Source organism: Barbus barbus, assembly GCF_936440315.1.
Source record: "Barbus barbus genome assembly, chromosome: 42".
NCBI lineage: Eukaryota > Metazoa > Chordata > Actinopteri > Cypriniformes > Cyprinidae > Barbus > Barbus barbus.
In genome coordinates this window covers 19,632,982-19,777,160 of record NC_136720.1, presented here as the reverse complement: position 1 = coordinate 19,777,160, position 144,179 = coordinate 19,632,982, and the positions used below count along the sequence as shown (strand labels likewise).

The window sequence follows — 144,179 nt, the reverse complement described above, 5'->3', positions numbered from 1 at the left end:
GCCACAGATGTTAGATGGATTTTTAATGTTTTCTTTCACCTGAGTAATAAGATTTGTCCTCTGTTTCTCCATCTCTTTGTCTGTCTCCTTTTCTCTCTGGACAGTCATGGTGGCCATCTGTCATCTACACCGAAGGGTATTTTTACTTTTTTTGTCAAAGTGAAATACGGAAAACACTCACACATCACAATCTGTCATGTACACGAGAACAATAGTTAGTGCCGTAGGGTTTTGTAGTTTCCGTAACACAAAAGTGGTCTGTGGCTTTCTGTTATGTAGTCTTTCCCATAATGCAGCACTTGTTTGTAATGGAAACTGTCGCTCTGATGCCAGTGATAACACACCCTCACACAGCGACCTTCACACTCAAGCACAGCCGTACACCTCTCTACCCTCTCCAACGGTGCAGCGTGACTCTCCACAGGCTAAGGGCATCGCTCCTGATGGGGAGCGAGCTGCGTTCCAAATCACAGGGTCCCTACACATATTTCACTGTTCCCTGCACACTGAGCACAGAATGATAGTAAGAGTTCTCTTCACTTGACAAAATTCATCATTTGGAATATAATGCAACATGACACAATATATTTGACAGTCATGTATATTGATGTGTTATGACATGGATGACTGTATTTTCATTTAAATTGGAAATGTTCTTAAATTGAAAGCAGTGATGAAAAGTTGATATATGGATAATTTGGATCTACTGGAAATGAAATAAAAATTTCTTTGACAATGTAATATATATATATTTTGTTTTATTGAAATATAATACTAAAATAGTTTGTCAAAGTTAACACTTGTAATAGGCCTATTATGAAACTATCCTTAAAACACTATCTGCTACGCTATGCTTTCTTTCTTTCTTTCTTTCTTTCTTTCATTTTTAAGTGGTATTTATGGTATTAAAATATCAGACTTGCTGAATTTTACTTAATGTATTGTATTTATTCCTGAAATGTTAAAAAATAGTACATTATTATTAGTAGTTGTAGTATTGGTATTATTTAAATTAATTCAGTATTTCGTTTTTGTTAAATTCTGATTTATTTAATTTAAATGACTGTTTCAAAATGTTTAATGTCAAAATTTTAACCTTGTTTTGTATCGAGAATTTTTACAGCTATTAATGATTATTATTATTAAAATTAATTGCTTCAGTGTTGTATTTTTGTTAAATTCCAGTTATTTAATTTCAATTACTGTTTCATAATATTACTTTAATGTTGTTTTGTATCTAGCATTTGTAAAACTATTATTATTATTATTATTCAATATTTATTTTTTTGTTCAGTTATTTCATCTCAATGGCTATTATCATAATTCTGCCAATTCCCAAAATATTTCTTTAATTATTATTATTTCCATATTTTAGAATTAAATTTAGCTATTTAATATATAAAAATAATGAAATAATAACTTTTTGTTGTTAAAAAGTTAAAAAATATATTCCTGTACAATTTCTATTAGTATTGTAGTTAAATATGAATCAAAACCCCTAAATTTAGTCTGAGTAATGACTGCTACAACATTTTATACACACGTAAAAATTCATAGAAATATGTTTAGCTAAGTGACCCTTGGACTGAGCATATACATTCCCAGCAATGCCCAAACACCCAATTTATTCCACTTTGCAGGCCTATTAGAATGTTCTGAGGTGTTTGAAATGTGTTAGATGTGAAAAGATGTAAAAGGAAAGTTGTTTTAGGCTTAGTCAAACACCTGTATGAAACAATGTGAGTTGAAACTCCTCCAAATCTCTCTTTCCTTATAAATAAAGACAATCCTTCCTGCTCACTATCTCGTCTGTTTGTTCAGACATCTTGAAAAGCCGTCTTCTCACGATTCTAATATTAGCAGCTTGTGTGAGCGTGTGTTTTCTGTTTATTGGCCAACGGCCGATATGTGATTAATGACAGAGTTAGAAAGCTATTAATTGTGTGTTATCATCACTGAAGAAGCATTTGTATCAGTCTCTCTCCTGTTCCCTGTCTGAGATTACTGATGAGAGCCGGAGCGAGTGTGTGTGTGTGTGGTGTGGTGGAGGGTCACTTTATAGGGAGTATAATTAGATGTTATTGGAATCCAGATGTTGCCTGCCTGGGTCACACCTGGAGGGAGACATTTCAGGCACAGAGATGTGGGAGTTCACACCTGCGAACATCTGTGTCTGCAATCTCATGTGTGTGTATGTGCTCAGTGTGTCACAGTTGTGAAATAGCATCTGTTGTTGCTATGTTTAGAAAGCTTTCACGTTATGACATTAACTGCTTGATTTTCTTTTATGTTACTTTGGATGTGATTTGTGTGTGTAGCACTTATTTGAGTTTCTGTAAAGTCCTCTTCCTGTCATTTGAATTCAAGTGTTAATATATAAATCTATTTATTATTTTTAACCCTTGTTCTGTGCAGAAAATCCTTTACCTAATTTAATGTTTTTGGTCAAAATTGATTGGCCTTTTAAAAATGACTTATTATCAATGACTTATTATCAATGATATTATCAACAAATCTTGGATGCAATCTTTTTATCAACCTCTTTTCTCTCAACGATTTCAGGTGTTGTATTTCTTTTCTGATTGATCATAGGCCTCATTTATCTTAGCTGCACCTCAGTTTTCAAGTCAAAAAATACATTATTTGTAGATCATTTTGCCAATGTTCACTCAAAAATTGTGGTGCAGCTTAGATCGATGAACCAACAAGCAATCGGTTCCAAAAAAATATAATTGATAAAAAGATTAAATCCAATATTTCATAAAAATAAGAAATTAAGCAAACTCAAGGTTGAGAAAAAAATCCCAAAAATGCACAATTTTTTTTTTTTTTTAATTGTATACCCAAAGTCAGTAAGTTTTAGCTCAATGCGGTAACATTAACAAGCATTTTTGGGAAAAAGAAAATCCTGTCTGGGTCAAAATGTTTGGAAAACAATATCAGGGTTAAAAACATTTTAACACTACATTAAAAAAAGTAATAAAAATACAAAACAAAAAACAGACTCACAGACTTTCTTCTTTCAAAGCTCAAGGGATTGTGGGCAATATTATCCCCAAAAAGCATACAAAACTGCAAATTAAACAAATTCAGGAAAAAATTATTCAGACACTTTTAGACTTACTATTCCAATTTTCTCATCTCATGCGATTCACGATACTGATTTCACGATTCGATTTTCTCACAATTTATTTTAACAAAATGAGATTTAAGACTAATTATAAATGAAAAGGTGTTCTTTTATTATTTCTTGGACAAAATGTTGCACATTCCTCTGTGAAATTGAAGTATGTCAAATACCAAAACTAAATTGACATTTTAAAACAAACCCCAAATCAAATAAATACATAATACAAATAAAAGAAATCTCTTAATATAAAGAAACTAAGGCTTTGCCTGTGCTCTTTCCATTTAAAATTAGAGGCAACCACTGGATTTTAATCATGAACCAAACAAAGATGCTGCATACATGAAGCATTAGCAGTTTTTAATCTAAATTAGATTGTATTTGAAATTTGAAACTAGTTTTGTGAAATTATACATAAACAAAAACAGCAGATGGACTGAATGAGAATGCAACTTTACTCTCTGCCAGTAGGTGGCGCTTATGGACCAGCAGTAATACAGCGTTTCCTTGGTTGCTGCTGTAAACAAAGCAGCGCTGTGCTTATGAACACTACTTTGATATGCATTATACAGAGGCAAGATGAAAAGAAAATACCATCAAAACTTTCCTCAGTTCCTCTCAGAGATACATTCATATAAACTTCCACCCCCAACTGTATCGCGAATCATTTAACTTCTCGACCAGTTTGAATCATCACATATTTGTATTGATTTTCAGCCATCCCGGGGTGCCTCGTTACATCCCTAATTTCTAGTATAATATTTAGGACCGTTAGTCATACATTTAGGCACCCTAATGGTGTATGATCATTCTATTTTTGTAATTAAACAGTCTTTGATAGATCTTTCCAAATCAACTGCAATAACTGAAGTTTCCTCAGGGAGATGATGTTGATTTCCTTTTATATCCTCCAATAAATGCTTCACAGGGATTTCTTGTCGTCAGTGAAAATGAGTGGATATCAGCAACAGACTCCATTCTGAGAGGGGAAATGAGCTGTTTTTGTAGAATATAGTTAATAAAAGCCAATTGATTGTAAGAAATTAAGTGAAACCTGGCTTGGCAATGGTTTTAATGAAGTATCGGATAAAACAGCCAGTGTTGTGAGAAAGATTCAAACCTTATCATCACATTAGCACCAGTAACTGCTTAGACTTGGCTCTGTTGTACACAGCATTAGTTATGGGTTAAATCCACTTGCATCCACAGTGCAGAGCGGCAGTATTTCCTGCTGGAAGTGAGCTGTGACTGATCAGCAATGCACAATCTGTACCTGCGTCTGTAGCCCTGAGATAACAGGAAGAACGGCGGTGGAGGAGTGGAGAAAAAAGGGTTGGGGAAATGAGGTGGGATGTGGGGTCAAAGGTTGATTGCTGTCAATAGACATCAATATCAAGCGTGTATAGACCACCATTTGTGTGTATGTGAGTGTGTTGGTGGCACGCGGCACTCGATTTGGTGTGGTGATTTGATGGGTGTCATGGACTGACACATTGATGTGCTGTCACAGCCAATCAGACTTAAACACGGGGACTGTCAAAATGAGTAGGATGCTTTTTACCTATTAATGATTTGAAGGCTTGTGTACACCATTTATTTGCTTACAGGCACTTTTAGGCACTCCGGATCCCTTTATTTCCCACCTTTCCCCCATTAACGACAATCCTGTCTGTGTTTGCACTGGAAGCAGCCAATGTCTTGAGGCTCTCTACACTGGAAGTGTTGAAGCTGTACCACAGAATGTTCTAGCAACAGCTGTGAGCTCAAGGCTACACTTCAGCAATAGCAGTGTTAAAAAAAATCGCTTTATTTAATTACATGCAGAAATCCATTAAATGCATAAAAAAGTACATATTTTACAATAGTGAAACTTCAACTGCATATTAAAGAGAATATAAAAATGTTGCTTTAAGTTTAATAAAGCGAACAAATTCTTTGTGAAAGGAAAAAAAAAATGTTGACTGTAAACCTCCGAAGGTCAAACTAAATATAAAAGCCATTTGATTTTCTTTTGCAAAACTGTTACCTTGGGAAATGTCTATACTAAACGGTTTGAAACTCTAAACAATACTATTTATGTATATGTTTATGGTCTACTTTGGTATTGTATATATGTGGAAATATATAATAGTTTCAACCAAAAATGGTTGAAACTATGATAAGGGGCCTAATGGATAGAGAGTCGGACTTGTAACCCAAAGGTTGTGGGTTCGAGTCTCAGGTCTGGCAGGAATTGTCGGTGGGGGGAGTGAATAACCAGCTCTTTCTTCACCTTCAATACCACGACTGAGGTGAGAACCTTGAGCAAGGCACCGAACCCCCAACTGCTCCCCAGGCGCTGCAGCATTGGCTGGCCACTGCTCTGTGTGTGTGTGTGTGTGTGTGTGTGCACTTGGATGGGTTAAATGAGCACAAATTACGAGTATGGATCACCATACTTGGCCACACGTCACTTCACTTTCACTTTCAAATATTAAGCATCACAACAGTTTTCAACATTTCTAATAATAAGAAATGTTTCTTGAGAAACAATTCAGCATATTAGAATGATTTCTGAAAGATCATGTGACACTGAAGACTAAAGTAATGATGCTTAAAATTCAGCTTTGATATCAAAAGAATGAACTACATTTTAAAATATATTAAACTAGAAAGCAGTTGCTTTAAATATATGCTTTATATAATTATTGTTACAATTTAAAGCAACTGCTTTCTAGTTTAATATAATATTATATATATAAGCAAAGAGAAAATTTCATTTATTTAACCTTTTTACAATTTGGTAACAAGAAATTTCAGTTTGTTTAGTGGATTACACTGATTTTGACAGATGAGCTTGACAGATACTATCAACTACAATTCCATTAAATTCACAGAATATATGTGAAGAAATCATTTAATTGTTGGTGGAAAGTGGCTGGATAACACTGTGTCGTGCACAAGCTCTTGTGTTTATGGAAAGTATGGGCATGTACTGATGATGTCACAGCTCACATTCAGTATAGTTTCACCTGAGGTTTTCACTGCTCCCTGGACGCCTGCATTTCTAAACACCTCCTTACTATAAATCTCTAATGTTTCTTTTGTCTTGACCGAAGGGACAAATACACACACGTATCAACACGTGCCCCCTTCCCAAGGGACGATGTTGTGGGAGGGTCCTGGAATTCAGGGATTGATGAGTTTCCGAAACGTGGGGCGGGTTTTAGTGTTTTAGGGACAGCTGTTGGCATGATGCTTTATGAGGCTCATTTGAGAAAGAGAGAATGCTGGCACGACCATTCACACTGAGATTACTTCAATGAATAAATAACGAGACTAATGGAAAAGCCAATATATAAAGCAACTGCCATTATTACAAATGCTCTAAACACTTATTAGCCATTGGAAGGAGGTTGTTTTCAGGGCTTAAGTTATTCTAGACAGGCATTTTAGTGAAATTTGACTGGATGACACTCTTCTGCGAGGCCTAATGCACAAATACAATCATTCAACAATTTTCCTGTCTGCTTTTTTTTTCCTCTCAGATCTATTGGTCAATGTTGATTAAGTGCTAATTGTCGGAGAGTTTAACATTCACGTTGATAATACCAATGATGCGTTAGGACTTGTGTTTACTGACCTAATAAACTCTTTTGGAGTCAAGCAAAACGTCACCGGGCCCACTCATCGTTTTAATCATACGCTAGATTTAATATATATATATCTACCGATATAGATATCGTACCTCAAAGTGATGATGTTACTGATCATTTCTTTGTATCGTGCATCCTGCGTATTACTGATATTAATTATATGGCTCCGCATTATCGTCCGGGCAGAACTATTGTTCCAGCCACCAAAGACAGATTCACAAATAACCTGCCTGATTTATCTCAACTGCTCTGTGTACCCATAAATACACATGAACTAGACAAAATGACTAGCAACATGGGCACTATCTTCTCTAATACGTTAGAAGCTGTTGCCCACCTCAAATTGAAAAAGGTTAGAGAAAAACATACTGCACCATGGTACAACAGTTATACCCATTCTCTCAAGAAAGAAACTCGTAATCTTGAGCGCAAATGGAGAAAAACTAACTTAGAAGTTTTGCATGGAAAAACAGTATGTCCAGCTATAGACAGGCTTTAAAAGCTGCCAGGGCAGATCATATCCGTAAACTCATAGATAATAACCAAAACAATGCCAAGGTTCTTATTTAGCACATTGACTAGATTAACAAATAAACAGACGCCACCCGATCTAAATATTCCCTCACAGTTTAATAGTAATGACTTTATGAATTTCTTTACTGATAAAATAGATAACATCAGAAATACAATAACAAATGTATATTCTACTGCGTCTAGTATTTCAGCTTCATTCATCGCACCCAAAGGAAAACTGCAGTGCTTTACAACTATAGGACAGGAAGAGCTAAATAAACTTATCAGTGCATCTAAACCAACAACATGTTTATTAGATCCTGTACCCACTAAACTACTGGAAGAGTTGTTACCTGTAGCAGAAAAACCACTTCTCAATATTATTAACTCATTGTTATCTTTAGGTCACGTCCCAAAACCATTAAAGCTGGCGGTTATTAAGCCTCTTATTAAGAAACCACAACTAGATTCTAATGAACTGGCAAATTACAGACCCATTTCAAATTTTCCGTTTATGTCTAAAATTTTAGAAAAAGTTGTGTCTGCTCAATTGTGTTCCTACTTGCAAAAAAATTATCTCTATGAAGAATTTCAGTCAGATTTCAGGCCTCACCATAGTACAGAAACTGCACTTGTTAAAATTACAAATGACTTGCTTCTTGCTTCAGACCAAGGCTGCATCTCATTGTATTACTTGATCTTAGTGCTGCGTTCGACACTATAGACCATGACACACTCATAGATCGATTACAAAACTATACTGGTATTCAAGGGGAGGCTTTAAGATGGTTTAGATCCTACCTGTCTGATCGCTACCACTTTGTTCATTTAAATGGGGGGTCATCTCAGTTATCACCAGTAAAGTATGGAGTACCACAAGGATCTGTCCTAGGTCCTCTGCTATTTTCAATATACATGTTGCCTCTTGGATTACAATTTGCAACTAGACGGATGTACTGTTACGTCCTCTAAAGTAAAAAATCTGGGTGTTATATTAGACAGCAACTTGTCCTTTGAAAATCATATTTCCCATATTACAAAAACAGCATTCTTCCATCTTAGAAACATTGCCAAGCTTCAAAACATGCTACCTGTTTCTGATGCAGAAAAGCTAGTTCATGCATTCATGACCTCTAGACTGGACTATTGTAATGCACTGCTAGGTGGTTGTCCTGCATCTTCAATAAACAAGCTACAGATAGTCCAAAATGCAGCGGCTAGAGTTCTTACCAGGTCAAGAAAATATGATCATATTACCCCAATTTTACAGTCTCTGCACTGGCTACCTATTAAGTTCCGTATCATTTACAAAATATTATTACTTGCCTATAAGGCCCTAAATGGTTTAGCTCCTGCGTACCTACCTTGTCTTCTACCACGCTACAATCCAACCCGCTCCCTAAGGTCGCAAAACTCTGGACGTTTGGTAGTACCTAGGATGGCAAAGTTCACTAAAGGAGGTAGAGCTTTTTCACATTTGGCTCCCAAACTCTGGAATAGCCTTCCTGATAACGTTCGGGGTTCAGACACACTCTCTCTATTTAAATCTAGATTAAAGACACATCTCTTTAGCCAAGCATTCACATAATGCATTTTATAATCTTGTACTGCAGTTATGTCTGATCAAATATACATTATTATTATTATTTAGCTTGGGTTGAACAAATCATTTTTGCTTGGATGGAATAGCAGCTAAGCTAATTACGTCTCTATTTGTTTCTCTGTTTCTGCCACGCGATTAACATCCCAATTAATCAAACTGATCACAAATAATACAAGTCAAGCCAGACTTGTGTGTTTTGGCTGTTTAGATTCAATATGTGCCAGATATCAGCGAACAAATTAAATTCTGCCTTAAATACAGACACTTCAGGTTTGTGTTAATTAGAATTTTTAAGGTTAGATTTATGACTGATACATTTGTCATTTGTTTGGCCTTGTAAACAACATTATGTGCTGAGAGTTACAAAAGTCGAAGTTGGGAGTGGAAAAAGTTTGAAATTCTGCCTTTGACACTTCAGGTTTGTGATGATTTGAACAATTTTTAAATTTTAAAGATTAGATTTATGATACATTTGTGATTTGTTTGGCCTTGTAAGCAAAGTTATGTGCTGAGAGTTACAGAATTCGATGCATACAAGTACAATGAGTGGAAAAAGAGAGTTCTCAGACACTTTGTCCAGAGGAACTGGCATGTTTATTTCTGCCGGCATTGTTACTTTGATGGCCTATAGTTTTTGATTTTCCAGCGGTTTTTATGAAAAAGGATTGTTCGACGTGTGGGAGGAAGATTATGATGTTTGTTCGCTCTCAGAAACAAAACTCCGTCTGTCACACGGCCCTAGGGGTGAGATAAAGACTCCTGCCACTCACAGACTGACAAAGAACTCTAACAGAGATGGAGAGAGCAAGAGAAAGGGAAGGAGGAATATAAAATGAGAGAATAGACTAATAATTCACTGCGGAGTCTGCAGAACCTGGTCCGCTCATAAAAATGCCTCTCAGAATCAGCATGCACATCATTTCAACCCCATCAAGTCAGCCAGGTGTCCTGACGCGCCCATCCACTTTCGAATTAATCAGTCCCACAATACATCTTATTGACTTGGACAGGTGTGGGGCTTTTGGGGAGGTTTGTCACCAGCCGTCTTTAATTCCATTAGACTTTGTTTACACCTGATATTAATATCCATTTCGAGAGGACAACGTAAAATACAGGTGCAAATGGGGTCAGAAACATATGCAATAAATCAAACCACATTTGGTAGTCAAAAATGCTTGTGACCAATTTGTATTTGAATTGTAACCGTTAATCCATCGTGATGCATCCTGAAGACTTGATGAACCAGCTACTTGCCTGTAAAAAACTGTGCTAAAACAAGGGTTTTAAACTGGTTCTGTGCAACTTTAAGTAAAAATAACCAGCCAATTGGAACTGGAACATTGGTCACATATGAAGCACTTCCGAAGCACATCCAAAACTCACTAAACACAAGCAATCCACTAAAATTCTGTTTGTGCAATGATTGAAAACCAAGAATTTTGGAAGAAACTGTGCACAATTGTTCTCTTTTGTTTTACGCTTTGTGTTTTTTTATGTGTTTTTTTTCATTGCATATATGCGTAATCTCATGTGACATTGTAATTGACCCGGATCTTCCTCACGTCACAGTAACCAAACAAATATCCCACAATTTCTTGCACATTTAAATGTTCTGCTGGCTTCACCTAAATCCTTTTTATTTTTGGCATCCAGACGAAATGGAGAGTGCAAAATTAAGAAAATAATCATATTTGTAGTAATAGCTGTCCCACTTCTTTTTCTTCCTGCAGATAGACATCATGAGCAGCGTGGAATGAAAGCACGGTCTGCTCTTTTTGACAAAAGAGATGGATATAACTCATCCTGAGCTGCGCTGAATAAAGTTTCCCTTTGTTGCTGTGCCGTTGCATCGTTCCAGATCTCTGTGGATCGAAACTAATCGCTTCCTGGAAACACTTGATACCAGCGGCAGTGCAGGACGTGTGTGAGGCAAAGCGAGGGATTGAGTTTAAACCGAAGAGGATGAGAGTGGTCAGGTTTCAGTTTCAATGCAGCAAGCCCTCTATTATATGACACATTCTGAGATTGAATCCTTTTCTTTTCTTGTGCTCGCCTTAGCTTTTTTTGGACCGACCATTCTTCCTTTAATATTTTCCTCCTCACTTGCATTCCATCATCTCAAATCCCATTTCCCAGTTCCAAACACATTTTTTTTCTGTATGTATTGTGAAGACATGCATTCTGTCCGTACAGATATGTGGACTCGCACGCTCTTTCGGTTCCTTTGAGCCGAGGCAAGAGCCTTCCAGGGCTGCCCTGGGTCTCTTTACAAGAATAGTAGCTCTGCCAGAGGACCCAGAGCTTCCTCTGAGGCCTGTGTCTCAAACAGACTAAATTTAAAAGCATTCAGTAATGATCACAACAGTACTGCTTCTGGGACCACGAGGAGTCTTAAGGCACGATGTTAACTGATGACTAAGGGAATATCTTGCTCCTAGTGGAGTTTTATTCTTCTGCACAACTAGTCATGAAGACATACAAAGACAACAGTAAGTGCAGGACATAATGGAACAGTCCTAATGTGTGGATTGGGTAGATAAAGGGATTTATGGATGGATAGATGGGTAGATAAATGGATTGGGTAGATGGGTGAATTGGGTAGATGGATGGATAGATGGGTAGTTAGATGGGTTGATGTGTAGATGGGTGAATTGGGTAGATGGCTGTATAGATGGGTAGTTAGATGGATTGATGGGTAGATGGATGGATTGGGTAGCTAGATGGGTTAATAGATGAGCAGATTGATGGACTGATGGGTGGATTGGGTAGACAGATGGGTTGATGGGTGGATTGGGTAGACAGATGGGTTGATGGATGGATTGATGAACTGATGGGTAGATGGGTGGATTGGGCAGATAGATGGGTTGATGGATGGATTGATGGTAGATAGTTAGATTGATGGATGGATTAATGGTAGATTAATTAACTGAATAGATGGATTGATGGGTAGGTGGGTTCATGTATAGATAGGTAGATGGATAGATTTTTGATTGTTCTTTCATAGCTCAATATAATCAACTAATTCTCCAAAGTTTCTTATTTCTTCACTAAGCAGAAATAAAATGGGAAAAAAACTGAATTGAAACTATAGGGCTATAAAATGAACAACGTTCAGCAGGTTATTCAAAAAAGTTAACTAAAAGCTAGTTTCATCACTTCCTTCCAGTCTTATTCGCACAGCTACCATGCTAGTTTGTATTAAGTGTCTGTCATCATGGCAGCACGGTTAGCTGCGGTTGAGAGTGACAGGCGATGAGTGGCGGAGTGATGAGCATAAAATCGGGGGGAAATCTATCTCAAGCGATAGACCAGCTAACAAGACTTCCTGTTTTTGAAGTTATTTGTGGTGAAGACAGGGACTCTCTGATGATGTAAAGGAAATGGAAAGATTACATACCAGACAGATATGGGTAGAAAGGGATTATACAATGGAAGAGAGAGACTCATTTTGTCACTTGCTGCTGGTTGACGGTATGCTGTAGTTTCACGCTAGCTTTAAGCTGGTGATGAAGGGAGACATTGGTGTGTGTGTTTGTGTGAGGAGCTTGAGTATGATGATGGAGAGTGACACATTCCACACGTTATGCAGACAGTGAGAGATAAGGGCCAGACAGAGCTTGGCTGTTGTCAGTGCAATTACCCTCTCTGCCAAACACACACACACACACAATGCTCTTCAGTGTGTGTATCATTCTGGGGCACTTGAAGCACAGAAATTGACCCCTGTTTCTACACCGGTGAGTATTACGTTAGTGTCCAATACGTTTGTGTGCCCTCTTTGTATTTCTGTACATTTCTGTATCCCAGGCTGTGAATCAACCTGGAGGAAAATTGTACTGCTCTTTCATAGCTCAGTTATTAGGTTCTCCTACAATTTGTGAGGAGAAATAAAAACAGAAAGAAATGAATTGAGATAAAGGTCTGTTCTCACCAATGATAACTGTAGCGATAACTATATTAGTGTCCCTGCCAACATATGATAATGTTCTGTTTATTATAATCACACAATGCAGTCTATAGATTTAAACTGTCAAGCTCTTTCAAGTCAAGTAGTTTCTGATTGGCTTTCAGTGTTTTTGAAAAAAAAAAAAAATTCTGAAAGGGATTCCCAAAGATATCTTTATAGATGTAGTGTGGACTTCCCAATTCTAATAGAAATGGAGCAGTTTTTAAAACTTCAGTTGTCATTATAGTTATCGTTCTTGGTGTTAACAGACCACTTTTGAGTTATAAAATAAACAATGTTAGGCAAGATACTATAAGCTAAACTGAAATCTACTTTTTATAGAACTTTGCTAGTTACTGTGCATTATTGCTACACAGCAAATGTAATTTATGGAAGCCGTTTCTGCCATGGAGTAATAAAAAAAAAGGTAATTGCAACTTTTTTTTCTCACAATTGTTCTCTGAGTTCTAACAGTTTGGACTTTTTGTAATTCTCTTTTTTTATAATGAGGAAAAAAACAACAACCTTAGAATCCAAAGCAAAAAAGTCAATTGCAATTGCAGAAAAAAAGTCAGAATTAAGAATTTATATTTTGCAATTCTGACTTTTTGTTTTCATTTGCGAGAAACAATGTCCAAATCGTGAGTTGAAACGTCAATATTTTTTTATTCCATGGGGAAAACAGGCTTCCATAATAATTTGATTTAATGGCCTAAAAAAATACCTTTTAGTGGCATTTATTGGCCAGAAAACGTCCTTGTGAGATTACTGGGTTCATTTTCTCAGAAGAAATATCTGAGAAGCAGGAGATTTCTGCCTGTTTCCACTGAGTTTTCATAATCTCATTGCTATCTAGGTGAAACAACTGAAATTTTAAAAAGATTTACCACTTTTTGGAGAGTATAAAATCCATGATGGTAATGCACAGTATAATATTAGCCAGCATTAAAGGTGCCACCCGAGACTTTGATTCGGTTTAATACCTGAAGTATCACGTTGTGTTCTACATAAAGGTCTGCCAGGCTGTGCAGTAGAAGTATGGAGAAGAAATCTGCAGAGGCTGAGCTGGTCATTGTGCAATAAATGAAGCACTTGGGAGCCTTGGAAGTTGTTGTTCCTGCCTTTCCTGTAAGTAGACCAAAGCACTGTTGGGTGACACGGTTCTTTACACAATTTGCATCGAGTTAGAAGTGTTCTTAACATAGAACTTATAAATTAATTGTTTTAAACTGAGTAGCCAAACTCAAGCAGACTATTTTTTTCTGTTTTTTCTTGTAGATTCTTTAGTTATATAGATATGTTTCATAATGGAAGCTAGATACAACCTTAAATTTGACCAATTAAAACTAAATTTTTAGATGTTAAGACAGTACACTGAAAAAAATGGCGTAGCTATTCCTTTGAAACTATTTTCACTCAAAGTGCTAGTAAACAGCAAGTAACTTAAGTTAAATGTGAAATTTTGAACTAAAAAGACTAAAATTGTGTTTTCTAGAAAAACATACCTCCGTAATCTGTTTTGTTTACAACCTTTTACAGTGTAAATAATTTTCATCAGTCATTATCTTCCACATGCATCAGTTATGAGCTTTTACTTTATTTTTGAGAACTTTTAGTTTAACTAAAGAAGGTGACGCTCACAAACACACACCTGTCTTTACGGTAGCCTGGTCTAATATTCCACCCCCTGTGCCCAGGTGCCAGCTATGACATAGATACAGGATACCCTACCAGCACCAGGGACACGCCATATGCTTCACCAGGACAGCAGCATATGTGAACCTCAGCATTACTGGAACGCTCCCACACACTCATACATACACATGTGCCTGCAAGCCATACCTGTCACTTCAGTACGCATTGCTTCTGCTGAGCACTTCATTTCAGCCGGAGACAAATTATTGTTGAAGTGTGCAATTTCTGCGCCACTGATATCGGAATTGCTCAACTTTGGAAAAACATGAAAGTTGAGAAATGCTCAGCTCTATGCAAATGGTATGCTTAAAAAGGCTGGAGATTGTGGTGCATTTAGTGTTTAAATCCCATATTTATAGGCATCTTTCACTTTGGCTATACACTGGAAAAAGTGATAAGTTGACTTTGAGGAAACCCGTTGCCTTAAAATTATTAAGCAAATAATAATAATAATAAAAAAGTTGTGAACTTGACAATCCACTTAACTTATTATTTTTTATTATTATTATTTACTTAGTCATTTTAAGGCAACGGGTTTCCTAATTTTTTTTTAAGTTAAAGGGTTACTCCTCCCCAAAATGAAAATTTTGTCATTAATCACTGACCCCCATGTCGTTCCAAACCCGTAAAAGCTTTGTTCGTCTTCGGAACATAAATTGAGATATTTTAGATGAAAGAGGCTTGAGACTGTCCCATTGACTACCAAGTAATCATTTTGGGGTGGAGTGTTAAGTCAACTTATCACTTTTTACAGTGTAGCTTGAAATCATTTGGTTTGTATGCTGCTAAAGCAATTCAAACTGTAATTGTGTATTTAGTTCATTGGCTGTGTGTATGGAAAGTGATCAAATTATAATGAAGTTGATTTAATTTGCTATGCATTTTACAGACCTCTGAGTGGTATCGAGTTGATTATTGAGTTGAGATTATTAAGGATAAAGTAAAGGATGTTAGTTCAGGTTGTCCTAGTTGTGTAAATCATGATGTTGGCAAGTTGGTATACAATGAAAATAAAAGTGGTGTAGGATTTACTTTAAAGCAGTTTTCACTCATCCTGTAAATGCTAGTAAATTTCATATATAATTACCTAGATGCTGAAAGTAAAACATTGGATTAAACATAAAATGTTGAAGTAGAAAGACTGAAGCAGTGTTTTGTTGTAAAATGTACTCAAATAATCTTTGTTTTATTTAATAACACTTTTTTTAAAGTGATACAGTGACTTCTCAAGCCTTTTTAGTTTTAGAGAAATAGATGAATATAGATGTAGGTTTCGTCATCTTTTTGGAAGCATGACTCTATCATCAGGTGTGCGTGTGTGTGTGTGTGTGTGTGTGTGTGTGTGTGTGTGAGAGAGAGGCTATAAACAGATGGTGTTGGTGACCGTGGATGCCGGAAGTATCAGCGGGTGGGCTTATCTCTTCCCTCGTGTCCCGCCTCTGCTCACCTCACCTTGGGCCAATCATGTTTGTCTGCCTGGTCATGACAGGTGATGTCACCACAATGCCATATCAAACAGAGTGTGACCTGTCCTTTGCTCTGTTCATTTTTCTTTCTTTCTTTCTTTCGAGAGGTTACATATTATAAGCATATAGTTAATCATTTTTTTTTTATTGGAAAGGAGGTTACTTTCTTTCTGTCTTTCTCTCTTTGAAGTGGTTATATCATGTACAGTTTATAAGCATATTGATAATGATTGAGCATATAGTTAATTGATGTAAAATGTATCTAATACAAATTCATTCATTCCTTCGTTCCTTCCTTCCCGTTGTCAGTTAGAAATTAAAGGTATTTTAAAAGTCAGTTCTTCTTTCCTTCCTTCCTTTGGTTCTTCTGATTTTTATTTTTTTGCACAAAAAACACAAGATGATTCATACTGGAAATTCATAGCCAGAAAGTTGTTGTTTTTGTATAAGTTTGCATAAACGTCAAAGTGACGAGTGCTTGAACAGTTGAAGAAATTCAAAGTCTGTTTTTGTCTGATGGTGTAATCTGAATAAATAGTTTTAGATGTGCATTTTCTTTATCTGAAGGGCATAGGCAACCTAACCAAAATAGCCAAAATATGATATCTCCCTTCTAAAATGCATTTGATAAAGTGAGGAAATTGAAAATGATTAAAAAAGTTGCATGTAGTTTCACATTTCAATCCTTTTTTTTTTTTTTTTGCATTGAATGCATCACAAGCATCATCAGATTAAACATTTTCATGGTATATTTATATTCATATAACCTTATAACCTCATAACCTCATGTATCCTTATAGAAATTGTTAATCAACATTTTCCTAGTGTTCCTTTTTAGTGACAAACACCTTCAAATCATGAGTTCTGCAATCATCACGACAATCCAGCTAGAATATGGTAATGTTAACATAAATGTGTGTGATATAGTAAGAAAAGTACACATCAGAGAACTTTATCAAGATTACCCAAATGTATCCCTCTACAACCTTCTGATGCTTTTATGTGATTTTGACTGTGAATAAATGATAAGGGCAGAAAATGGACGAGAAAAGATGAAAAAAAACTAATATTCAGTGGACAACATAAAGTTAAGCTTCAAAGATGCTAGAGGAGAGGAGGAGGACACATGTCAAACATTGACAAAGAGAAGCTTTGGCACATTAGGGCACTCATAGCAGAATCTCTGGAGCCCAAAGCCTTGGTGTGAGTGTGTGTACTGGCTCTCTGAAGTTGATTGGCATGACGGAGGTTATTTTGGGCGGCTCTAGGATGCAGCTGTCTTTAGCAGAGGAAAGAAGCTGAAAGATTTTAGATGGAGATCTAACTCCGTGCCCTGCTACAGATGGTCTACACACACACACATACTGTACCCATCATGCATCGGCCAATAAATTGAATCATACCTCACATCCATTCCCGTCTCACATCAAGGTGAAATTGATCAGATTAAAGGAAGGAGACACATGGAAGGAGAGATTTATATGGGATGGGTGACTCTGAATGACAATCAAATCCGGTGTGAGTGTGTGCGTGCGTGTTTTCGTCAATAGCCAATGTAAACGATCAAGTGGGCCGTCGTGCAGATGGTCATAGGGTTGCTGGGAGTACTGATCCTCCTCTCTTATGCAGGCTGTAATTGCATGTTGTGCGCTGCATCTGTCCCACCACTGATGAATGGGAGGGAGAGGAGATGCGGTCAGGAATATGAATGTCTTTCCTCTGGCTCACATACACACTCAACCCACCGCCTCTGTTCTGCACACACACTTCCACTGAATCTCAGTCTAGACACTTCAAAAGAGCACATAGTAGTGTACTCTGAAAAAATAAGTTCTTCAGTACTTTAGTTTCAACATTATTTTTTTCTTTATAGGGCTTATGAGTTGCCTGTGTAATTCTTTAAAGATTTTAAAAAATCATCGATGCCTCATTAAAATATAAGAATGTATAGAAGCCTTACTTGAAAATTGTGACTTTTTGTATCTAGCAATGTAATTGTTGTGTAATGTGAATATTTCACAGTTGCAGCTTTATTTCTCCAAAATGACTAAATGTAAATTATGGCTATCTTATAACATGACTGTTTGTAACCTTATTTCTCCTTATTGCTATTTTCTCTTCTGATTCTAAATTTCTTTCACAATTGCATCTTTATTTCTCCCCACTGTAATTTTATCTCAAAATTATGTGACTACAAACTTACAAAAACGCTTTGATTTTGTGTTTGCAGATGCCATTTCATTTATCTAACGCAATGAAATTGGCATTTTAGTCTGTGCCTAAAGTTCTCAAATACTTATTTGTGGCCATTATAGATAATTTTCTAAAGAACTAGAGAATAAAAGGTTATTTATGCAAGTGTAAAAGGCTCTCCAATGCTATCAGGCTGTAAAAACCCCTATTTGGTTTTAATGGGAACCTTTAGCATGAAATCGGACTGAGTGGGGGAAGTCTTCAGCCTATTCAAAGTTGAGATAGAAAACAGGCGTTAATGATTTGTTGTGGGTTTCCATCAAGCTAGCACAAGACCAGACTATAATTTGCATTTTGATTGGCTCAAAAAAAGTCTCACAATTCTGACTCTTATTTTGTTTTTAATGTACTTTCTCTCTCATTCCTCCCTTTCTGTTCCTACTTTCCCCCCTCACTTTACTGTGTTTTAATGAAGTATAAGAAGGCGTATGCATTAAATGGGATGGAACGGTAATTACGGAGTTCTCCAACTTACAATTGCTCAAGCTGTTTTGACATAAGTTATGATTTGCCGCCAACACGTTTTAACACGAACAAAGCGCCATTTACTCAATCTGTCAGTTGTTTGCAATTTTTCATAATGTGTTGTGATGAGAAATTAATTGTAATTCAGCTTCACAAAAGGCAATGCACCTTGGCAGCAGCTTCTCCGCCTGAGAAAGTGAAGAATGAGAGTCTGGAAGTGTCGCACGCTGAACTTCTGTTTTGCATTGGCTGACCAACCATTAAAGCCCATAAGAAGGTAAGATTGTAGGTTTTTCTTCCTCCTTTCTACTGCCTGCTTGGACAGTAAGATATACGCAACCAAGTTGTCAGGATTTTTCTGGTTAGTCATGGTCAGTTAGACCTCTGAGACCCTAAATGTAGCAAATGTAACATTTTTCGTCTCTCGATGTTCAGTAAATTTAATGAACAGTTCTCATACAATATGATTAGCAAACGTTATTAAGTATGAAACTGATAATTAAATTAAAATGGCCTCTCTCAGACTCCTAAAAGGACCACTGAGGCTTCTTCATTTGCTTTAAAAGTTAATTCAGTTCTTTTTTTCCCCACCTCACGGTCGTTTTAAGAAAATTAGTGATTCATTCCCTACGCCGTCAACTCGGATGCCAAACCTGAGTCAGCCCTTACTTTTACCTCTCCATTTCCCACATTTTGTTCCCTGCCAAGCACTGTGTTCTTTATGACCTCCTCCACCACATCTAATGTGGGTCCCATTAAAATCTCAACCACCTTTTAATAAACCTCCCAATGAACTTTCATGTGCTGTGATTCTCAATCGTCATACTTGTGTAGGCCTTCCAATCTGTGCTGACTCCATTCTCTTGAAACCTGCATGAATTATTCACAATATTTCTGCTGCTTCTACATTGGGTCATCTCCATGTGGTGTTTTTCTAGCTCCACGGTTCGACACCTTTAAATATATGGCGACAAAATATTTATTCGTCAGAGAGACAACAAAAAAATGCAAAGATCTGATTATACAGATCAGCGAAAGCTGCGAACGGGTAAGAGAGATGATCAACTGGGCTTTTCTTTATTTCCTGCTGGGTTTGGCGGTGTGGATTTTAATGAATGCCTCCAGGATCTGTTCGAAGACTATTTCGGCCCTATCGCGTGCCCAGGAGAAGCCTCCTAAATTGGGCTGTAGCTCATCATTCCGACTCCCGGCTTCTCGGGGCTCTCAAGTAAAAGCACAGAGAAAACAAAAGGAAAATAAAGCTAAACAAGGTCCTCCGAGAGTTCCCAAACCTCACTTTTATCATTCGAAAGGATAACTGCATTTAGGAAACGCTGATCTCTATGTCATTCTTCAACCTGGAGAAACGGAAACTTTGCAGCTACTGAAATCATTCTTATGCATAATAACACAATGCTGTGAAACTCGTCCACTTCTGTCTCTAAAGACACTTTGACTTGGGCACCTATTCTGTTCATGGAGCAGATTTTAAACCAGAACACAGCGGATATAATATCGCAGCTGACCTCAATTCAGTTTTACGTGGAGCTTTCCTGAAAATGTATAGCACATACTCATTGCCAAATCTGTTTATTCAGAAATCGATGAGCTCACTTATTAGCGCGTAAACACGAACCGCCATGTCTGACAGGTACCGATAGTATGAATATTTCATACTGATTCTGCATTAATATTCATAAACGCTGTTTTAATCATGCAGGGAGCCTCTGGAATGCATCACGAGTTGTTTGTGTGAATCTCAAGCTTGTTTGGAGTTTGAGACAGCCTTGTGGCTGCAGCAGAAGGCCCTCGGTCCAGTCCACGAGAGGTGATGAACGACCGGTGTGGCTGCTTACTCTGAGCGGCATTGTCAGGTATGAAAAATGACATTATTATGGTTATACCGTTACCATGGATCCTGTCAGAGGGGTTGAAAAACACCAGCGGCGTTCATGATATTGTGTCACTCACAGCTTGGCTTGTGTTTGCGTGGAGCTTGATTGGAAAACCAGACAGAAGCCAGAGTTGTTGTTTTTTTTCTTCTCTCTCTTCTTTAGTAAGGATAATTTTCCTCAGGAACATTTCTTCTTTTTTTTCTTTCTGTCTCTCTTTCTGGATTAAGATTTATGGATGTTATTTTGTGTAATTTTATGCGTGTTAAAAATGGTTATACAAGATCGCATTCGCTTTGATGCTGAATGAGTGACTCATGGGAGTTTTAGTACATATTTAATCTACTTTTACAAGTGAGGGGTGTATATTGCTCCTATACATTTTATATGTATGAGTAATGGCCAAGGCAGTGAAGCAAGTGCTATATTGTTCAGCATTGTACTTCAGAGATAATGAATGCTTCAGATCGCTCACCTTTACCACACATATACAGTAGCTAGCCTACTATACAAACGAAATAATGTTAGTTGAACTGTCCCTTCTGGGCAAAATACCAGTCCATAATCCATAATAATGCTAAATGGGACTTGATCTGTGCATATTTCACTCCTGATTCAGACAAGATGACTTTTTCAATGAAGAAAGCAACATTATGGATGTGGACTTATGTTTAAGCTGGAACCAATGGTTTGAAGTAAAAAAAAAAATGCGTTGATGAATTAGTTTCTTACAAACACACAACTTTTTACTTCAAGATGTTAATTGATGCACTGTTGTCATATTGTGATTTTTTTTAAAAAATTTAATTTAATTTTTATCAGGTGATTGGATTATTTTTTTTTTGACGGCACCCATTTACTGCAAATGATCCATTGGTCAAGGCCAAGGCAGTGCACGCAATGATCCATTGGTGAGCATGTGATGTAATGCTAAATTTCTCCAAATCTTTTTTTGGTGAAGAAACAATCTACATCTTGGATGGCCTGAGAGTGAGTTAATTTTTAGCAAATATCCTGCATTTACGTAAGTGGATAGTTTAAAGGGACCATTCACACAAAAATGAAAATTGTCATCATTTACTCACCCTCATGTCATTCCGTAGCCTGTACTTTCTTACGTGTAACAAAAAGAAAAGAAAAAGAAACAGACATTTTTAAAAATGTATTTTGTGTTCCACAGCAGAGAATCAGTGAAGATGAGTAAATAGTCAAATTCTTTATTTATGTTTTAAAATGAAGAAGCATTCAGTCAGGTGTCCAAATGTTCATGACTGGTACTTTTTATACACCTGCCTTTAGACCCAAATCAAGATTTTCAATCATTATTTTTGATTTACTGCAACATTCCTGAAGGCCAGTTCCTGAACATGACCAGCAAAATAATGTTTGGCCTGAGAGAGAAGTTGAACATAGTAAATGGTGAAATGCTTCATATGAGCCCTGCAGAATTTCAAATACACTGATCAGTCAGTCAAAGTCATTTCCAACTCCCATGAATGCTGAAACAGCCCTTTTGATATCCTCCTAGTCCAGTCTCCAATGATATGGATCATTTCTAATGAAGGTGTCTCTGTGGTTTGACCTCCAGTGAAAAGAGTTTGAATAAAGATGTTCCTTTTCATTTTCTGTCAATTTATAGGGGTCTATTCAGCTGTGGTCTGGCACTTAAACTGGCTGATGCAGAGCTCAAAGGTCCATCGCAGATTGAGAGTGTTATCCTGGTAGTTAAGTGAGGAGTTCTAAATTTCGACTGAGGTGTGGGTTTTATCATGCTAAGGCGATGAACTGTAGGGGTGCACAGTCTTTAGAGCAGCGTGCAAATACGTGCATCAACGCTGTCAGGTTTAGCTCACGGGACTGGTAACCATGGTGACACCGGGCCTGTCATATTTTGGCGCCATTTCTCTAACAGCCCGAGGCAGGGATATGCTCTTAACAAAAGTCACTAAATTGACTACGATGGTGCTTGAACACTACTATTCTGGTTCATTATGTTTCAAACATAGTGCGTGGTCACGGTACAGAATGCTTAAATGAGGGAATCCTGTTAGCTTTGGAAATGAATTAAGTTTAGCATGGTGTGGTTTTGTGTGAAGGGAGTGTGGGTTGCCCGTGACATTCCTAAAGTAGATTTGCTTTTCCTAAAGGAAATATAACTTTTCTTTTGCTGCCTTGCAAGCTTTGCTGTGTAATTGAAATGCTGCTTCACAGCCATTTTGATCGTGAGTGAAAAGGTTGCTTGCCAGCCTCAGAAGTTTGTACAATTTTTAGTATGAACCATTTTATATATATATATACCTGTATATATATATATTTTTTTTACTCTTTTATTTTATAATTTAACTTTGGTAAGGGTAGGAGGTTGAATAGTTAAACTTGAATACACATTTCTTTTTTTTATGTTTTTGACATTGTGTTTTGTTAAAATTTTCCGTTTATGTTTTAAAATACTTTATAACATCTAAATGATCTTACAAAAAGAAACATCAGATTTGTGCATTCATTTGTTTTATTTATTTATTGTATTTATTATACCCCCCCCCCCCCCCCATGCTACGCCAAAGTTCACAGTATTCTTGGGAAGTGTCAAATAGATAAGAAAAATAAGAAAGAAGACCAATCTCAAATCCGTATGCAAATATTAAAATTATTTTGAATAAATAATAGAATTTTCAAAGTTCAATTTTCAAATCAATCTTATTCTCTTGTAGGCTACAACTTAAAGCGAAAGAAAAAGTTTGAATAGAATGTACATTCTGTGAATGCATTTGAGCTGAATTGCAGAAAAGCATATAGAAGGCGGAGAATATCAATACAATTCTGCATTTTAAGCAGTGTAATAAAGGGGAAGAGAGAGAAAATATACATCTCAAACATAATGGAAATTGGCTATAAGCACTTGAATCGCGTTGCCAATAATCAATAACGTGGCAGTGCAACTGTGACTGGTCGCTGTCCGTGGTGCTGAAGAGCAAAACCCAGCAAGCCTTTGATATCAAAACTCTCTTTCTCTCTCTCCCAACATTTCATCTGTGATACGTCTATGTGACTAATTTGGAAGGCAATAGAGAAGAGGGAGGCCCTGTGCCAGGAAATTCATCACGGAGACACGCACACAAACACGCATGGCACTCTGAGCTGCCGCAGCTGTTTTGGTTCACTCTTTTAAATCAGTTTTTGGCGAAGTTGATTTTGTCAGAAGCCATGCCGACTGGGAATTATCATAAAACATTATAGTCCTGGAGTTCAGAAATTTGAAGTTTATCAAGTAAATAGAATTAAATCTATTTGATTATTATTTCTTATTTCAGCAATTACAGCTGTTTTTAAATATATATAGATTTGGAAACATTTGCATGTTAAATCGATGTTAGTGGATTAACCACGTTGTTATATTTATTACAGGCGATGCAGTTCCTGACAGAATTGGCAATGCTGTGTGTGTGTAACTGACATATAGAACTTGCCATGTGCAGCATTTCTCCTTTTAAGCCATCCTTATTTGTCATTGACCCATGTATAGAAAGTTGCAACACAGATAATCGCATTTGGAGCTTGCTGATTGTGTTTATCACAGCAAGAGACCTTCACATGACTCGAATCCATTCGCTCTTACAGGTCTCCCTTCACCTTTGAAAACTGTCTCCATCTAGCGGCTTCAATCCCTGCACATCTATCAGTGCTGAATGTGTGAATCGATAACCTGAGACGTGAAAATACCCGCAAAGCTTTTCCCTCAGTCTCTCAGCTCAGGGTTCAGCACTTCACTGAATTCCAGCCAAACTTTGATTAATAATAAATTAGATAATGCCACTGAATAACTGTACATTGTGCGCAATATAGGACGTTCGTTTAATTTACAATAGAATAAAATACTGCAAATAAACATTATACCGTAACACTTCCTAAGGTACATTATGCACCATTCACACAGGCTGTGTTACATTCATATGTGTTAACCGATGCCCGTGGCACGTGACACGCCTCCAATGCGCCGTGAGCAGAAACAACTTGGGCTCCACCGCAGACTCACAGATCTTCGTCGGTAGCGGATGAAGCAACTTCCAGCGAATCATTTGTTGCGGGTTCATTTTTTGCTGGGGTCGCATGCAGACCTTGCGAAACAGCTCTCGGGTCATTGGATTACAATTAAAAGAAGCGGATAGGAAAGTGGCATATTCTGCTTTTGAAACACCAAACGCGTTCTCGCCAGGGTGGTCTTCTCTTCCTATGAAACGACCACTGTGGCAGGTTTCTCCAAGAGCGTCAGTGTCAAACACAGAAGCTGTGGACGATAAAAAGGATGCCCTTGGACAACGTGAATCCTCTACCTGACTTCTAAACTTGTTGCATTTGCTCTAGAAAACCTCCGAGTGCGCGTTTCGGATACCTATTTGTGCGTAACGGCGGAACAGCTATTCAAAGTGGACTATAACTGATGAGCTGTCTTTAAAAACCTGCACTTTTGCATCAAATCCATTTATGAGGAGGTAAGTTGTTTCACTTGCTCTTGAGCAATAGGTTAGACTGTAAAAAAAAAAAAAATAGATGCGGTGCATCCTTAGCTATTTGTGTTTGACCGAAAAGCCTTTTTTACGCATGTATACTACATACACCACCATTCATTTCTAAGCTCACTGTAATTCCTCCTTTCCACTCGAATGTTTTGATCTTGATAAATAACATGACTCACTGTGCAGTGGTCTCCTGCACGTGAGCAATAGCCTTCAAGTGATTGCGCTTTGTGTCTCTCCAGATGTCCTTTCTGCGCGCGGCGGATTTGTGAGCGCAAAACCTGCTTCAGTCGCACCGGGTCGCGCACATTGGGTCAGCATGGCAGCCGGAGTCGCCGCGTGGCTACCGTTCGCGCGCGCCGCGGCCATAGGATGGATGCCCGTGGCGAGCGCCCCGATGCCGACGCCTCCACGGGACAAGAGGCGAGGTCAGGAAGGCCTGATCATCTTGAATGTCAGCGGCACTAGGTTTCAAACTTGGCGGAATACTTTGGAGAGGTACCCCGACACATTACTGGGAAGCACAGAGCGCGACTTCTTCTTCCACGAGGAGACCAACGAGTACTTTTTCGACCGCGACCCGGACATTTTTAGGCACATCCTCAACTTCTACCGAACCGGGAAGCTGCACTACCCTCGCCATGAGTGCATCTCCGCCTACGACGAGGAGCTGGCCTTCTTCGGCATCATTCCTGAGATAATAGGCGACTGCTGTTACGAGGAGTACAAAGATCGCAGGAGGGAGAACGCGGAGAGGATTCAAGACGATGAGGAGAACGAAAACAACAAAGATATGGTGCTGCCGGAAATGTCGTTCCGCGAGACCATGTGGCGCGCGTTTGAGAACCCGCACACCAGCACCATGGCGCTGGTGTTTTATTACGTCACGGGCTTTTTCATCGCCGTCTCCGTTATGGCCAACGTGGTGGAGACAGTCCCGTGCGGCAGCGGGCCAAACCGGGCGAAGGAGATCTCGTGCGGAGAGCGCTACGCCGTCGCGTTCTTCTGTTTGGATACGGCCTGCGTCATGATCTTCACCGTCGAGTACCTGCTGCGTCTGATCGCCGCGCCCAGCAGGTACAAGTTCGTCAAAAGCGTCATGAGCATCATTGACGTGGTGGCCATCATGCCTTACTACATCGGCCTGGTCATGACGGACAACGAGGACGTGAGCGGGGCCTTCGTCACCCTCAGGGTCTTCAGGGTCTTTCGGATTTTCAAATTTTCGCGGCACTCCGCGGGACTGCGCATCCTGGGGTACACGCTCAAGAGCTGCGCGTCCGAGCTGGGCTTCCTGCTCTTCTCTCTCACCATGGCCATCATCATCTTCGCCACCGTCATGTTCTACGCTGAGAAGGGCTCCTCCGCCAGCAAGTTCACCAGCATTCCGGCGGCGTTCTGGTACACCATCGTCACCATGACAACGCTGGGGTGAGTCGATGTTGTTGTGCTGCGCAAACTTACTGAATGAGCTTGCGCGTATGATCTGCTTCAAAGCAGCCCTTTTACACCAACGCGTCCCGAAAAGTTGAGAGCTGGTGGAGATAGAATACATCAAGGGCAGGGGAGATCAATAAAGGTGATATAAATCAAAGAAATAGACTCTCTCTCTCTCTCTCTCTCTCTCTCTCTCTCTCTCTCTTTCTCTCTCTTTCTCTCTCTCTCTTTGTCTGGCTATCCATGACTGTCTCATTGCTTTAAAAGACAAAACCTATCAAAGCTATTTCATTTAACTTAATTTTTTTCTGCAATATTTGGTTCAAATACACTTACATCCTTACTTGAAATAAAAACGTTATGTTATTCAATAATACAATTTTTATAATAATTGCAGCAACTTTCAACAAAATGTTACACTTGCGTACACTAGTGAGTATAATGTTTAAAGCAATGGATGTGTAGTTCATTTGGCTGACTGTGTGACTGCCAGTAACAATGCTTTTAAATCTTTTTCTGCCAATTTGAGGATTATGATTTCAGAGTTATTTATTTCTTGTACCTCTGAGTTTTAATCACTGTAAAGGAGAAAGTGTGCTTCTGTCATATGACACCTCACCAGAGTCAGATCAAAGACTCTTCCTTCCTTTGGAAGCCTTGCTTGTTTATAACTAACCATCTCAAAGCACCTTTGGCACAATGTCGTAATTTTCACACAGTCAGTTAACACACAGAGATGCATGGCTGATTCATGTGACGTTAAGCACTGAAGGCGATTACAATAATGCATTCCCTATTGATGTGTTATTCATTAATTAATCCCATCACTCGACACCTCAGCATGGCTTCTCCAAGCTTCCCACCTGCGCAGAGCGGGCGCTCTCCATGGTGCTGAATCTGCTGCTCAGGAGATGACCGATTCTTTGCTGGCAGGCTGACACGGTCCTGAGTCACACTCGAGGGGATTAATCAAGCCCCATGCTCCAGTACACATCCCGCTCTTTGATCGGCACGCCTTTGAAGTGCATTACTCTGAGTGTGCCATAACTTGCTCCGTGAGTGTCAATCTGACGCCTGCGCCTGGCTGATATAATGCACATTTCAGAAGTAAATGTGTTTGGGAAACATTTGGTTTTGGAGTTTTTAGTTTTAAAGTGGGTTTTTTATACTGTAGTTCAACAATGTGTGGCTCACAGCATCTGTCTGCTTCTTTTTAGATGTGACTTCAAGTCTGATTTGGTGTACTGAATGTGCCTAATGTTGTCTTTGACACAAGAAATGTCATGAAGATGCTATGAACCTTTAATAAGAAGATATATTGAATAAGAAGAAAATTGAGTGAAGAAGAAAATGAATAAGAAGAAAATTAGGTTGTCAGAGCTGTGGCATGATGGGTACTGCTTGTCCTTGTAATATATAAAGAGTTATGGCTCACAGAGTTCGAATCATTCCCATTCCCCTTCTACTTTCTTGTCAGGTCTGCATTGTCCTATAAAGAAAATATGAGGTTTGGAGAAAGCAGGAGTGAAGGGGGTGGGGGGTGGTGGGGGGGTTGCGGTGTGAGTGAGAGAAAGAGAGAGTTTTGTTTGAGAGCGTATCGGCACATCCTATTGTGTGCAATTTGTGTCCTGCCGTTTCTTGCCTGTCAAATCGGATAACATCAATGAGAAAATGAAATTACGGGCAAATGCTCAGCACTAGCTCGATGTTGGGAGTGCTGTGTGTGTGTCTGTATGTAAGGGAGCGATGATGACTTGTCGGAGCCAGCTGGTTATGAACTATGTCTTCCAAACAGACCCACAGCTGCAGGGCTTCAGTGATGCGGCCCATATACTCATCTCTTCTCTCTGCAGGCAGGCATGCTGTTCCTCATTTCAGATTTTATTGCATTGCCTCAGTGAGCCCATCAAGAGGAGCATGCAGGGGGGCAGTTGCTACAGCAGTGATCTGACCTGGTAAAGTCAAGTTCACCCTGTGACAAGCAATAGCCAAAGCTTGGGATGTGAAATTGGGCTGTGTCTTGAGACCATTTCATGTTTGAGTGGCTACATTTTGATCTGAAAGAAAAGTTTCACATTGTAGATGTCACACAGTTTAACTTTAAGAGACAGTGAGGTTAGGAGGAACCTCGCCTCTTTGGTTTGAGATCTCATTGTCCTTTACTTGTCGAGTTCATTAATTCCCCCTTGTCATGTCTGAAATCTCATTCCCTTCCTATTTCTCTTTAAACACACACTTGAGAGAGTGGCCAGTCCAGGCATTGCTAAACGACTTTGCCTGCTCTGATTGAACAAGAGTATGGTTCTCTAAATGTATGCATCACTTTTTAATGCCTCGTTTCCCAGACTGGATGACAGGGATGGATCCACGGCTCAGAGAGCAATGGGAGGGATTTACATGAGGTGGCTGTTTTAGATTACGTGAACCTGGTGTTGGGTTTGGATTACTTGTAATGAAGCCCTTGTGATGTTCCTTCACCAAAGAGCAATTGAAGTTTGAGAACATTTCGCCTATCAGCAATGTTTTATGGAGATAAAAGCCAGAATTAAAGTGAGAGAAAGTTATGCTTGCTAGATTATACACAACCCTCAGGCGCCTTCAATCTGTCTGCATGAGAATGATCGAGAATTTTAATTATCCATAAATGATAGCCTCTATCATGCATTACACTGTGTAAGATACCTGAATGCGCCGGGACTGCTGCTCATCTCAGTCTCATTTTGATCCGGATGAAGTGGCTTCTTTTATCTCTTGCTCTGCTTAAAGGATGTATAGAACGTTTCTGCCTTGTGGTGTAAGATATGCCGGTTATCTCCCGATCGGCATAATATCATGATGCTGAAAACAAAAATGGATGTTCTTTTAACGTGGCTCAGAAGTTCCTGACCATGACATATCTTTAGACCAGGGTTGTTCAGTCCTGGAGGACCACTTTCCTGCAGAGTTTAGCTCCGATACACCTGCCTGAAAGTTTCTAGTGTTCCTGAATACTTTGATTTATCTGGTTCAGGTGTGTTTAATTGGGACTACAGGTAACCTATGATGGACTCTGGCCCTATAAAACCCTCTGCTTTAGACTCATTTGGCAAAGTCAGTGAACAAATCCATCCATTGATTCCCATTTGCCTGTATTCTGGCATCAACGTTAGCCCTCACGGAGTCCTGCTCTTCCCAAATGGGAATGCACGGAGTGTGGAGGGAAGAGGCAAGGGACGGGATGTGACTTTGGTTCACAGCACGAATGGCCTCCGCTTCACTGGCCCCTATCGCCTATTTAATGGACTCATTTTCTGGCATAGGCTGATTTTGCCCAGCTCAATTAAATCAGCAGCATTTTAATTGGCTTATGCACTGTCAAACGGGATCTATTAAGTGAGCAGCTGTCAGAGCTGAAGACATGCAGATATGAGCGAGAAGGAGAGAGAGAAAGGTGAAGAGGGCTAAATACATCAGCTTTAAAGCACTCGGGTACAATGAGAATGTCTTGTAAATGAAATGCCCCATTCTTTTCACTGAAATGCACTTCTCTCGGTTCATTATCCAATCTCCAATCCTTTTTCGTCCTCTCACGCTGCTTCATCTCCTCCTGTGGGATTATGAAGGCACATAAAGAATCCTACCGAGGGGTTGTAAAGAGATTGATGGAGTAACATAGACAGTTTATTAAACTCTTGGAAGTCACCCTGCATCAGGGTCAGTTAAGTCCAGAGGCTTCAACGCCCACCGGCTATGTATCTCCTCCCTGGGATATGCCACACAGGATATGGATTTGCTGGATTAATCTTCGATATTCATTGTGGTCACTGTGGGTTAAGCAATAGGCTTAATTTCTTCTAAGAGAAAAGATCAGAAGTTCATAGTGTATGACCCTTTGGTCATCTTTAGATCTTTATCCTCTTTAGGCTTTAGTGTGGTTTTCAACACTGCAATCAGGGCAAAAGGTTGTTTCCTTGAGAGGTCATGCCAATAGGGTTGTAGTAAGGTCAGGGCTTGGTACAACATGTGAAAGGGACTCATTATTGTGTCTGAAAGAGCACTGTGGTGTGGGGTTACCCTCATTAGAGCACCGTTACCAGGCATTGCAAAGCAAGAGCACTGCCCCAGAGAAATTCTCTGATGCAGGTTTATTATTGATGATCCCGGCCCACTCAAGTGTGTACACATAAGACACAACTGTCCCTGGGCTGATTAAAGGGACTATTCACCATAAAATTATGTCATCATTTACGCAAATCTGTGAAACCCCATGACTTTGAACAACTGCATTGAACCCCACTGACACTGGACTGTATGAACAAATAGAAGACATTTTTCAAAAGTCATATGGGTTTTTGAAGAAAAGTTCTATTTTGGGGTTAACGTTACCTTTAAACCCTTTAGGCGGTTTAAATTGCTGTTTGAGGTTTTGCATTTTTGCCATTTGTGCCATCTGTGCCACAAAAAACCTCCCCTATTTTGTGGGCCCACAATTTTCCGCTTAGGTCTGGTCTGGTGTATGATTTCCACAAAAAAAAGAGTGTTTTGACCAAGATTTTTTGTTCCACAGATGTACATGACATGTTTCATGGCCCAAATAGGAGCAGGAGAGAAAAACTGTATTTGAAAGATTTACACAGTGGCACAGCCACAGGGAAATAAAGAGCCTAGAATGAGGTAATTAAAGGCTCTTTGTCATGTGGAATAACCCCTGTGGTGTTGCTGTAGAGGCGCTAACTCTATTCATCCATCCATTTCATACTCGCGCTATTACTCCACACCGAGAGGCTAATTGGACCAGCGTCTCTTTCCTTCACTCTCGTCCTATGTCCTCTTCTTTTCCTACCATCCTTTTTCTTTTTCGCCCCTTCTTTTATTCCACTTTTTTTAGTCGCTTCCTCTCTCTGTCTTCGCTCTGGATACATTTGCCCTCTCTGTGATGGTTCAAACACCATAAAAAATGTGTTGAAAGTGGAGCATGCACTCCTCAGACAGCTGCCTTTAATCAGTTGAATGAAACGAGAGCTTTCTTCCTCCTTTTCCAATTAAGTATGTTTTTTTTCATTTGGGTTTTTTAATTACTTGGCCTGTCTAGGAAAAAAAAGCAGTGGTATCAGTAATGGTGTTGGCATTGGGATGTTTAAGCACTTTAAATCTCTCTCACACACACATCTTGGCACACATCAAAACAGTGAAAATCAAAATACACCCTTGTTCAGTGACTGCTCGAAATGACAGAAGTTGTAAAAGTGAGTGAAATGTAAATCTTCAAAAGTATAGGCCTAGACTTTTTCCCCATGATGATTAATGTTCTGTTGAATGGGATCCAGGGTTGAGATGCTGGAATAAGCTCAGGTCTATATTTAGACAAATTCACATTCAGATAAAGGGGATTAGCGATCACTATAACTTTTACTGTCCGTTCCTGATTCCCACTTTTTTTTTTTGCTAGATGCTTTAGCAGACTCTGTATTTTAAACCCCAGGTTAAGGCTCTTTGTAACAAATAAATGGTAAAAAATAGCAGTTCATTAAAAAAACTGACCCTGAATATCTTGTTTGAGAATGTTCATATTTGACACTGTATATCTTTAGGACCACAATTTGGGTTCACCATAGTACCTACTCTGCTTAATCTCTTACTTATGCTTAATCACAGCACAAATTGAATAAAGAATAAATCTGGCTATATAAAATAACAACTTTTGATCCAAAAAAGCTCACTTTCAGATCATTCTTCTGTCCCAGGCAACACACACACACTGTAGCAGAGTACACACACATACACACACAGCCTTGATTCCTCACATTTGCTAGATCAACCTCATTATATTATCTGTCAATCAGAAGCACAAACACAGAATTCTTCCCTTTTCCACAGCTCATCTCTTCTCATTCCACGCGTCCGTTATCTTTTCCTGGTCATGACTTATTTGATTTGTGTGTAATTAAGATTGTGGACTCTTGCTATTTCCGATTATTTTGCCCTGTGTGTGCCTTTCCTGAGCAGTGCTCTGGTTTGTGCTGGACTAATTGAATTAATACATTCTTCTTGCGTAGCGTTTGCTTTTTCTCGTTTCGTTCTCACCCACACTCATTCTCATGTATTTTTATACCCCAAAGCTGAGTAATTCTTTTTAATAAGATAATTAAAAAATTCACGAAGACACCTTGAGAAGTCTTGGATGAATGTGATGATTTGATCCTCTGTATTGAAGGAGAGTGAGTGAGTAGCCTACGTGTGTGTTTTGGATGAAAATAATAATGAATTGGCTGAAATTCAAAGGGGAGCAGGAGTGTTTTGCTAAAGCCTGCTAATACCTTACAAGAGGCTCATAAATATCAGAAACAGATGGAAGTAGGGTAGTGAATACAAATTTGGCCTTTCATATGGAGATCTCCTGTGGTAGATGGACGTGTCTTCATTACAGCTCCTCTGAATGGTGTTTAAAGACAGCAGGAGAGATAGCCATCAGTCTGGAGTTGGCTTTTTGTCAGTATGCATTGATTAAGCCTCTCTAGGTACAGGAGAGATGATCTGCTAACGCTGATCTGAAAGCAGCCTTTAACAGCTCACAACATGCTCGTAGCATGCAGAAAGACATGAGAAAGACAAACTGAAAATCAATGAGCCTGCAGAATCCGCACCTGTGTGTGTTTCTGAGTTCACTTCCTTTTAGACTGTTTGTGACCCATTTTCATAAAATCTTCTCATGCAATCCAACAAATTTAATAACTTTGTAAGATGATATATTGCAAATTATTAGATTTCTGCTTTTCCTGAAGATGATGTGAGAGGTGCTGTATAATAAAACCACTGTGCAAGGATGTTGAAGAAGGTTGCTCAATAATAATTCTAGTAATTTTTACCGAAATTCTCACTGTTCCCACCATAAAAACAGTATTTATTTATTTATTTATTGACAATGTATTTGTATATTTTCCAGTTGATAGACATAATACATTGTCAAATGTTTGGAATAATTTAGATATTTGTGTGTGTGTGCCTTTGAAAGAAATCTCTTATGCCTACCAAGGCTGCATTTATTTGATCAAAAATACAGTAAGAACATTAATACTGTGATTATTATTACAACTGAAAACAACTATTTTATATTTAAATATGCTTTAAAATGGAATTTATTCCTGTGATGGAATTCTTAATTCATATATTTTGATGGTTAACGTGACACTATTTCCCTGTTTAATAATCTGCATTGTAAAAAGCGCTATATAAATAATGGTGACGTGACTTGACATTCAATTGAAAAACATACTGATTAGTTTGTTTTTAACTCATTCTTTCTGATGATTTTAAGACTTTTTTTTAAAGATTTTTACAAGTGGTTTTTGTGTCAAAACCTCTCCGGTACAAAAAGTGCAGTAAGAGCTATTAATTTAATGTTGAGTTTGAGATATAGTCATACTTGCCTTGAATGTTCAGTTTTTAAATGTTAATCTTTCATGCATATTTGCAGCCTGTTATTAAGTTGTGCCATTTAAAACATGTATTGTCTTAACTGACCTTTGAATGCCGACTTGATCTTTTCTTGAATGTACAGCTGGATCAGGCTGAATGTTGCTTGTCTGTTTGGAGTTTGTGTTTTTCGTTCATTGTGTTATGTTATCAGGCAGTTATGTTCTCCCACTATGCAGATGCTGTAGAGTCCATTCTGAACAGATCACTTGCATTTGTCAGTGTGAATCTAAAGCAGGCCGGCAGGGAGGCAGTTTGTTGGTCTTTGCGATTTGGACTCAAATGGAGTGAATGGGTGGGAGGATGCCATGTAACTGCTTCAAGTCAGGCAGAACACTAGGGGGACACACTGATTTTATGGTTGGGATACAAACACTTGAATAGGCCATTACACAGCTTATGACACACCTGTCTCCCTTTTCCTTACCATCGCCTTATTTTCCCCACTTTTCTTCTGTTGTTCATTTTCTTTGCTTTAAGGCGCAATCAATTTTTCAGCTCAAATTGGAACACTCTCAGACTAAAAAGTCAGCAATGCTAATGCATAAATCCCAAACATTTCCCAATTTAGACTTACTTGTCTGCCTTAAAGCAATGTTCTGGGTCCAATTTGAGAATCTACCATGTTAGAATCTATAAAAACTATGTTTAAATTAATGCCAGGTAAGTCTAATTAGGCATTCCTAGAGTTTAGATATTTGTACGTTTATTTTTTCATTAATAGTGTGTTATTTGAGTTATTGATCTGGTTTTGCCTTACTAATGTAGTTCTTGTGGGTGTTTTGTCAATGGTCTTATTTCTAGTATCCTTGCACATGTCATGGAAAGGTTGCCAGGTTGACTGGTTTTACATGATCTTGACAGGAAGATGTTTGTTTAAATCTTGTGGTTGCACTCTTAAAATAGTGTGTATATATAGCTTTTTACCTGTGCAGCCCCATAGACGTTCACTGTAAGTGCATTACTGCAGAGTGGTTTTATTGGTTTTTACAAAATGAGGGATTGTTTACTCTGTCAACAATTAACGAATTAACAGCGATAATTAACTTGTATTGAACCTGGATCATTCCTATTGAATAATCATAAAAGACATACTCAAAGAAGAATGTTTTATATCCTCCCCTTTTAGAAGCGGGAAAGCGCACACAGGAATACTTCTCAGGTGACTGGGTTCAGAGAAACATAAGCTCTACTGGTAAACTAACAGGTCTCATTACATTACAGCTCAGTGTCCTGTACTTTAAACACACCCTTCATCCTTTTTGACATGCAAATGTAGCACACTTATGTGCATTATTTCCTCTGAAGCTGAACAAATACTTGCAGTATTCCTTTTAATTTTAAGGTGTAAAGTTGTAGTATGGATTAATGCCGAAGAAAGTATAATTTTAAGATATTGATAGTCAAAGAAAGTGGAATTCTTTGATATAATTGCATTCCTAATTTTCTGTTTTGACAGAAATAGTTCCTCCCGATGTGAAATTGACCTTACTGACCAATCACATGCTGCCTTAGAATGATGCATTGGAACAGCCAATAAGAGATGTGAATTATTCAACCAAGTGTGTCTCTAGCAATTCTGTTAGTGAAGCATTTGATACGTCAGGTATTATTTAAATTATTTTGAAAGTGTGAAGGCTTCAGATTGCTTCTGGAATTGCTTATTTAAGTCCAATCTAGCGGGCCGTGTAATTTATTTAGCACCTCTACAATCTGTTGGACACTGTCACCTAAAAATCAAGATAAAATTTAATCCCGTTTTTGGTGTATATTGAGAAATTACTGAGTGAGTAGATGTTTGTAGCAGCCGTGGATATCTAGGTCATTGAATGTGACGCTCTCGTCAACTGTTTCGGGTGTCTTGTACTGTAGTGTCGTCCTTCCAGTGTAGGTAAGCCAGTGAGGATGGACAGCTGAGGTCGATGTGGACAGAACGACTGTAATAGGAGAGCAACAGAGAGAGAGGGAGGAGGGTGGCTTTTTGAGTGTTACATGTCACTGTGACACATCATTGGAAACCACAGAATCTATTTACCATCGACTGTCCTCTCTCTGCTTCTGTCGTTCCCCCGACAGGCCGTAATCACTCCGCTTACACACACCTCCGATGCCAAATATACACACCTGCACTTACAGGAAATGTGCAGTAATGAACTGCCAGTCAAAAAGAGAGAGTGCGCAGTCAGTGTGGTGGCAGAGGTGGTCAATCCGCATTGAAACCTTGAATTACAGGAAGTGTTTCCATTGGGCAACTCTTTCTAAAGATGTCAGGGCAGGTTGTGCTCTTTAATCCGAGATGGCGAGCGAAATCGGGAAGTGCCCGACGTGGCCTCATGTTTTAAACATCGCTGCCATTCTCCTCACCGCCTGACATTCAGCAAACTCTCCGTCTGTCCGGCCTTGATAGTGCCTCCCGCCAGGACGATCGCTCTTGTAAGCTAATTATCATACACACACACACATGCACGAATCACCCTCAGAGGATTTTTTATTTTTTTTGCAAACGTTCACTCACGCTCTGCTCTGTTTTATTTGAACAGCACTTTTTCACAAGAATAAATCGGCAAACTTTTAGAGTGCCATTCACGAGTGCAGTAATTAAAATATGAGTGTGCGTGTATGTAGTAAACATCAGCATACTCCACTGCGTAATTAGAAAGTTTTTTGCTTTCACCGAGAAAATCTCTTGTTTTGCTTTTTACGCTTCATTCCCAGATGCATCAGTCTTGATAATAAATGACATGCTGCATTGGGAAGCAATGTGTGTGCGCGTCGCTTGAATTGAATCTGCTTTTTATTTGCCGGCTAATGCATTATGCTCGCTCGCTGCCCTCAATGCTTACAATGTAGGGAATTAAATAGCGATGGTTAAGTTTTGTGCTGGTCTCTATGGTGTCTATCAAATGGATAGAGAGAGAGAGAGAGAGCGAGAGAGAGCCACTGCTGTGATCTGAGGGAACAGTACTTGTCTTTGATGCTCTCACTGGGAGCTCATCCAACCATTGGGGAAAAGCAGTCACATCTGTCTATTTCATATTTGACCTAACAATCTATATTTTCAACATTATGCTCTCATTAACAGTGCTTAACCCATTAAAGATTTTGGGCTCCCAGGGACGAAGCAACAATTATAACTGTATGTATTTGTTCATTTTTCATTTAAAGAGTATAATCCTTAAAAGGTTTAATTTAAATTTTTGAAACAATTTTTTAATTATATAATAATTATAATAATGCTCTTTAGTATTATTATTATATTCAATTCAGATAATAATAATAATACAGGTGCATCTCAGAAAATTAGAATATGGTGAAAAAGTTATTTTTTTCTTTCATATATTTTAGATTCATTACATAAATAAATAAGACACTTCAAAAGTTTTTTTGTTTTAATTTTGATGATTAGAGCTTACAGCACATGAAAGTCAAAAATCAGTATCTCAAAATATTAGAATACACAGTTAGCAAGAACTGTGATTCATGTGTATTAAAGGTTTTGACTGGGTTCCACTCCCTTACACCTGGTCCGTTCTGATTGGCTGGTCGTGGATGGTTGTAGCTTCCTGTTGGCTGAGGGAGAGATCATAGCTGCTGTTATTGGCTCAGGTTTTGTGCCACAGTGTGAATACTGATGTGTGTGTGTAGTTATCTGTACTTCAGTGCCTTAGCCCACACAGTGCCTTTGTGACGACTCAGCCAAAACGGGCTCAAAACAATTTAGCTGAATCCTCGATACGCCTTTTAGATACAAGAAATGAAATAATAGCAAGTCTTCCAGGGATCATTGATCCACAGCCGGCTGTGAATATCAATGAAGTACCATTACACAAAGATAAATACGTTTTCAGAGTGTTGCTGCGCACCCCTCGCACACATAAACGCACTCCAGCTTTTAGATCAAAAACCAGCAGACTGAAACGCAGGGTGACATGAAAGCGACCGCGAGAAACAGGAGGAATCTAAGAGCTGCAGTCCCTAGAAATCAGCAGAAAAATTAAATTTGCTTTGGATTACAAGCAGAATTAAGTTTCTTTGAACCTACAGATGAAAACCATGGCTGTAATTTTAATTAGAAGAATTGGCTTTAGCCAGAATTTGCTGCCCAACATTGGTGTTGTATCTTTAATAACAATTTTGGTTAAATATGCTGGATCTATTTCAAATAGAGCCCAACTTCTGGGTTCCGGAAGTAAAAATCCCATTTATTTTGCCCATAGAGAAACACATTTTAATGGTACTGTGGAAACCTTTCAAGAAAAATCTACTGTGTGCTCTGAGGTTCTTAATCGGTTGTATATGCTTCTGTTGAAGCCATCTGTAAGCAATATTTCAACTTTATTTTTTAGAATAGCCAAATTTCAGTGAAGAACTATCCACTGATAAGAAATCTTTGGCAAATAAAAACTTGCAGTTTCCATTATATCCCATGAAGCATTGCAAATGACATAAATCACCACCCTACACTCTTAAAATGCATTTGTATATATCCAGATAATTTGCTTATGTAGTAATTATATAAATATATATACATATTATATATTACTAAAAAAGTAAAAAAAGAAAATACTGGTTATACTGGTTTTATAATGGCTATAAATTGACTTACGTATAATGGTTTATAATTGGTTATATAATTTTTATTTATTTATTATTGTTCATATTATTGGTGTGCTGTGTAACTTTGAAAATGTTCTTTTTTCTTGTTCCTGTAGAAATCCTTAGAATGTTAAATAAGAACTGCATATAAAAAAAAATATATATATATGTATATATACTGTATATATGTGTGTGTGTGTATTTACCCCCCCCCCCCTTTAAAAAAAAAATAAAAATTCCATCTTTTTTAAGTGAAATGCTTATTTCAAGGATTTTTAGATATTTTACATGGAAAACTAGATTAAATAAAACAAGAACAAAATTTATTGCATTTTATAAATTATAGAAGAATATAAAGTATCATATCATAAACAGGGTGATCGATTTTCAAAGCATAATTTTATTTTTCAAAGCATTTTCTGTTTTCTCCTGCAAATAATAATAATAAAATGTGATAAACAATTCAAACATGCATAGTTAAGAGAGCAAAATAAATTAGCTTATCAAGTTTATCATAAAAGGTTCTTATTGAAAACTATTTAAGAATAGGAATTATTCATACCCGGTCCCTCTTGTATCTTTCTCAGTATTCCCTAATTGGTCGTGTTCGTGATTACCTAATTTACTAATTAGCTGAGCGTGTTTTACATCTGCACTCTGAGGGAGTTGATACAGGGGATATAAAAGTTTTAGATCTCTCTTTATTTGCAGTCACTGCAGGAGATCAACTTCAGAAGCCTGAAATAAAGTGAAAGGTTTAAATTAGCCTTAGTATAACGATTTTAAGTGTGTGCAAAATGGTGGCAGAGGTGTCAAAAGAAGTGAGAAAAAATGAAGTCACGGGTGTGTGTGTCGTCGGAAGAGGTTGATGTAATGGTTTTATAATGGATTTAGAGCGGTCTTGGTGATCAGCACCGGATGACTTATTTAAATGTCGTGCACTCTTCTCGTCCTTTGCTGGAGATGAGGCATAGAAAAGGATGAGCAGAGAGTGCGAACTGATATTTCAACACTGTCACTCTTCACTCGCCGTTCCTCCTGGAAAGCTTAGACTGGATTTACGGTTCTCTGAGAGAGCTAAATCTTCATTCGAGTCTAATTTCAAGTCGTTACTGCTACATGACAGAAAGGGCCAAGGCAAATATCACCTGAAATGAATGGAAGGGAAAAATAGCAAAAAGGAGGGATAGAGAGGCAGAGACTGGCATATAATTTGTGGTTGGCTGTGTGTTTCTATACACTCTGAAAAATATAGATGCCAAAAAGGGTTTTAAAGTCTAATAGAATGCGAAAACCTGTTAGTTCCTATGATGCTACTGTAAAAATAATTTATCTACTTAAAAACTTAAGTTCAGTTGCTGCCTTACATTTTTAATTACAATCAAATTGGCCATATCAACTTATTTCTAGTTCATTTAAATTGCATTACACTGATTTAAAATGTAGTTAAATCTCATATAACTTAAAATATTAAATTATATCGATGAGTTATAGTAATAGAAAAGCATACGTTGCCTGATTTTGAAAGAGCGATTTCTAGATCTGGGAAAGTCATAGGTTTATAAAATGGTAAAAGCCCATGATTTTATTTTTTAGAATAAATATACAAAAATATTTTAGTAATGCCAGATCCCTTACAGAAAAACCACATGACCTTCATATGGTGCAATCACATGTTAAAATGGTTTTGGAACATTTTCATTTATAAAATGGATAGTTCTGGTCCTTGATTCTGATTGGTTGAGCTGCGTTCGAAGCTGTTGTAAATTACTCTACAAACCTACACCTTTGATTACTTTGTGTGTTGCTCAGCAACCACTTTGTGGAACTACAACTGTTTTTGAGGAACTACATTGTTTGGTGGAAGAATACTGTTTTTATTAATATCATTACAATTTATTTGCTCTGTTTTATTTTGTGAAACCTTACTACGTATATGGAATAACCTTTTTATAAAAGCAATAAGCCCCATGAAGCTAAGACTGTGGTTTACAGTGAATTTCTAACAGCTAAAGGGCATTGTAAAGGTCATTGCACACAGTCCGAAATTTTGCGTGCGTTTTTCCGTTTTTTCATATTCCTCATCCTTTCCTATCAAAATACATGCAACGGATGCAAAAACGCAGAAAATCGAATCTGATCCGAATTTTTTTATGATGGACGAAAGTTTCGGAGGCAGTATGTAAAGGTGATTGACACAACGTGAGGTCGTGTTTATTTTTTAACGTGCAAAAATTTTGGACGTAAATTTAGGACTTAAGGCACGACGCTAAGCTGTTAGCTTTTCTTGGGGCTTATTGCTTTAATATACAATAAATTATTTTCTAGATATGTCAAGCTCTAAAATACTTTAAGTAGAAATTGTGAGTACAAATATTTTTTTTAAATGACTTATCCTTACTTCCAGTAAATGAGCCGGTTAAGGATCAAAACTGGAAAAGTAGTGGGACGTTTAAATATTGTTGTGGACAATGGGGGTCTGTAGAGTCAAAAGGTTGACAACTTTTGTATTTTTTTTAGTTCCCATTACCTTTTTAGTTTGCATAATGCCATAAACAAACTTGTTTTAGTTATGATATTATTAACCAGGTTTCCATCCAAGGATTTTTTTGCGAAAAAATATTTAGCGCTTTAAAATATTTACAATATAGCTGATGGAAATGCCAATTATCGATTCAATTTTTCATGTGTCGACAAACTTTTTCCGTTTAACTTTAGCGCATAAATTCCATATCGATACTTCAAATGTTGCAAAAATTTGTTTGGAAACAGTTTTTGTCGAGAAAAGGGGCTTTAACACAAATAAATGTGGTGTCACATGACAGAATTAGCCTATAGGCAGCGTCCGTGTTCATGGTGTTGCTCTCGTTAAAGCACCGTTTCCCTGTAGTTCAAAAGCGCATTAAATCATATTCAGATTATTAAATTGTATCTAAAATTATTTTACACATGGTAAGAAAAAGACGAGTTACCTCTCAAACATACTTATCTTATTTTGGTGTTAGTAGGCTAGCCTACGTTTACATGATTATTATTATTTATTTTTTTACAGTGCACTGTTCAGTTTAAATAGCCTGTAGTCCGTGCCTTTCAGCTTGACCACCATAACCCCGTGATATTATGCCAAGCACATTTTGTTTTACATATTGGAACGTGAAGTACAAAAGTTTAAATTAATTCATTTTGGCTTGTTAGCGTCTTATATTTTTATTCTTGCTTTGTCCTGAGTTCTTTCTACCGTTAAATTTAAATGATTTGTTGTGGAGTGAGGGGAAATAAAATATTTTTGTTCATGTTTTTTCAATATTTTTAGCTGACTGTATTTTATTATGACATGAACAAACTGCGTTGTGGAGGCTATGCTTAACTGCGCGTGAGGCGCCGGCACGATCGCTTGTGTTTTTTTTGGGGGGGGGGGGGTTCCCTTGTAAAAGTGGAAACAACTTGCACTAACCTACTCCTTCATTTGTTGTCATATAAGAGTAAGACATTATTCAAAACTATTCAGAATATTTCTTTTATTTGTGTACATTCACAATAAAAAACAAAACGTACTTTTGTGAAATAAAGGAAAACTGCCGCTTTCTCAAGCGTGCATCACAAAAATGAACCGAAATTCTGCATATAGGCTGCTAATTGTTGCAGGGTTTTTTTCTTTCGTTTTGTTAATTCATTAATTATTTAGAAAAATATATTTTGCATATGGGCCTGTTTCTTATAGCTTATGTTTTTCTCCGTTCGCACTGCACTGCAGGTGCATGAATCCTCACGTTCATGTTGTTTATGCCGCTTTTTGCGTGTATAAAATGAATACCCGGAACACAAATTTAGGTATTTGTAATGGGTCAAGCCACCTATCAACTTAAATTTAATTTAATTGTAATTTAACATAATCTTGTCGGTTAACGGTTAATATGGCTTAACGGCCGTCGGTTAGGAGAAATAAAATAACCGGAATAAACATTCCTATTTCCTATAAACGTTAATCAGAAAAATTATAATAATACAACTGCAACTGTTTATGATCATTGCTTGATTATCAACAGTGGCCTATCTATCTAGTCTATAACAAAATACAAAAACAAAAAACTCATGACTCTTAATAAAAAATATTTTATGTAGGCCTATACAATTTAATATAGGCTTTTTTTTGTTTGTTTCAAATGGATGAAGAACAGCTAGCCTAGCCTATAATTTACGCAATAGGATAAATTAAGTATGGAAACAGCTCAAGGGCAACATTTTTTTGCGATACACCAAAACTTATGCAACAATTTGTTTTTTTAGAGATGACATCATGATGCACACCATTTTATCGGTAAAAGGCCAGTTGGATGGAAACAGGCCGTAGACAGCAAATTTCGCAAAGTTTTTTTTAACGCATATCTCTTTGTCGATAACAAAACAGCGCAAAATCTGGATGGAAACTTGATTATTGTTCACCCATTTTTTATGAGTCTATGATTTACAACAAGACTTTATAGTTCCCAAGATAGCAGACCTGAATGGATCCCAAGATCCCAAAACTACATTTTCCCCAGGGACATTTTCTTGGTTGAATTTGTACTGCCAGTATGAACTCTGGAGTGACGTAAGACAGCAAAGTCATTTAAGCAGGGCATTGAACAACAACAGCTTGAGAATGGAGGCCAGAGAAGTGATGTTTGTGGAGTTACGTTTACGCAGTATGTAGACTGTTTATGTAAGATGGTTTTTCATATGGCATGTGTTTGGCCAATCAGCATACATTTCCATCACTCCTAGTTCCTGTTTTGTTGTATTAGACATTACTCTGAAATAGGTGCTAATTTAGTCCCTCCAAAAGGTGATCCTATAACTAAAATTGTTCTCTGTTGCTGTGATGCAAACATGCCACAAAGCGGGTGCTTTTGCCAATAGTTAGAGGAATTATGAAAACATTCAGTTGCAAAAGTCTCTAATAATGCCAATGGAGAAACTCTGTAGTTTCCATGATTTCAGTGTGTCTGAAATTGAATACTTGCATACTACATAGTATATGAAAAACAGTACAGCAAAAGAGCATGTCTATTAAAAAAACAGTAGGCGAAAAAATGCCGGATGACATACAACTTCAGGCGAGATTCTGAAGTGCACATTTGATGCACACTTTATGGCATTTAGGAGAGGATTTATGAATGACAGTGGGGGGGGAGGGGGGTGTTTCACATGACAGTAACAGCATAGCGAATTTCATTCATACTACCCATATTCATTCTAAATTGAACATATTTTAAAAGTTGCAAAGTTCTCAATCAAATGTAGTGCCTACTCAGTACATGATTTTGGATGCAGCACCTGTTTTTGTTCTTATGATGCCAAGAAAGAACATTTTCCATTACCCATGATGCCACAGGAGAAACTTTGTTCACATGATTCTGTATTTAAAGCTTGAGAACCTTTTCAGTTCATAAAAGACTAAAGCCTTTTTTTTTCAGTTCCCATGATGCCATGGCATAATATCACGCCATAATTCTTTAGATAACAATATATACACTGTTGCTTTAAGGAACCTAGGGAGGCTTTATCTTTCCTTTGTTAATAGATGATACCAAAACCAGTATTTTAATCTGAAAAAAATAATGTAGCATCAAATTGAATATAATTTTTTTTATTCCCCTAAGAAACATCTAGCCAACGGAAGAAATGTTCTTGTTTTGAAGACGGTTCGTTCTACGCAGTACCACTTTTTCTTAATATTAATAATCCTAATGACTGACGCTTGCGGTGTCGTCCTGTCTTTCATGAGCATGTAAGTGCATGTTTGTCCCTGCTGTTCCACCGGTTGGAGTTTTATGAGGTGAACATAAGGGAAGTGATATATGTAATACAGCCAGACATCTCTGTGAATCATATGACTGAGATGGAAATGAGGAGAGAAGAGAGAAAGAGAGAGAGAGTCTTTTGAGACAGGTAGATGATGACACTACTCTTGATCAGTATTTATGATCACGGTCACAGCGTAGTGATCGCAGATAGAGACCCGCTCGATACACACACACGCCGCTCCATGCCGAAGTGCTGACGACAAGCAAACAGCCCATTGCTGTATGCAAAGATGTGAGTAATGAGTTCTAAAGGACAGGAGGAGCGGAGCGGAAATGGGCCAGCCCGGCGTTTGATGACTGGGGTAATGTGGCACAGGAAGTGATGAATACATCGGTGGGCACCATTTGGCACGACTCAGCGCATTTCTCCTGACGCAGGACCTTAAGACAGCCAGATTAATGAATCTCACTGAAATTAGATTAAAGACTTATAGCCCTCGTTTCTGTCCGGAACCAGACACGACATCTGAAATGTACACATGCAGATAAACGACAGCTGCGTCATGGGTATTAATCTAGACTGCTGCTCCAGATACATCAGTGTTTTGTGCTGAAATGTTGCGTTTTTGAACAGTCAAAACAATATGAAGAGGGGAAAGCTCAGTTTACAGGCTCTATTAGTCACTAACAGCAGGGAAAATTGGCTTTGGTTGTTCTCGAAAGCGTGGCGTGTCTTATTCGAGCATGTTGAAACAGATGTACGTTTATTTGTGTTGCATTTGGGATAAAATGGGGGGAAAAGTATCCTCTTTTATAATATACCTTTAGCAAAAATAGAAATGTACTATATTTTTTCACCTTTTTGCACATTTTTTAAAACTTTTTTTTTTTTTACATTATGCTTTTGACACAAGTAAAATGTACTCTATATTACATGGATTTTGTGTAAGTGTTTTCTTTTTTATCTTTTTTTTTTTTGCAATTATTTTAATTTTTGGCATAAAATAATAAAACAAAATTATATAGCCAATGTATAATTTAGCATAAATGTTTTTTAGTTTTTTTTTTATATATATATTGACTTTTTTCCATGCTATGCATTTGGATTAAAAAATGGGGAAAAGTATTTTTTTAAACATTTCCTCTTTTATAACTTTGTAATGCTTTAATCACTTTTTGCACTTACATATTTATATTTTCACATTATGGATTCGACATAAGTAAAATTTATAATTATTATTTTTATGCATTCAGCTTAAAGAAATTGTTTGCATTTATATTTTTTACTTTTTACATTGTTCATTACTTCATGCAAAAAAAGATTACATTTAATCACAAAAAATGCAGATGTACTTTTGTTTTATATTTTATTTTAATAGTCATGTTTTTTTATCTGGAATGTCGCAGCAGATATGCATGAAAATGTAAAAGTACTTTATTTTATATTTATTTTTTCATTTATATATTGACTTTTTTTTTACATAATTTTTCCCTTATACAGTAACTTGTTTATGCTTTTAGCAAAATATAAATGGACTATTTTGGCTTAAAGTGGGAATTTTTTTTTTTTTTAAACATTTACTCTTTTATAACATTTTATGACTTTTTTATAAAATATAAATTGACTATTATTTGAACTTTGTTGCATTTAAATATTTATACTTTTTACATTATGCATTTGACAAAAGTATAATTTGTGCTTTATATTTTTTAGCAAATATAATTATTGCATTTATATATATTCACTTTTTTACATTATGAATAATAATAATAATAATACATTTAACACAAAAACATTGCTACCGATTTATTTTTGTTTTATATTTTTATGTATTAGCCATGATTTTTTTAAATCTGGAATGTCGCACCAGATACATGAATGTTTTGAGCTGAAATGTTATTTCTGAACAGTCAAAACAATATGAAGAGTGGAAAGCTCTATTTACAGGCTCTATTAATCACTAACAGCAGGGAAAATTGGCTTTGGTTGTTCTGGAAAGCGTGGCGTGTCAAATTTGAGCATGTTGAAACCGATGTACAGGTCCATTTACTCGTGGCGCATGTTGCAGGTAAGCAGCTGAAGGCGAGAACGCGCTCAAACGTGAATGGAATACAGCCGAGCGGGATTGAATCTCAGCCCAAAATGCCTCTCATTTGAATGCAGCAAACGGCCGCGGCAGCACACACACTCGAGATGAGCTTTCAAAAGTGAGCAGACAGTTGAGGTGTTCAGGAGAGGAGAGCGTGCAACTTTGAAGGAGTGTGTGACCTTTAGCTTGCGTCTCTTTTTTTTTTCTGCGTTCATCTGAAGAGCGAGGTGGAGAGGGGCTCGAATGAGTGTACCACTGGGATATGACATTTCTCATTCTTTCAGTTTGGACACACCAAGACTCTGACAGAAAAATGTGTGAAGAGGTGGGTGGGATTCTGGAAGGATGCCCGGAGATGTTAACCCTCGCCCGGGGAGTGGAAAAACATCCCTGGGGGGCTTTCTGGACGGGGTACAATAGCTTTTCAGACCTCAGTCATTACTAAACCACTTAACTTCTTCTGTACTACATTCACCCCCCCCCCCTTTCTCTCTCTCTCTCTCTCGCTCTCTCTCGGTTTCGCTGCCATCTCTGCACACCCTGAGGCCACACAATACAACTAGAGTGTAGCATTCTTCAAACTTAAAGGGATAGATCACCTTAAAATAAAATAAATTAGGATGCTCATCAATTGCTGTCATTTCAAAACCATGCATTTGTCTGCGTGCGTGTGTGCGTGAACAAATAATTTTTATTTATTTCTCCCAATGCAGCAAGTTTATAGTGACCATAGTGATTAATGTAACCATTAAATCAAAATGCACATTTATTAATTTATTGATTGATTGATCTATCTTTTAATGGAATATAGTATTGCAGTAATTATTTAAAGGATTCCTTTATTCATTCATTCATTCATTTATTTTTCATGTGCCCTCTTAATCTTTGATTGAAAACATGAATGCCCCCCCACACACCCCAGCCCCCAGCAATATTTTAATATTTTATGTAAAATTATTATTTGGTCCATTTAGGTAGAGAGAGACTGCACTCTTTTTTCCACATTTCCCCTTTTATAACTTTATGCATTTAGCAGACATTTTTACATTAAATGTTTTGCATTTATTTACTTTTTATGCATTTGACATTTTTATGCACTTTTATGCTTTGTTTTTTATCATTATGCATTTAGCATAAAAATAAAGAATACTTGCATTTACATTTTGTACTTTAAAAAAAAAAAAACACACTTTATTAATTTTTATGCATTTGGAATAAAGCATAAAAAAATTCATTAAAACTTGTTTTAATGAAAATGCTTTTTGCAGTTGTGCAAAATAAAATGCCCACTTAACATTATGCAATTAAAAAAATATGTATGTACTGTATATATATTGTATACAAAAGATACTTTTTTAAATTTACATTTACTTAAAATGTTTTTTTTTTTTTTTTTAATTTTTTTTTTTTATGCATTTGGCATTTTTTAAAAATATAAAATAAAACAATATATAAAAAAATGATGTAAAAGTAAAGCAAACCTTTTTTTAGAGGGTAACTTTTTTTTCCCCCTCCCTGTCAGACCCCGTCTTTGACCATCTCTAAACTGAAGGTTGTGAATGTCTCTGTGGCAGCTAGTGCTCACTCTCTCCACTTTCCATCTGCATTTCCTGTATGATATTTCACAGCACTCCTCCCTCTACAAGTACATCTGAAAATAATGATTTTCCAGGTCTGGGCAGGACCTGGCCTTGAAAAATGTTCAAATCAATGCTGCACGGAGTGCTTCCAGCAAACTCACATTACTTATGTTGATCCTTGAGCTCCATCTTCTCAGTGTTTCTAAAGCTGAGTGAGACGCGGCTGATCTGAATCTACTGCAGTCGTTTCATAATGAGCTTTTCAACAGTGCTGACTCTCCACTTGTGAGTGAAAATCATTTGTAATGATTGTGAAACAGCCTTCATGATGAGCTTTTTCCATCACACCAATCACTCTGGTGAATGTCAGGACACTGTATATAAGTGAAGCTTTAAATTTGTCGAGAGCCAATGAAACGATGTGACTATGACTCATTTTCTATCACTATGTGAGTGGTTTTTAAATGGTTAAAAATGTAAGGTACTTGATCCAATTAGATTTCTCTTTCTCTTTATGTGGAACTTGGATGCAACCCAAAATGATGAGATTTATTCATAACAGATGTACAGTAGTTTTGGCATCAGTGCAAACACATCTTAATATTACATAATATTTAAGGTAAAAACCTGAAAAAATGAAGGGGGAAAAAAGTCTATAGTTTTGATCCCATAAACACATTTTTGGGTTCCTTCTACTCTAAAACCCCAGGTTGCGTTAGATATCGAGCAGACACACTTGTCAATAGTTGTGAGTGTGTTTTGCATTTGTGTGTGTGTATGCTAAAGCATTACAAGCATGGTTTATTTGCTGCTCTGTGCGTGATCTATCATCATCATCATAATAGTCCTATTGTTTATGGTGATGCTCTCAGCGTTCATATATTCAGGCCAAGCGCTGGATGATGCATCTCCCAAACTTCACTCTTCACCGGGCAATTACAGTCCGATCTGCTGAGCATAACTCACAGCAAAAGGAGCCACTGAAAGGCTCTTCATTTGCGCTAGATTGAGAGAGAGGGAGTGAGATGAGAAAAGGGAGACGGGTTGGTTGGAACAGTTTCATTCTTTGTTGAAATTCTGTGGTGGAATTTTAGTATTATTTATGGTATTTTTAAAATATTTGGGATTAGCTTTTTAATTTTCTTTTTTATTGTTAGTTTTAATTTTTGTGTAATTTAATTATATATATTTATTTTATATCGCATTTGCATTTGCTTTGAAGAGAAAGAAATAAGAAAAGGCGGACTGGGGTTAGTTGGAACTGTTTATATCTTTTATATCATTTAAGTGTAAAGCTTTTATTTACCACTTATTAACAAATACCAGAACCACCTTGAATGACAATAAATAAATAAATAATAAAACAAATAAAAAATACAAAGATAAATGTAATAATAAGAGTAAAGTACAGAAATATTAATAATGAAAGATTATTATTTTGATTTAGCTCATTTATTTTCTTTATTTTAGTTTACTTTTTTGCCAATGATTTGTTTGTTGCCAAGGCAACATTTCTAATATTCATTCATTCATTCATTTTTTAATAAAATGTTCAATGTATTTCAATGAATAAATAATTTTTATTTTGTTTTAATCAACAAAACACATTTTATTTTTCTTTCATTATACCTATTTTTTAAATATTTTTTATAATTTTAAATTCATTTTAAATAATTTTAAATGAATTAATACATTTTAAATAATAATAATAAAAAAGTATATATATGTTTATAAATCACGCACAGACTTTTACACTTTATATACTATACGTATAATGGACGTTTTCACATTGACAACTTTTGACATTTTAATGTTTCGATGGATGCAATGAGTGCCAAGAGGACAAACACCCAACTGTTACATATTTGTGGCAGCATCCAATTAAATAAACGCAGATGAACTCTGTAGTCGAGCGTCCCCAGCCTCTCCTATCCAGTCAAACAGAGCCTTTAATCAGAGCTCTGCGCCAGCTTCAGCATGGCAGGAAAGACGCAAACACAAACTCTCCCATCGTCCTTTATCTTACCCGAGACAGCCGTGGGATTTAGAAGAGCCGCAGCCGTATATATGCGCTCACACACGTGCTGGTACTAAACTTTCTCCCAGGTCCACTTTAACAAACGTGGAGACCACTCCCTCCGGTGCCTCCAGTTACCCTGGCAACAGCGTTTTCCTGCTAATCCCCACCTTCCATCACGAGAGAGAGAGACGCTCTGTGATAAAGGGGGAACAATACACATTCTTTCATTCAGACAGCAGACACCCATTTGTATTTTTCTAGAGAAAGCCAATGCCTACGCACTCTCTCTAATAAGGGTTGAGAACGAGAGAAAGAAAGAGAGCAAGAAAGATGAGTTTTGTAGAGGAGCAGAGTTAAGATGTTCTCCTATGGCCCATAGTTCCTTTCTCAAAGAAAATTACACCCATTGGGGTGGTGATGGCGCAGTGGATAAGACACATGCCTTTGGTGTGAGAGACCCGGGTTCGAATCCACTGTGAGACACCAATGTGTCCCTGAGCAAGACACTTAACCCCTAGTTGCTCCAGAGGCGTGCGACCTCTGACATATATAGCAATTGTAAGTCGCTTTGGATAAAAGCGTCAGCTAAATGAATAAATGTAAATGTATTGCACACCACAGGGTTATTATAGTGAACTAAACTAAAACCATAAAAACAGTTTCGTTACTTGAAATAAAGTAACTATTCTCTGAAATAAAATATTAAAAACTTATTTAAAAAGTCTTTAAAAATGTTGTATTTTTTTGTGCTTTTGCCATTTTTTATTTGTCTTCTATGTTGGCATAATGTTTTGGTTGCTTGTTATTTTTTATGTTTTTTTATATTTCTGTTTAGCTTTCATTTATTTTTATTTCAGTTTTAGTTTGTCATTTTTATAATTATACTTATTTACTAATTTTACTAATTTACTTTACATTTTTTTTATATATATAAGTATTAAGTACCTAACTAAATAAATGCTCATTGAAATAATAATAAAAAAAAATGTAGTTAGTTAACAAGACAATATTTCACATTTGCATTCAACTTGATTTACTAAAATAACAAAAATTGAATAAAACTTTATGAAATAAATTATTTTAGACATTTAGAAACAATGAAACCTAATAAAAATGACAAAGACAACAAAATTACTAAAACTTTAAAATTGAAAGTAGAAAATATAGGAATACATTTTAATTCATAATATGAACATTAATATAATATAATATAATATAACATAATAGTATCTCATTGATACTAAAAAAGAAAATACAGTGGAACCTTTGACCCTTTGTATGTATGTGTGTGTGTGAGAGAGAGAGAAAATGTATAAATCCGGGTTCTCTTGTGTGTGTAGATATTATCTTGCTGTGACCAGCATCTTTAACCTGAGCTCAAACAGCAGAAACATATCAGATTCAACCTCGAGCGTCACGTGATCCTCTGACGAACACCACTGTGTTACTGAGCAGTATCGGGTGTTGAATGCTAACCTATAGTGAGAATTACTGCAACGTTTCTCAAACGCTTCAAAATAAACCACAAAACGCTGTTACGTGAGACAGGCCTTTGCTAACGTGCTGGACGTGAGGGGGTTTGATGCACCTGAAGATATTCCACATGCATGAAGAGAAACACACATATAGAACGTGATCACACTCGTGAGCGGAAACGACCTGATGCTCACATGAGTAGAGCTTCAACTCTCATGCTTTCATCTAGAGTTTTATTTGACTTGAATAGTGACAAACGTGTTTTATTTGGTTTTCACAACATACTGTAACATCCAAAGCATAAACATGACATCTAAACAAACACCTGACCAGTGTTTTGTCAGCGCTATAAAAATTAGATATGTTACCTGGATTTCCCGTTTGCCTTGCCCATTTGGATACTGTGCTGCTGATATATGACCCCTGCCTGTCTGACTACTCCTTATTATATTAAAACTGCATTTGGTTCCACAAGCTTCTGTCTCAATTTCACCATAACATTTTGTATATACATATACATATTTTTTTGGAAATGTTGTAGATTTCATATATTTTGTGATATAAGTTAATTAAGCTTCTTAAAATGTTAAACAATCAAATCAAATATTATATAGTAAAATGTAGTAATAATAAAACAAAATAATAATAATAACAATACATAGTTTTATAAAATACTTTATAAACATTTAGTAAAAATATGTATTTATAAATATTTTATTTTTCTATATTTACATATTATAAAAAAAATTTTTAAGTAACCATCCTTTTTTTTTTTTTTACTTTAATTTACTATAGTTTAATTACAGATACCACAGTTAAGCTTACTATGGTAAATTTTCATACATGAAACATGTACATTACTGTATTTAGTCTTATTTGCCTTTCACTCCCAATGTATAAAACTGCAATATTGTGAAAATAAGTAGTTTTTCCCCTGGTTCTATCTAGATACACGTGCGTGTGTTTTGATAAAAAGCGCATCTACCTGTTTTGACGGGCTGCTAAAAGACGGGCTGAACGCTGACTGATTTCCCAGCTAAAATCACTCAGTCATTGGTGGATGCAGCATTGGCTGTGCTGGGCTCCACTCTAACAGCTGTCAGAGTATTTTTAGCAGGCATTGTGTGTCTGGCCTGTGTTTAGTCAATGATAAACATCTATAGAGAGAGAGAGTGAGAGAGAAAGAGAGAGTCACGTGTGGCACCGAACCAAACCAGCTCATGTTAGTTACAAGCATGTAATGCATTGTTGTTTATACTTACCGAAGAACCAAATTTAATGAGGAGCATCCAACCATACAACACCAGATCACATCCTAAAGGGTGTCAGGTGAACCCTGGGTAAAGTGATCACTCCTGAGACATATGTTTTAATGAGGATCACAGCTCTCTCTTTAAGTTTGTGTAGGTATATGAATGTTTTATGTTGCGCAGACGCTGGTGTGATACACTTAAAGTTCATCTAATTTTGCCGTGTGCCAAACAAAGACATTAAAGTGCTCCGCGATTGGCTTGTCCAAAAAAGCTCATTGGATTTTTGATTGCAAAAACGTAATATTTTGCTCCGTAAGCTGTCTTTAGCGCACAAACACACACTCACACCTGTGAGTGAACAAGAGTGAAAAGTAGGACAGATAAAGACTTGAGAGCCCAAGGCAGAAGGACTGACTCAAATACACAAACCCACCCTTGCAGACACAAAAATACAATTCGGCCAATGTGCAGGCATGTGTCATGGCCACACATCAAGAGCCGAGAAACAGAGAGTTTTACTTGTTTTAGCCTGCCTTTAAACGCTGATCCAGAGTCAGTTCACTCGCATTTAGACTCTCGTAGGTGGGAGGGGAAGTTGTCACACCAAGGGGCGAACTGTTACCATGGAAACATGACCTTAAGGGTGAATATGTAATTGCGAGGCCCCGAAGGCGTGCATACTAAATGTTCGTTTAGAGAGCGGTTGTCAACACTTTGTCACATTCACGCATATACACAAATAATCATACATCAGGATGTCATTATGAGACAATTCTGAAAGTGACAGTTCAACCAAAAAATCTAAAATGTCATTATTCACCCTCAAGTTGTTACAAACCCATATGACTGACTGTCTTCATCTTTTTTCTTTTTTTTTCACACAGCAAAAGTCAATGGGGTCCAAAACAAACCCATTTGACCCCATTTACTTTCATTATATGGGGAAATTGTGTAAAAAAAAAGTGTACTTAAGAAATTAATACTTTTATTCTGTGAGAATGCATTAAATTAATCAAAAGTGACAGTAAAGGCATTCATAATCTTACAAACAATTTCTATTTAAAATAAATGCTTTTCTTTTAGGATCAAAAGATCCTGAAAAATGTATCATAGTTTGTACATAAATAGTAATTAGCAAAAACTGTTTTCAACACTGATAATAACAAGAACCATTATTAATAATTGAGCACCAATATAAATTAAAAATCAAGCACAATATTAGATGATTTCTGAAGGATCATGTGACACTGAAGACTGACATAATGATGCTGAAAATTCAGCTTTATATCACATAATAAATGGTAAAACTTTAATATAGGGACCAATTCTCACTATTAACTTGCTTATTAGCATGCCTATTGATAACATATTGACTGTTTATTGGTACTTAGAAAGATACATCCCTAATTCTACCCAATACCTAAACTTAACAACTGCCTAACTATCAATAAGCAGCAAATTAGGAGTTTATTGAGGCAAAAGTCATAGTTAATAGCTTGGTAATAGCGAGAATTGGACCTTAAAATAAAGTGTGAGGATTTTAATTAGTGATAATATTCACAATGTTAATATTTGTTTATATAATATGTGCCTTGGTAAGCACAAGAGACTTTTAAAAATATTTAAAAAACTACCGACCACAAACTTTTGAGCGATAGTGTATATTCCCACACAGCGTTGTGTTGGTTACATGTACATGTGTTGTAAATAGTGTAAAACATGGCCTGACTGTGTTGCGTTTTGCTAATAGCATCATATGTAATTTATTATTGATTGGGTTCAAAGTGTAATTAGCAGCAGTTGTGATCCTAGGGTGTTCTTTACCCAAACAATGAGCGCCGAAAGACCCTTAGTCATTGCCACATTCAGCCCGTGGGATACATTTACCTGAGCAGGTGTGAAACACACGGTGCAGTCCACACAGAGGCACATGTGCGGGAAACACATATCTGCGGGCAAGGAAAAAGCACACGCTGGTGTGATTGTGAACAGCCATTAACAATTAAAATGACACTGGGATCAAAGACTGGATCTTTGAAGCGGCGTCTCGTCTATACGAGAGACTGTTCGGCTTTGACGTGTTGAAATGCAGACGTTGTAGGAAAAGACTGCTGCACTTTGCCAACAGCCCATGTACGCTTTGAGCTACTGAGCCGACGATCGCTCTGAGAGAGAAAACAACATGGGGAGAGAGACATACTGGGGAAAGAAATGAGCGAAAAGGTCAGATGGACATCTGCCAAAGAGTACAGAAAGGTACACTCTCCTGGGAATTATTCAAAAGACTGTGGTGTGCGCAGAAATATGCTACGTGTTACACATACACGCTCTCCTCTCTCTTTCTTTCTCAAGGCTCTGTAGTGATGAATGGGGCTTGACTTGCTGGTAAATGAGAAAATTTAGCCGATCCAAGTACACAGGATATCTACCTCCATTACATCCTACTATACAATCACAAAATCAGCACAAATCTAGCAAACACCGCTAGCAGCGAAACCCAACACAAGTAAACGCAACTCGATCGGTTTTGCAATCAAGCTACCCCTGTAGCAATTTAACAACACAGTGAAGGATATTCGTTGTTCTTTAGATAATTAGTTTACCCTTAAAATCCAAGCAAATGCTAACATTAGCTTTAGCACAGCGTGCCAGTGTAAAATACATGCATTAAAGGGGTCCTATTATGCTCTTTTACAAAGTTTTGATTTTGTTTTGGGGGTGTACTAGAAAATGCTCTCATGCTTGGTGGTTCGAAAATCGCATTATTTTTCACATAATTTACATTATTACAGTACCTTTCTCCCCAGCCTGACACGAACGGCTCGATTAGTTCCGGGTTTGATGAAGGACCGCCTTTCCGTAAAACGAAATGTGTTGTGATTGGTTAGCTGTCCCAGAGTGTTGTGATTGGCAAACAGCTTAGACGGCGTTTCCGTAATGCCCCGCCCAGTGTTGGGTGTAACGCATTACAAGTAACGCGAGTTACGTAATATTACTTTTTTCAAGTAACTAGTAAAGTAACGCATTACTTTTTAATTTACAAGAAAATATCTGAGGTTTTTTTCAAAAAAAGTAACGGCAGTTACTTTTTTCCCATTTATTGACTGACAGTGCGCTGTGTCATGCTGTAACTGTAGTCCTATACTAAATGTGAATGTGCATTAATTAATCCCACTCGCAAAAAACAGATTTAGTATTCATCAAAATTAATTAAAACAGTGAAATGCAAACTCAGAATATGACGCAAACTGCAATAATTAAATATGTTAAACAACACAAATGTATCTAATCCCATTTTATTAACCAATGTCTTTGCTGCTGACCTTTGATGATCCAGTTCAGCCATACTAATAAGCAAAAATTACTTTAGATAAACTAACAATTGTGCTTCATTGTTTTTTTATTGCCGAAGAGTGTTAAACCTTCTTATCCTGAGTTCTACTTTACAGACGTGAATTTACTTTTCCTTCAGCCTGAGGTTTATTCATTACACTTTTTGGTGTGAAAGGGCTTTTACATTTGCTATGAATATAACTACTTGTATTAAAAACAATCAAGCCCTGCTCATATTTAAAAAGTAACACAAAAGTAACGTAACGCAAAAATAACGTAACGCATTACTTTCCACAAAATGTAGTTAAGTAACGTAATTAATTACTTTTTTAGGGAGTAACGCAATATTGTAATGCATTACTTTTAAAAGTAACTTTCCCCAACACTGGCCCCGCCCCTTGCCAAAACAGCAAGTTTGTCAATATTGTCATATCAATTCAGACCTCGAGAATATTGAACAAGAGGATCGCGCAGAACCTTTGCATGCACGGATATTGCAAGACATATTAAAGTGGTAATATTATTGTTGTTGTTTTGTTTTTTTTGGCTAAATCACGTTTTAGATATGATGGCAACAACAGCTTAAAAATAACTGCATTGACTATGTACAGATAAGCGCAACGGTAATATTATGTTTATTGTTCTTTAATTCTAATATTATAACATGAATTGCAGTGAAACTGTTATACACTTTTACTTTTAGTCATTTAGCAGACGCTTTTATCCAAAGCGACTTACAAATAAGAAAAAGTAACTAAAACTAAAAGTTAACACTCTGTAAATGCTCTATAGACACACATTTAAGAAAATACAGAAATGAAATAAAATTGACAAATGCATACAACAACATTTATACCATAGTCCCACAGACTTACACTATTTGTGGCCGCAGATATATGCAAATGAATTATCTGCCAGCAGGTGGCGCTGTTGGAGTGGGAGAGAGCGAGGTTTCCCCGGTAACGCTGTACACAAAACAGAGCTCCGCTCACAAACGCTGCTTTATCAGACATTATATGCAAGATGAAATGAAAATGACATTCAACATTTTCTGAAAACAGTTGGTTTCCATCAGAAATACAGTGACATAAAAACACCCGCACTCGATTTTGAAACGTGGAGAGCTCAACCAAGCGTTCTCCCCACCGCCAACCATTCAAATTTCTGTAGGCGGGATTTACAATTTGTGATGTCACAAATACAGGAAAACAACTTTGTAGTCCAAACGAGCCATTTGTTGTAGTTCTTGAAAAGGGATTTTTAAAAAAACAAAATATCTCCCTTTGGAGTGGACTTTGAGATTTGTAACTTTGTAGATCGTTTTATGCCCAAACATACACACTACACACTGACTAAAATTCAAAAAGTGAAAAAGCATAATAGGATCCTTTTAACAGAAGGATTTTACTAAACTCTGTCCTCCTAACAGCAAAACAACACAAGTAAATGCAACTCAATCATTTTTTAACAATCAAACAACCCCTGTAGCAATTTAACGGCACAGTGAAGGATATTCATTGTTCTTTAGATAAATATTTTACCTCTAAAATCTAAACAAATGTTAGCTTTAGCACAACAGTGTACAATGTATAAACAGAAGTACTAAAACTGTGTTCGAACAGTTAAACGTAATACAAGTAAACACAACCTGATTAATCAAACAACCCCTGTAGCAATTGAATTGGTATTTTAGATAAATATTTTACCTTTAAAACTAAAAGCAAATGCTAACATTAGATTTAGCACAACAGTGTACAATATTGTGCAATACATACAGTATAACAGAAGTACTAAAGCTGTGTCCTGACAGTGAAACGTAATACAAGTAAACACAACTTGATTGTTTTTACAATCAAACAATCCCTGTAGCAAATTAAGATCACAGTAAAGGATATTCCTTGCTCTTTAAATAATTATTTTACCTTTAAAAAAAAAACAAATGCTAACATTAGCTTTAGCACTACAGTGTACAATACTTGTTTAAACGGAAGTAGGCCTAAAGCTGTGCCCTAACAACAGAATGCAAAAAAATTCTACACAACTTGATCGATTTTACAATCAAACAACACCTGCGTCAATTTAAAAACACAGAAAAGGATATTCATTGTTCTTTTGGTAATTATTTTACCCTCAAAATCAAACCAAGCCTTAACATTAGCTGTAGTAAAACAGCGTATGTTATAAACAAAAGTACTAAGACTGCATCCTAACAACATGCAACAAATTTCTAGCATTCTGAAATTTGTTCACATTAAAAGCATAATTGTTGCAGTACAACCCGTCTTGAAAAAAAAACTGTATATGCTAGTTAGGTATGTTTTCAAGCATGGTTGCTGGTTTGAGCTGGTCCTTAGCTGGTTTAGCTGATCCTAGCTGGTCATGAGCAGGTTCGTATATAGCTGGTCTTGTGTTGGTCCCAAGCAACTAGCTCTTGCTCAGGACCAGCTTAGGACCAGCACATGACCTGCTTAAATCAGCTCAAACCGCCATGCTATGAGATGTCACAGTGGAAGTAGTCTCAGCCTCAGATGTCACGCTCATGGAACGTTGGCTAAACGTCTGATGGAACACTTAGCTGGAAACAAACCCCCTCACGAAAGAAGAAAGCCATCGCGTTTACAACTGATGACGAGCTCTTGTCAGGATCAACTAAACTCTGAATTTTCAAAAGTATGTGAAAAATATAAAGTTTGCGATATAGAATCTTTAAAATATGTCAGAGAGTTTTATACACCGCTCTATTATTGTGGCGACATTTCCAGACCCCTAAACATGACGCGGAACAGGATGAAACATTATTGGTTGCGTTACCTGTCAGTCATATGGCCTCTTGGGCAGGCCTTGGAAGTTCCCAGACCTTCAGCCGTCAGTCTAGGCTACGCTAGATTACTGTGGACGGGACAACACAACACAAAATAACTTGTGGCTGGTCTTGTAAACTAAAAAAAGAGTGTGCATTTATTGTTTGTTCTTGGTCATTAGCATTAGTATTAAAAGCTTACATTAAGAATAACATTTGCTATGTGCTTTTGAAAAGTTATTGTTTATACACTGAAGAAAACCACAGTGAAACAGTAACCTGTATCGTATTACAAAATGCAGCTTTGTGGTTTCCAAATGTACTCAATTAACCTCTATAAAAAAATAAAGCAAACGCAATAATATCTCCTTAACACAGTGCTTCTCTCTTGTTCTGTATGATCTAAACCCCATGCGCTCATGCTCGCTCTCCCAGCAGGGCCATGTACCCGATTTCAATAAGCACTTGTGATATATTGACACACAACGCCAGCAGGAATCACCTGCTATTTTTATCCTCCGCAATAATGCCATCCAATAACACGACTCTCCACCGACGTGCAATCCGCAAGAAATGAGCACAAAAGAGCACAAAAGCGGCCTGCTATGCATTCTTGCAACATATGTGAGACAGTGAGTTGGTAAAAGGACGTCAGTATCTGTCATCAGATGCATGTGTCGTGATTAAGTGCTGATGATGTTAGCACAAAGAGATTTTGTGTTACATAAATCTGCTGAAAAGTCTGTATTAATTAGTATGTCTGAAAGGATTTTGATAAGGCCTAAATGTTGATGGTTTGATGAAGATTATGATTTTGTCTGTACTACTTATGTGATTAATTTGTCCTTTTTCTAAGTAACCTGTAGCTTGTCCTATCCTGCATTGCCTGTATGTACATGTTTAAGGACATGCAGACATGCAAGCAAAATAGGAATGAGTCACGATAGTTGACTAGTTAAACAGCCAACTAGTCAATGATGTTGATAATCGTTACAAAAATAAATTACATATTTTAATTAATATTTTAAATGTATTTTTTAAATAAATCTTAAACACAAAATGTATTTTAATATACTTTAAATGCAACAAATGTAACAACATATAAAAAATTCAATGATTTATTTAAATAATTTATATATATTTTAGACAATTAAAATATTTTAAAATATAAATATAAATTAGGTTGCAACATATTTTAAATAAGTTGCATGGAAAAAAAAACACCTGGAAAGTTACATTTATTCCTTTTAAAGCATTCCATCAAAATCCATACCCATTTAGATGGACATCTTTGGCCCTTGCATTGCATCTTGCAGTATTTTTAACACAATATTTAAGATGGATTGTATTTTAATTTTTAAAAATGTGCTATCTAGATTTAAAAATGTGTAAGTTCCTAACAAAGAAACTAGCCTGATTATGCAGGACTTCCCGTATAATTACTATAAAAATAGATTTTGAATATGTAGGATTTAATAACTTCCTGTCTATATAGTTTTGTAGGTATGTGTGTGTGCTTGTGTGGTTTTGACATTCTTGCCCAGAGCATGGTAATTACTCAGTAGTACCTTATTGTCCAGACCTCTCACATTGCCCTCTGCTCTCATTGTGAAGTGCAGGGCGTTTTATCCAAAGTGACTCAGCATTTGTCCACATCGTTGAGACCTTCCGGTCAGCCGGTGTCTTTATCCTGAGTAGGGCACCGCTGGACAGCATGTCCTCACTTTATTCCAATCGCAAGAGAAACGTATTCACCTAGCGGCATGAATGATGATTCAGACTCCAGACGAATGCCTCATTTATTTCAATTTGTGTAAAAACTGCATTTCTCTAAATGTTTTAGAGTAATTTCTTTTTCACTTATATTTTAATGTCATGGTCAAACCGCTGTAAAACAGCCTATGTGGCATGAATTCCTCTTTAATTTATGAAGTCATAATTTTGACTTGTTGGGTCATAAATACCAAGTGCGCATGAAGTTCAGCAGAGCCGTTCCAGGCACACAGGATAGCTTTTTAGTAAAAAATAATGTCATTTACAGAAAGAAAGCTTCAATAAAGCGAATTAATATGAGAAATTAACATTATAATTTGTTTGGTGGGTGGAATTCAGTGTTATTTTAGTATGATTGAGATACTTTCATAGTTGTGTTGTCATTTTTAGTTTTTTTAGTAATTTCTATTATTTTTTAAATATGTCTGTATAATTTTTACTTTTTATTATTTTAATTTATTTTAATTTTTTTCATTTTTAACTTTTGTTTTAAATGTCTGCCTCTATATATATATATATATATATATATATATATATATAGTCCGTTACCTTTTATCTTAAGTAACAAATAAATAAATAAATAAATATTGGTTTTAATTTCAGTTTTAGTTATAACACCGATTCGGAACAGGCTCGTTTTATATTCCTCACATCCTTCTGTTTTTATCTGACACATCTCTGTGTTTTTAAAGGCAGATGACCTGCGTTTGTCTGGACATAGTGTGAACGCGTAATGTTATTCCGGCGACAGCGTGCTGTTTTGACAGATTACCACACAGCAAGTGACTCATCGTTTTCACCTTGAGTGTGTTTTGTGCGAATGTGTTTGTGTGGGTGTCCGTGACTGATTTGTTCATCAAAACCCCATTATAATGTACTGGAATTGTCAAGGATGAAGGGAAATTTGTGTGCTGTGCATGTGTAAATAGCGCTGGCAGCTTTTTCACTTTATGTGTGGTTGTAAGAGCGTTTGTGCTGTTTTTTAGCTGAGTGTCACTGTCTATGAGAATTTAAAGGGCTGCCAGAAGACACACAAAGACCCTCGTCTCTGGAGATTAAAATGTCAAAGAAAGAATGGCAAGAAAACGGGAAGAGCCTCTTATATCTCTCTTTTCCTTTTTATCTTCTTTTCTCTTCTCATTTCATCTCTTTCATCTACTCAACAGTAGACTTGAGTAGACACTGCACACGTGGACTGTGTTTTACATTGGTTCATGAATTATTCATTCCTTTTAGCCTTATTTTCAATGAACCAGTTCACAAAAGTGGTCTGAGTGCTTTATTCACGAATTAACTTGACTTCCAGTATACTTTATTGCATTTTAGTTACAGATATGTCCCATTGGTTTTCAGTCAGATGTTTTCAGTGAATTGGTTAAACCGGTTCATAAAACCAGTCTGAACTTCAGTGCAGATATTGATTTTAGTTTTTGTTCTGTCTGATTTGTGAATGATTTGTGACCCTGGAGCACAAAATCAGCCATAAGTAGCACGGGTATATTTGTAACAATAGCCAACGATACATTGCATGGGTCAGAATGATTGATTTTATGCCAATTATTGATTGTATTGATTGTTTCTTTATAAAGCACATTTAAGAACAGCAGGAGTTGCAACCAAAGTGCTGTAAAACAAAGTAAAAACATACCCAATCAAGACAAACAAAGGGACAAATAAAATCGTATGCCTTGTATGCCAAAAATCATTAGGATATTAAATAAAGATCATGTTCCATGAAGATATTCTGTATATTTCCTATCGTAAATATATCAAAACTTAATTTTTTGATTAGTAATATTGCTCAAAACTTCATTTGGACACCTTTAAAGGCGATTTAGTTTTTTTTCACCCTCAGATTCCAGATTTTCAAATAATTGTATCTCGGCCAAATATTGTCCGATCCTAACAAACCATACATCAATGGAAATCTTATTTATTCAGCTTTCAGATGATGTATAAATCTCAATTTTAAAAAACAGAGCTTATTAAAAAGCTGTTTGTTTTTACAAACTGGTGTGAATGATACTGTCCAGTAGATATTTCACTGTAGATAGAAACTACAATTTATGATTAATTCATGTTGGATGTTTTCAGTGAAATATTTGAATTAATGAAAACTAATTAATGAAACTGGTCTGAATTGTATCTTTTACAAATTCAATGGACCTCTTCAGGCAGACTTCACTGCAGATACAAACTATATTTTAATTCTGTTTGATTTATGGATAATTCATTCTTTTGAGATGGTGAATCATTTGAACCAGTTCACAAAACTGGTCTGAATTGGATTGACCCCTTCAAGGGGACTCCAATGCAGATAAAAATACATTTCAATTATGTTCCATTTATGAATAATTCATTCTTTTGAGATGGACCTTTTCTGTGAATCATTTGAACTAGTTCACATAACTGGTCTGAATTGGATCGACCCCTTCAAGTAGACTTCACTGCAGATAGAAACTACATTAATTGTTTGATTTATGAATGAATGGTTCTTTTGAGTTGGATCGTTTCAGAAAATCATTTTCAGTTTGCAAACCTGGTCTGAATGTTTCATTCACAGATTTTTTCATCATCTTCAAAAAGACAGCAGATGTAAACTGTATTTGATTTGTGAATGATTGGGTATTTGAGTTGGATTCTTATCAGCGAATACATTGAAAAACAGGTCTGATCTGGATTCATTTATATCTGTTCATATATTATGAATGTTATCCATATATCTTCCCCCTCGGGCTGAATAACACATTTGCCATCTCATACACAGGACTGGTGTAATAGGCCAAATGGATTACCACAGACTGGCACTTGCATTGGCATGAAATAATTCACTGTGGCACTGGCAAGATCGCTTAAGGCAGTTTGGATGATTTGTAGGCATTTTCATTTGGTTGGTTGGTGCTTTGTGCTTCCAGTGCTTTGTACTTCCAGAAGAATAAATATTTCATCGCCCAACATCTTGCTGGTTACACAAATATAAAGAGTTTTTTGTAGTGCAATTATCTGAATTATGTAATGCATCTATTGTATTTGTACAGATGGGGTTGGAAGTGCAGATGTAGTTATGTTCCAGTGGGAGAAACAGCATTTATTTTAACATTTCCTCTCTTGCATCAAAATCCGTTACTCTGAGTGGGCTGATGGAGCGGCCTGTAGACAAATCCTGTTTATCATTAATCAAATGGGATATAGCCTGTCAGATAAAAGATGTAATTCAATTTGCGGATTGACTTTCGCTTTTAACGCCATCGATATCACCTTCTCTTAAACTGCCAATCATTCCCTCATAGTCTTTTTCGTTTTCTATCTCGATCCAATTTACACTCTGTCAGCTAGTGGGATTGTGATGTCATAACTAGCCAGAGCTTCCTCTTGCTGATCAGCTAATCACAGAACACGATTACACATTTGTTTTTGTTCATATTCTGCTTCAGTGGACGTCATGTTTTTAACGTCATGTTTCTTTGCTTAAAATATTTCAAAATCCTACTTTTGGTCCTTACTGTACTTTGATGCAAATGAACACTGCACATGTAAGCAGTGCACATATACTGTACTGGATATGCAACATTCAGGCTTTTCTCCGATGTCTGTAAATCAACATGCAGCGGATATGTCTGCACAAATGTATGCTATTTATTATGGGCCATTAGAGAGCAGAAGTGCACGGGGACAGCTGTCATGATTTATAATACATATGTTCAGAATCATGTAAGGGCTATATATAGTGGTAGTATCCATGGTGATTGCATCTGCCCTCTTTTGATCTTTCATTCACCATTCAAAACTCTATCAAACTGTCTGGCTAGTCTTTTTATTTAAGTCTGAACACACCACCAGTCAAAAGTTTAACCACACGTGAATTTACACAGCTTATTTATTCTGAAGAAGCTGCAATATATTATTATATTATACCATAGTGACACTTTGCAAGGTTTCATTTGTTAACATTAGTTTACATGAACAATACTTATACAACATTTAGGCTATTAATCTTAATATTAAATTCAACATTTTGAGATTGTTTATTATTAGTTTGTGTTAATGCATATATATGATATGATATGATATATGATATATGATATGATGGTAACGCATTACAATGAGGTTTTGTTTGTTAAAATGTGTTATCTACATTAGTTAACATGAAAAATCCTTGCACAGCATTTACTACTCTTAGTTAATGTTAAGTTTAACATATCTAACTTAGTTAATAAATGGTTAATAAGTCCTGTAAAATATATTGTTTGATACGGTGGATAATGCATTAATGTTAACAAATGAGATCTCATTGAAAATGTATTACTGTATATTATATAATGTATTATGATATTAGTATATGCTTTTATCTATGTAAGTTATACGAATTTGCACATTAATAAAATGTAGAAATTATAAATAATTATACCTTCAGACTTAAGATATGTTTTGTGCCTCAAGAGTTAGCAAAAACAAAACAGTTGTGTAAAATGAGCTGTGTAAAAAAAAAAAAGACTGTTTCTTTCACTCGTATAAAAATATAAGCTGATGCATATTCAAATGCAGTCCAAAGCAGTGATGGTTACACTGTAAATCCATGCCTGCACTTTAAAAATAATAATAATCATTTTTGCAAGACAAGAAATAAGCAAGGTACAGTATGCAAGCAGCATGAATACACCTGTAATTAAATAATATTGCCTCGGCTGTAATAACTGTAAAATAACACACCGTTCTATTCTGCTTGTTTTGTGTTTGATGTTAGGAAGAATATTGGAATATATATGGTTGAAAATATGGGTTTGATATTTTACTTGCTTGATTGGTGGCATTTTGGTTATTTCATAGGCTGATGGTTTGTTTTATTAGTTATATCGCCTGGTTCTGCTTGGGTATGTTGTGTATCTTTGTGTGTGTGTGTGTGTATACATATGGTTGCTCCCATTAGGGAGTAATAAAAATAGTGTTGCATAATCCTGATGTGGATGCCTCTGGGGAAAGTGGCTAGATTCCTGGTGACATAAAATTATAACGAATGAGAATGTTCTTTTCTCTCTCTTTCTCTCCCGTCTTCTCCCCCTACACTCATTTTTCTGTTTCTGCTTCCTGCCAGGACGTCTGTTACATTTCCATCCCTTTAGTGTTTTTGAGTGTAATGATTGTGTTCAAACTGGCACCTCTGACTGTTTTAATGCATTTTGTCATTTCATTCAAATTATCCTTACAGCTGCACTGGTTTATGTGATATGGAAGATTTTCCTTTGTTTATGTGCGTCAGAGTTTTAGAAACTGCGTGTGTATATATCAAATGAGATAACTATTAAGTAGGTGCAAGTATGTAACCATTTTGTGAGGCAATCTTGCAGAGCGAATTAAATACTTCATGAGTGAAAGGTACTTTATCTCATTTAGTTATTTTGTACTTGGAACTTGATGGAATCAAACCAAATAATAAGATTATTCATGACAAATGAAAGGTTTGGCAGCAGTACAAAAATACCTTTAAATTATGTAACACTTCAGTAGACAACAAAAGACTCAAAATAGTAACACATTATGTTGGATAAGACACCTTTTTTAAAATTATCCTAGCTGATATGCACATGCATATGCCACACACAGTATATACTGTGGCATAAATTATACCTCATCTGATGATTGACAGGACATTTCTGCCTGTTGTGTTTTGGCTAGCACTGCTGTAGCATGTGTTATCTGGTTATGTATGATGTACTGTTCTTTTTATCTCTTTACATAACTGTCCAATTGTGTCTGAGAACTCCGGCTTGTCTCATGGGATTACTGTAGTCTCCATCTGTGTGTACAAGAAACGTTTGGGAATCTCTTACATTTTGTCAAATATTCATCTTTGATCTCATCTGTTTGTGGAAATACCATAGTGAACAAATAAATAAATTTTCCAATGAATTCAGAATTAAAATATTTTATGAGCCTTAAACTAACTACAACTGGAAATGCAGAGTCGTACAGTGGAGTTGTTGCCTCAGGGTCAGATTATCTTCGTTGCAATTTGAACCCATGCTTGAACTTATCATCCGTTCTATATTTTACTCCACAGTTTTAACCCTCAGTGTTTGTTGAGTGTTATTTCATTGTAATCATTGCACCCAAGTTCATCAGAATACACCATATTCTGAACATTGGAATCAAAACAAGCAAAGCATTCAAAGTCATTTAAATGGGAGGAATAGAGTTTCAAATACCATGAATGACTTTTATGAGGAGAAATCCGAGCTGTATTATTAAAAGTATTATTAAATCTAAGCCGCTTGCAGAAAATACAGCTGTATATGCTGTATAGTGACATCTGTTCAGATGTTTTGCTGCAGTGATCATTCAAAGGCAAATCGCACAATAACTCAGCTATTTAGAGGATGATTTATAGAGATCACACCTGCATTGTATGCTCAGTAAATACGGCAGTGTGACGAGAACGGGAAATGGTTCCGCAGTTTGTTATCACATACAAACTCATTATGCCACAAACAAAGACCTTTCGACGCAAAAGTGACGTTGCGTTCATTGGTATTTCTTGTGTAAACTACTTATACACTAGACCTTAAGCAGTGATAGCCAACAGCTCTTATACAGACATACACAGATATTCATTATTGGAAAAATGTGTTAGGTTACAAATGCTTAACCTTTTATCCAGTTGTTTAGATTCACAGTCTCATGGTGCGCCATTACAAAGCTTTGTAATTAATCAAGTAAGTTATTTTTGGCTACAGCTGAATCAAATCATTATTGCATCATGACCATGTGCTGGTGGAATTGGTTTCCATGTCTTTCATTTGATTTCGCCATAAACCAGCACCATGAACAATGAGCCTGCAGCAGCCTGCGGTTCAGCGGTTTGCTGAAGGGCTCGGTGTTGATGGCTCATAACATGCTCCTTGTGGGTAATGAACCAACAAGTTTCCAGTTACCAGCCTTGAGCCTTAAACACCACACTACCAACAAAGTTGCATTGTTGCATCATACTCAAGGCCAGGATGCACAAGTTTAAACAATACATGGAAAACGTTGTGAACAATACTACTATTGGGGTAAGCTGAGGCATATATCAGGCACAGCCATCTAGTCTTAAGGTCTGATAAATACATCTGATGTCATTTTTAATGTTTTAATGAAAAAAAAAAAATGCATCCCAGTTGTTATTTGTTTATTTGTTTTCATGAAATGTTAATGACATAATACTAAATCATGTTTATTTTATTATAATTTTTTTATTATTATTTACTCCTTTATTACAATAAAGTCTTACTAAATCACATTTTTTGTTTTATCATAAAATATGCATCCATTTTAATATTTTATGAATTGTTATTAATGTAATATTAAACCATCACTAAATAATTGTATTGTTATTTGTTAAAAAATATTTTAATAATTATACATTGCTTTTAATACTTTTATGAAAAAGTGTTATTAATGTAATTGTAAATTACATTACATTTTCATCTTTTATTTTATTATACATTATGTATCCCTTAAAAAATGTATAAAGCATTATTAATGTAATACTAAATCATGTTTTATTTTATTATAGTTTTATAATAATATTTGTTAATTTCTTTTGTGAATAATTATGCATTCCTTTTAATATTTAATTGAAATGTTATGTAATACTAAATAATAAATGTATTTAATTTTACTCTAAATTATGCATTCTTTTTAATAGTTATCAAAAATAGTATTAATGTTATGCTAAATTGTTCCTTGTTCATTATCATTTTATTATTTGTATCTTTATTTTTTATTTTACATTTTTGCATACATTTTAATATTTTATTGTTATTAATTCAATGCTAAATCATGTTTCTATTTTAATCCTAAATTATGCATATCCAATGGAAAAATGAATTAACATAAATAAAATATTGAGTGCACCTTTAAAGCTATATGGAGGGCATCTTACCCCCAGTGGCATCTTGGCCTGTCTTACCCTATTTAGTTTCCAGTTCCCTCACCTCCATTTAGCTCTTTTAATACTCTGACCCATGCAGCATCACTGAAGTTGGTTTAAGAGAGAAGCTAATGAGCAGAAGTGGAGATTGACTCCTAGACAATCTGACTGAAGCCCAGAGAGGTGGAACGCTTAGGGCTCTTAATTCTCCACTTGGGTTTGAAAGAAGAGCTCCAAAGACTTTCTTATCGCGTTTGACAGCCCTTTGTTCTGGAGTGAGGGAGGTGACAAAGGAGAGATCAAAACGAGAGAGAGGAGAAGAGATAGACATACTCAGAGAAAGCAGAGCACCACATCAGCAAGTGCTAGAAAAACCTGGGACTGAAAAAACAAGGGTTTATGTCACCCAATTATCTTCTTACCACCTTGTTTTATATCTCGTTTTGTCCTATTGGTTAAAGCGGCTAAAGGTATGGGGTATAAAAGACAACCCTTATCTTTACCCCCTTTTTCACCTCTAGTCTTCTCATTCACAGTTTGCTTTAGCACTGCCAGTACTATATTTGTAGTGGCTTCTGTCCCCGTTTAATAATTTTTTCTCTTGCTGTCGGCATGCGGTGAAATTGTATTTCCCTTACATGCCTACTGAACCAGAAAACCCGTCTTATTCGGCTTCGGCAGACCGTTGTACGACTGTTTATATAGTTATTATGCCATCCTCCTGCCCTGTGCCATCTTCACGTAATCCAATGTCACTTTCTCCCTCCCTCCCTCTCGCTCGCTCGTTCTTTTTCCCAACATAATTTACCTGCCACTCAGGGTGAAACAGATTTTCCTGACCTGTGGCTTATTGTGGGATGCATTAGTGATAAAGCAGTGTGTGTGTATGGATTAGCTTCATACTCCTCTGTTGAAGGTGACCTGTGTGCTAGCAAGGATGAAATAACCTTTAATGTCAAGAGAGGATTTTAGCTTGTTTACGAGTCAGTTGATGCATTTTCTCTTTTGAATGATGCTGGGAACCATTGTGGCATTTAGGGATTCTCAGGATACTCAGGATCGGTATCGGCTCCGATACGGTAATTTTCTGCAGATTGGGTATTGGTCAGAAGAGGCCGATCCAAATCCGATATTGTGCATGAAATTATATACTACTGTGTTATTGTTGAGCCCCAAGAAAGGCACAAAAACATTATAAAGCACCATAAAGTTTTTGTGCACTATATTTCAAATGTTCTGAAACCGTTCCATAGTTTAATGTGAGGTACAGATGAATATTTAAGTTAAATTCAAGTCCATGTAAACTCTTCGCTGCGGCTGTCTGTCTGTCTGACAAAGATAAGTATAGAAATTCTACATCTATTTAAAGAAAAATTGCGCTGGTATCGGATTGGATCAGTATCGGCAGATACTTCAAATTTTCGGTATCGGATCGGTTGTGAAAAAATGCTATCGTTGCATCCCTAGTGGCATTTAGTGAATTTATTTACTACATTACAGACTTGCTAAGTCACTAAGCTCATGAAAGCAATCTTTTTAACTTTCCGTGCCAGTTTTTTTTCATTAATAGAGCAATGGATGAATGTCACAAAACTGGGTACATATACTAGTCAGTAATCCCAAAATCAAATGGAAGAAAAATTATGTATTTTGTTCAGAAGATAGGTTGAATAATACACTTCTGCTTAGCCTTTCTTTAAACTTAAAGAATAATAGGATGAATCATAATAATAGGATGAATCTCGTAAAAAATGTTTGGGCCTCAAAATAAAATAAAATAAAATAAATGTTTGTTTGTTTTACACTTCCATTTTCATGACAATGGAGTATATTTTTTCAGTTTTTATATTAATTTTAGTTAAAGTTTTAGTAATTTTGTTGTCTGACATAACATCATCACATGGTGCAGTTGATTGCTTCTTTTTGTTTTAGTAGCCAATGAGCTCGCTGCTCAACATTCAAATAATTGTCTCAGATACCCTCCAACTTCCCCAGCTCCACCTGTATAGATCTGCTACAGTGTGATTCATTCATCAGTTATTTTAATACATTAATTAATTTAAACTAAATTTAAATGAGAAAATAATGAAATAAATATAAAAAATTATGTAGTATTTTTATTTATTAATTGAAACATTTATCTTGTTTCAAGTAATTAATTTTTTAATTAATTTAATTTTAGTTTGTTAACTAAAACATGCATTTCTCTATGCATAATGTTGTATTTTATATATTTTATTTCTTTATGAGAGAGTCAACCTGTATTATTCTTCAAGAAAAAAAGAAAAAAACAACCATTTTTAGTATCATCGGATGTGCAGTCATTCAAAGTTTTTTCCATACAAAGAGAAATTTCTGTAGGGAAAACACATTTGCCTGCAAACCTACACGATGATATTAGTATTGAATATCTATAAGAACCTTCCCACTATAGTTTGTCAATAGAGCAGCATGTTATATTAATTAAGCTGAGCATTCATTGGGGAGTTAGCTGTTAAACCGCATCATAACCAACATTGTATCGACCAATCACGCGGCCACTGAGGAGTTAACGCGTGTGTCAGCTAACTGAGCCGTGATTGATCAAGCGCTACTCAATATCTGTTGTTTTTTTTCTCTCTCTCTGTCTCTTTTCATCATCTTAACATCACCATCTATCTGTGTCTCCTGCAGAAGGGTTGAATTTCTCCATTGCTTAATCTTGTCTGCTTTCAAAGGAAAACCGGCTTCCCATAAACAGCCTGAACCGTCTTCATGGCCTTGGAAATAACGTCTTTTTGGAAACCTTTAGCGCAGGGGTTGGGTGATTTTCACCTAGACAAGGCTTCACCGGTGGCGTGAGTTATACTACTGGTGTGCGAGTGGGTAAATCACACCCTGAGCTTTGCGGTAGAGCTGCTTTCTCTGCAAGTCCAACAGCCGCTGAGAAAAGAAAGATGTAAATAAGCTCTGTTAATTAGCCCTTGCTATCAGCTCCCTCTGGGCTCCAGAACACAACTCGTGCTCAAATAAGGTCTTTATCAGTCCGACGGCCCCTCCACATGGCAACACTTAACAACTGTGCTAACTTATGCATATGCAATGCAAACCTGGTGGGTTTTGGGGATGGTTTGAGTCGGTTTCACATGCAGAACGTTGGGTCTGTGTCCAGTCCTGGATGCTAATTGGTCAAAATTTTGTAATAATTAAAATTTTCTGCGTGCATTTAAATACAAATACGGGAAAACTGTAATATTGTGAAGTTTTATAAAAATTTTAAGTAACTGTTTTGAATTCTAATACATTTTAAAATTCCTATATTATCAAAGCTGAATTTGCAGCATCATTACTCCAGACTTCAGTGTCACGTGATCATTCAGAAATCATTCTAATATGCCGATTTGGTGCTCAAGACACATTTCTTATTATTATCTGTTGAAAAGAGTTTTTGCTGCTTATTTATTTATGATACTGGATTTATTAACTGTAAACTAATTAAACATTGCAAAATAACCTTTTAGTAGTAGTTATATACGAAATATCTCTCATACCTTTTTTTATGTAACATTTTGTTTTTCATGTACACACAGGCCAGTGTAAATAAAACAAAGTAAACAAAAGAGTTTTTGGGGGTTTGAGTCACATCTGGTCTTTAATAAAATTTGACTCGGGTCAGATCACAGGAGTCTGGCACATTTATTATATGTAAGCACACAAAATTAAAGACACTGAAGAAAATATTTCTTTTTGTCAATGTGTAGGACTTTCATGTACAATGGATAAAATACTGAAAATGCATTTGATTTAAAATCAGACATAATCTTGGATCTTAGAAGACACTTCTATCCCTCACAGTGTAGCTTTCATTTGTGTCAAACGAAATGCCATCTTCTCTGACTCAGGTAGACTGTGGTATAGCGGGGTTTGTACATTCACGTGCGTCTGTGTGTCGTCAATTCAGTTTCTTTTCCAAGCATGGTATCACAGCCTCCGTCCCAGGTGGTGATCTATCTGCAGTGATATCAGGTTTTGATTTCTTTGTCTCTCTTTCTCTTTCTCACTATTTGGTAACACATGTTAAATATGCATGCACTGTTTTGTGTTGTAAGTAGAATCTTTTATCAGCGTTATTCTCTCTCTTCTGTTTGTGCACCTGTCTCAGAGGGAGACGCTCTATGAAGACAGACGATGAAAAGAGGCTTCACGGTTTCTCTGAGCGCTTTCTACAGAGTTCACACTCAGTCGTTAAACACTTCAGCTCTAAGCTGATGCCTCAAGGTTGGTTCAGTCGGGTCACAGGAGCGGAGATTTTACGCCTTAGGTACATTAGATGTCTCAAAAACATGACGGGTCACCTATGTGGAAAAAGGGGGATTTTAGCCTTAGATTCCAACAGATTGAAAGCTTTCTTCTGTTCGGTAAATGGACCTATCTGTGTGTCATATCACATTCTTTTTATGTTGCAGTTTTAGGGTAGCAGACTTTTAAAGGAATAGTTAAACTCAACAACAAAAAAGTCCTTTTAGGCTGACTGTCTGTTTGGCAGTCTGTTTGTCTGTTGCTCTGTCTGACACTCTTTATATATCCATGTATCTATCAACATATTTATCTATCAGGCTGACTATTTGATAGTCTGTCTGTGGGCCTGCCTGTCTTTCGTTCTGTTTGTCTGTCGACGGGTCTTTCTATTTTTAAGTCTCTTTGTCTGACTATCTGCCAGTCATTCTGTCTGTGTGCCGCTATATTTATGTATCTGTCAATAAACATATTTATCTATCAGGCTGACTATTTGGCAGTCTGTCTGTGGGCCTGTCTGTCTGCTGTTCTCTGTCTGTTGGTCAGTCTGTTGTTTTGACTGTCATTGTATTTATCTATGTACCTACATACTTAGACTGACAGTTTGTCTGCCGGTCTATCAGTCTGTCTTTGGTTGGTCAGTTGGTCTGTCGGTCAGTTGGTCAGTCATCCTGTGTGTCTGTCTGTCGCACAATTTATCTTTCTGTCTATCAACATATCTATCTATCAGGCTGACTATCTGACTGTCTGTCTGTCTGTTTGTCTGTTTATCGGTCGATGCTTGGGTCTGTCTGTGGGTTTGTCTGTCTGTTGGTCAGTCGATAGGTGGATCTGTCTGTGTGTCATTCTGTCTGTCTGTTGGTCAGTCGATGGGTGGGTCTGTTGGTCTGTCGTTGTGTCTGTCAGTCAGTCAGTGGGTGAATCTCTCTGTCTGTCGTTGGTCTGTTGTTTGTCTGTTGATCAGTCGATTGTTGGATCTGTTTGTGTGTCATTCTGTCTATCTGTCTGTCTGTCTGTCTGTCAGTCAGTCAGTCAGTCAGTCAGTCAGTCAGTCGATGAGTGGGTTTGACTGTCTGTGGGCCTGTCTGTCTGTCACTCTCTGGATGTTAGTCAGTCGATGGGTGGGTGGGTCTATCTGTATGCCATTCAAGTCTGTCTGTTGGTCAGTTGATGAGTGGGTCTGTTTGTCTGTCGTTCAGTCTGTCTGTTGTTTAGTCTATGTGTGCATCTGTCTTTCTGTGGGCCTGTTTGTCTGTCATTCAGTCTGTCTATCTACATCTAATTTAATTTTAAAATTTCTGTATAGTTCTATCGTTCATCCTAATATGTCCCTCTGTTTTGGTTTAGTTATATACAGTCATGTAATGTTGTACAAATTTGAGAATTGCTTTTAACATCCTCAGGCTTTCTTTTTGGGTATCATATCTATTTTTGTGGTCGCGTCTGTCAGATGTTTAAGTGTTAAAGAGATGGATAGGAGAGAGTAGAGTTGGATGTTTTCCCAGACAGTGGGTTTGTTATGCAGTCTGAAGATAGATGCGTTTGGCACGGTGACGACTCTGGGAGGAATTGTCTGTCGCGGGGCGGTAGGGACACATTCAACAGTCGTAATCACCACAGAGATCACTCCTGATCCATCAGCAAAACAATACAAACTGCCCAGTTTCTTAGTATCAGCAATTTCTTTTTGACATGTTTTCTGACATGCCAAACAACAGAACACGATTATGAGTAAAAGATCGGATTCCTGTCATTCGATGAGATGTACTGCTGGACATCTTCCACCATGACCATCCGCCAACATATGCCACTGACACTGGGAAGACAGAAGAACAAATTTCTGCTTCCACTCTCTCCTATCTCATTCTTTCTTTTTCTATGACATTCAAAGTCAACCTGAAATCAAAGTTGACTCAACTTTATGTACGTTATTAATGCACATCTTGGTCTTATTGTGAAAAGGTCATATTATTCCAAAGATGTTTGTCTTTGTAATCCTTCATCAAAATGTAATATCCTGCTCTGACTCTGAAACGACTTTACCTTTTTTTCCCCCACATACTTTTTCTCTTTGAATAGTGGAACTCAAAAATAAGTTTTACTACAGAAATAAAATGGGGTGCGAATGTCATGTCGATTTTTTTTTTTTAAATGTAAAACCGTGTCATATAAATATTTATTATTTAATGTTCCAACCTGTCTGAGTTCAGGAAGTAGTATATTGCTGCACTTCTACTTCAAGTGCACCTAATTTGATGATTGCCTCTCATTCTTATCCCCCATTTTTCCTTGAAATCTGTTCTCATTACCATTTAACCACTTTCAAAGAAACCTTGACTTCGTTTTTTAAAGAACCCAATTAATTTTAAAAAGCTTTCTACCTATTTTACCAGTTACGGAGGATATTTAGCCAGAAAGCATCTTCTCCGGTGCATCAGTTCTTGCAGCTTACTGCAGGGATCTGCAGTCTAGCAAATTCTGAAATTCTGTTTAGAGCGAAGGTGTGTGGAGGAGGGCACTGTGTGTTGGATTGGTATGGCGGTGTTTCCACAGGCCCTTAGCGGCCCACAAGCCCACTGTGGTTATTACCAGAGCAATACAATCAGCCTTCACTCCGTCTGCTCAAATGAGGCTGCAAATGCAATTACAACCCAACCAGCGAGGGGGGGCTGGTGGGGCTGGGGGGGTTGGGTTGGGGAGGGCAGCCCCGGCCTTGGCAGACAAGAAATTTAATTAAAATGGAACAGATTTGACTCTCTCTCACTCTGTCTAATTTTATTTCTCAAGGACTTTCCAGCTTAGATCCAACGATGAGATGGAAGTCAGGCAAGCAGAACCCTTGGGTCATTTCTTTCTCCTTCTCCTTCTCCATCCCTCCTGAGTTCATTCAGCCACATGATTTTGTTGGTACCAGTGAGAAAATCACCAGGGTAATTTCTACAAAATTTATTGCACCTCTCCTTACAGAAAAAAAAGCCCCAGACACACTGTCCGATCCTTTAGAAGACCACCATATGTGAGCTGTATGCACGGTTCATCAGACTGCTGACCTTTATGGCTCAGGATACATGGTGCTAGTGTCAGCACTAATGTCAGCAGATGTCTTACAAACGCACTACACCTTGACATTCAACCCATTCCTAGACCGCACAGCTATAGACCTCAGCCTTGTGTTCTTGTGTTTATTGTGCAAGATACTACTGTGATGTTCTGCCTTTTGGTCTGCCTATCTATCTATCTATCTATCTATCTATCTATCTATCTATCTATCTATCTATCTATCTATCTATCTATCTATCTATCTATCTATCTATCTATCTATCTATCTATCTATCTATCTATCTATCTATCTAGAAAGTCTGTCTGTCTGTCTATACATCTGTCTGTATATCTATCTATGTAACATTTTAATCTGTCTATCATTTTCATTTTATCTACAGTATATAATGTTCTGTCTATCTGAATGTCTGTCTGTCATTGTATCTATGCATTCTGTCTGTCTTTTTGTCTGTCTAATGCTCTGTCTGCCTATATTTCTAACTTTCAATCTTTCATTTGATTTAACTGTCTATCTACTAAAGGTCCATCTTTCTGTCTTTCAAACTAGCATTTTATCTATCTATTTATTGTTTTATTGGTCTGTCTTTCTGTCTAACACTTATATCTGTCGTTTTATGTTTAATGATCTGTCTGTCTGTCCTGTAAGTTGTAAAAAAAAAAAAAACAGCAGCGATGTTGCATTTTATTACTCTTTGCAAAAGTAAATTGTTACTGAAAAATAAACCAGTGAACTATACTCTTGTGCTACCAAAACATTTTGTTTAGCTGGTAGCTTAGCTACACTTAGTTCCCCATTGGCATCTCAGTTGGCATTGTATTGCACAGGCAAGTGCCTCTCTCGTTATCTTCAGAAACATGCACACACACCGTAACACAGTGACAGCAAGACTTGCATTAAATCTTTTATAGCAGGTGCGCTGCATTGTGCTGCAGCCATGTGTCTTTGAACTGAAATTCTCTGTGGAGATATACATGAGTAAACTGTCTTTCACACAGCCACCAAGGAGCCGTTGAGAGGATGATAGAGCATTACGGTGTGTGTTTGTGTATTTTTGTGCGTGTGTATGTGATAGAGACAACTTGTAATTAATTTTGTTTATTGGCTCACCTTGCCTACTTCTAGATGTAGAGCAAACTAATCTGTTTTTATAGCACCAGACAGTGAAAGCACGCTCAGGCAGATACATAAATACACGCAGAGTCACACGCATACACATTTGCAGAGATTATCCTTTCAAAATTTGTAAGGCCGACGGCAGGACTCAGAATTAAAAATCAAACAAGAGCTCATGTATTATGCATACACACAATGACCTGTAACGAAAAGGAAACGTTGAACAGAAAATAACAACTAAACTAACTTAGGGGGAAAAAAGAGCACCCTTTTTCTCCCTGTCAATAGCAGTATTTCCGTGAGTGACCCTGTTCACACCCTGTCACAGCCTATACACATCTCACATCTGCCCTCCACATATTTCAGCTATTCAAACTTTTTGCATCTTTGCACCAGCACTAGCTGTACTGCCTTGTCATATTTGTTCCTCACTTCGCATCACATCTTGTTTTTTTATAGTGGGTATATATTTGGTAATGCAAGAATGAAACTATGTGCACAAAAGAAACACAAAAAAACCTTTTTATTATAGTTATTATATTATTATATGTATTATTATATTATTATAGTTATATTATTATAGTTGTATGTGTGTATATATATATATATATATATATATATATATTAGTATTGTACAGTACATACATTGTAATATATAGTGTAGTACAGTGCTTTTTACTTTGTTTACTTATTATTTCTTTGTCTAAATTATAGGAAACAGTCAACAGTTCCCATAAGAAAAAAACAGCTTAATAAGCATACTAAATAAGATGAATGAATTATTAATGGAAATATAAAGCGGATGTACAGGTATATACATTGAAGACTAGGGGATTGAAACTTATCATTAGCTTAGTGGAAAAAACAATCCCAACATCACAGACAGCAATTGTGTGTGTGTGTGATCTACTTAGTTCCTCTAAGATTTATTATTCTATGAAAGTGGTTTATGAGCAGTCAGTGTCTTCTGTAAACAATTATTCATGGACTGTGATTCCCTTCAAACCAAGCGCAACAACCCATATATTGCAGATATAACAAGCTTGTACAGTCTCATTTATAGAAGTGCAAGACCTTTTCTCTGTGAATGCTGCTAATGGATTTTTAACACATAAAGCTTCTGTCCACACATATGTACGTACACACAGCTGCTGTTGCTCAGAAACCATCTGCCGTGTTTACTGTACACTGGAACAGCAGGTGAATTAGGTTTCTCCAGCCTAACTGTATTCTGTCTTAGTCTTTCATCATAGACAGAGAGAGAGAGAGACAGGTCTTAATCTCAGTATAAAGCTGACCCTCCTTTACTGCGGCTTTATTCGTATTGACGGGGTCCATCTGCGCTCTCTCTCTGTATCTGCCTCTGCGTCGTGAGAGCTAATTGGTCCTTCATCCTCATTTCTAATAGGAAGTCATTTGGGCCACATAAGGATTCATTATCCTAACAAGTCTTAGAACAGATGGGCTCACATTACCAGTCTAGAGCATTCACCTTGTGAAAGAAAGGAGATAAATAAAGGGGGACAACAAACAGACAAAACTATGAAAATATTGGGCCGAAAGGGAAACAGAGAAGGAAAGAAAAAAATACATATTTGGCTAGAAACTGTACACAAGTATGCAAACACAAAGTAGAGATAATTATTTGATAAATTATTTTAAAAACACATAATTATACATTGTAAAAATAAATATATAGCTGAATAAAATATAATTTTTTTTACTGTATTTTTCTACGAATATATTATTTTTATATATTATATATTATATATTTTTTATTTTGTAAAAATATATTTTTTATAAATGTGTAAAAAGGTATATAAAATGTATATATATAAATGTGTGTGTGTGTAATATATAAAGTAAAATGTATGTAAAACTATATAATTAAACTGTTTTGTTTTTATAGATAGATAGATAGATAGATAGATAGATAGATAGATAGATAGATAGATAGATAGATAGATAGATAGATAGATTGGCTTACTTCATGTCTAATGCACTCATACCCACTAGCAACACTTAAATTGCTTGTGAATTGCTACCTTGCACATTTCAGAACTCAACTGCTCACAAAATCAAGTATATTTCTGGACTACAGAAAGTAGTTTTATTAGAAGAATGAAGGGGTAGTTGGGGAGAATGAAATAGATTGCCAAAGAGGGAAGGTGAGATGCAGCAGGGAGGTAAAGTATGAAAGAAAGAGGTGTAGATCTTTTGCGGGCCTGTATTGACTCTCCTCTCACATAGCTGATCGATAGCTTGGGCAGTAAGAGGTGCTTTGTGAATGAGGCTTAGAACGGGTTTGAAGCCACACTACAGTGAGAGAACACTGTTAGGAATATCCCAAATCCCTGCTGTCCGCTCAAATGCTACACATCCAATAACACCTCAGGGCCACAGGTCAGAATCGGATTTTATTAGCATTAGGATTGTGCTGACTCTGCCTTTGGTGTACTTGACAATTAGTGATTGCCTATTGTATTGGTTTCCATTCAAAATTATTTTTTTTTGTTGTTCTTTTTTTTTTTTACCAAACAGTGTTTGGTTTCCAATGTTGCTATATTTTAATGCACAACGAGTCCAAATAAAGTAGTCATAATGATATCCAAAATCATAAAAAGTTCACAGGAGGACTTGAAGGTAAGGCTATGATGCACTTAGCAACAATTTATCATCAAGGTGCTGGCCGGTTCACTTCTAGAGATTTACATGTTCCTCCAATAAATGTGTGATAGGCCCATAAACATGACTTGTGTTAGGCTGACGCAACGCATTGCATGATGAATAGCTGGCGGTCAGCACGACTCTTTTGTCGTGGGGCTGTGTCAATAAAAACGGACTCTGTGCATCAATTCACCAGCTAATCAATCAACGCTCATAAACCATACTGTCATTTTACTGGTTTTCTCTCTCGCCCCGTTTCTCTCTCTTTTGTCTACTCTCTGTGTTAATCAAATTTAACGGCCTATAATAATCTCAACAAAATGCTTACATGCGCTTGTACTGTGCGTTCGTAAACAGAGACAGAGCAAGCGCAAATACTAATGCCTGTGTGATAAGATTCGTCCTTTGTTTTGAGGAAAACAAATGACAGTGGCAAAGTATATATAGTAGTCACATGTGCAGTATTTCTGTGAAGCATTCGTATAGTTTGTATTTTTTATCTTTTATTTTATTTATTTATTTTTATTTTTTAGTTTGTATAGGGTAAATATTTATAGTATACTTATAGTTCAAATCTGTCAGTAGGTTAGTTGTGTATAGGTTTATAGGTTTAAAGTGTTTTTTTACCTCATTGTTGTATGTCTGTATTTATGTAGCACCGTGGTCCTGCGAGGCACGACATTTCGTTCCACTGTATGTAGCGGAATGACAATAAAGCTCAACTTGAACTTGAACTTGGGATGAAGATATGGGTGTGCTTTGTAAAGTACATTCATGCTCATCTTCCTTCCCCATCCTATGAGAAGCTGAAGTGTTTTGCCAGAAACGGCACCTGGTTTGTGTAACCATAGCAGCGGTGGCTGAGGGGATATTCCTCAAAGGGTTTGGGAAATAAAGGTCTGTGTCGTTTAATGTAATCTCCGCAGTTTTTTGTTAACGTGTGAATGTTTAATGGCCGATGGAGGGCCTGTCATCTGTTCTGAAAGCAGAACATGGAGAATTGTGTGCGCGACAAACATCCCACGTCCCACTTCACTCATTGCTGGTTCTTTATTGTATGTTCTTTTGTTTTTGAGAGCCTACCCTTATGGGCCCACAGATGAGGGAGCTCTCCAGCTCTTCAGTTATATACCAGGCTTGTGAATATAAACCTGTATTGGGGAATACAGTAACTAACTAAAATTAGCAACACTAATACAATTTTTCAGTAGCTTTAAGGGATAGTTCACCCAAAAATAAGAGTTCTGTCATCATTTCCTCACCCTCAAGTTGGTCCAAACTTGTATGAGTTTCTTTCTGTTGAACACAAAAGAAGATATTTTGAAGAATGCTGTCAACCAAAGTATGTGGAAAAAATACTATGAAAGCCAATAGCTACTGTCAACTGTTTGCTTATGAATATTCCTCAAAATGATCGTAAGCACATGTAGGGCTCTTTGAAATCGGTTTTATTTTTTCCCAAATTTTGTTAAATAGTTTTTTCCAAATTCCATTTTTTTCCATTTTCTAGACTGTTTTAATGGTTATATAAAATTGTATTAATCAAAACGCATGCCTAATTATTTGAAATCATAAAACATACCACGTTAAACAACAATTTATTAAAGGTCTTACATAAATTTGAATTTTAAGGCCCCAAGAAATGTTTTTTCTCAAATTCAGATTTATTTTTTACCAAATTCTGTTTTCCCGTAATTTTCTTGATTCCATTTTAATGGATTTATTAATAATTAATTAATAATCAAAAACATCTCTAATTAATTGATTTTGTTAAAAAATTATGTATTATTATTTATTTTTTTATTATTATTTTCCTGTGTTGTGTATTTTTCTGCTAAATAAATTCTGGAAAATATTATTTTTTTGTGGTAAGTATTCCTTTAAAAATAATGTTTTAATAATAATTTTATTAGTAGTACTATTACCATCATTTCATTAAGTAATACATCTGTCACAGTTTCTTCAAGTTAAACCAAACATTTATTTTGACTGGTTGCTGTGAAGACCTTTAGGTTTCTGTTTGTATATGATATAATACGATAGTTTACTCAAAAGAAATGGTAAAATGCTAATGAAGAGACTGTCAGAGCAGTTCTATAGATTGTTCATGCACTCAAATATTGAGGCGGCAGAGGCTGAAAACACTGTGAGCATCACGCCTGCTTCAGTATGTAAACAAAACTGCATGTCTACGCCATTCATTCACACAGAGACGCGTAGAACATATTTAAATAGTCTTTTGCAGCGTAATATTCACAGACACTAGTCCATACAGCGTTTTGATTTAAGTGTACTGACCTATTCTTGATTTATCCATCCAAAATTGAGCAAATTCCATGACATTCCGCATTATACTTTTGTGTTCAACCAAAGAAAGAAACTCATACAGGTTTGGAACAGCTTGAACAAATTTATTATATACATTTTATTTTACTGTATAAAATCTTATTTTATAAAATCTAATATAATTTAATCAGCAGTGTTTATTTGATGGATCATATCATCTGATGTAAACATAACATGCATGCAGTTTGTATATGAATAAAAACATGCACTAAGACCCTAGAGACCAGTGTAGGAATTGGCATGAGAAGAGGTTTGTGGTTTACAAATGCGCACATAAATTCAAGAGCACAATCTGGCTGTTGAAAGCATCTGTATGTGTGTGCGATACTAGCTGCTGGGGCAATTTGCCTAGAGGTGTGCGTCCCCTGGAGTGGAGGTGGAAGTGAGTGCCGAGAGAGGAGAGATCTGTTCAGGTCTCCCACCGAGTGAACCGACCTCCAGCGCACATCCACACATTTATACCTTGACACAAACACAATGTAATCCACGGAAATAAATAGAGAGGGACCAAGAACGCAGAGAAGAAAAGAACAGTGAAGAATGGAGTGTGTCTGGAGATGAGGAACAGTGTCTTCACTACTTCCTGACTTTGATGCCATGCACCACTGTGGTTCTTCACCTCATGAATATTAATAAGTCACGTCATCGCCATAGGTGCATTTCTCTTCTTCTCTTTTGGCTCCACCCCTTCAGATCCTTTTATGTAGACCTGATTAAAGAAGGAAAGGATTGTCTTTTGGGATACAAAGAATAGACACACACAAAGCATTGCTATCTAGTTCTCTGAACAGACAAAATGAAAAAGTCCCTTTCACATGACCTTTTAAAGTATTGCATGAGGGTTTTAGTGGTGTTTGCTTGAATTTTGAGTGTTGTTTGGCACTTTACGTACTAGGAACATTGTGAAAGTTGCAATGAAATGTAAGTGACAGATCTTTTCGTCTGTATTGGTAAGTATAGCCGAGTGTAAGGATTATAAAAAATAAGAAAATGTTGGGCGAGTACTTGGTTCTATTGATTGATGATTGGACTTTGAGATGTGAAATGGCTCAAATTTACAAGTGGACAAAACAGTTGTATGCAGGAGAAGGCCTGCATACATCTGTTGTTTTCACTGGAAGATTTAGGTTGATTAAACAATACAAGATCTATATATATATATATATATATATATATATATATATAAATAAAGTTAAACGTATAAACAGATTAGCTGATTACAGTAAGATCTACTGTATAATGTGTATAAGGGATGTCAAGACCTGTTCCTGGAGGGCCACTGTCCCGCAGGGTTTAGCTCCAACCCTAATAAAACACACCTGAACCACAGTAAACAGGGTCTTCAGACTCACTAGAAACTTCCAGGGAGTGTGTTGGAGCTGGTTGAAACTAAACTCTGCAGAACGTTGGCCCTCCAGGAGCAGGATTGGACACCCCTGATCTATAACGCATGGAGCTGTAAAACAGGAATCTCCAACTCTGCTCGTGGAGAGCTACCATCCTGCAGACATCATTTCCAACCCTGATTTAACACACCTGCCTGTAATTGTCAAGTAGCCCTGAACTCCTTGATTAGCTGGTTCAGGTGTGTTTGATTGGGGTTGGAGATGAAATCTGCAGGACAGTAGCTTTCCAGGATGGGAAGAACGAGATGGGATAAAAAATGCAAAACACTTGTGTTTCCCCAATAAATTTGTAAAACTTTTGTGATGTAAATAATATGAGGAGAGAGGAAAAACTATATTTCAAGTATTGTGTTTCCCAGGGGAATGCAATAGTTTTGCGAGAGAACAAATGTTCTGAGAGTGAACAAAGTTTTTCAGGTTGAACGCAGTACTTTTGCGAGAGAGCCATGTCCTCTTTGGGGATCTGCAATAACATACATTTAGAAAACATTTTAAAAGATATAAAACAGCAAACATACCTTTTCCTACAAGCATTTCCTATCTCTCAGGTTGTCTCTTCCTGTGACGGCTATTGGCCAGTGTTATTGTGAGACCCCGTGACGCTGCAGGCTTTGGAACAGCTGCGGAGCCGGCAGGCTTTTTGGGTTGAGTCCTGCTACTGTTTCGTGAAAACTGCATCAGACAGTGCGTAGGCACTCCTGTCTTCTTTCCTCCTCTCTTCTCTAACTCTTCTTAGCTATTCCTTTTCTATTCCTAAAGAGTACCAGATGCAAAGAAACAAGCCAGCTTTCATCTTAGGCTCTCAAAAAGCCTTTCATCCTGGTATGAATGTGTGTGCGTGTGACAGAAAGAGATACATACTAGATCTTTCTGAGCCATTTCCATCAAGATTTCAATTGTCATCATTAACGCTGTTACTTACGGAACATTCTGGATGAGAGAGACGTCAGACGAGCACCCACAATCATCTCTTACATTTTAGAAGGACAATTTTCATTATCCTGAGAGTGCTTACCATCTTCGCACACGCACACACATACACACACCTGCAGTCGAGAGCTACTCAGAACCCTCCCTGTTGCCAAAAAATACGTGCTTTGGCTAAAAGCATTGTGGGTAATTTCTGTTATTGTCTCTCACAGAAAGCTATTTCTCGCTTTCTGTCTGTCTTTCTCCCTGTTTATCTCTCTCTTCTTGTTTTTTGTGAGTGTAGAAAGCTTGTTGAGATTGCAGGAGAGTGTCTGCTGAAGCAGAGATGAAGGGTGATCAGTCCACAGGCACGTCACCGGTAAAATAACGACGGATAAGAGGGTTCTGATGAAAGGTGCTGGACCGAGCCCTGCTGTCTTTGGTGTAGAGTGCTGTCAGGGTCTCTGGGGGGCCTCGCTTTGCGTTTTATCACCTTGCTGGAAAGTGGAAACAGCAGGAAGAAGTATCTCCAGATGGAATACCTGTGCAAAGAAATGAAACTTTGCGGCATGTGTTGATTTTGATTTACAGAAATGAGGAGAAAGGTGGCTCTGGGATGCCAAGCACTTTGTAAATGTGATTCTGTACAATTTTTGATGTTAATTGCAGTCTGTAATTGCAAAATGCATTTTTGCTTTGCAGCTCTGTGAGTTTTGATTGCAAATGTGTGTGTGCCTAATGTTCTCCTATAAACCAGATTAGGGGTTTAAGGCAACTATCCAGAACACCCTGAAAGACACATAGCAACTTGCAAAAAGAACTATTTTTTGTCTGTTCTCCATTGGTGTCTTGGGAACCCATGTAAGACTAATTTTATCATTTTATTTCTGTTAAGTTTATCCCAAGAGGATAGTAAAACCTGAAATCACATAGACTTAGGGTGTATGACTTCGGTCAGTAACTATCCACCCAGATCACCTTAAAAAAACACATTAAAACATTTAGAATGTCTTAGCAATACCATAGCAATTCCCTGAAATCATAATGAAAAGTTTGACAGGATTTTCCCAGTTATTTTCTTCATAAAATGTAAAATCTAGTTCTCTCTTGTTGCTGTATATAACAACTGTAGGTTCAGTTAGAGAGCCTTGTTATCTCTTCTTTTGCCTGTTCTCCATTGGGGCGTTAGGAGCTCATGTAAGACTATTTTTATTATTTTATTTCCGTTACGATCTACTATCCCAAGAGGATAATAATACCTGAAATCACCTATAGACTTGGGGCTTGGCTCAGTAGCCAATTACTCAAATCACCTCAAAAACCCTTTAAAAACATTTAGAATGTCTTAGCAATACCATAGCAATACCCTAAAATTGTAATGAAATGTTTGACTGGATTTTCCTACTTCTTTTCTTCAGAAAATGTAAAATATAGTTCTTTTGTTGCTGTATATAATAACTGTAGGTTCAGTTAGAGAGCCTTGTCATCTGTTCTTTTACCTGTTCACCATTGGGACCTTGGGAGCCTGTGTAAGAATGAAGGGAATGAATTATATTGTGACCTATCTGTCTTCCTCCTCTCTCGTCTTCCTCTCTCATGTCTCATGGTGCTAGAATAAAGCATAAAGTTTGAGTTGTGGAGGATTCTGCGATGGTGCACTGGAGAGCTGAGCCGGCCCGATTCAGACACGCCACCCAGGGATCATAAATCTGCTCCTCGCGTCACTGCGGCGATCAGCTTGTGGGCGCCTTTAGTCTCTCCCACTGTGTAGATGTGCAGGGAGTGGAGACGGAGAACAGGTTTATTGCCTGCCTTATGGAGATTAGCTCCATCCCAAATGAGTCACTTATCCTATGCCTGACACTTTAGTGAAGATAAGCACTCTGTCTAGGGGACAGCAGCATTTGCACACTTTGATTTCACTGTAGCACTGCAGAGAAAACGGTCACGAATCCTGAATGGTGTTTACAGATTCCTCTGTGTAAGCCTCTATTGTTGTGCCTCCAATGTTTATTATTTTGTCATACCTTTTTGATAAATTGATGTTGAAGGTGAAAACATTGGCATTAATAAACATGATAGTTCATATGAAATCAAAATCGAGCCAATTTGGTTCTCGATGTGCATTCCTGGTCTTATTGTGAACGATTGTAAACTACTTTTCTTATCAGGTGACATCATCAAGTCCTCTCATTTTTTTTAGCCCCTCCCCTCTAAAAACTTAGCTCCATTCTGGTGCCACACCTACTTTTTAAAATCCGATCAATTACCAATTAATAAGGTGCTACTTTTAATTGCATGGAATATCCCGTTTCACCCGTAAATATATCAAATGATGCAAGTAAACTGGCTTGCAAACACTAGGGGTGTAATGGTACACATATTCATGCCAAAAACTTTAGGTATGAATCTTTCGGATCGGTACGCATGTGTACCAAACAGCATTGTTTTAACCACTACACGAGTAGAACTTCATTAAAAACTTCCAGTTTTACATATTGTTACTTGTAAAACAAAGAAACAAATAAGTGACAATTTGTAATCTTTCAAATTATGTCAATTGTTTTTCAGGAAATTCAAACAATAAATGCAGTTATGATGCTCTTTGATGTGGCGAGACAGATTGCTATATAAATGCCTCAGTTCAAACACTGTTTATGTTTTCATACAACTTGAGTGTCGATTATTGTGTTTAAAAATAAGTAGGCCTAGTAATTGAATTTCAGTTTGGCTCTGCTGTTAATTGTAACCTTAAAGTAATGTAAAAGGGCTCCCTATAGTTTAGTATTATAGTATTTTATCCCTAAGAATATTTTAATTGAATTCGTTTTTGTCAAAAGTGAAATACGTACCGAACCATCATGTTTGTGGACCGTTATACCCCTAACAAACACCATTTAATATCGACTTTAAATACCCAATCATTTAATGATGTTTTATTAACAAAGTTTGGGAGGAGCGCGTCAGATACTTAGCCTAATTAACACAGGAGGTTTCCACTCAAGTTAATCAATGCACGGCTATAAATACAGCTGACATACCTCTATTCATTTGACGGATAATCAGCAACCCTCCACCACCCCTTCTCCACTCAAGAGGTATCACTAGAGTTCTCACCACACTATGGGGGTTACTCTGGGTTCGGCCATTCCTGAGCCCGGAGCCCTTCCCCAGGACAGCACGCCAACTACGCATTACTATACTCGCCAAATACGCATTACCTTACTCGTGCTAAATATATGTAAGTGTGAACTCGTGAAGTCCCATTTCCACTGCTCAGTCTATTTACAAAGGTGTAAACAAACAGACATGGTAAACAGCTTGGCAAATAGTAACGCCACAGATATCTCTCTTCTATCCAAATGAAAAAGTTACCCACTCTTGGGAAATAAAATTTACGCACTCACAGGTGGAAAATCCTAACCTCTCGCTTCCCCAAAGGACCTAATCCTACCCAACTTTCTCCAAGCCTCTCGATAAATGAAAAGACTCTTTCTCTCTGCTCAGCACTGATGGAGAGATACGCTTGTCGCTGCAGACCAGGATATAAACTGGCAATCCTCGCTCACATTCATCACTTTAAAACCTATGAAAATGGAGGATCAGAGCTAATCTCCTCCACCCACTAATAGCGCTGCGTTTGATTGGATAATCTGTCAAGCGGCAGATAAGCTCAGCTCTTTCTCTGACTGAGGGAAGAGGATGTGAGACAGCTCATAATTCCCACCCAGAGCAAAAAAGTCACCCCTCACTCCTTAACTACACTCCACACTGGCTTATTTCCCTTGGTTTGATGGGTTATGACTTAAAGATCCATAAAATTAGCATATTTGCCTTTGTTTTTATCTGAAAGTGTTTTTGAGGTATTTTGAGGTAAACCATAACATATGAATTGCACAAGCATTCTATTCAAGCCCAACTTTTTACCAAAAAAAATGGTTTTAGGTTTAAAATTATACTATTTTGATGCTTTCTGGTTGTCATGTGATCTAGTTAGCATATATTTAAATATGACTTCAAGGTATAGTTAACCAAAAAATTACAGCTGTGTCATCATTTGCTCACCCGCATGAGACAAAAACAGATATTTTGAAGAATATTTTGACTATTTTGTCCATCTAAGGAGAGTTAATGGGGTACAAAAGAACCCATTTGAAATTGGGTTTCATTGACCCATTGACTTTCACCAATGGAGATAAAAAAGCACCAAAACACTTTTCAGAATATCTTCTTTTGTGTTCCAAAGAAGAAAGTCATACATGTTTGGAATGACATGAGAGTGAGTAAATTACAAATTATTAATTTATTCTTTTAAGTGTGCACATATTTAGCAAATGTGCATTTCTCAAAGTCTACCGTTTTCCCAATCCTGTCAGGTAGGCCTTGTTAGTGTGGCTTCTGTCTGAGCAATCAGGGTTTATTGTTGGACGGGGCTGAACGTAAGCCCCTGCTCTTAACCTGGCTGGAATATAAATGAGGGATTAACATAGCTGTTCAAGTGGCTTCTGTTCTCCTGATATCCCCAGTTGTGTTTTTCACGAAAGGCCCAGTCCGCTCTCACATGACGAGTGAAACCCACCTGCTCGCTGTCTGCTCTGGTTTTTGGCTCCTGGCCAGTCAGTCACATTGGGAGAACAGGAGCTATGTGCTAACGTCTCCCCGACAGATTCCCCCACAGAAGCTCATTTGGGGTTTGCTCACGCAGCGGGAAGACAGGAAGGGTTGGAGAAAAGAATGATAGAAGACACTGAAAAAGGCAGACATGCTGGAGAAAAAAATGATAGAAAAAGACCTGAATGGATGAACAAACAAATGAAAGAAAGTGAGTGAACAACCAAAAATGTATGAATAAATGGAAGAGAATTAAGTAGCATTCTTTAAAATATTAAATGTTATTTTTCTAATTGTTTTATCAGTTGTTGTTTTATTATTATATTTTAATGAGATGCAATAGACTATATTTTGAATAATAATAATAATAAATTAAATGATTAAAATAATGAACAAAAAAGAATGAACAAACCAATGAAATGTATGTATATATATATATATATATATATTACACTACACACACACACATATATATATTCATCAATTTAATTTAATTCAGATTATACAAACTACATCTATTATGTCATATATTAAATAATAATAATAAATTTAATTATTTAAATAATGAACAAACAAGAATGAATCAATAAAAGAGATCAAATAATGGTTTTTAAATATATTTTTTTCAATAATAATAATAGTTATTATTATTATTGTTATTATTATACAAATGCATTTGTTATAAAAACTTTACATTATTATTATTATTATTATTTTAAATACATTTCACACCCTGCAAAGGATCTCTGTTTGTACCCCTGATTGGGTTTTTGGGCTTAAATAAATTTTAGGCTTTTTATTAAATTATGTCCCTGTTGACTTTTAATGGAGATACAGAACGAGATATAATTAACCACAGAAAAAAAACCCCGAAGAAATGTGTTGCAACTCTCGTTTCATTCCATGGTGTCTTCTCATTTTATTTATAAAACAAAATACAAAACTAATAGATAATAAATGCCCTGCTCTTGTTCTAAATTTTGTTCCAACAGACCTTAGTCAGAGTTGAAGCCATATTTAATTTGACATGAATGAAAATGAGGCTGTGAGGGAAAAAAGTGCAGACTGTTGAATTGATTTTGTTTAAAAAGAATAGTTCGCCCAAAAATGAAAAATGGCTGAAAATGTATTCACCCTCAGGCCATCCGAGATGTTTGTTTCTTTAGATTTTGTGAAATTTAGCATTGTCACTTGTTCACCAATGGATCCTCTGCAGTGAATGGGTGCCGTCAGAGTCCAAACAGCTGATAAAAACACAGTAATTCACAAGTTATCTACACAACATATTGTGAGGATAAAATCTGTGTGTTTATACAAAAAACACATTCAAACCGTTGCTTCGGCTGAAATACTCCGTAATATTGCTTTCTCCAGTGAAAAATGCTGTTTGTTAATAATAATTACAAATTTTTCTATCAAAATTTTTCTATCTAAATAGAAAAATATATCTATCTATCTATCTATCTATCTATCTATCTATCTATCTATCTATCTATCTATCTATCTATCTATCTATCTATCTATCTATCTATCTATCTATATTAGTTAATGGAATTAATAAATTAGTAAAATAAATATAATAAAATAAATATAAAATACTAAATTAATAAATAGCAAATTCAGCAAAATCATCAGCAAAGTCACTTTGCTTGTTTCAATTCTCGTAGCATTCCATGGTCACTTTCTTCGCAAAATAATGTAAAGTGAAATTAAATAAAATAAAATAATAAATTAATAAATAATAAATTCAGCTTAAATCACTTTAAGGTGGTTTCAGGTTTATTATACTATTCCATAGTATCTTTAAATTAAATTACTTGCCGCCATGTTGGTTTAAAGTCTCTCTTTCCTCTCAAAATAATAATAATAATAATAAAATAAACTTAAATTGTTTGTGTTGTAAATTTTCCATAAAATGTTGTGATAATCAAAAATCAAGAAAAACTACAATATATGACCAAAAGTGTATGGATACCCAAAACACCATACTTGCATATGCTTGTTGAACATTTAATTTTCATTTAATTCTCTAGAATGCCATATAATGTATGCCAGAGCATTAATATTTGGTCTTCATTGGAATTAAGGGGCCTTAATTAGAAGGAAATGTCCATAGACGTTTAGCCCTGTAGTGTTTCTCAACAGTCTGTGCCATTACAGGATTAAATCATAGCCTACATTAAGCCTTCAGTACCCTGACCGACCGTGTCCTTCACTCACAATTATCATGCGATCTCTGGCGGACTTGTAAATTATTCAACACTTCATGTACTAAGCCGCTCTCGTTTACTTTTGGTAATGGCATGCAGTGAAAATTGTTTTATCAGCTTTCTGTGTGTGTGCGTGTTATTCTCTATATTTTATGTGTTGTCCTTTCGGCGTTCAGCTTGAATGAACATTTAGGTCTTTATAAATGTTAGACGAGCCCTTTCCCCTGCGTCTTTTAATATTCGCCGTTTACAGAGCAACACATCAGTGTATGTTTACATCGTAGTGTATGTTTGCTTGCATTTGCTGGTTTGTTATTAGAATATTCATCTTCTGCGCTAATCTTCCCTCCGCTGAAAACCATCTATATTAATTTTTCCGTGCCCAGTGGGCTGTTGAAAACAGAGGAATGGAAAATAAAGAGGTGTGTTAAAAATTAGTCTGCTTGAACAATATATGTTTGACATGTTTACTTGAAGAACAAAGAAGCAGAGGAAATGCTACTCGTGCAGCCCAGTCAGCCAATTACAGGCCAAATTCCCCAGAGGAAGAGCAGTTAGCTTGAATTTACCTTCTTTTCGCTTGATTGCGCCATCTAGATATGTGAAATTGTCTTTCCAGAGTTGCTCCGGGGTAAAGATAGATTGCTTATTCTCAGTCAGAGGAACAGAGGGAGAGGGTGAGAATTAGATTTATATTCCTGCATACAGGAGAAGGTTTTTTTTCCATGCATTGATTCTCAGCACTGAGAGATTCAAAACAACAGTTGTCAAAACAAGAGTCATCCCTCTTCAGTTCGAGCTGTAATGACCAAATTAGAATTGTACTGAACTAAGACACTAGCATAAAACATTATTTCATAATATCAATACACATACATTGTGTAGTGTGCTTCAGCAAGTGCCCTTTGTTAGTGAGTGAATAGATTAGCCTTGAAGTCTGATTCATTTTAGCTAATTGATTTATTTGAGTCATCATTTAAAAGTGTTCACAAAATGTGCTCCCTCAGAAGTGCTCAAAGTACCACCGTATTTTAGATTATTATTATTATTATTATTTTCAGTTTTTTGTTAAATATTTGGTTAAATAGCACTATTTATCACTGTTATATTGAAACCAATATACTGTTGTGTCTCCTATTTTTTCCAAAAATTATTTAACATTTTTTAAGAATAGTTGTACCGCTTAAGGGATGCACAATATATCATCTGTACATCATTTTATGATATACATGATATGTATGTTTTTAAATTTTTTATTTAATGAGTTTAGTTGATATAATATTTAATTAATTGTTCCCCTTTTTTACATGGTTAATCACTTTAATAATTAAATTAAAGTATAAGTATTAAATATAATTAATGATTTAACTAATTAGTAAAAAATATATTAATTTCATTTAATAACACTAAATACTGTATACTAAAAAATAATCATTTTTATAATAATCTACATTATAGTATTTTAATGCATAAATTGTAGCCTTCAATTTATTTATTTATTTTATGTCAGACTTTTATTGATTATTAGCCATACCATGGAAATAATTATCGGTTTATCGGTATAAGACATAATTTTATTGTATTTTATTGCATTGTGTTTTTATGGTGCTTTAATGGTATTTATACACATAAATTTATTAAATAAACACAATTTATAGTTTGAACTATCCCCTTAAAATCCAGACTCAAGGACATTTCCCGATCTCGCACCCCTATCTCTCTCCCACTTTGCATCCTGTCAGTGCTGATCTGGCCTATCGTAATAAAGGCGAAAATTCAGAAAAAACATTCTTCCTTTGAGTTGAGTTATTTAAAAATGTATAGCAGTGAATGAACTTATGCGTTAACAAATCAAACATCACTAGAATGAATGAGAATTTAGCAGTAATCACTGTGGGATGTGTGTGTGTGTGTTTGTATTTTCCCTGATGTCTTTAGATTCTAGTTCATTCCATCAGCGAGTCCTTAGTGTTTAATTAGCCAGCTTATGGAAAGTCGTCTGGATTCCCACAAACTGGCCCTTCATCTCCCGAACCCAACGTCTACACACATCATGCACTCTCAAACACACACACACACACACACACCCTGGAGACATTTACTAACCCTTACATACGCCAGCCGATATTAGTATGCAACAGTGTTTGCAGAAAAGAGTGTTTCCATGGCTAAAAGGAATCTTTAGAAACATAAGCTCTGTTTAACCAGCCATTAAACCTTGATGAGTGCAAATACGGTTGCTCTCAGCTACACCGTGTGGAAAAATGGCACATGGGTGTGAAAATGAAGGGAGAGGAAGATTAAGCGGTGTTGGGAAGAGTGAGACTTTGATGGTAGAATCTTTTTTCGGATCCAGATTTCTAATTCAGCTGCCCAGACTTCCAGTCCAGCAATGGGCTTTGTAGAAAAAAAAAGCAAAGAAAAGAAAAGACATCAGTCTGCCGTGTGCAGGCGGATGGAGATCTCCTTCCTTTGAATGAACTGAAAGAGGGATGTGCTTGAGAAAGTAAAGGCGTCTCTTTTATCAGTCCAGACGCGATAGAACGTTCACCGCTGAGAGAAATAAAACATACGCAGATAGAGTCCCGCTGTCTTTGTCACACCCTTGGCATCAGTTCGTTTGTGAGAACATACTGTGTCAATGTGCTTGTTTCATCAAAAGGGATTGGTGCTGCTTATGTGGGTAAAGGAGATTAGTTTTGGACATTTTGTTTTGTGTTTCCAAGTATTACAAGAAACACATGTGGCATGCCTATGTAATCTGTCTTTATTTTTCATAGGCTTAAAAAGAATACAGCACAGATATCATTATGAAAGAGGCAAGATTGGGATATTTTATAATGGTGTCGTGTTTATTCTGAGTCATTATCATACAATCTCTTGCATCTCTTGACTATTAAAGTATAGTCGTATTTATTATTATTCCACACACTAAGATGGGAAGAGGTAGTCTGATTGACATAAAAAGCATCCAATTACATTTTCTGTGCAGTTTCAAGCCTCATTTAAAGCTTAAAAAAAATATTCCTGTCAGTTTGTTCTTCCGATGCCATGCCAACTTTTTAATCACAGACACAGGATGGGGGATATTTTTAGCAGGGAGGTGACCAAATGAAGGCATTTAAATGTAAGAAAGTTTGCAATGGATGGATGTACGAATGGATGGATGCATGGATGGAGAAGAAGATGGATGGATGGATGATACATAGATGCATGGATGTTAAGATGGATGGATGGGTGGATGGATACGTGGTTGGTTGGATGGCTGGATAAGTTGATGGATGGGTGGATACATGGTTGTTTGGATGGATGGATGATGGACAGACAGATGTATACATTGATGGATGGATGGATGGATGGATGGATGCATGGATACTAAGATGGATGGATATGTGTTTGGTAGGTTGGGTTGATGAATGGATGGATTGATGGATGGACACAGACAGATACATGGATGTATGGATAGATGGATGGATATGTGGATGGAAGTATGGATGGATGCATGGATGGATGGATGCATGTTTACTAAAATGGATTGATGAGTGAATGGATACGTGGTTGGTTGGATGGATAAGCAGACAGATAGACTGATGAACTGACAGATGTATGGATGAATAGATAGATTGGTAGCTAGATAGATATGTGGATAGATATATAGATTTAGTTTTTAGGTCTGGGTCACACTCCCTAATTCCCATCAGTCATCTGTTTCTCCTGCAGGAATACCCAGTTTGTTTGTGTTTATGTGGGATAGTGGATGAACAAAATTGCCTCTGCCAGACGTTATTGAGTGGACCACAATCACCGTCTGATTCAAGTACTTCTGGCCCTCTGAAGAGGATCTTCCTTTATGAGGGACAGATCGATGTGTCGCGACTGTCCATGTCGCCGGGTCCCCTGTGTTTGGGGTCTGTCTGTCTCAGGGTTGAGGATCCGCCCCATAAACCGCTGTTTGATAGAAGCTGGGTGTAAAAAGGAAATGCTTTCTCTCTCGCTCGCTCTCCATCTCAGTTATATTTCTCTATAAACGACACAGCTTGTAGAAAGAGGCCCTTATTACACCAATGATGAACTAAAACTCATGATTAGGGTTCATTTTCACGGCCCCAAAGGAGCCACAGCTTGTAAAGATGTCGGAGTTTCATTTTGTTTTATGGCATGTCGTCTACTGAGTTTACGGTTTGAAGTCCCAAGAGCATGATAATACTTTCTTCAAAGGTATGATACCAACAGGAAGTGAATGTAAAAAGGTTTTTTAAGAAAATGGAGTTACAGAATTAGGAATGATGTTCTTATTTTCGTCCCACATTCCTCTTCTTGATGTGGTGAACTTTTGCGTTTCTTTAAAATGCCACAGTATTTATAGAGTTATTTTAAATTTATTGGTTTGTCTGTTGCATATTTCTGTCTGAATTCACACTGGAACTTACAAAAATTTTTTCTTTTTAAAAAAGCGTGTTGTAAAGTTTCAAACATGGTCACAAACTAGGGAAATATGATTCACTGATGCATCACAATTCTTTCTCAAATGATTCTGAATCTTTTGTGTGTGAACACACACACAAAAAAGTTTGGACTTTTAAATATTTAAATTACTAATTTGAATTATTTTATTGGAATTGAAATTTTCAATATTGTAATACTGAAAGATTTGGATTGTGAGGTGCTTGAAGATTCTCACTGTAAAGATATGGACGTTCAAACATCTTTATTTAGAGTAGAGGTCCACAAGCTCCATATTGCACATCTCAGTCACACTTGGACTAAAAAAAAGAAAATGAGAGAGACTGAAGCTAAACGCCCATGTGGCCGTGTTTGACAAGAACTAGAAGAGAGAATGTGTCAGACAACCCAACTACAGACAGATCCTGATGTCTCTCTCTTTTCTCTCTCCCTGAGTAAATGACACTATATTCCCTTGATGCAAGTTAGAGACACAGGTTGCAGCTTTTAAGGAAGTTCTCTGTGTTAATCTTGTCACAAAAATTTGAATATCGTGAAAAACTTCATTTTTTTGTAACTTATTTCAAAAAGTGAAACTTTCATATATATTTAACATTCATAACATGTAAGACATTTCAAAAGTTTTTTTGTTTTAATTTTGATGATTAGAGTTTACAGCTCATGAAAGTCAAAATCCAGTATCTCAGTATATCAGAATATTTATATTTGAGTATCATTAAACGACCATCTCTACAGTATAAATTCTGGGTATCTCTTGTTCTTTCAAACCACAATAATGGAGAAGACTGCTGACTTGGCAATGGTCCAGAAGACAATCATTGACACCCTCCACAAAGAGGGTAAGTCACAGAAGGTCATTACTGAAAGGTGTGGCTGTTTACAGAGTGCTGTATCAAAGCATATTAAATGCAAAGTTGACTGGAAGGAAGAAATCGGGTAGGAAAAGGTGCACAAGCAACAGGGATGACTGCAAGCTTGAGAATACTGTCAAGCAAAGCTGATTCAAACACTTGGGTGAGCTTCACAAGGAGTGGATTGAAGTTGGAGTCAGTGCATCAACAGTCACCAAGCTCAGATGTCTTTAGGAAAAGGGCTACCAAGCCACTTCTGAAACAGAAACAACGTCAGAAGCATCTTACCTGGGCTAAGGAGAAACATAACTGGACTGTTGCTCAGTGGTCCAAAGTCCTCTTTTCAGATAAGTTTAAATTTAGCATTTAATTTGGAAATCAATGTCTGGAGTCTGAAGGAAGACTGGAGAGGCACAGAACCCAAGCTGCTTGAAGTCCAGTTTGAAGCTTCCACAGTCAGTGATGATTTGGGGTGCTGTGACGTCTGTTGGTGTTGGTCTGCAGCCGTCTACCAGGAGATTTTGGAGCACTTTATGCTTCCATCTGCTGACAAACTTTATGGAGATGCTGATTTGCTTTTCCAGCAGGACTTTAGCACCTGCTCACAGTGCCAAAAACACTTCCAAGTGGTTTGCTGACCATGATATTACTGTGCTTGATTGGCCAGCCAACATGCCTGACCTGAACCCCATATGGAATCTATGGTATATTTTCAAGAGAAAGATGAGAAACAGTCGATCCAACAATACAGACGAGCTGAAGGCTCAATAGTGCCTCAGCAGAGCCACAGGCTGATCACTTCCATGCCACACCTCACTGATGCTGGAGTTTGTGCTAAAGGAGCCCTGACAAAGTATTGAGTGCATAAATGAACATACTTTAAATAACTTGAACTTTTTTTCAAAAAAGTACCATAAAAATTATTCCACATGTAACGGGGCGAATGAGACGTGAGGCATGCGGATCCTTGTGCAAACTTTTATTTATAAACAGTCAATACACAGGCAGGGTCAAACAACGGCAAACAGATATGGCACGGAGAAGACGCAAGAGTGATCCTAGGGCAAGTGTGGGTCGACGATCGGCGAACAATATCCAACAGGGCAAGGCAGAGAGATAATCCAGGTACACGAGCAATAATCCAAACGAGGTGCAAACAGAGTCTGAACGGCAAGGCAAAGGGTTAATCCAGGAAACACGGGCAGATATCAAAACACAAGAAAACAGGCAAGGCAAGAACAAATGAGTGGGCTCCGTAGAGTAGCTATCTCTAGGTTATGCGCTATACAATACTCGGCGATCACAGAGAGGAAGTCCAAGGCTTATAAAGCGTGTGTGATTGTGTGATCAGTGAAATCAGCTGTGTGTGTTGTCAGTGCAATGGATGATGGGAACTGTAGTCCAATGGTGAAGTGCCAGTAGTGTAGTGTAGTGCAAGAGTCCATGCAGTGAACGAGTGACCTCTGGTGGTGAGTGAATGGAAGTTCATGGCCAGGATTCGTGACACCATATGTGAATCTTCCTTTTTACCAAAACTCTTAAATCTCATTCAAGCGTTCCATATCGTGATCGGTTACAATAGATATGTGAATCAATGTCATTAGGCACTGTCAAACATGACATACTGTGTCATTATGTCTCAAGTTTTAATATGCAAATTAAATTTGAGGACTACTTTGAGGAGGAAAATGGTCAAATGGCTTCAAAGGCTTATAAAATGTAGTGCATATGTGTAATAGGCCACTTTTCTGATGCTTTTTCTGTTCTTTTTGAAGCTTGACAGCCCCTGGTCACTATATGCTTTCATTGTTTGGAAAAGAGCAGCTCTAAGATAATGCATGAAAAATTAATTCAGTTTTGGATGAACCATTTTTTTAATTCTGGGGTGTTCAACCAGGGATAAAAGGATAATATGACACTGACCGTTCTTACATTTTCTAAGTTTTCATTAATTCCTGACTTTATAACTACAGTAAATGTTAAGCATAACACAATTACAGTGCTTGAAATTAATTATAAAATGTTAACAAGAAAAAATCACTTATTTTTTAGACAGTCTGCATTTAGGTCGCTTCCTGATGCTATAAATATTGAAAACCCTTTAAAAGAGTCAGGACACATTAACTCAGTTTTCAGTTTAATTGCACTGCGCTTTTTTATTACACACAATGTTCCAAAGCTGCTTTATAGACTATATAAAAATAAAAAAGATCAAAGCAAAAGAAAACTATATTTCTCATTTTAACCACACTTTCCTGTTTATGCAAACACACTGAAACAGTGTCTGAAAGAAAAAAGTTCTACTGTCACTTTAGTGATTGTCTGGTCTGTTCTCTGGAGAGCTGGACAAAGCAACAGTTGAGATCAGGTTTAGTAAAATGTCACAGACAGAGCAAATAACACATAAAAAATTGACATTTGCACGTCCCCATCGTTTGCTGAAGACTCAGGGCTGCGTCAGGAAGGAGAATTACTGGCTTTGTGATGGACATTAGCAGAATGAAAATGAACACAATCATCTGTGTTAACTCATTATCGGCACATTAGAGGGCTTCAGAACAGAGGTGGATAATTGGGAATATTGTTTATCATGCGAAGTGTGTGTGAGTGTGTCCGCAGGTCAGTCTGTGAGAGATTCAGACCTGCATTATGCCACTGTCATCATTCGCTTCACATCACGCTGATGGACGCAACAGGACGTGCATTGCATTTCAATGTGTGCCACCATTGTGGTTTGGGGAGGAATCAACGCAGGTCTAATTATGAGTGGTGTGTGTGTGCCAGTCAGACGGTATCAGTCGTGATGGGAAGTGTGTCTCGTGTTGCCCTGGGTGACAGCCAAGGAGGAGAAGATGTTGGCAGAGCATGTGGTGTGGAACCCACTGACAGCTCCAGGAGGAGGAAGCAGAAGTTTATGTGTGTGTGCATGGTTATGCACTTTAGCATGCATACCAAAATTGAATAGTAACAAACAGGTAATTTGATTGTATAATAGGATTACAAAACGTAACTGTAATGAGGTTGGGCTGCAATAAGAAAAAGTGTAATTTGATTACAGTTGCATTCACAGAGATGGATTTGTGTAATTACGTTTTTGCTAATCTTGGGAAAATATTGCCGTCCTGAGCAGTGCAATCAAACAATTCTTTTCTGAACTGGGTTTGCTGGATTAAAGGAGGATTCTCTCAATGGAATACTTGCTTATTGCACAGTGTATACTGCCTACCAGGCACTGTATATGAAATAGTGTGCACTGCTGTAAGTGTTTTAACCTGTAGTGTTGTTGTCACATTATATCTTGACATGTATGCTGAAAAAAAAAGTAGAGGTGATCGAGCCTTCGCCGTTGCAGGCACCAATCTTTGGAACAATTTGCCTGCTTCTATCAGAACTGTATCTTCCTTGTCATATTTTAAGCATTTACTTAAAGAACACCTTTATACTGTGGCCTTTAATGAGGCATAGTTCCTGTTTTGATGTAAGGGTGTAATGTTGTGTTGTGTATTGTTGAATATAGCTCTTTGTACAGCACTTTGGGTCAGCTTTGAGTTGTGTGAAATGTGCTTTATAAAAAAAAAAAAATGAAAATGAAAGAAAGAAAAAAGGGTGTAGGATTTACAATTTTCTCTCAGAAACTGCAAGTGAATTTTAGAAATAATTACAAAGAAATGGCAAGTAACACATTGAGTTAAATGCAGTAGTATTTTCTTGTAAAACATACTTCATTATTATTTTACAGTTTCTGTGTCATTTGAATTGCGTCAAACAAGCTGCTCCTAAAAAGAATAAATTCTTCAATTTCAAACCAAATATGGGAGTAAAATCCACTCATGTTTGGGTACGAGTATTAATTTCTAAACTATTACATGTTCCAAAAAAGACTTAAGAGCTTGTAAAAGAGATTTATTTATTCGTCCCTTTTACTTTTTTTTTTATTATTCATTTTACTAAAAAGATTCATTCAGATTCATTCTGTGATTTATTCTGATTCGTTCTATCAAATATCTCTTTGAGCAACAGATTGTCAAAAACAGTTGTTCTCACTTCGATTTTTCTTTTTTTTTTTAGAATAAAGAAAATTAGTTTGTTGTTAACTTTTGAAATCAGCTCCATCAGTTGCAAAAATCTGTTATTTATTTATTTAGATTTTTTAAGTAGAATTTGTATAAAAGTATAATATAAAATTAGTCATGAAAACTATGTAAAAACGTATGGGTATGCTGTGGAATACTTTGATTTCCCAAAGGAAGTTTCTATACTAAAACTGGTGCACATTATATTAAATATATATTTTTTGTTTATACATTATTATTATTATTATTTATTAACAGTCTTGGTGCACTGGGAATACATGCAAAGTCATTTATCAAAAACAGTCCCTTTTGTAGAGCTTATGTTTTTTATTATTATTATTTTGATAAACGCTACAAGTTTATGAATATTGAATTTCAGCCACATTCAGAATAAATGAATATATAAAGGCTATGAATACATTACCCAATTTTCTTATGTAACGAACTGTGTCTCTAATCAGGAAGACTGACTAGAGGTTTATATTCTGTGACAGATTACATTTTGTAAATCTCACAAGGCGCGTTGCACATTTGTGTGTATTTGATGCATTTGCTTTCAAATGCAGCCATGGAAATATTGGTATTACTCATAATGCAATTGCATGTTTGGGCATTCACTGCGCGTCAATATAAGGGTGTGTGTGTTTGTGTGTGCTAATGTGATTTGAGGGGCAACCTTCGCTAGTCTGTACTTTGCAGCTTAACGAACCCTGTCCGTATGTTTGTGTGTGTACAGGGGAAAGCTTGGCATTTGTGGGCGGTAAATGAGGATTGCTATAATTGGATTATACCTTATTAATGTTCTTATAGCTGGCTGGGAATTATTAGGGCTGAGCAGCATGGCCAGATTAATTTAAAGCACATAGACTGTGTGTAAGGTGTGTGAGTGTGTGTTGTAGATGCTGGAGTTACAGGTTTAGTGGAATGTCCTTTCTCGCTCACTAAAAGATCTGACATTCAGGGTTTGTCAGTGTCTTGCCATTTCTCACAGAGAAGAAAGGCTTGAGGGTAGATATTCTCACACCATTGCTGTCTACAGTACACACACATACATAAAAAAACAATCAAGTACACACTTCTCCCTGCAGCACACATAAATATAATTAGGATTATGTGGTTGCCAACATTTTTAGTTACAATACACATTCAGACGTGTGTAAAAACACACTCACGCTAGCACATAGCATACAAAAAATATTTTCTGTGTAGAACTGCAGGTTGGTAGTGCACACTGTTTGAAACCGTTGTTTTGTGTTGTCCTAAACTCCACCAGTGTGTATTTCAGGCGCAGTGGGCTGATTTGGGGTCATCCTGTGTATCTAAGTCAGTGGAAACAGGGGTATGCATAGATTCAATTAGACGCCTCCATTACATCGGGCCAGATTAAAACATGCCGTGTTCCACCATCCCCGGTTACATAAACACAGTTTAGCACCAAATCCTGGCCGCAGGCCACTGCTGCCAAGAGCAGAGAGACAGAGAAAACTGTGACTGGCATTTTAATGACGGTTACACGGTGGCAAAAGCAAGATGCAAGTATAGCTGAAATCACAGCACAGCTATTGTCATTCTCTTATGTGTATTTGATTTTATCAGACGACGGCTCGATTATCAGGATTTTTGTGCAGATTAACATCTTGGAAGGGAGAGCTGGTTATGTAGCCTAGTCTTAATTGGTCGTGTTTCAGTCACTATTTCATATTAATTCCGTTGTCTGACAAAAGAAACAGTAAAATATAACAATGAAAACAGTTTTATTGAGAATTTAGCTGCATCAATATACAGTGTGGGCACAGAGAGGCAAACAAATCTAATAATAAATAATAAATGTACACTTTGCATGTTCAGAAGAAGTGAGCTGCCCTGTCTGCAAAAATGTAAACAGGTTTGTGTAAGTAAAAAGTATTAATTTAAGGTACAGTTAGACCAAATAAAAATGTGCGATCACGTTGCGATTACATTTACATTTAGTCATTTGGCAGATGCTTTTATCCAAAGCGACTTACAATTGGGGAATACAAAAAGCGATTCATCTTGAAGAGGCAATCAGACAGAGGAAGTGCTCGTAACACCAAGTCTCAGTCATTGTTCAAATAAGTACAAGCTGTTACAAGATTACCTGTTAGATTTACCCAAAGCGAATTATATCACTATACCAGCTTATTATACCACTACAGAGACATCAGAGCCAGTGGTAAATGTCAGAAGGGCTAGCCGAGGTTATGCTCCCCTCAGTGGGAAACATGAGCACTGAGCGCCCAGTGATAGCGTGGATCTCACGTCTCCGAAATCGGCGAAGCACATTTTCAAATAGGCGCTGTCTTTATAAATAAACCACAGATTTGAGTTTTAAACAACTACATTGTTGCCTGAAATGACACAATAACAGTAATATTTAAAAGAAATTATGCAAATATGGTGGTTGAAATACAGTGCTGCGTGAACTCAACCAATCAGCATGCTCAGTGCCCAAGTCCCGCCCCAGAAAGTTCCAGACCTTTGAAAAAGTACTACATCGCGAGCAGGGACTTTCTGAGGGGAAAATTTGTACCCGGACCTTTATTTAGATCCTGGTTCCTGCAGTGGAAACACACTGAGTACCCTAGTCCCTAGTGCCTGGGTAAAGTTCCTGCGGTGGAAAAGGGGTTTTATTATGTGATGCCAGACCACTCTCAAGGGTATGTACAATCATTTCCATATATTGTCATACTTATTTTATCACTTTGGTTACTCAGGTTTTTTTTGGGGCCAGATCAGTAGTGTGTGTGTGTGTGTGTGTGTGTGTATGCATGTATTTTTTTATATATATATAGGGCCTAGTCTCTGTGAAAAAAAGTCAATTTAAACTTATTATTTATATATTTATTTTTTGTTCTTGCAATAGCAAGTAATGTACTAACCAGTAGGCTGTTATAATTTCAGTACTGTATCTTCAGCATAAGTTGGTTTGATCTTTTCATACCGCTGATTCCATGTTGTGTGCATTAGGATGCTGGCAGTGATTGTCGAGTCTTAGGAAGTTGTTGTGCATTGCGGTCGGGTGCGTTGGGGAACGCTAATGGGGTGCATGACTAATCTCCTGTATTGTGTGTTCTACACTGATATGGCTTTGGATGAAGTACAAGAGATTACGTCCCAGAAAGCATCTTCAGCGGCCAGCTAATCTGTGTGTGCCCTCCCTCTCGTCTCCAGAACTCCCACATAAAATTTTACAATTTCTCTGTTTATTTTGCACACAAAAAATGGAATCATACTAGTAAGTGTTAATATCACAGTTAGGGATTAACTTTAAATAAATTAGTTATTTTGTTTTGAGCTGATGTTGCCATTTTTGTCATGTATTCGGGATCTGAAAAAAAAAAAATATTAGCAATTTAAGAAATATTTAATGTATTTCTGCATTTTTTTCTAGTCATGCTTTTAAATGTTTTAATTAAATCTATTAACAGCAGTATCACTTTACATAGATGTTGTGTTTTTTGTTTGTGTTTTCTGAATATTAATTGGTTTGTCTCAAACAGCTTATCATGCTTGATAAAATTACCCATTTACTGAATTTTGTAAATAATCAGAAATACTTTATAATGGTCAGAACTGAATAGTCAGCAATAGTATGCACGTGGAAGGTTGTTTTAGGTAATCGTTCACCTGACCTTCTCCGGTTCTGCCTTTCATGACAGACGTATGACTGAGGATTTTGCGGATACGAGTTTCCTGGGAAAGCCGCAAAATTACGTAAACATGTGTCTTCTGTTATCCGAGAAGCGATCTCTCATTACCCATGTTTCCTTGCCTCATGGTCTCTATATTCCTCTCTGTTTCTTAATCAACCTCTCTAAGGCAACTCATCTTACCTGCTCGATTAGACCTTTGTTTCCACATGCCGAGCTCTAGCTGTATCCACCTGTGGTGTAAGGGTTTCACCTGTGCATGTGTCAGACTTGCTCAGGTATAAGACTTACGCTATACTTAACTTGTGGCGCTACAGATAAATAAAGCATTGCAGTTGTTACTTAGCCTCTTTTGAATAATTTCACTATTGTGGTTTGAGCTGGTGTTGCCCATTTCCATGTCCTTTTAAATGCTGCTGACTTTTAAACTGAGAAACTGTCAGTTTATTTAAATATATGATGATGTTTCTACATGTTTTTCTCGTTTCTCTACTCAAATTATTTCAAACAAGACATTTTGGGGAGTGTACAACAATTGTTTACTTTATTTCTCTTTATTTTTATATTTTGCCACTTATTGGTCTAAACCAGTCAGATGAATAAAAAACATATTTATGAATAATCAAGAGAGGACAGGAAATGGTGAATAAATTAGTAAACAGGCAAGAAATGTTGCAAACCAGCCTCAAACCTACGTTGCTTTTTTGAGAATCATGACCCAACATAGTTCATAGTTAAATAAAAAAAATTAAACCGTCTTGAATTTAATAATACATTTATGCCGCACTTTGCAAATTCAGTGTAGCCCAGTTTGCACCCATCAGATTGTTTCCATGGCAACGCTGCTATTCTATGCGAGCATGATATTTTTGTTTTTCATTTTCCTCTAGCATAATAGCGTTGAGTTAGCCTAGCTGGCGAACTTCAAAACTACTCCCACTAAGATGTTTCGTTAACTTCAATATCACTTTAAAATGAATAAAACCGAAATGCTGAACAGCCTACATCAGAAAGTACAATCTGTAACTCTTTGACTATCTCCCATTACTCTTCTGATCTTTGTTGCTCTTTGTGAAACAAACATATAAAACTGCTTTTGTGTTTGCGCTTTGCACATTAATAAAATATACAGCTTGAAGCTAATGCACAGAGCAGCAGTGGCAGGGCTGATTAAAGTTTCACGGCGCATTTTGGGAGAAACATCATGCAATGATATGAGCCTCTCTATGTCTGTCATTCACTCTTTTTTTGTTTATATCTCCCGCTTTCCCTCTGTAGACTCTCTAAAGTGCCGTTTAGCACGAATCCGTCTGAAATCGATGGCGCCCAATAGAAATCCAGCGGAGATCGATCTGCTTGTGCCACATGCTGACTTTTCTCTTGATCCTCTCTGCCTGACTTCTCTTTTTGTTTTTTCCCACACTTATCCCATCCAGCTCTCCGAGGACGGGTCCAAGGCTCCTTCTCACTTCTAGCCTTGAGCAAAAGGCCCTAAATTCCCTGTTGTGTGTCGTCCTGGTCATGCAGCTTTCTTCATTTCCTGTAAATCCCACACATAGCACACACACAAGAATATGATCCCCTATCTTCCTTCTGTCATGACACAGGAAGACGTGTCCCCCAGGGGTCTGTCCTGGGTAATATGCTGTTCTCAGCAGGTGTGTGCTTGTGGGGGTTGCTACTGTTAGGGATTTTTCCATGAAGGATTGGATTGTCAGGTCTCTGTTATCGCTAGATGCTATCACAACTGTAACACCATCCCTCGAATCTTTTGTGTCCTCGGAGCTATAGATGTAGTCCTATACCTCCAGCCAATTATCAGATGTCTGTGCCTATACGTGTGCACGCCTGATGAGTTTGACAGTGGTAGATGGGTCATGTGAGGTGTCTGTCTGTCTTAATCTTCTTCTGTTTGTGTCCACTTTCTGATTAAATACACTTGTATTCTTTTCTTCTTTAAGCACATACTTAGGTGAATTTATTTGGTAGATACATGTGAGAAAACCTCACTGCTGTTGAACAAGTAATTGTCTTTCAAGACAACACAGAATGGCTCAATTTATTTTTGTAATGGTAAGGATTTACAAATAAAATGTTTGTTAAATAAGGGAAAAGGGAGGGTGGGGCTTGTTTTTTCAATTAATTAATTTATTTTTCATCACACTTTATTTTAAGGTCCAATTATCGCTATTAACAAACCATTAGCTATGACTTTTGCTTCAATAAACCCCTAATTTGCTGCTTATTAGTAGTTAGTAACGTAGGCCTAGTTGTTAAATTTAGATATTGGGTAGGATTAAGGATGTAGAAAATGGTCGTGCAGAATATGTGCTTTATAAGTACTAATAAACAGCCAACATTTTAATAATATGCATGCTAATAAGCATCAAGTCAATAGTGAGAAGTGGCCCCTATAAGAAAGTGTTACTTTTTTTCTAGGGAATTGGTTGGATAGTGAAAAGTGGGTGTCATATAATGTATTTGAATTTAGTGAGATGGTTAAAGCGGGGCGAATTGTTCACAATAAGTGCCAAAAATGAGTATTGAGAAAATAAATAGGGTCATTCATATTGACTTTAATACATACCGTATGAAGTTCATTAAAGACAGACTACTAAATGTATTTCATTCATAGCAATAACTTTCAATTTGTCAAGAAAATGTGGTTAAATTAGAAAATAATGTAGGCTGGAACTTTTTAATTAATTAGAAATTGATTGGTTTGTGAAAAGTGGTCTTCATGGCAGGTTTTTGAAGGAGGGGTTGAAAATCGAGCACCCATTGAAAAACACTTTTTTAGTACATTTACATAAAATGCAAAACCAGCTTGAGTGAGCAGGTTTATTTGTAAAAGCCTTTTCTAAGATGAATAGTCTGCCATCATGATCCATCTGTTTGGTGATGAATGGATGACAGTTAAAATAAAGAATAATGGTTCATTTTCCTGGGTTCAAGGTTCAGACGTTGTATTTTAATACAACATGCACTGATAAATGGTTCAGAAATTTGAGTCAGTTTGATTTCATGTTGACTTTAAAGCACTAATAGTGGTTAGTTGCACCTAATAAAATTGCAAAACTAGTTTCCAAACAAGCCCACTTCAGTCCTATGGAAAGCTTTTCGTGCCCCAAATTCACCTCATTGTTTAGGCCAGAAGTTGACATGTGAGGCCACGATACATGTTTACACTTCTCAGGAAGTGAACCTACTAATGGCTTACTTATAGCTGTCTATTCACAAAAGACTATTGTAAGAGAAAGTATTTTAACATCAAAAATATTACACACCCATAACCTGTGTCCATTTAAAAGTGAACTCTCCTAATGTGTATTGTTCGTAGCAGTTATGTTGCTGCATTAAGTGGGTCAGATGCGCGCACACACACGAGTCAACCTAGATGAGACTCGCAGCGAGAGTTGGTCTGAATGAGGCTGTCAATCAAAGTGAGAGATCACGTAAAGTGACACCCTTCCCATCATGCAGTAATGTGTCTCAATTTAACACCCCCACATCTCTTTCACTCGTTCTCTCTCTCCGAACCTCTCTCCATCCTCAGACAGGCACTAATAGTAAACATTCGGCCCAGATCCATTCCTCCAGAGATGGATGGATAAGGTACAAATAAAGGCGAGAACAATTCTTTTCATCTAATACTCCCTCCCTCTCTCGGCGAAATCTAATTCAAACACAACACCTCTCACCTTCTCGCCTCGGCCATCAATATTGTTTATCGATTGGCACCCACGTGAGTATGCGCTATTTCACACAAACAAAAAAGTATCCCTTCCTGTTGCATGTGGGCTGCTACATGCCAGGTTCTCTGGGGATAGGGAGAAAGATGGTGTATCTAACAGCTACTGACCTGTGAGGGAAAGCTAATTAGCTGAGAAAGTGCAGCTAATGGTGGAGCGTTCCACCCGCAGGTCTAGCCGAGGGTCACTCTTGATTAACCCCAGAATGGATCACTCTAACTCCAAGTTAAACTGTCTACAAGATATATGTACATGAGCTAAGATGAATCATGGAAAGAGTTCTAGAGAGAAAAATTGAGGTTTGAGGGGAATGCACGTTGGGTGAAAATGGGAGAAGAGAAAGATGGTGATGACATTTTCAAAACTGACTACCATATTGTCTGGAAAACAAGTCTCACCAGGTCAAAATTGCATTGTTCAGAAAAACAGATAAGTTTTATTTATGTATTTTAAATTAATTCATATAATTGTATTGTTACATTTTTATATATTGCTACATTGTAATATTACATAGTAATTTTACATCTTATACATAATAATAATGTAAAATACAGGTAAATACAGCTGTTGTTGTTTTTTTTATTTTGCAGAAGAAAGTCAATCCAGTTTTGAATGGCATTTTCTTTTCTGGGTGTCCCTTTAATAATGTATTTTTAGGGGGGTGTTGGGTTTCCTGACCCCAATTAAAAACACTTTCTGGAGAGTTTATGCAAACCGTCTTCAAACCCAGGTAGACTAAGAACAGAGGCACATCTGTAAATGTCTTTTGTAGGACAAAGTCACCCATCGTGATCCATCTTTTTGTTGCTGGATGGACGACTGAAGGTTGAAATAAAAGTAGTTGTAAAATAATCAGTACGGGTTCATTTTTTTCAAGGTTTGAAAACATGTCTAGATTTTTCTTGTCTGCAAACTATGTATAATAAATCATTTAGTTTTCTGTAATTTATGACCCCTCAAAGTGTATACAAGCAAAATTACGTATGTCATTAATTTACACCAACCCCCCTCTCAATTTTCTGATGTACTCTGCACTCTAAACGTCTTTTTTGACACATTGGCATAGAATCCATTATAGGTTGTGTTTCCTCAGTCTGTAATTGCAGCATTTACATTTATGTACATTCATGCATTTGACACTTTTATCCAATTTAAGCCTTCCTGTAGCTCACACTGTAGCGCATGACACTAACGATGCCAAGGTTATGGGTTCTAGTCCCAGGGAATGCAAATGTGTTTTTGGATAAATGTGTCTGTCAAATGCATAAATGTAAATCCAAAGTGACTTGCATTCAAGGCATACATTTGATCAGAATTAATTCCCTGGGAATGGAACACATGACCTTGACATTGCTAGCACCCATGATCTACTGTTTGGAATGCTAGCATACTTTCAACTAAATATAATTTCTAATTTCTTCTTCTTTTTTTAGTGTTCAAAATGGTTGCTATAGTCTTTCCTTAGTGTTAAAAAGCCAGTCAACATTTACAAATACTGTAGGCGGATACCAGTTTGTTTACTCTTGAATGTAGATGCATATTATTATTAAGGAAGTCGTGGCCTAATGTATAGAGAGTTGGACTTGTTATCTGAAGGTCGTGGGTTTGAGTCTCAGGTCCGGCAGGGATTGTAGGTGGGGGGAGTGAATAACCAACACTCTCTCCACCCTCAATACCACAACTGAGGTGAGACCCTTGAGCAAGGCACTGAACCCCCCCGACTGCTCCCTGGGCGCCGCAGCATTGGCTGCCCACTGCTCCGGGTGTATGTTCACTACTGTGTGTGTACACTTGGATGGGTTAAGTGCAGAGCACAAATTCTGAGTATGGTCACCATACTTGGCCACACACCACTTCCCTTTCCCTTTTTTCCTTATTACCTGGAATGGTCTAAAAATACAGTTTTTTGCATAATTTGAGATAAAGAATCACCATTGCTGTTAGTTCATGGAACTTTGACAGTTTCTGAGACATCGGCGTTCAGAACATGATTTGTGTACTTGATGGTAATTGCATATTGGAATAAGTTGCATTGGAATATAACACAGCATGTTTCAGTTGATAAGAAAATACAACACATATTCTAGAAAATATGTTAGTCATATACTTGTAAAGGCATATTTACGCAAAAATGAAAATTCTGTCATTATTTTCTCACTGTCGTGTTATTACAAATAACATACAGCTTACTTTCTTCTGTTGAACTCAAAAGAATATTCAAATTGTAATTGTATTTTTTAAATACTGTGAAACTTAGTCGTGTCCAAAGGATTTTGTTTTGGACCCCACTGACTTTCATTGCATAACTAAGCATAAAATATCAAAATACTGACCATAGTCTTTCTCTTAGTAGCTGTATTTGTTGTCTTTTGCCGTTCCTGAGGCTCAATCAGATTAAGTTATGGGTCCTGTCTTCATTGTGATTGGTTGATCAGGCACCAATCAGCGAAAAGGCATTACTCATAATAGAAAAACAAAATACTTCATTGGTTTAAAATACTTTAAGGGGGTTAAAAGGGCACAGCATCATTTTTTTTTTCATAGTACAAAAGTAATAAAAATGTCCTTAAACAGAAAACATTGAAACAAAGTAGTTGCATTTATTACTTATTGATTTTTCCCCACCTTTTTCCCAGTTGACAACCCCTGTCCTATCTCAGCACTAATTCAGTAATTTTGTTGCAGCTCTCAAAGCTCATTCCGTCCAACTAATCATAATCACGTTAGCATAGTCATTGTTCATGTATGTATATTATAATCCTTTTCCTTAATGACTCGTAGATTCGCTCAAGCGCAGTTTGGTCACATCGTGGCCTGCATGTAACTTCTCCTCGTATTATATATGTAGGCCCTCTATCATAGCTGTCAGCTCCTCCATTATTCATGCCAAAGTGTTAGCCTAGCGAGAGCGCCGCTGATTTATACAGGCTATTCATCTCGCCTAACAACGTCCTGACAATGTTTGCGCAATGTTAAGCAGACGCAAACAGCTCGCTGTGAGGTGGCGCCCGTATCTAGCAACATGTCGTGCACTGGTTGCTGCGTGTGTCAGTCAGGGTTATCGCAGCAGATGTTTGATTATGAGGTGAGGAATATCGAGTCGGCCGGATCAGTAATTGGTTGAATTCCGCACGCTCTGGTGCCTGCTGGTGTTGATGAAGCACTCAGGATTGCTGTGGTCGATGGATCGATACATAGTTAGCTCGACTGAATTCTAATGGCAGCTTATTGATTTGCAAATGCTGGGTTTCTTTCCGTGCATCATTTTGAGATGTTAGCTTGACCGCTGAGGGGATATTCGGTCATTATTGGGAATTATTTGAGGTTTGCGCATAGTCATTTTTGGATGCTGTGTTAAGTGTTTTGCTGCATTTTTGTGAACATTATAAATCGAATAAGAGTGTCCATGTAAAAGAAAATGAAAATATAGTTTTAAAATTATAGTTTAATACACACATTATCTTTGTATTCATGTTGGTTTTATATGGTTTTGAAAAACTTTTATTCCATTTTCAAGAAAAATTTAAATTTATTTAATCTTTAAATTTATTGTCACTTTATTAACATTGACATGTACCCCGGTTTCACAGACAAGACTTCAGCCTAGTCTTTTTTTCAACAATTCATCTCCTCTCTGTCTCTCTGCGTCACCGTAGCGCCATTTTATAGATTATTAGCTGAATGCAAGCAGCATACGCTCTTCTGTATCCTCTGTATCAATATCAGGATATTCCGTATCCTTGTGTGATATCCTTGCTGATACAGAAGAGCGTACACAATTTGCGTTCAGTGGATAATCTCTAAAATGGCGTTACGGTGACACGGAGAGACAGAGAGGAGACGAATTGTTGAAAAAAAGTAGTTATTTTTATTTTCTTTGCGTACAAATACTATTCTCGTCGCATCATATGTGTGTGTGTTAATAAGATATTAAAACATTTTATGGTATTTTTAAATGAAAAACAAATACCATGTCACATCAGCATTGCATTATTTATTTATTTATTAAATAATCAATCACTCAATCAATCAATCTCTGGCACATTTTGGTGTCTTCTCTGCATGTTCTCTGCGTGTCATGTATTCATCCTGACATCTGTAAAAATCTATTTATGTATTATTTTGGACAAATGTAGTCGGTGTCACTGCAGTGGAGGTGCTGCACAGTTTTTAGTGGACACATTTCCCAGTTTAGCAGGAATGCTCTAACCAAGCATTCTGAATACTGTTCCTTATCAGCAATCTACTTTCCACTCTTACTTTGTCATCCATAAACTTCTGCTTTCCTTGGATGAGGAAAGACAGAATGCGTGGCGAAAGCGTTTGCAGAAAGAAAGAAGGGCGAACAAACTGGATTGTCTTACTTCCACAAAATATATGTATCGCTTTTCCGCAGACAGTTTCTTAGCCTATTTTCTCATATCTCCTGAAAGTCTGAGTGCTGATGAACTCGCAGGAAACTCCTGCAGCGTGAGCTGAAGGGCAGAGGAGGATTGGAGAAGAGAGGGGATCCGAGGGATGCCGATTTTAAGCAGTTTTCATCCTTTGATTTTTCAAGAGTTTTCCCCAAACTCTACAGTGTGGATTTAAATAAGTCATCTGTTTTCATAAGAATATTTTAATTTCTTTCTTTATTTTTCTAATTTACATAGAATGGAGGCATGATTGTGCTTAAAATATAATAATGACCTATATATATATATATATATATATATATATATATATACAGTGTATATATATATATATATATATATATATATATATATATATATATATATATATATATTGGTGTAGCACCAATTCAGCACATTTAGTGTCTGGTTGAACTGATTCGTAGCTGGTTAGTGACTAAAATGTAGGTTTTTGTGCTGAAGCACCAAGTGTTTGTGTGCTAGTCTTCAACCAGCAGTGTTTTGCATAATGTAGCTCACATCAGTGGCATCTCACTGCAAAACAATTTGCATCAAATGCCCATTTATCTTCAGTGACACGTTTCAAAGGGTTTATTTAGCTGTGCGAGTTAGTCGTAGTGTATTAGCTTGAGTCACCATTAGGAGTAGTTGACTGAAGTGGGAGGTTGACAAGCAATATTCTGATAATTAGAGTGGGCTTTATTAATGTGAAGGAAAGAAGAGCGTGGCTAATGCAGGCATTCTGTCTGACTGTGCCACTATTGAGGCAATGAGATACCAAAACAGACTTTTATTACAATCAAAATGACCTGTTCACTTATTCAGATTCATTCAGGCAGGCAGAAGCCATATGTCTTACATTTGACTTACCCGTATGTGTTTCTTCTGTGGAACAAAAAAGGAGAGTGTTAGCAGAATGTCCAGGTTGCGCTTTTCCATACAATGAAATAGAATAAATACTGTGGCTAAAAAAAAAAAAAAAAAAAATTATTTTACTTTACTTTATACATAAACTAAAATTATTATTATTATTGGACCACCTGAAATATAGTGTATAAGTAATATGGACTTAATAATTTATTCATATTTAATTATTTATTTATTAATTCATATTTAATGAATGAATAAATAAATTGCATGGAAATCATCAGGCTGCTATCTTTTTGTCCAAACACTTGATTTATCTCCCATAATAAAGTACTTATTGTCGCTAAGCGTCCACAGAGTATAGTTGTCATATCTCGCACAGATTGTTTATTTTATCAGTCGTAATTAGAAGGTTCAAATTGATTTTATTATCAATAATATGTCATCTCTCCAAACTTTTCACATTCATCTCTCTCGTTCACACCCACGCTGTCATTTGAAGGTCAGATTTAATTGAAAAGCGCATCTAAACTGCTCTGCGCCTCATTACGTGCCAGATGGCTTTGCAAAAATTAATAGCGAAAAAATGAAAGGAGGTATATAATTTAATGGCGCTTTCCCATCAACGTTATCTGCTAATGAAGGCCATTTTCTGTTGCATCATATGGGGAATCTGTGTTTTCAATAAGCCTGTTATTAACCTGAATTACTGAAAGGAGATTAAAGGCGAGGATGTTCCAGCACTTTTGTTTATGATAGATAATGCAAGCTAGTTATTAGAAAACAATTAGTGCTTGTGATGGAGGTCATTGCATAATAGCTACACCATAAGTAGAGGTGTTTTCTATGCTAATGCTTAAAATAACATAAGTTGTATTTTTAATTTTCAAGAAGACACGCAAAGATTATTAGAGAAAACAGATTAAATCAGTAAACCACGAAAGACTGAATATGTGTTGTGACACGATAAAACCCTCAATGTTCAGTAAAAGTAAAAAATCAAAGAGTGACATTTTGCCCCAAGAAGAAAAAAAATGAACTAAAAATATTTATGATTCCTAAAATATGACTCAGAGTGTGCAACCAGATTTATTATTAATAATAATCAAAATGAACAATTCCTCTGCCAGTAATATAATTAGCTAAACGCCCAGTCCTAACTAACTTAATTATTCATATGTTTAATTTTCTCCTTAATTAGTTTTTATTACATTTTTATTAAATTCATAATATATAAGAGGCAATGAGAAATTAGGAAATATCTTAACTGTAGACAAATGGAAAATATATGAAAAATTGTAAACCGTTTCAAATGTAAAATGTACAAACTAAAAACAGATGGATAATGATTTGCCATATTTTGATTTTATGTTCTTATTATAATATATTATATTATCATTGTTGTTGCAGTTTATGATTTGTACAGTTATGATTGACAGGCAGTGCAGTAATCAGAAATTTTGAGTTTTAATTTCAAATAATATATTGAGTTTTTATTCAGTTCATAATGATATATGTGTGTGTGTGTGTGTGTGTGTGTTTTATTTAATTTATTTTTTTTTTATTATAAACTAAAACATATGGACATTATATTAGTTGTTATTATGCTCTTTTTGTTTATGATTGTTTATAGTGTTATGATTGATAGACAGGTCATTTCATTATATTGTATTGTAATGTATTATTATATTATATTACGATTGACAGGCAATAATCAAGTATTTTCTGATTTTCTGATTTAATTACTATTTTTGTCACAGGTGTGCATATGTTTTTTTAACATGGCTCATCCAGTCTGTTTTCTAATCATGTAACACACATACACATACACACACACACACACACACACACACACACACACACACAAGGTTAACTGGGTTGAGGGCATGAAATCACACACACACACAGCAGGACAGACAGCCACGGAGGCCAACCTCTGCGCTCCACCTGCGGTTCGCTAACAGAGCAAGCTGTCGCTAACGCACACACGCACCTGCTATTGCTCTTCCACAGGTATAAAACCTGAGACACACACACCTGCTGCATCATCCTCGCTGCAGATGCAGCCACACGCTACCCAAGGGGGGAAATAAAGCAGAGAAAAAGAGTGGCTATTTTCAGCTACTGTATGTCCTTTTGTTGGCCCTTTGTGTCTACAAGTGTGTGTGCCGCACACCCTTTCTTATTTACACCTTTCCATCTGCGCAATCACACCTCCAAAGTGTGCACCCTGCTGAGTGATGGCAGAGCGATTGAAGGGAGAGAAGAAGAGAAATAGAGGTGGAGGTAGAGAAGGAGGGAGGGAGGCAGAAACGCCACTGTGAGTGGAGGAACGATCTGTCTGAAGACATTTATAACAGGCTTAATGAGACAACCTGTTTGTCAGACATGCAGAGATCCTCCAGTCAAGGGACCGTGATGCTTGTGCGGTGGTGTTAAACAAGCAGCTGTAGACTGAGATTTTTAGGAACAGGTTTTGCTGGAATACCTTGTACGGACCGCAGGATGGTGAAAAGACCAGAGGATGTGCTTGATTAATAGCCAGCTTCTGGAAACCCACTGAGGGCCCTGCGAACGCAGAGAGGGAGAGTCTGACTGCCAACATTTTTAGTGACTTTCAGGTTGCATCTGAGATCAAGGATTAATATGTATACATAGATTGTACTCAGAAAATAAGATGGCAGATCTGAGTCTGGCAATTTAGTGTGGAAGAGGGGTGTGATTTATCTCGAAAGACGCTCGGATGAGAGGTTAGCATAACGGATGCATAATTCCACTGGGGGCCGACGCACTGTAATCGCTCAGAGCAAATTTGTGGAAATTATCAATTACAGTCGGGTTTCACTTTGGGTATGTCATTTTTCTATAGTAGTGTGTCACAGTTAAATGGACAGCACATCCAAAAATGACAGTTGATCTAAACCATTGTTTTATTCGTAATTATTACTTTTATTAAATTAAATTGATCAAAAGTGACCGTAAACACTTTTGTTACAAAAGATCTCCATTTCAAATAAATGCCGTTGTTTTTATCTTTCTGTTCAAAGAATCTTGAAAAAATCCTTAAATATTAACTGTTTTAAACATTAATAAGAAATCATTCCTGAACAGCAAATCAGCACATTAGAATGATTTCTGAGGGATTGTGACACTGAAGACTAATAGATCATGAAAACTCAGCTTTGCCATCACAAGAATGAATTACATTTTAAAGTGCATTAAAATAGAAAACAGTTATGTTAAATTGTAATATTCCAAAATATATTTCACTGTATTTTCGATCAAATAAATGCAGCCTTGATGGGTATAAGAGACTTTTTTCAAAAACATTTTTAAAAATCTTACCGATCCTAAAGTTTTGAACATGAGTGCTTTTTGGTTACACTTTATTTTGATAGTCCACTTTAGACATTCTTCTAACTATAAGTAACTTTGTAACTACATGTCAACTAATTCTCATTAAGTTGTAACTACATATCTACTAACTCTCAGAGTTGTGGAATGGGGAAGTCATTATGGTTAGAGAGTCGGACTCGTAACCCAAAGGTTGTGAGATCGAGTCTCAGGTCCGGCAGGAATTGTAGGTGGGGGAGTGAATGTACAGCGCTCTCTTCCACCTTCAGTACCACGACTGAGATGCCCTTGAGCAAGGCACCGAAACCCCAACTGCTCCCCGGGTGCCGCAGCATAAATGGCTGCCCAATGCTCCGGGTGTATGTTCATTGTGTGTGTGTTCACTGCTGTGCACTTAGGATGGGTTAAATGCAGAGCACAAATTCCAAGTATGGGTAACGGCTTCAGACGGTTTAGGGTTAGTAGAACAAGTTGACATAGTCAGTATGTTGTATGTGGACCCATCAAAATGAAGTGTTAGAAGATATTAAGCAGACAGTCTACTAATACTTTAATGACTGCTAGTTGACATGTAGTAGCAAAGTTGCTTACTGTTAGTAGAATGTCTAAAGTAGACTATTCTGTTTAAATAGTTGCCCTTTAAATAGTTATGTTAGCTGGCATAGTGTTAAAACTGACCTTCATGTCCTTCCAAATCCAGCTTCATTTTTTGTGTGAGATATGTTGAGTGCCCAAAGTGATCTTGAGCTCCAAGAAAGCTGAATAAAGCTACTAGATATTAGCCCATGTGACAAATACTATATGCTAAATAAAAGTCTTTTGAAGCCATAAAATAGCTTTGTGTGAAGAAACGGTCTAAAATTTGTTCTCAGACCAGCTGTAGCTCTCAAACTCATTCATGCTTGTGTTCAGTTCAAATAAACTGCATCAGATGTGGCACATGTCTTGATTTGCCGACTGAATGAGATTTGAAAACTATATGTCCAGGGGCTTATATATACTTTATCAATAAATGTATAAACATACATACATATGGATATATGGGACATTGGGGAATGTTGTTAGCCAGATTCAAACTCGTCATCTGACTGAGCACCATGACTCAATGTATGACATGCAATCCCTAAACAGATTCAGCTTTCTGATGTCCGTCACATGTGAAGTCAGCTGTTATACTGACCCAATGTTTTGTGACTCGATGATTGACTGTGCGGAGCCCGACTTAACACCAAACTCATTAATCTACATCTGTTGTCATGGTTTGATATGAAAGAGAATATATTAACGGGCAACAAATCTTCTCTTCTGGCTGTGTCGTGCCCCCTGTTGGCCGGGAGCAGATGGTGTAGCGAAGGTTAGAGTTCTGGATGGGTTTCAGCGGCTCAGATTGCTTTTGGGATTAGAGTTTGGTTTAGGTTAGTACAGTTTGGTTTGGACATGCTGTGCGCAGGACCTCTGAGTGTCACCAAGGTTGTGCCAAGGAGCTGTTTTGTGTTTGACTGCCCCCTAGTGGACACACACACACACACTTAGACACAAAGAAGTGCTTCAAAACACACATTCCTGCAAATAGATGCAAACAAAGTGTAGTGTTTATCAAAGAAGTACGCTTCTCTGAGCATGAAACGCCACGGATCAAAGAAGATCTCAAACGCGCTTCACAGCGGAAGATCGCTGTTCTCACCTCGCTCTGTAAATCAACATGCTTAAGAAGCGAGTGGCTTTGATTCATAGTAATGACGTGTGAAACAGAATTATTTACTTAGAAATACAAACTACTTTTATCTAACGAGTGCGGTGCAAGGAATTCTGGGTAAATTTTCTGTTTTGCTTTTGCGTGTGTGTAACTGCTACGTAATCACATTTATTGGCGCTGAATGTGATTACAGGCTCAATGGGGAGGCTCATTGTCTGACTGTATTTAGCTCATCCAACCCGGTGCGGAGCCAGTATGATCTGTCAGGTGATAATCACACAAACACTTCAAGAAAAGCTCCATTTACACATTAACACACTGATAAACACAGCATGTGGTTTGTGTTGTAAATTAGGGAAAAAAGACAATTTTGTGGTGCCTTAATGGCCCTTTGTACCTGGTATCATTAAAATCCAGATGGAATTGCACCCAAGACTCATTATGATTGGATCATCACATTCAACGGTGGTCTCTGATTTGTTTTCTTCGGTCGTAAATTTTTCTGTCAAGCTTTTATCCATCAGTAACACTATATATTTTAATACAACATTGATATCACAAGAACTTCAGTAGCAAAAGCTCTTTTAGTCACAGTTACAGTTTATTTATTTATTTTTGGCAATGCTTTTCCGGTTTCTGAGTCAATCACATGACCCGGATTGTTTTAATCTATATAAAAATACATTAAATATGGTATTCGTGAATAAAAATTTTCTTCTGATGAGCATTTTTTTTTTATTAAAATTAATTTGGTTATTTTTAGGGGGTAGAAAAAAAGAAGAAAAAGTCTTAGAATGATTAAAAAGCCTCATTAAAATAATTCAGTTCTTGTAAAAAAACATCTTAATTAGTTTGACCATTTTCTTTCCCAAAAAACCCAATTATATTTAATTCATAATTCATAATATTTGTTAAAAAAAAAATTGACTTTGTAAAATACATTTAAAAACGTTTTGAAAATAATATGTATACTTACAGACACATTAGCTTTTACTAAACATATAAGTGTTCCAAAATCATATGAAACCATTCTGAAAAGTAGTTTTAAGCTAGATTTTCAACATTTTCCCTTTTATCTTCCATGGCCACTCACAATCATTGATCGGTCTGAAGTTGGAAAAGTGGCATCAATATTTCCACAAAAGGAAAGCATCCATCAATATTTTTAAAAATAAGTAAATGATGGCTCATCTTCAGCTTCAACTTTGTGTGTGTCTTTGTGATTTGGATGTGATAGTGTGATGGATCAGTGTGCGAATAAGGGATTGCGTGGTTGCCAGGGGTATGGCTCTTCTATCACCTCTCCTCACCCCTTCTCCAAAAAGAGATGGATGACATGGCCCGCAGCACCAATTTGGCGGATGACAAGTTCAAAAGCAGACGGATGAGTGAAGCAGCCCAGGTGGGCTATTTATAGCTTGCCCGCCTTTCATCCCTCTCCATCCTTGGCTCAGTTTTCCCGCTCATTTTTTATTCTGTGAATTATAGCGGCTCTACCGGAGACACTCTTTCAGAGGTAACAAGACTGGTTTATTCGTCACGGACTCCATACAGACTCAGGTGTGTGTGTGAAGACCTTATGATGAAAACCTGATCTGGTTTTTACAGTCCTTCTGCTTTCACAATGCACTCATAACGAACTTAACAGCCTCAGATAAATTCACTTCTAATATTTAGGCCTAGACATAATCTGCAAAATTTAAACCTAGTAAATGTGTTAAATGCAGCTGTGAATACCCGAATTTTATTGGTATGAAAGCAGAATTACATGAGCCAACAAATACTCTGTAGAAGTTCATAAATGGCAGGTTTTTCAGTGCTACTAAGATTTCTGTTTGCATATTCTTACCCAAATTGTGAGTTATATGGGTTTTGTGAGGTCTGACCCTCATAATTAAGGCTATAACCTTGCAAAATGAATTCAAAACATTAGATCTGAGGGGGAGAGTCTTATTTGAGTGCTTGTCTTTAAGTATGTACACAAGTATATATGCAGTTCAACAGGGTTTTCAAATATTTCAATGATAAATGTATAAATAAAAGTGTCATAAAATAAATGCAAACAATAGAAGTTGGAGGTAACAATGGCACAACGTAGCTTAGCAACTGTTATTTTGAATATCAGGAAGTTTTTTTGACAAAAGCAAGGAAAGTGCTGTTATTATCGCTTTATTACAGATTATCACAAACAGATCACAAGAAGTGTTTGATCTTTCAGTGCCATCAAGTTGGCATTGTGCGAGATGAATCTTAATGAATTGATGCTTAAAAAATATATAGAAATTTTTGAAAAAACTTTACAATTCATTGAAGGGGTCATCGGAAGTTGATATGATTCTTTAGGGTCTTAATGAAAAGTCTATAACATACTTTGGATAAAAATTTTCAATGGTAGTGTAAAAACACCTTCTTTACCCTGTCAAAATCAGCTCTTTTTTCATCAAGCTGTTTTTAGTCCATGTTGCTTTAAATGCTAGTGAGCTCTGCTGACTCCGCCCCTCTCTTCTGTGAAGTGACGAGCAGACCATAGATATGTGTAGATTCCCTATTCGACCGCTCCAGATACGTTGAGGCATCAGCCATCTGCCATTCACCATAATAATCAATGAATATTCAAAGATATACAAGCGTATAACTTGCTGTTGTAGACTAACACAGTCAATGTTCAAATGTTCAATGTTCACAGTCAAAGATTCGCAGACCGTTCCGAATGATGAATGACTTACGTATCGCGGCCCATAGAAAAAGTCGATAATGAGGCATCTAGGTATATACATATCTATGCAGCATACTAAACTGCAGCCGCGAAACTGGCATACTAGCACATTATTAGGAAAGGCGATTTGCAAAGATTCATAAAAACCCTTATACTCACTTCTTCTGTAGATAAAGCTGGATCATGAATAATTCGGGCGAACATAGATGCATTTATGTAGATCTCTGATCGGCGCATTCACTTCAAAGCGAAAGTGACGTTAATTCTACGTCATTCTGACAGGAACCTCAGAACAGCCTGATTTGAGAGAGGGAATTTTAAAATAGGGATTTAAAAAAAAAAACACTGGGTGACTTTTTTTCATTACAGGATGGATGTGTACACACACTTCCAACACACATTTATGTTCAAACAACTTGAAAAGTGAATTTTGCATCTGATGACCCCTTTAACAGTAGTCATGACAAAAGACAAACAATGAACAACTATTTTTACAACATTTAATTATAGTAATTGTTCATTGCAAATTTGTTAACTATATATTAAAATATAAAAAATTACTTTTGCCTCAATAAAATACTTATAAGCAGCTAATTGGCTGCTTATAAGTAATTAGTAAGGTAGTTGTTAAATTTAGGTGTTGGGATTAGGACTAGGAATGTAGAATATGGTATAGTAATGCAAAATATGTGCTTTAGAATTACTAATAAACAGCCAATATGTTAATAATATGCAAATAGTCAATAGAGAAAATTGGTCCCTATACTAAAGTGTTACCGAACATAAATATAAAATGTTTACAATCATCAGAATCACTGTATAATTCTCACATTCCTCATATCTGAAGATGAAATTAGTGTTTTATGCCATGTATGCCATAATGGTGTAAAATCCAATCAATGTGTCATGTTTCAATAAAATTCTGAATACCGAAATCTGCTAATAAAACTGAATCCTTTGTGCATCATTAGTATAAACACACACTCACACACTGACTATGGGAGCTCAGTGGAGACACTATTACTGGATTAGAGAGAAATATGGGATCTGCATCTGTCCTGCCCAAGGCCTGGTTGACTGATTGTCCTCTGCGCTCGGGTCTGTAGGTGGAATGAAGTGTCCAACTGGAGCTTGTCTATGAATATATATGTGCGTGTGTGTAAGTCTCTCGTTTGACAATTGTTTGTGTTTCCTTCCTCGTGCGAGTGTGTGTTTGTGTGCACGGCCTTTCCTCCAGGACTACAAAGACAATCAATGGAACTGAGTCAGATCTGTATTTATAAAAATGCAAGTTTATTCTGACAGACATTCAGTGTGTGGGTGTATAAATAACACGTCTGCTTCTACATGTTGTGCATAAGCATGGGTGAATTTACAAAACCTGTCAAGGACATGTCCGGGTCATGATAGGATGTTTTACAGTCAGATGGGATGAAAGCGTTCTTGCGTTGGCGGTTCTGATCTGCTATTCTAGTATGGATCTCCTCACAGGGACCCCCAGGCTTATCGGAGCCAAAGGCAATCTACTTTATCATCTATAGGATAAGAATCATCACTGAAAATGATGAGGTAAAAGAAAGGAAGTTATCCAGATACATTGCAGAATTTGAAGAGGAATATTTTTTTAAGAAAGAAAGAAGGGGCAGATGGGGCAGTCGTGGCAGTCAGGGAATGAAGACAGAATTTTATTTTGGGGGGGACCATCACTTTAATAGTCTTAAAAATTTACTTTCTTTTCTCTGTGCAATTTCTTCTGATTTTAGGGTGAAATAAGACCTAGACATTTTTGTGAAGCATGTGTGTCTGTTTATGTGCATATTTGTTTGTCAGCTGGACAGACAGTTACAGACGTGCTGTGGTGAGAAGGTCAGTTAGCACAGACTGAGGCAGAGAGCATCTTCTCTCACTGCTGGAACCAGTGTCAGACACACCTGAGCAGCGCTAAGCATTCCCTCAATGCTCCGTACACATTTTCCGAAACGTTATTGCAGCATTATGCCGCTTGACATCAGCGCCACACTGTGACCTCTGCTAGTGCCTCAATGATGTTATTCTCTATTCATGTTCTACCATCATACCTGCTTTCTTTCTCCCACACAGCGTTATTGCACATTGGCCTTTGCCATTTGATGAGGAGTTTTCCTTTGTGATAATGTCAGGGACAGCTCATTGATTTGACCTCGCTCGCTTGCCATATGCTCAAATAGCTTCCCTCGGAAATAGAGGAATGAAAGAATGAAGCCATTTCTCACATTCAGCCGCTCTCTACGTGCCTTTCTGTAGCTGCCCTGTTATGACAGTCTGAAGGTTAAATTATACAGGTATGTTATATGACTGATTATAGATAAAATCATACGTTCAGGAGGACGGCAGGTAGAAAGGTGGCTTCAGGGTCAAGTGTGTATGTGTGAATCATAAATGTTTTACAGAAGCGTAACTGTAGCGGTCATAGAACATTAATTATGGCATGAAGGTGGACATGTGTTAATGTACTCAACTGCTTATACGAGCACCTGCCGCTGGTACTTAGCAGAACTGTCGTCTCATCTTCATGTGTACTCTGGATTGCCCAAATCGTTTTCTCAGATCATTAGCGTTGGTGCTAGCGATGGCCTTATTAGTTTGTCCCGGCTATTTCTTTTGAACTTTGAGTCACAAAATGTGTTCTGATGCACTAATTTTGCTTACTTTACCTCCTGTTCATGCACGTTGCAGAAGTAGTGTGCATATTAGCAGTTATTAACCTACTGGTAGCTGTAAGCTGAAATCAAATTAGCCACAAATTTAAGCATTTGATTTTTTATTTCAACAACATTGGCAATTTGAATGGTCATTTGCATCCTGCCAAAATTTGTGAAGATTTTGTCTTTGAGTTTTAGCTCTGCCAGTGCAGATTCCATGTGGACCATCTGTTGCATATGCACAATATTGTAGTTGTACGGTGCGAATTGAAAATATACTGTTTTTTTTTTTCCCCTTTTCCTCAGCCTACTGCGAGAGGCAGGGGAGCTCCCACAATTCAGCCCGGTAGGTCATTAGCATCTACACATAATAGCAGCTATGTGATCATAATTATGCTGATTAGCACTTAGTCGCGACGCAAGTCCTATTGGACCAAAAGCAGAAAATAAATACGTAAACACATTAAAATCTCTTCAGGAAACAACAAAATCACATAAAACAAACATCCAGAGCTTCAGTTATGGCTGGAAATGGTGCAGTTATTATTTCCAGTGCTTAATACTGCTTTTTGTATTTTGCATAGAAAGGTAACTGAGAGTGGAAGCTGCCAATGTTCTATAATGATTGCCCAAAGGGGCCTGGCTACGCAAGCGCTGTTTTGTGCATCATTCCATTCCAAAATGTGTCAGCTCAATTTTTAACGCAATGCACTTGCACAGTGCTGCAAGATGCACTAAATCGTACTTAACATAAACTTAAGTGCTAACATCGGTTTTCTCTTTCAGAACAACTGGGTGTTTGAAGAAAATCTTCCCATATAGTTAAAGCTTGTTTAAACTTGTTTAATAGCCACTTAGTGACCGTTAGCATTCAAATTACCATCAGTTTTGTCTCTTAGGCCAAGTTTGTCATTGTGGATTGTCATGTGTCAAAACACATTTTTTAATGCAATATTAAGTGTGCATTGCTGCAACAGGCATTATAGCGAACTTAAGCGCAAATGCTATCCATTTTCTCTTTTACGTCAACTGTCACAGTGGAGCAAATATTTGAACTTGCCCTGCTGATTCGTTAAAGTTTGTTTAAACAATTTTTTAGCTATGTCGCAAAGGTTAGCATACTGTACATGTTACCATTAGTTTTGTCATCATGGTCAGCAGCTGTCAACAGTTTAAAGAAATTCTTGTCAAGCTAATTAAACTTGTGTTGTAGTTTAGGGTACGTTAGTGTAAACGCTACCCTTGCTTTCTCTTTCAGGTCAACTACTGTCATAGTGGAGCAACAGTTTGAAGAAAATCTTCTAGTGCTAGTTGTTTAAGTTGGTTTAAGTTTTTCTTGTAGCTAGCTAACGAGCATTAGTGTAAACAAACTTTACTCGTTATAGTCAACAGCTATCATACTAGAGCAACAGTTTACAGAAAATACTCTCAAGTTAATTATTTGAAGTTATTTCAAACGTTTTCTGTAGCTAGTTAGCTGAATAAGAGTAAAATAAAAAGTTTTGTTGCCACCATTAGCTAACACACAAGCGAAAGTTAAGTATGTTAAAGGGTTACTCCACTTCTAAATGGAAATTTTGTCATTAATCACTTACCCCCATGTCGTTCCAAACCCGTAAAAGCTTTGTTCGTCTTCGGAACACAATTGAAGAAATGTTGGATGAAAACCGGGAGGTTTGTGACTGTCCCATTGACTGCCAGGTAAATAACACTGTCGAGGCCCAGAAAAGAATGAAAGGCATCATCAGAATAGTCCATCTGCCATCAGTGGTTCAATCTGAATTTAATGAAGCGACGAGAACACTTTTTCTGCGCAAAGAAAACAAAACAACGATTTTATTCAACAATTTGTCTCCTCTGAGCCAGAGGAGACGTATTGAACCACGATGGCAGATGGATTATTCTGATGATGCCTTTCATTCTTTTCTGGGCCTCGACAGTGTTATTTACCTGGCAGTCAATGGGACAGTCACAAACCTCCCGGTTTTCATCCAAAATATCTTAAATTATATTCCAAACACGAACAAAGCTTTTACGGATTTGGAACGACATGGGGTAAGTGATTAATGACAACAATTTAATTTTGGGGTGGAGTATCCCTTTAACACTTGATATGCATCAACTTATTGAACGTGTTTGCACACTCACGTAAAGTTTAGTTATGTCCTAAAACTGATATGCAACTTGCAAGAGTGTTGTGCAGAGAAAATTTCGCTGTTGTTTAGCGTCTTATCATACATTAGCATCTCAACCTCTCTTCTCCTCTATCGATCATTTACTCTGAGCGAGTCGCAGTATAGGAATGAGATTGCTCTAATTAATTGGGTTATGAGTGTATCATGTTTGCCCATGATAGCTCATTTAGCCTCCTCTATTTCAATGTCAGCGCATCCCAACCTACCCGCGTTCCTCGTTTCCACTATCAGCGATGACCTCGCTCTGTTCCTCCTCCATATCTCATCGCATTTCACACGCTGTTCTCCGAGCCGTGACACAAACGGCATCACCAGTCACAGCACCCAGCTGTGTAAAATGGCCGTTCTGTCCATATAATGATCATTATGTGTGATTTTCTCTGGAAATCGAACACCTTGAGCTTCGCGCCCAGAGAGTATTTTTTTCTCGTACACAAAAGTGAGCTCAGAGCTTTATCTTTGATTGATCTGCTGTGAGTCAGTGGAGCAAGAGACCATTCTGTGGATTTATAAGAACAGATAAAAAACTCTTATCATCTCTTTTTCTCTCTCTCCTTCACATTTATCCCTCAATGCGAAATTGCGTTTGAATGCCAGGAGAACATCTTTCATTATCAGGTCAAGGACTTTGTACCTGCTTGTGCTAAGAGCTCGGGAAAAGAAAGCATTGGTTGATGCGATGAACTCTGTGTATCTGTCTCTGGCTCGAACTGGGGACATCTCTGATATGAGTCTGAATGAGTGTGTCTGTCCGCAAAATGTATGTGTGTTATAGAGACCGAGAGAGTGAAAAGAGGTAGGACAGTAAGATGGGATAAAACAGATTGTTAAGCATTCATGGGAGGGATGAGGAAAGCATAGACAGAATCATTGATGAGGGAGGAGGGGGTCTCGTGTGAAGCTTCCAACCGTCCCGGCATAAATTGTGCATGACAAACATAAACTGCTTGTTTTGCTTCCTTCACTTAGATTAGTTGCAGATCAGTGTTGGGACTTCATGAGAGGGACTAATGTGGAGGGAGCATGTTGGTCTAATGTGACCAATCACAATCGCATCTGTCCACCACAAATTTTCTAAGCGATCAGGCTTACGATTTTACCTGCTGGTCGTTAAAACTGCAACAACTAGGTGATAAGAGGAATCCTCTGTAGGTTATACTGTGCCATTTAACAACATTTAACTTTTGCAGACTTCTAAGGCCAGTTTGCAGTTAGTTTAGTCTAGATTAAGTGGGTGTTTGCACAAAACTGCTTTGAAATAAAAATCGAAAGCTTTTTATGTTTTGGCCATTCGTTTACACAACTGGCATTTTGGGGGTCCGAAAATGCAAACTTTTGAAAATGGGTTTCAAAGCGCACGTTTTTAAAAATGATATCGTCTCTATGTAAATTGTGCAAATTTATGAAAACGTGACGTCATGCACATGCGCATTATGTGTTCAGTCTATAAGATTGTATACAGTATGTGGCAAAGTAACAGTGTGGCAAAGTGGCATTGCCAACTACTGGTCTGGCATGCCTATATACAGCGTTTTCAGTCGTTTTTGCAGATCCATGTGAACAGGGACCGTTTTGACAACGTTGTTATCCATACTCAAAACTTTTCAAAAATGCAAGGAAAACTTTCCATTTTTAGTACAAATCATTGTTGTGTAGACGTACTCTAATTTAGCACTCTTGCAAATTATATTTGTATAATCTCAGTTTGCGAATACTTTGTGAATTATGATTGTAATTTTAGTGCTTTAAAAATAGTTACATACAGTTCAAACACTGCAGGACAATAAAACTTGGAGAGTGATTGCATTTCTGTCATGTGTGACTGTGAATAAGAGTTAGAGCCAAGGCAAGCTTAGTTAAATGGAACGCTCTCGTCATTAACGCAGTCTCTCAATATTCTAATGAGTGCCGCATTCGTTAGACTTGATAAGCATATTTCATCTCCAATCAGTCCAGAGCTTCATGAAGCAAGAGCTATTAAGTCAGTGAGCTCTGTGTCTTTTAATCTCACTGTCTCTTTCCATCCATCCACCCTTCTCCTCTCATTTCACATAACGCTAGAGCCGAAGAGCTGAGATATGGACTCATACAGAAAGTCTGGGGAAAAAAATTGAGTGCTTTACTGCATTCATTGTCATATGAGGAGTCTTTCTTTCATTCTCACTTTGGATTTCATCCACCCCCTGTAATCTGTAGGACTGTGTTTGGGTGTATATGCTTTTACATCTGTTTACTTTCAGACAGTGGGTGTCTTTTGATGACCCGTTTCCTTTGCTGGCTGATTGGATCGTAATTGCACTGTGGCCGCCAAGGTGCTCTCAAAGTTTCTTTCAGAAGCAGCGTGAGTGTGAGTTTAATTAGCTTTAGTTTGAGGAAAAACTGTCCTCAGAAATTTGTTCTGTCAGACAAAACCTTCCTTTGGGATCTTCCTCAAAAGTAAAAAATTATTTAAACAATGTCACATTCATAAGTGTCACATTCATTAGATATGTTGCAACTACGAGAGAAAAGTTTTCAATATGTAGTGAAAAGTAAAGTTGCAATTGTGAGAAATATTTCATAATAAATTGTAATTCTGAGAAAAAAAGTTGCATTTATGAGATATCTTAACTACAAGAAATAAAGTAATTTACAAAAAACTAAATTGTGAACTGAAGTCATATTGTGAGATATAAAGTTGCTATTATGAGAATATGGTGCATTTATGATACATTTATATAGATACATTTACAAGAAACAAAGTCACAACTGTGAAAGAAAGTTCATATTATGAGAATAACTGCATTTTACGAGAAAGTTGTAGTCACACGAAACTAAGTCACGATTGTGAGAGGAAAAGTCAATTATAAGAGATACAGGCAGTTGTGAAAATTGCGATTGGTAGTCGCAATTCAAAATAGATGCATTTACAAGAAAAAGTTGCATTTATGTGATAATTTTGCAATTACAAGAAATAGATGCATTTACGTGAAAAAGTCACAGTTGTAAAAGGCAGTCACAACTGTGAGAGATCGTTGCAATTCTAAGAAATTAAGTTGCATTTACAAGAAATAGTTGCATTGATGTGATAATTTTGCAATTACAAGAAATAGATGTACTTACAAAGTCACAGTTGTGTGAGATGTGAAAAGTTGTGAAAGTCGCAGCTGTTCCATTTACAGGAAATAGTTGCATTTATTTGAATTGAATTTTGCAGTTACAAGTCATTGATGCATTTATAAGAAACAAACTCTAAATTGTGAGATATGAAGTTACATTGTGAGAATTAAAGTCACAATTGTTTGAGAAAAATTGCAATTGTGTGAAATGTCGTCTCTAAAATCTCTAGATTAACTGCCTGAGTTGTTTCCCATCACTTTAAAAGTGATAGATACATCTGTGTGTTTGATATTGGGCTGCAGGGAAGTGCTTGTGGTGATCTAAATGACAATAATTTGCTCAGTTTTCTGTGAGTGTAAGAGTGGCCAGTGCAGGTCGGATGGGTTAATAGGGAGGCTGTCATACATAACAGTACTGGACATTGAGCAGCAGAGAAATGACAAACGCAGAGAGCAAATTAGAGTCGTTGCTGTCCCCTCTAGTTTGCTTCACACACACATATACACACACACCTGACACAGTGCAAGGTCAATGTCTTTTATTACGTTCAGGCTGGCCGTGGAGCATCTAAATGTGACGTTCCAGCAAGAGCACACACACTTTGCAAATAACAGCTTAGCGTGCGGATTTGGATTAGCAGCTAGTGGCCGACATATTCATCATGTACACAAATCTAATTATGAGGGTAATTGCCTACAAGGGACTTTATTGGTATCTTATAATGAGTCTATTGTCTGTTGGTGGAGGGGATCACAAAGCTCTCTATTGATCAGTCATGAATACCGCTATAGCTCATGCAACCATTAATATGGATATTATTCAGGACTCTGAATGACTGGGTCAGTGCTGTCGATAGTGTCGACCACGGTACAAAGCAGAAACGAGAGCCTCTTAACTCTTTGCATGTCTTGTCTTTCTCCCTTTCTCTCGCTGGCATATTTAATTACAGGCGTTTAATTGGAGAAGTCGACTCGGTGCCGTCCGTAATTTTGGCTCAGTATTTCGAGGCTTTGTCGCATTGGGCCCCTTGAGCTCATATTCTCATCGCCGTAATTCAATTAGATCCTTCACTTAGAGCACGGTAGCCTCTCAGCGCCGTCACGGCACACTATACGCAGATTTCAGAAATGCATAACTCTAATTTATTTTTTTATTTTAAATCATAGCATATGTCCATTGACAGGAAATGTGTGCAGGCAGAAATGAATGCACAGCTGTATTGTGCGTTTAAGACAGCACTGACCTTTGTAGCACATATACATATCCATGATGTCTCTTCAGTATATGCTTTTCCATCTTAAAGAATGTTTGTCAATGGGGTCCAAAACAACTCAGGTGGACCCCATTGACTTTCATTGTATAGACAAAATATATATAAATAATAATAATATCAGTTGCAGTTTGTCTCATCATTTGTTTTAAGAGACACCATAATTCCAATAATTGCGAGTTAATCTTCATCAGTGTAACCTCATATGTGACCCTGGAGCACAAAACCAGTCTTAAGTCGCTGGGGTATATTTATAGCAATAGCCAAAAATACATTGTATGGATCAAAATTATCGATTTTTCTTTTATGCCAAAAATCATTAGGATATTAAGTAAAGATCATGTTCCATGAAGATATTTTGTAAATTTCTTACCGTAAATATATAAAAACTTAATTTTTGATTAGTAATGTGCAATGCTAAGAACTTAATTTAGACAACACTAAAGGTGATTTTCTCAATATTTAGATTTTTTTGCACCCTCAGATTCCAGATTTTCAAATAGTTGTATCTCAAATATTGTCCCATCCTAACAAACCATACATCAATGGAAAATATTTATTCAACTTTCAGTGTCCATGGTCACTTTTTTTTTTTGGTGTTTGGCTTAGTGTTATGTTAGAATCATTATTATACTCATACCTTTTGTTCTTTAATATTTTGTTTTTAGCTTTATTTTTTGTTTTTCATTGAAATGTTACGTTTTGAAATTTTGCTGTATGCATTTGTCATTTTTATTTAATTTCTTTATTTTTAAAATGTGTTTAGGTAGTATTTATAACGTTTTAGCTTTTAGTTTTGGATCTGTTTTTAGTTGTTTTAATACTATGATTGCTTCTGTTGGATAAAAGCGTCTGCTAAATGACTAAATAATAATAATAATAATAATAATACATTACAATTTTAGTTTCTTGTCATTTTAGCTTTCTTGTAAATGTGACTTTCTTGTAATTGCAAATCTATATAGTATAAATACAACTGTTTTTGATAAATGCAATATTATTTCTGTCTATCACAATTTTGACTTTCACAGTTTTTCGTAATTGTGACATTCTCATAAGCATCACTGTCATAATAGCATTTTTTTTCTCATAATATGGCTACATAACTCACAACATTTTGTATTTGCGACTTTATTTATTCTAATTAAATGCAACCAACAGTCATACAGGTTTGAGCTTGAGTGAATAATGACTATTTTTGGGTGAACTGTGTGTCTTTAAGATATTTTCACTGTTGATTTTCAGTTGTTTGTATACAAATATAAAACTTCAGCTACTTAAAATGGAGCACAGTGAATTCCAGATGAGGATCTGAATATGTATGCGTGCTTGCTAGGTAATTCTGAACTGTTTTACATTCAGGTAAGGTGTAGCTAATGTAGTCACAATGCTTTTTGAGGGCAAATAGTCAGACCTGATTCTTCAACAAAGGAAAGATGGAGGTCTTGGCTCACGCTGATGCCCTGGAACATTTTATATCACTTCAGATGTTAAAATTCCCGTCATAGTAAAACCATTGTGATGAAAAATCTGTGGCGGTGCTTTGACATTTAGGCCTATCATGGCGTAATATTTGCGATATTTACATGCTACTTGCTTGCGATATTCCTTGTTTCTAAGTCACTTCAGATAAAAGCATGAGTACATGTAAATGTCCTTTAAAGAAAACAATGGTTTTGCCATGGTACATGTCCAAAATATCATAGTACAAGTGTAACTAGTAATTGACAGATTTTGGATTGATGAGATAAACCAGGATGGTGTTATCTCCATTCTGTTGGCTATTGACAGATCGTCTCCCGAATGCCAGTGACGGAGTTGGTTTGTCACTCGTTGACCTGCTTTAAAAAGATGAAGAGGAGGTGGTACAACAGAAGGGGAATGTGTGTTTGTTGGAACCAGAATGAAATCATGCCAGTACTGCATGTTCCCAAGACAGCATGTTCACATGAATGCCATTTTAGGATGACATTATGAGGAATATGAGCGCTTTGGATCATTGTAATGGTTATTTTTTTTATGTAATTTTGTATTGAGAGTTGGGAAAGTAGGTCAGAGAACTTGATCTGGTAGTATGAAACTCAGCCCACACATACATGCAGCTCTTCCCACCACATGCGAACAGTCATTTTTAACATTGAGTTAAAAGTTTGAGGATGTTAAGGCTTTATGAGAAAAAAAGCCTGGGGTCAAAGAAAAAAAAAAAAAAAAAAAGCTTTTCACTAAATTGGAGAATGAACGTTTGCCCCATGCTATATGATTCTCTAGTGCCCCCTAGTGATGTCATCTGTTTCTTTTCACCAAACAAAATGACCTGAGCTGGTAAAAATGGAGGAGAAGTGTGTTGCTGAGAAAAGCAAAAATTAAAAACCTGCTTGTAAAGATCACAAATATTTCTGCAGTTTCAGGGTCAATGACATGGCTTTGTTTTTTTTTGTTTTTTTGCCTGGAACTATTATACAATCCAAAAATACATTGTAAAGCAATGACTTGAATATATATTCTACAATGAAGATTTGCAATTTTTTTTTAATTAAAATAATTTTTATTTATTTATTATTTAAATTTTTATAAAAAATAATAACCTTTTATAATCAGTTATTATCTCTGGTATAATAGTTTAGTAATATTTTTATATAAAAATAAGTAGGGAAGCAAATTTGTTTTAAAATATATTTGGAAAAACGTTGGAAATTCAAATTAGTGTTGTACTTATTCAGAAAGATGAGAAATGAGAAAGATCAGATGTTGTAACCTTTAATAATAAAATAAAAAATTGTATTGAAAAAAAAAAAGATTTGAAGAATAAAGAAAATGAAGAAAAAAAAATATTAAAAACCAAAAAAATAAAAAAGTTGTATAGACAGGTATTCATGGTTTTAAAAAAGACCATGCTCCCATGATAATTTGATTACAAACAAACAAATAAATAATAAACAGAACTGATTTTGAACTTTAATATATATAGATAAGTTGTCAAAGTATAAAGAGTATATATTAGTAATTTTTAGTTGATGGTTACACCACTCGGTTTTCCCAGCAACATCTTTGTATTATTGTATTTCTTTCAGCTAGATTTTTTAAAAGATTTCTGGTTTTCATTGTTTGATTTGTCACTGAACCATTGCCACTGACCTATATCTATGTTCTGACTCTCTTTTTTTCTCTCTCTCTTTTTTATGTGCTACAGATATGGAGATATGGTTCCTAAGACCATCGTGGGGAAGATCTTCGGCTCTATTTGTTCTTTGAGTGGAGTGTTGGTGATCGCTCTTCCCGTCCCCGTCATTGTGTCCAATTTCAGTCGGATCTACCATCAGAGTCAGCGTGCAGAGAAGCGGCGTGCCCAAAAGGTACCCTAGACGGGCCGCCCACGACCCCACCATGGGTCCATGGCCTCTGATCTCAGAGCTGGACTCAAATGTAGATGTTCTCTTGAAATACAAGCACGTCTGGCTGTGGCAAAGAGATTAGACCCTGACAGAACCATGTACACACAAATACAGAAAAATGACGCTGGGATAGTATTTAATACAACTTGGCACAATGTGCTTGTGACCCAGATGTCTGCACGCTGAGTGGTGTTTGTGTCTCTATGGTATGTTAACTGCAGGTCTCTGTGGAACCATCATTTCTAGTGCATGCCCAGATCACATCCCGTACTTCAACACAGCAGACTGAAACACAAACACACAGAAACAAGACACACGGGCAGAGAAACTTTGAGAACGGCAGATATACAAAAAAAAAAAAAAAGGATGAGAGCGAGTCAGAATAGAACAAAAGAGAAAACGGCCACATACACACTGTGAAATTTTGGGTGTATGTAAAGGAATAGTTCACTCAAAAATGAAAATTAGCTGAAAATTTGCTCACTCTCAGGCCATTCGAGGTGTAGATGGGTTTGTTTCTTCATCAGAACAGATTTGGAGAAATTTAGCATTAATGGATCCAATGGATCCTTTGCAGTGAATGGGTGCCGTCAGAATAAGAGTCCAAACAGCTGATAAAAACATCACAATAATCCTCAAGTAATTCACACAACTCCAGCCCATCAGTTATTGCCTTGTAAAGTGTAATCTGTGTGTTTGTAGGGAACAAATCCACCATTAAGGCATTTTTACTTCAAACCGTTGCTTCTGGCCAAAATGCCAATCATAATCCATAGCAACACTTTGTCCTAAAAAAGTCCATCCACTATTGTCCTCACACATCAAAATCCACTTATTTATTTGTTTGAACTAATTTTGGACCGTTTTTACTTGTAAACAGGGGTTGGTCTGTGCATATTTCTCTCCTGATTCAGACGAGGCAGATTTTTCACTGGAGAAAGAATGTTATGGATAGAAGACTTGTATTTTAGCCAGAAGCAATGGTAGTTAAAAGAGTCTTGATGGATTTATTTCTAACAAACATGCAGCTTTTCATTTCATAAAATGTTAATTGATGGACTGGAGTTGTGTGGATTGTGATATTTGTATCAACCCTCATTCTGACGGCACCTATTTACTGCAGAGGATCCATTGGTGAGCAAGTGATATAATGCAAAATTTCTCCAAATCTGTTCTGATGAAGAAACACACTCATCTACTGTATGTCTTGGATGGCTGTTTGAGTGAACTATTCCTTTAAAAGTAAATGTCCTCAAATTCATTTAATTGGGTTTGCTCTTATCGTAACTTTGATGTTTGAATAGGCAGCAAGTGGAATGCGGCTACGCTCCAATCAGTGATGGAATTTGCATATTCTGATGCTCAGGATTATTTAAAAGAAACGATTCAATTAATTACAAAACCTCAATTAATCTGATTACTTTAGCAATTAAATTTAAATGTAAGTTTTACAGCCTATCTGCACAGCGACTGCCATTATAATCAATGAACCTGTCCACACGCATTCACTACAATTACAGTCGATGCATTAGCCTGCGGTTTAGATGCCTGAATTTATTATGGCAGGAGTGTTGTGATCTGTCATTACATCTGTCATGAGTATTCCTGCCGTAAATCATAAATTCATGTCCGTATGGAAAACAGGAGTAACTTCTGAACTTGCAGTGATTGACAGAGTGGACTAAACCTTTTCTTGTTAGTGAAGGTTAGCAACATCTGACTGTGTTTAGTAAACTACACTATTGTTTATGCTCGTAAGCCGTTTATACCAGTTTTGTACATACTATGCAGTTATCTGGTCATCATCAAACTTATAAATGACGTAACTCTGTATACAGAACAAAATTAAACACTAATAAGGAGTCACGACTGTATTTAGCTACAGTGTGTACATGGCCAATGAGACCAGGCACAGGAAGAACAGATGCTGTGTTCTGTAGCCGGTTCTCCTCTGGGGGTGATCAGAATACGCAGACGTTGTGACATCACATCGTATCTCATTAGATGAGTGTCTTCTCTTAATTTAGCTGTTCGACTCCAACCACCCCATGGGAGACACACACAGTTCAGATATCCCACTCCCCATGTGCATGCACACACACAGATAAACAGTACAACCAGTCCACCCAAGAACAACAGTCTGTTTTTTCAGTTAACTAGGGACTGAGAATAAGAGTAGGAGAGGGAGAAGTGAGAAAGGACATTTGGGTTGTAACAATACCAAAGTTTCAGTTGTCGACACCATTAGCCTATCATAGAAATTTGAAGATTTTTTGGCAAAAATTGAAATTTTTTTTTTTTAAATGTTCATATTCTATAAATATATAGCAGTCTTAAAGATCTGATATTTTGACACAAATGCAGGTTTTTGGTCTGACAATTTTGTGGAGCTATAAAGAGAAAAGCCTGAAAAGACTAAAATTCAAGAATGAAAAACTTTGCCTTGAGTAATTTAATTTTGAATTTTTAAGAAAAACCCTTTTATTCTCACTAAGGCTGCATTTATTGGTAACACTTTTGAATAATAATCCGTTGCTAACAAGTAACTATGCAGGAAGTAATAGGTAGTACTACATTAACACTTAACTTAATACTATTATCTAATAAAGAAGCAAGATTAACTAAGCAGTAAGTAGTAACAATTTTAGGGCAAAGGTAGTTCCTTATTAGATATGTGATAATTATAAAATAAAAATCTCCTCATTGAGAACTACTTGCGAACTATGACCAATTAATAAAGAATAACCAATTAATTACTAATCACAACAGTAATGTCTCAAAAGTGAACAATGGGTTCTTTGTGGAAACTAATTTATGAATATGATATAAATCGCTCTCTATCTTCTCTGTTTATTTCAAACAAAAACATAGAATAATAATAATAAAAATAGGTCTTTTGGAGTCTGAGGCTAATTTATTTGGGGGATATCAGTTCGCAAGTAGTTCTCAATGAGGATAATTTTATTTAATAATTATCAAATATCTACTAAGGAACTACTTGTGTCCTAAAATTGTCCTACTGCTTAGTTAATCTTGCTTCTCTATAAGATAATAGTTTTAAGTTAAGTGTTAATGTAGTACTACCTATTACTTCCTGCATAGTTACTTGTTAACAATGGACCATTATTCTAAAGTGTTACCCATTTATTTGATCAAAATACAGTAAAAACAGTAATATTGTGAAATATTATTACAATAGCTGTTTTCAATTTATATATTTTAAATGTTAATTTATTCCAAATCTGAATTTTCAGCATTGTTACTCCGGTATTCAGTGTCACGTGATCCTTCAGAAATCATTCTAATATGCTGATTTGCTGCTCAAGAAATGTTTCTGATAATCAGTTTTGAAAACTGAAACAAAATAATTTTGTGAAAACTATGATACATTCTTTGATGAATAGAAACTTCAAAAAATAGCTTTTATTGGAAATGCAAATCTTTTGTAACTTTATAAATATCTGTTACTTTTGGTCAATTTAATGCATCCTTGCTGAATAAAATAAAAAATTTTATTTGCTCATTTTTATATAGTTTTGTTTTTATATTATTATTATTTATTTTTCAAATTTTATATATGGTGTCAAAAGATCAGCTCTTTGCCATATAAACCCAGCTACATTATAGAAAGACTGGTATTGTTACAATTTTTTATTGTAGCATCAAAGTGCTTTTGACATCCCTTTTAGAGAGGAACACATTGCCATTCTTCATGTCGGACATGAGCATGCAAACCGCCAGTCACACCACGATCACATTCACACTCACATTGACCACGAGAAGAGGAAGTGTTAGGCTAAACGCTCGTGTGTTTGTCCACCTGAACAGAAAACCAGGCTTGCTAGAATTCATGCGACGAAGAGCGGTGGTGCTAACGCTTATTTGCAGTACAAACGCAATGGGATGCTGGTGGAAGCAGAGGAGGAGGTAACTGTGGAAACCAAGTCGTCGGGGTCTCTCCTAATGGAACGTGACATGATGGGCTGGTGCATGTGGACCCCTCTTCCCCCCTGGCCGTTCGCCTCTCCACCAGGGGGCCGGGGTCCAGAAGGGCGACTGTCCCCATTCAACTCTTCCGTGGTGTTCCTCTAACTGTCTCACTCTGTCTGTCTTTCACTCTTTCTCACGCCTAGACCGGGTGCACCGGCACCTCTTCCTGGTGGCTGATCATGAGACAATAATCGTGTGACCTCTTGTCCAATGGCAGTGAAGTGCATGCGGCTTGGCCTTGTGGGGGCCACGGCCATCAGCTCCAGTACCAACGGGGCCCCCCTGTTTTTTACTGCAACCCTTTTCTCCATCTCTCAACTACTTTGCTTTTGGGTTTTATTACCTTTTGTATCTTGTCTACTTGTTTTTTTTAACTACTTTTTTCGACAACTACTACTCTTGTGCTCCATGCATTTTTTAACATGCATTTTTCAGTGATTCTCTCACGGCTGTCCGGACTGGCCTGTGCTCGCTCTCTATCTCTCTGTCTTCATGACATCATCAGAACACATCACATGGAGGAATGAAACTGTCTGAGCTGCATGTCATTGACTGGCCAACATCTAAATGGGAGGCGGGGTTTAATGTGAGGCAGAGACCACGGGGCGTGTCGATCCAGTGCCTGTTGACTATACGCGGGCTCTCGATAAACAGCGCCCTAGTCCAGGGGTGTCCCATACTGCTCCTGAATGGCCGCTATCCTGCTAAATTTAGCTCCAAGCCAACACACCTGGACCAGCTAATTAAAGGGTTAGTTAACACAAAAAAGAAAATTCTGTCATTAATTACCCACCCTCATGTCGTTCCAAATCTGTAAGACCTTCGTTCATCTTCAGAACACAAATTAGGATATTTTCGATGAAATCCAGGAGCTTTCTGACCCTCCATAGACAGCAAGGAAACTACCACGTACAAGGCCCAGAAACATTGTAAGGAAAACATAGTAAGGACATTGTTAAAACAGTCCATGTGGCATCAGTGGTTCAACCGTAATTTTATGAAGCTACGAGAATACTTTTTGTTCAAAAACAAAACAAAAATAAAGACTTTATTCAACAATTCTTCTCTTCCATGTCAGCTCAAAAACGCATTTGTGTGATGCTGCTGACGCAGGAGCCAGCGTTCTAACATAGAAACGACATACTTTTTAATGCGAAGTAATTGCTTGTTCAAAAGAACTACCTATTCAGAGAGTATATGATTTTGGAGCTAGCCATGGTCTTCAAGATTACTAGAAACTTCCAGGCAAATATGTTGGAGCTAAACTTTGCGGGACATTGGCCCTCGAGAAGCAGGATTGGACACTCTTGCTCTAGTCGTCTGGTCACTGCGTCATGCTGATTTAGTAAGGCTCAAGTGAGTTTGGGTACGGTGGCCGTCATGGTTCAAATACAGAAGACGTTTAACATTTCCACATACTGTTTTCCAATAATTAGTATCTTCTGAACATAAATTCAATAGCCATTGACACACACAGAATACTCTTGTTTCTATTGTCTGCTGTTTTTGAACCAAGAGCCATCCGTCAAGGTTGTGATGTTGAGAGAACAGGACGTGGCAGTGATCTAGAGCCTACTGTTGTCACAATGAACTAGCCAAACGTTCCTCAAGATTGTCTCAATGTTGCTAGACCATTGTGAGAATTCAGGCCTTGCTGTCTTGTCTTTTCTCTCAGTTTGTTTCTGTGCCGATAAGTTGATAAGCTGTGTTTTCTGTTTCTCCAATAAGGCATCAAAACAGGCCGGCCAAGCTTTGGTATGTAAGTCCAATCCCACTTTTGATACCCAGCATCACCATCTTCTGCACTGCTTGGAGAAAACCACGGTAAGACCCTCTGGAGAAAACACACATAACTGGAAGCTGTTCTTAGCAATTTAGCTTTGGCATTACTTGATCTTATTGATATACAGGTGTCCTAGGAAGCATGCTAAGCACATCTGTAAAAAACATTGAGGTTCTTCTACAATTTCTGAGCTGTTTTCTTTAGTACCTTCAATAGCTATCTTCGATAGGTTCAGCAGTTACAGGTCAGGTGTCCGTATCGACTGTATTTAGACTGATAGTTCACACAAAAATGAAAATTGTGTTAGCATTTATTCAACTGCATATTGGATCTCAAAAGGAAAAGTTTGGCAGAATGTCCCAGATGCAAGAACTGTAGAGCTCCAAAAGCACTTTTTTCCAAGTACAAGTGCAAATTTCCAGGTTTTTCTTAAACAAAAAGGCCACGTTTTCTAAAAATAGCTTTGTGCGAGGAACAGCTTGAGTCGTTATTAGCTGCAAAACCTGGCATGATGTGATGGTTTATGAACTGATAACCATAACCAACATTAAACATGCCTTTTTTTGTGTGCCATATTTGTATTAAATTTCCTTTTAGAACTCTGGCAGAAGGAAAAATAAGGGTGAAAGTAGACAAAAAATTTATTTTTGCCTGTACCCTTTAGCATTATCCAGTGCCAGACGACTTCTGCACTTCAGTGCTCGTGGGTTTTCCACAAATAAGTGCAGTTTTTCTCTCAAGAGAAATCATTAGTCAGACACTGGCATGAAAATGACAGCCACTGTTGTCCCCTGCCAGCTAGACTCATGACAGTCTAGAGAACAGACTGTGACCCGCTCTGGCTTTCCTAGGGCACTAGACTCGAGACATTTGAAAGGAAAATTCCAGTGTCCTGCTGAGAATGCAGAACTGTTTGAGAAACAGCAAAAGCTACAGTGAATCTGGATTCAAGAACTCCTCTAAATGCCTAATATTTGTTACGGAGACAAATCTAATTGAGATTTACCATTATTTATTTAAGTTCCTGTCAGCACTTATTGAAACGGATAATTAATTTGGGCAAAGCAGTAAAATAATAATTAATATTATATGCATTCAGTGGACTTCTGGAATAATGTTCTTTCATTATTCTGAATGAGAAATTATTTATTTCTTTAGTAATAAATTATGAAATATAATGATCATATATTATAATAATCAACTGCTGAAATCAGAATTTTTTTTCTCTCTCTCTCTGTCTTAGAATCATGAGTTTGTAGATGAGCAAACTTATGAGACAAGCTGTATGGAGGTTTCCCTAGCGAAGCCATCCATGTCCCGTTCCTCCTCGCTGTCCTCTTCTCCACATGGCCTGTCCTCCTGCTGCACACGCAGAAACAAACGCAAGAGCTTCAATGTCCCCAATTCCAACATGGCCGCCAGCCGCAGGGGCAGCATACAGGAGCTCAGCACCATCCATATCAGAGAGAGACCGATGAGCAACAGGTGCTCTCACAGCACTCATGCACACTTACACACACATAAGGAGAAGGAATACGTTGATACATTGGCTGCAGTCTGAATATAGATGAGTCAGAGCTGTGTCTTATTTAGAAGTATTTATAATACTGACTATATTAAGAAGGTGAGTTTTTCCAGAGGGGTTTGGAGTAGGGATTTGTGTAGTGCTTGTAATCTAGAATGTATTTGTAATATTAAGTGTATAATGCATAGTATACAATATGTAGCACAAGAAGAGTTGCAAAGGGGTGGAAAATTTACAGTAAATTTCCGGGAACTTTCCAAAAATTCCTGGAAGATTAAAAAAAAATCCTGGAATGCTTCCAAAATTTACTGGAAACTTTCCACCTTTTTGCAACCCTAACCAAAGAATGTAGACTGCGTATTAGAGCTTAGATTTAGTATGCATATGTGGGATACATTGTGTAATGCATAATATGCAGTATGTAATGTATAGTATTTAGTATGCAAATGTAAAAATCAAGTATGCAGTGCATAGTATTTTGCATACATATGTAAAATCCAGTATTTGTGTGTAGTGCATGTAATCAAGAATGCATATATAGTGTATAATGCTTACTGTGCAGCATGATGCAATTTGCACATGTATAATAATTAGTACGGAATATGTAGTGCATAGTATGTAGAATAGTTAGTGCATAGATTTAGTATGCATACTGTATTTTACATATGTTTACTAAATACTGCACATTATGCATTTTACATTTTATTCTATATAGGGTAACACTTTATTTTAAGGTGTTCACAATACAGAGTAATTAACTAGTTAAGTACTTAGTAGTAGCCATTGTACTTACATGAAACAAAATGTACTTACCATATAACTAATTTATGGAGCAGCCTGTAATTATAGTTTGTAATTATGTAGATGTAATAGGCAGCTACTGTTACACATATGTAACAGACCGAGTCTGTTACACAGCTACTTATGTAACCAAAACATTGTTACATATGTGTTGCAGACTTTATACAACGCAATTATAAATGTAAGTACACAGACATAAGCTACTTAAAATAAAGTGTATTAAGAATGTACTTAAGTGTACTTCATGTGTATCTATACTATACACCTTATCCAGCTGCACCTTAGTTTGATTTAATTCACCAGTACACAGCTAAAATACATGTAATACATTTCTAATTACATTAAAATTACAGAATATTACACAGGCATAAAATACTTAAAATAAAGTGTATTAAGATTGTACTTAAGTGTAAAAGTAGCTGTGTAACAGACCCTGTCTGTTACATATGTGTAACAGTAACTGCCTATTACATCTACATAATTACAAACTGTAATTACAGGCTGTTCCATAACTTAGTTACATGGTAAGTACATTTTATTTCATGTAAGTACAACGGCTACTACTAAGTACTTATGACACCTTAAAATAAAGTTACCCTATATAGTATGCATAATTAATCAATGCGTTAAAATGCATTCTCCGTCTACATACATGTGCAAACTACATCATATGTGCTACACCCTGCATAGTATGTATTATACACCATATTCTACATAGATTGCATGTTCTGCACACTATGCACTACATACTATGCAGTACGTTGTACATTGTAGTTAGTATCTAAGTATATGGATTATAGTGTCTAATTATAAAGTTTAGTATGCAGTGTTTAGTGCAGTGGTCGGCAACTGGCAAAAGTGGCCCTCCAGCAATAATATCTGGCCGCAACCAGCGGCTGGTTCTGAAATAGATCTGTCATGACAACAACAGTTAGCCTACTCACAACCAGAGTAGGAGCGCGAGTGGAGCGGTGTGATTTTGAATGGAAATGAGCGCAGAGTGGAGAGGAAAATGGTGAACCCGGAGCAGAGCAGGAGCGGAGTTATTAAATGCCCGGAGCACGGAGGGGACATTGTTGATGCTCCACTCCGCTCACATAGCCTAGTCTGCCTGTTACTGCCACACAAATGTGCCATTTTGTTAATGACTGTCCTACCACAGGATTTAACACCGAGTAACAGATCACAGTTACTAAAGACACTGTAACAGTATGTCACAGGCAATTCTAGTTGCATTTTTCATCAATTTATTTCTTAAATTATCCTTTGACTATGTTCTGGCCCGTGAAACTTTTTTTTGGCACGATGCCAAACTTATTTGTTTGCAGTGTATAAAATGTAGTATTCATAATATGTAAAATACAGTATGTGAAGCATAGAGTGTAATGCATATAGAATGCAGTGTATAGTGTAGTATGCATAATAAGTCCTGTTTAACACATAGTGTGGTGTATTTTATGCAGGTTCTCTGTATATCTGGGTATTTGGGTTGTTCTCATAGTGATTCATGCTGCTGGAGTCCTGTAAAGCTCTGGTTGTGACCCCCCAACCCCCCCCCCCCTCCCCTCCCCTCATGCCAGCATACTCTGGGAATGCTATCATGATCCCTCCAACAGCTGGCGGAATTTGCCCATCAGCTGGATTGTATTCTCACCCGCCTTCTCTCTCCCTCTCTTTTCCTATGCAGCCGCTCCAGTCTCAATGCCAAGTTTGAGGAGACAGTACACCTGAATTCGGAAGAGCAGTCCTACATCACTGCCGCTGTCATCAGCATGCCCACCCCGCCCCTGAACAAGCCTGAGGGTGTAAACTCGGCCAGCATGCCCGACTTCTTGCAAAGCAACATTGTTAGGGTGTCGGCGTTATAGACCGTCCGCCGTGATCATTAGCCCTTTTATTTAGCGAGTGGACGCTGGAACAGAAAGGATTGACGGAGCCCCCTAGTGTAGTGGAGGAGGCATTGCAGCAGGATGGGCCATAGCTGGACCTTTTTTTTTTTTTTTTTTAATCGGCTCCCGCCCAGAGCTCTCCGTCTTTGTGAGCTCCATCAGCTCCACCTCTAGGCCCTCTAGGAGTCATGTGACACGCTGGGGTCCAATAGGCTTTCACTCAACCCATAGAGGAACTCAATGGCCATTGTGGTTGTTACAGCTTCTATAATTTTTCAGTATTGTGAGTCTTTGAATCTGTTGTCTTCAATTTGATGGGATCGCCAGATTTTGGGATGAATAAAGAGTGTACTAGCAGGGGCGGGATTTTACAAACTTTTAGACAGCTATACACACACTTTTGATACTTCAAAGTAAAGCTGGGCTCTACTAGAGTGTTCGGATGCTTTTGCGTGCGTGTGTGTGATCGAGATCGATCTCTTGCAT

General features: G+C 36.9%; 1 protein-coding gene across 1 annotated transcript; it reads left to right on the top strand.

Moving 5' to 3' along the window:
- Positions 1-25,428: 25,428 nt before the first annotated feature.
- On the top strand, positions 25,429-143,672 carry LOC306861278 (A-type voltage-gated potassium channel KCND2-like; the record flags this gene model as incomplete). The annotated part of the gene is made up of 6 exons (XM_079403463.1): positions 25,429-26,540; positions 133,504-133,666; positions 137,534-137,632; positions 139,424-139,519; positions 140,722-140,963; positions 143,492-143,672. The coding sequence occupies 6 exons, from the start codon at positions 25,429-25,431 to the stop codon at positions 143,670-143,672; spliced, it is 1,893 nt and encodes a 630-aa protein (XP_079259589.1).
- Positions 143,673-144,179: the final 507 nt, after the last annotated feature.